The sequence below is a fragment of the Tiliqua scincoides genome, chromosome 2, assembly GCF_035046505.1.
Source record: "Tiliqua scincoides isolate rTilSci1 chromosome 2, rTilSci1.hap2, whole genome shotgun sequence".
In the NCBI taxonomy this organism is placed as follows: Eukaryota; Metazoa; Chordata; class Lepidosauria; order Squamata; family Scincidae; genus Tiliqua; species Tiliqua scincoides.
Window position 1 is genome coordinate 249503358 of NC_089822.1, and position 103255 is coordinate 249606612.

At 45.4% G+C, this 103255-nt stretch overlaps 7 protein-coding genes and 2 pseudogenes across 7 annotated transcripts; 2 read left to right on the forward strand and 7 right to left on the reverse strand.

Annotated features, from left to right (window-relative positions):
* The first annotated feature begins 11727 nt into the window (after positions 1 to 11727).
* LOC136639004 (olfactory receptor 2AK2-like) lies at positions 11728 to 12672 on the forward strand. Its single transcript, XM_066613030.1, has one exon. It carries the CDS (start codon positions 11728 to 11730, stop codon positions 12670 to 12672), a length of 945 nt encoding a protein of 314 aa, XP_066469127.1.
* A 4892-nt stretch (positions 12673 to 17564) lies between these two features.
* LOC136642378 (5S ribosomal RNA) lies at positions 17565 to 17682 on the reverse strand (annotated as a pseudogene).
* A 15417-nt stretch (positions 17683 to 33099) lies between these two features.
* On the reverse strand, positions 33100 to 34011 carry LOC136639005 (olfactory receptor 2T2-like). Its single transcript, XM_066613031.1, has one exon. The coding sequence runs from the start codon at positions 34009 to 34011 to the stop codon at positions 33100 to 33102; it is 912 nt and encodes a 303-aa protein (XP_066469128.1).
* Positions 34012 to 45650: 11639 nt separating this feature from the next.
* LOC136641896 (olfactory receptor 2T2-like) lies at positions 45651 to 46586 on the reverse strand. The gene has a single exon (XM_066617998.1). The coding sequence runs from the start codon at positions 46584 to 46586 to the stop codon at positions 45651 to 45653; it is 936 nt and encodes a 311-aa protein (XP_066474095.1).
* Positions 46587 to 59019: 12433 nt separating this feature from the next.
* Positions 59020 to 59955, reverse strand: LOC136639006 (olfactory receptor 2T27-like). The gene has a single exon (XM_066613033.1). It carries the CDS (start codon positions 59953 to 59955, stop codon positions 59020 to 59022), a length of 936 nt encoding a protein of 311 aa, XP_066469130.1.
* An 11940-nt stretch (positions 59956 to 71895) lies between these two features.
* Positions 71896 to 72831, reverse strand: LOC136639007 (olfactory receptor 2T2-like). The gene has a single exon (XM_066613034.1). The coding sequence runs from the start codon at positions 72829 to 72831 to the stop codon at positions 71896 to 71898; it is 936 nt and encodes a 311-aa protein (XP_066469131.1).
* A 16309-nt stretch (positions 72832 to 89140) lies between these two features.
* LOC136639008 (olfactory receptor 2T2-like) lies at positions 89141 to 90076 on the reverse strand. The gene has a single exon (XM_066613035.1). The coding sequence runs from the start codon at positions 90074 to 90076 to the stop codon at positions 89141 to 89143; it is 936 nt and encodes a 311-aa protein (XP_066469132.1).
* An 8519-nt stretch (positions 90077 to 98595) lies between these two features.
* Positions 98596 to 98715, reverse strand: LOC136642719 (5S ribosomal RNA; annotated as a pseudogene).
* Positions 98716 to 101823: 3108 nt separating this feature from the next.
* On the forward strand, positions 101824 to 102499 carry LOC136639009 (olfactory receptor 2T8-like). Its single transcript, XM_066613036.1, has 2 exons — positions 101824 to 102435; positions 102479 to 102499. Exons 1-2 carry the CDS (start codon positions 101824 to 101826, stop codon positions 102497 to 102499), a joined length of 633 nt encoding a protein of 210 aa, XP_066469133.1.
* The last annotated feature ends 756 nt before the right edge of the window (positions 102500 to 103255 follow it).

Consider the following 103255-nt stretch of genomic DNA (forward strand, 5'->3'; position numbering starts at 1 on the left):
CCACAGACTGGAGAGAACAAGCAGAATGTCAAAACTGTATTGAAAGATGAGATCATATAAAATGCTCAGTGGGGAAAAATTAACAAGTTGAAAGGGACAAACAGTGTTGGGGAAAGTGGAGCAGGTAACATGAAAAGTGTGGTAAGATGTGGTAGTAAAGAAATAGATTCAGTGAGGGGATCTGGGCATGCTCATGATGAGTGCTGCTAAGAGGGTTCTGTGTCTTGCTCAGCTGCAGTCCAACATGTGCCTAGAGTCACAAAAGACTTGGTACTGTGGACGTTGGACCCACCAAAACAGGTGTGTGCAAAACTCCAACTGCCAGGAAGGATGACATCCAGGATTCCCTTCAGTAGGGTTTGCAGGTAAATCTGGACTTCCTCAGGAAGGTCTCCACTGGTCTTTGCCCAGCATACAGGTTGGACAGAGCAATCGGCGAAGCACATCTTAGGGTTGATGCTGTGGAGTGAACATGCACCATGGGAAGGCCAACAACTCCCTGTCGAGGAGCCGATTAATTCACAACAGTGTGCTGATTATACAGACAGTTCTCGATATCCGCTAGTGTTGGGTTCCTGGAAAACCTAGTGGTTTTCCACTAGGATAGCAAATTCTCAGATAACAAACCATTGATCCAATGGGATCAATGGGGTTAGGTACAAGGGGTACCCTGGGGGGAGAAGGGGTAGCAGCAGAAGAATCCAGCAGAGACCCTCAGGACACCAGCAGAATGCAGCAAGAACTGAACAAATATCGCTGAATGCTGCACAGACCTTCCAGAGGCTTCAGGTACTTTCAGAATGGTACCTGCAACAGGCGCGGACCCCTTTAAAATGACTGATGGAAGCCTCTGCTGGCCGTTTTAAAGGGGTACGCACTGGTCGTGGGTGCCGTTCTGATGGTCCCTGCAACCTCTGGAAGGTCTCTGCACAGCGGATAATGAGAACAGAGGCATGGTTAAGAAGAGAAGGTAACAATTCTGTCCCTTGCAGATAAGCAAGAGAGAGAACTATAAAGAGAACTGGCTATAATTCAGTATCCTTTACAGCCCTGTAGATTGGCATGGTAGAGTCTGACACAAGAATGACTGGCTGCGGTTGTGTTCGCTGATCCATACTTCCATTTGTTCCTCAACATGCCTGGTTATCAATAGGTTCAACTATCTTCTAGGCCAGGAGTGTCAAACTCATACAGCGGGCCAAATCGCATTCATATTCCTGCTGAGGGCCGGAAGTGATGTCATGAAGCAGGAACTGACATCATTAAGCAGGTCATGACCAGAAACAAGCACTTTTTTCCCCCCTCACTTAGGAACTCATTAGCTGCAAATGACAGAAGAGAAAGTATGCAAATCTTGATCTATATTCAAAATGAGAGGGCCCAATTATCATGTGGGCCACCCTCTCAGCAGTGACACCTCCGCACAACTGATGGTTGGGCTGGGAGAGCATGAGGGCTGGATAAAGAGCTTCTGTGGGGTCGCATTCAACTCACAGGCCTTATGTTTGACATCCCTGCTCTGGGCTTTCCTTTCATTATAATCACTCTTCTGTATGCCTGCTTCCTACTATTTCATCCACCCCACTCTGCTCACTATGGTACACTACTAATCTTATACCCCCTATACCTATGGGTCCCTTTGATCAGGGCCTGCCTATTCATGCAGCCACCTGAAGTGGGTTGCATCGGTGGCGGATTGTAAGGGGTGATGGATTTGGGGTGCCTTTCACCCCCATTTTGCAACTGTCACCTCCCTCCAACCTGCCTCTGTTCCACACCACACCGCTCTGCTTCAAGCTCACTTATGTGTGAAGCAGAGAATTCCTCTTCTTACTGTGCTCTTCAGGCACGGTGGTGAAACCCAGAAATGTGGGACTTCCAGTTTCATTTATAGTGACTCCTTGTAGCCTAGAGGTCCTCCTCCCTCGACCCCACAAGCCATGCAAGAATGGCAGCAACATATGAACTGTGCCACATCCCCAGCTACTCTCACCAGACTATGCCATGAACAGTGTCAGGTATGTTAGAATAATGTGAATGAATGGGGCTGCACCTTAAATAAAAGCCTTGGGTGGTTGGCAACCTTCAGTCTCGAAAGACTATGGTATAAGCCTACAGCACCTGGTATTCCCAGGCGGTCTCCCATCCGAGTACTAACCAGGCCTGACCCTGCTTAGCTTCCCAGATCAGACGAGATCAGGCATGGAAAGACTATGGTATAAGCCTACAGCACCTGGTATTCCCTGGCGGTCTCCCATCCAAGTATTAATCAGGCCTGACCCTGCTTAGCTTCTGAGATCAGACGAGATTGGGCATGTGCAGGGTAACAGTTGCTGTCAAAAAACTTGGACTCAGAGCCAAATTCCCTAAAGGGAGAGAAGTTGAGAATTTCTCCATGGAGGTTTGAAATACTGGATTGGATTTGGATCTAATGAGACTATTGGTACTGCTGGGGGTGCGCTTCAGAATGAAAAGGCACATTTGCTTTTCTTCCTCAACAAACAGTGAACGAAATGGGGCTCTTTAAATATTTTTCCGTGATGGCAGTAGATGGAGATTAGACAATGGTATTTTTTCGAAAGATTGTTTTCTATGATTCATGGAATCTGAACTGATTTTTTGCAAATACTCTGTAGTCAGTAAATGTGGAATTCAAAATTCTATCTTCTTCTGTGAAAAGAAATTTATTAAAACATGAATTGTAGTCAGGAATATAGCCCATAGTGAATTTGACTGTAAAAAGATTTCAACCTGTCTAATTAATTAAATTTCATAATGAATTATCTCTGGGTTTTTTTTTTTCTTTTTAAATTGGAGGGAGGTAGAGACTACATTTTCACATACAAAAATAGTTTTTGGAACTATTGAAACACCCCTGCTAACTGGTTAAGAGGCACTTTTCAAGTGGGTGCTCCTCTTTTATTTAGCAGGGGGAGAGTAACTGGCCCACCTCACCCCAGCAGTGTCTTTTCTAGTGGCTGTCTGCTGGTGTTGCATCTTTTTAGATTGTGAGCCCTTTTGGGACAGGGAGCCATTAGATATTTGATTTTCTCTGTAAACCGCTTTGTGAACTTTTTGTTGAAAAGCGGTATATAAATACTGTTGTTGTTGTTGTTGTTGTTGTTGAAATCCCTTTTCAAAAGCGGCAACACAAGAGACTGTTTGGGCTCATTGTAAAGAGCAAGCCAAAACAAGGCCCAGGTCTGATTCCATTTTGTACACTGCCTCCATCTTAGAGAAAATAGCAAGGTTAAGCATGAGCTGGTGGGAAATCATCTTGACTTGTAAAAAAACAAAAGCACTTTGCTCTTATCAGTGTTCCTTTTGACCAAGGGAGTAACAGTGAAGGGAGGGAGTAACAGTGAAGCTATGGTACCAAGGACATCATAATTATCAGAAATTTATCGCAGCTGCAAAGGTACCACTTAACAAGCTAAGGAATAACTTATAGTGATCTCTGGGCATTACATCATCTTTTCAGGAGATGGATGGCTGGTCTCTGGATATTCATTGCTCAAAGGGTATAAAGAGGAACCTGGGAGTTGGGTCTTTGCGTTTTTTTGGAAACTCTTAGAAGTCAACCTCCGTGCCTGGCCTTCCAGTATGGACATGGGGTTCCCGCAAGCCTTGGCGGACAGGTGAAAGCTACAGGCTGTTATACTTTTACAGCTTATGCCTGTAAGTGATAGGTTCAGTTAGAGTAGGAGCTGTTAGGTTTGTTGTGTTAATTGCTGTCTGTGCTAAATCTCTGTGGGGGTCTTTATCTTAATGCTTACTCTTCTTAATAGAGACGTATCCGTAAGTGTCTTGTGTCTCAATAAAACCAATTAAGCTATCCAGCTTGTTTATTGTGAGTACTGGAAGGAACCGGGTCTATGTAAAACCCTGTCTCAAAGTCTTATACACTACCTTGTTGAATAGCTAGACCGAGGGTCCAATCCTATTGAATTTTCCAGCGCCTGTGCAGCCGTGCCAAGGGGGTGCGCACTGCATTCTGTGGTGGGGAGGCAGTCATAGAGGCCTCCTTAAGGTATGGGAACATTTGTTCCCATACCTTGGGGTGTCATTGCGGCTAAACTAGTGCTGGAAAATTGCATAGGATTGGGCCCTGAGTCCTGGTGCCTTTGCTGAGGGGTGCGAGTGTAAATAACAGGTGGAACAGGTGGAATCACTCAGCTGGGCTTGTCAGCTGCTTCAAGATCTCGCCATTCGCAGCCGTTCGGGGAGCTGCCGGTGTCCTCGAACCGGCGACCTTCTGAATTCTTAACTATTCTAAACATCTGCTCTTTTTCTAATTCAGTGTCTTGTAATCTTACTGGATGACGGCAGTTTTCATTTGTAAAATGACTTTGCAAGTGAGTCTCGGAGCGCAATCCTAAAGGAGCACTCTGCTGGTGCACCAACTACTGTGGCAGCCTAGAGTGTTGCAAATGTGCCATAAGACACATTTTGTGATGACTTGAAAACAGCAGTGCTGAAAGGGAGATCTGAACGGGAGATCTGTACTGTACCATTGTTGCTGCATCCTAACTCAGGGCCACTGGTAGAGGTGGGATTTGTGCTGACCGACTTGGCCAAGGAGCTTGGCAGGCAGACAGGAAAGGGGCATTTCTGGATGGGAGAGGGCATAACAGGGTGGATTGGGCCTGGGTGGGGCAGGATTGGCAGAAGCCTCATCTAACCCACTGCCCCCTGGTATGGTAACCCCCTTCTCTGGGTAACTGGCATTACACCGGCCTCCTCTGACTTCCATCAGCTAAATAACTGGTACAGATCTGAGGAGCCCCACTGAGCCTACTGGGGTTTTACTTGGTGTAAGGGAAAGACAACCTGGCTGAACCACTGCAGGTTCGGATTGAGCTGCCCATCAGGCAGACATGATAAAGAGCAAATGTGCATATTTCCTTGGAAGGGTGCACCTGACACCCTGCACTGAGCTCATGACCATGTGCTACTGGTGTAATGTGGCCATAGTACAAATGATTTCCAGTGTCATGATTCCTTCAGCATAGTAACAAAAAGCAGACATTCACCTTCCTCAGTTATAGCAGAGGCTCGGTTCTAAAGCCTGACTTGAGTGCTTAGTTGTTTCCAACAGGTTATTGTATGAACAGAGAATTCCATCTCATGCCCTATAGAGTCTGGGCAGAGGTCAGTATGCCTGTCAGAGCCCTGCAGAGCTTAGCAATGTGTTCCAATGTTGTTGTTGTTATGCAAAACCTACCATATGCTGGTGCCTGGGGTTAAATATCGGGTCCTTCCCAAGGACCTTGAATATTCACAGTCATTTCTGTAAAATGAGGGGTGTCCGCAGTGGTGGTGTTTACATTTTTAGCCCACCAATCACCCAAGGAATAGAGGGTGATATGCATATTTCCTCCATTTTATTCTCTCAGAAACCTTTTGAGGTAGTTTAGGCTTCAATGTCATGACTGCTCTGCCTCCAAGGACCTGCTTGTTCTTCAGACTGGTGATACTACTTCTTGTGCAGTCAATTCATATTGCAATTTTAACAAAATTTAATTTATTTAATGGGCAGCCCAATCCTAACCTGCACTGGAAAAGGTTGACTGGCCTGCACTGTATCCAGCACAGGTTAGGAGGTTGTTGGAGCTCAAATCTGAGCAAGGGGATTTTTTTCCCTTACCCTGTGTTGGGCCCCAGTTACCCTTATGGGGCTATTCAGATCTGCACCAGTGAAACTGCTAATGCGAATCCAAGCATGATCAAGTGAAAAGGAAGAGAACTATGCAACTCTCTTCTGAATATGGAAGACTCTCAGCCCAACTCAGCTTCCAGCTAGGGATACTTATCTTGCCAAAGCTTAGCTCAGGGAGGTGGCAGCCAGATGCAAGTATCTTGTGGTCTTGTGTGTGCTCCCTGAGGCATCCGGTGGGCCACTGTGAGATACAGGAAGCCAAACTAGGTGGCCTTTTGGCCTGATCCAGTGGGGCACTTCGTATGTTCAGCTAATGTGAGAGGGCACCAGGATGCAGGTCTCTTGTTGTCTTGAGTGCTCCCTGAGGCATCTGGTGGGCCACTACAGGAAGCTGAACTAGATGGCCTTTTGTCCTGATCCAATGGGGCTCTTTGTATGTTCAGCTGATATGGGAGGGCACCAGGATGCAAGTCTCTTGTGGTCTTGTGTGCTCCCTGAGGCATCTGGTGGGCTGCTGTGAGATACAGGAAGCTGGACTAGATGGGCCTTGGGCCTGATCCAGCAGGACTCTTCAAATGTTCTCATTAAGCCAGTGTTCCCAAACTGTGGGTTGGGACCCACTGGTGAGTCACAACCTGATTTTGGGTGGGTCGCCAAAGGGTGATCGGATGACTAATTGCCTCAAGCACTGAGGCTACTGAAAAATCAGATATTATAGCTGATAACTGCCCTGCAAGGAACTGAGCTCCTGCAGTTTGCAAGCATGTGTACATATATATAGAGAGAGGGTCTTTTTCTCTCTAAAAAGAGAGAGTGTGACAGTGTAAAAGGGGACATAAGAACATCAGAGGAGCCCAGCTGGATCAGGCCAAAGGCCCATCTAGTCCAGCTTCCTGTATCTCACAGTAGCCCACCAGGGAGCACACAAGACAAGAGACCTGCATCCTGGTGCCACTCTCTTGCACCTGGCATTCAGGGACAGCCTACCTCTAGAACCAGGAGGTTGCACATACCCATCATGGTTTGCAAACAGTGATGGGCTTTTCCTCCAGAAATCTGTTCAATTCATTTTTGAAGGCATTCGGACGTCATCACCACATCGTGTGGCAAGGAGTTCCACAGGATTTGTCTGTTCTAACTCTCTCGACATTCAATTTGGATGTCTCCTGGTTCTGGTGTTGTGCAAGAGAAGGAAAAATATCTGTATTAAACATAAGAACATAAGAACAGCCCCACTGGATCAGGCCATAGGCCCATCTAGTCCAGCTTCCTGTATCTCACAGCGGCCCACCAAATGGCCCAGGGAGCACACCAGATAACAAGAGACCTCATCCTGGTGCTCTCCCCTACATCTGGCATTCTGACTTAACCCATTCCTAAAATCAGGAGGTTGCGCATACACATCATGGCTTGTACCCCATAATGGATTTTTCCTCCAGAAACTCATCCAATCCCCTTTTAAAGGCGTCTAGGCTAGACGCCAGCACCACGTCCTGTGGCAAGGAGTTCCACAGACCGACCACGCGCTGAGTAAAGAAATATTTTCTTTTGTCTGTCCTAACCCGCCCAACACTCAATTTTAGTGAATGTCCCCTGGTTCTGGTATTATGTGAGAGTGTAAAGAGCATCTCCCTATCCACTCTGTCCATCCCCTGCATAATTTTGTATGTCTCAATCATGTCCCCCCTCAAGCATCTCTTTTCTAGGCTGAAGAGGCCCAAACGCCGTAGCCTTTCCTCATAAGGAAGGTGCCCCAGCCCCGTAATCATCTTAGTCACTCTCTTTTGCACCTTTTCCATTTCCACTATGTCTTTTTTGAGATGTGGCGACCAGAACTGGACACAATACTCCAGGTGTGGCCTTACCATAGATTTGTACAACGGCATTATAATACTAACCGTTTTGTTCTCAATACCCTTCCTAATGATCCCAAGCATAGAATTGGCCTTCTTCACTGCCACCGCACATTGGGTCGACACTTTCATCGACCTGTCCACCACCACCCCAAGATCTCTCTCCTGATCTGTCACAGACAGCTCAGAACCCATCAGCCTATATCTAAAGTTTTGATTTTTTGCCCCAATGTGCATGACTTTACACTTACTGACATTGAAGCGCATCTGCCATTTTGCTGCCCATTCTGCCAGTCTGGAGAGATCCTTCTGGAGCTCCTCACAATCACTTCTGGTCTTTACCACTTGGAAAAGTTTGATGTCGTCTGCAAACTTAGCCACTTCACTGCTCAACCCTGTCTCCAGGTCATTTATGAAGAGGTTGAAAAGCACCGGTCCCAGGACAGATCCTTGGGGCACACCGCTTTTCACCTCTCTCCATTGTGAAAATTGCCCATTGACACCCACTCTCTGCTTCCTGGCCTCCAACCAGTTCTCAATCCACGAGAGGACCTGTCCTCTAATTCCCTGACTGTGGAGTTTTTTCAGTAGCCTTTGGTGAGGGACCGTGTCAAACGCCTTCTGAAAGTCCAGATATATAATGTCCACGGGTTCTCCCGCATCCACATGCCTGTTGACCTTTTCAAAGAATTCTATAAGGTTCGTGAGGCAAGACTTACCCTTACAGAAGCCATGCTGACTCTCCCTCAGCAAGGCCTGTTCGTCTATGTGTTTTGAGATCCTATCTTTGATGAGGCATTCCACCATCTTACCCGGTATGGATGTTAGGCTGACCGGCCTATAGTTTCCCGGGTCCCCCCTCTTTCCCTTTTTAAAAATAGGCGTGACATTTGCTATCCTCCAATCTTCTGGCACCGTGGCCGTTTTGAGGGACAAGTTGCATACCTTAGTCAAGAGATCTGCAACTTCATTCTTCAATTCCTTAATAATCCTTGGGTGTATGCCATCAGGGCCCGGTGACTTATTGATCTTTCATTTATCAATGAGGTCTGAAACATCTTCTCTTTTAACCTCTATCTGACTTAACTCCTCGGTTAGGAGGGGCCGTTCGGGTAGCGGTATCTGCCCGAGGTCTTCTGCCGTGAAGACAGATGCAAAGAACTCATTTAATTTCTCTGCCATCTCTAAGTCTCCTTTTATCTCCCCTTTCCCTCCCTCACCATCCAGAGGGCCAACCGCTTCTCTGGCGGGTTTCCTGCTTCTAACATATTTGAAGAAGCTTTTATTATTCCCCTTAATGTTGCTGGCCATGCGTTCCTCATAGTCTCGCTTGGCCTCCCCTATCACCTTCTTACATTTCTTTTGCCACAGTTTATGTTCCTTTTTATTCTCTTCATTAGGGCAAGACTTCCATTTACGGAAGGAAGCTTCCTTGCCCTTCACAGCCTCTCTAACTTGGCTGGTTAGCCATGCGGGCACTCTCCTGGATTTAGTGGAACCCTTCTTTCTTTGCGGTATACACCTCTGCTGGGCCTCTATTACTGTTGTTTTAAGCAGCCTCCATGCACTCTGGAGAGACTGGACTCTTTTTACCCTCCCTTTCAACCTCCTTCTAACCAGCCTCCTCATTTGAGGGAAGTCCGCCCGTCGGAAGTCAAGGGTTTTTGTTAGAGATTTGCCTGGTATTCTTCCCCCAACGTGCACGTCAAAACGGATCGCAGCATGATCACTGTTCCCCAATGGCTCAGTAACGTTTACATCGCTAACCAGGTCCTGCATACCGCACAAAATTAAATCCAGAGTCACCTGTCCTCTGGTGGGCTCCGTGACTAGCTGATCTAAGCCACAGTCATTCAGCACGTCAAGAAATCCGGTTTCCTTATCGTGACCAGAACACAAATTGACCCAGTCAATATGAGGATAATTGAAGTCCCCCATGATTACAACCCTGTCCTTCCTTGTCACCTCCCTGATCTGTTTCCTCATTTCAAGGTCCCCATCAGATTTCTGGTCTGGAGGACGATAGCACGCCCCCAGTATTACATTGCTGCACAAGCCTGGTAATTTAACCCACAGAGATTCTACGGTGGAGTCGGACCCACCTTCAATCTCTATTCACCACCTGCATAATTTTGTATCTCTCTTTGCCAGCTCTATAGAGGTTTCTGGAGCTGTTGTGGAGTCTAGCTTACCTCAGCATTTGTGTGTGCTTTTGTTTACTTGAAATGTGGCTGGAGTCCTCAGGTCTATCAAGCCCTTTTTGTGGGTCATTTAAATAACTAAGAAATAGGCTGTGCCCCTCCCATTGTCAGATCTGTTGAGACCCAGTCCATGAAACTGGCTACTGCTAGAGATCCTGGGCTTGCCTTTCCATGCAGTTAGTCCCAACTGTTTGGAAACTTGCTTGCTTGCTTGAGCCACCCAGAACTGTCCGAGTGTAAAGAGAACGCTGTCTAGCCTGTCCTTCTTCCCATTCAACCAGAGACCTCCAGGAAGCCCACAACCAGGACTCAAGGCTAGCAGCTCTCTTGCACTCACTGTTGCTGCCCAGCACCTGGTATTCAGAGGTATACTGCCATTCATGATTAACAGCCATTTGTAGATCCATCCGCTTCTCTCCCCATGAATTTCTCTAGTAGCCTTTGAAAGGAGACTTTGGCTGCAATCCTAAAGTTTCTAGGGTCTTCTAGGGTAGGGGTGTCCAAAGTTTCTGGCAGGAGGGCCACATCATCTCTCTGATACTGTGTCGGGGGCCGGGGAAAAAAAGAATTAATTTACATTTTAAATTTGAATAAATTTACGTAAGTTTACATAAATGAATATATTAAAGATGAACTTATATGAATGATTGAAGGTCTTGCAATAGCTCATGGCCTATAAAAGGCCTTGTACAAAGCAAGGCTGGCCTTTCCTTTGCTGCCGCTACTGCATCACAGATGTGAAACTGCAAGCAGTGGCAGAAGCCCTCATCCCGCAGCTCACGCAAGAGGTCAAACAGTTGCCCTCACGCTAAGAGCAGCTGCATTGGGCCAGTGGGGGCTTCAACAAATCTCCAGAGGGCCAGAGGCTCATTGGAGACTGGGGGTCCCTGAGGGCCTCATTGAGAGTCCTCGAGGGCTGCAAGTGGCCCCAGGGCCAGGGTTTGGGCACCCCTGTTCTAGGGCAATCTAAAGTTTCAAACTTTCTAAAGTTTGAGGGTCTTTTTCTGGTTATTATTACTTATAAATAAACAAATAAAATATTATTTCTTTCCAGCTCTCCTTTTTTAAAAGTCTGGTAAACCTAGGTGGGTCCTGAAAGAGTTTCAAGTAGATCCTGGTGTTGAAAAGTTTGAGAACCTCTGCACTAAGCTATTTTATCAAAAGTATTATCTCAGCTGTTTGGAGGGGAGTAGACAGTCTGTATGGCTAGGCTGAGTATTATTAGACTGAGTATAGACAAACATACACATGATACATATGTACATCCTTACCCTCGAAACAACTTAAAGGCTTATGGTGCAATTCTAACTAACTTTCCAGCACTGAGGTAAGGGCAATGTGCCTCTGAGATAAGGGAACAAATATTGCCTTACCTTGAGGAGGCCTCTATGACTGCTGCCCAACTGCAGGATGCAGCACATGCCCCACTGGTACAGTTATGCCAGTGCTGGGAAATTGGTTAGGACTGCACCCTTAGTGACTAAAGCAGGGGCTCATTTGGGTTCCCCCAGCAGCTGTGGAAATAGACTGAAATGCCTATCTGCTTTTATCTGCAAAAATTTTGTACCATATTTGATAACAGAAGCAATGATTTCTCTCAACTTATATTTTAAAATGCTACTTTTATTAATAGCCCTAGAGCCCAAGCCTAAGCAGATCTACTCAGAAGTCCCATTATAGTCAATAGGGCTTACTCTCAGATAAGTATGAATAGGATTGCAGCCTTAATGGCAGATTCAGGGCCCAATCCTAGCCAACTTTCCAGTGCCAGTGCAGCTGTGCCAATGGGGCATACCCTGCATCTTTTGGTGAGGAGGAAGTCACAAATGCCTTCTCAAGGTGTGGGAACATTTGTTCCCTTACCTTGGGTCTGCATCGCGGTTTCACCGATGCTGGAAAGTTGGATAGAATTGGGCCTTTAATCTAAACGCAGTTATAACATTTTATAACTATTGTTCCCAAAAATTCTCTTCCAGTGCATTGAGATGAAATCCAGACAAACAAGGAAGGAGAGATGGGCGAGGAGAACACAACACGGGCAGAGTTTCTGCTTGTTGGGCTTCAGCGGCAAAAGGCACCCACCATTTTCCTTTGCGCCGTTCTCTTCATGTTCTGCATTGCACTGATTGGAAACGGTCTCCTCCTCTTTCTGATTAAAACGAATGAAGGTCTTCAGACCCCCATGTACTTTTTCCTCAGCCAGTTAGCCTTCATGGACCTCTGTCAGGTTCTCTCCATTGTCCCCCAAATGACGGTGAATTTTGTAACCCAGAACTACGCCATTTCGCTGTATGGATGTGTGGCCCAGATTTTTGTCATATTACTGATGGGAGGAGCAGAATGTCTCATCCTGGCGACCATGTCTTATGACAGGTTTGTGGCAATATGCAGGCCTTTGCAATATCCAATCATTATGAGGAGAAAAATCTGCTACGTCTTGGCAATAGCTGCCTGGTTTGGGTCTTCAGTGCAGGCATTGACGTGTTCCCTTTATGTCCTACCTCTTCCCTACTGCAAGTCCAATGTGATCAACCATTACATGTGTGATTATCCAGCCCTTGTTCAGTTGTCCTGCTCTGACAATGCTACATTTGAAAGAATAAATGACTTTGGTAATCTTTTGGTGCTCCTCATCCCCGTCGCCGTCATCCTTGCTTCCTACATAGCTATCCTGCTGCAAGTCCTGAGTGCTCACTCTTCCAAAAGGGGCCACAAGGCCCTGGGGACCTGCTTATCTCACTTATGTGTGGTGGGGATCTTTTATGTCACAGCCATCTTGACATACATGACACCCATATCCTCCTATTCAGCCCAAAATGCCATGATTAGCACGATGTTTTTTACCATCGTTCCTGCCATGACAAACCCTTTCATATACAGCCTGAGGAACCGGGACGTGTTTGCGGCACTGAGGAAACTCTGCAAAATACACATTGCCACATTGCCGATGAGCCAATAGAAAGAAGAAATTCCGAGTCATCTTCTTTTGGAAAAATAGGGGGCTCTTCCACGAAAAGTGCAATTTAGTGCAAATCCTAACCAACATTCCCGCATTGACATAGCCTGATAATGACAGTGGGTCGTGTGCTGCATCCTGCAGTTGGATGGCAGTCACAGAGACCTTCTCAAGGTAAGGGCATGTTTGTTCCTTTACTTGCATTGCCCTTATCTTGGTGCTGGAAAGTTAGTTAGGATCGTGTCCTTAAAGGAACTGTTGGCAACCTTCGGTCTCGAAAGACTATGGCATCGCACTCTGAAAGGTGGTTCTGGAACAGCGTCTAGTGTGGCTGAAAAGGCCAATTCGGGAGTGACAATCCCTTCCACACTGGGGGCAAGTGCAGTCTGTCCCTGTCTGTCTCCCTGGCTGTGGGCCTTCCTTCTTTGCTTCTTAGCCTCAGACTGTTGGCCAAGTGTCTCTTCAAACTGGGAAAGGCCATGCTGCACAGCCTGCCTCCAAGCGGGCCGCTCAGAGGCCAGGGTTTCCCACTTGTTGAGGTCCACTCCTAAGGCCTTCAGATCCCTCTTGCAGATGTCCTTGTATCGCAGCTGTGGTCTACCTGTAGGGCGCTTTCCTTGCACGAGTTCTCCGTAGAGGAGATCCTTTGGGATCCGGCCCTGCACATGCTGGATATTGTCTGATCTCGGAAGCTAAGCAGGGTCAGGCCTGGTTAGTACTTGGATGGGAGACCACCTGGGAATACTGGGTGCTGTAGGCTTATACCATAGTCTTTTGAGACTGAAGGTTGCCAACCATCAAGGAATAGATGAAATATTTGTCTAGCTCTCATTGGTATTTGATAGATCACTGTAGCAAAACATTTTTTCACATAGCACATTATGTAAACTTTTTTTGTGGACTAACATCACTTCTTTCCCTTAAAAATGTAATCATTTATGCAGCTTTAGGATAGACTCTTTTTCTGACTGTCACTCCCTCTTCCTGCATCTGCAATATAGAGAGGTGGGAGAAAACGGTGATAAAGAAACACAGACACATAACACCACTTTCTGTCCTTCTCATCTTTGTAAAAAAGAAAAAACCAACAAAATAAAATTTGTGAAAAACAAAACTTTTTTATTCGGTTTTTTTTAAGATAACACAGGCCTACAAAATTGAGGGTCAGAAAAGTTTTTCCAAACTTTGTGGTGGTTTGATATGAATTTGGGGTGCCGATTCCAAAAATGGCATCTGTTTTGCCCTGTCACGTCTAGTTTTGGAGATATAGTATAGCCTCATTAGTGAATGGTTCAAGCAGCTTCCTCATGAGGAAGCCATGGTGTAGGCTTCTTCTAAAGCAATTATCATTTATAATTATAATAGAAATTTTGAATACAAATGCATAATACCACTTTCTGCACTTCCAGTCCAAAAAGCTCTGTATACAGTATCTGGTTTCCAAAGTTGAAAAGTCAGTCAATAAGAGCAAGGAAGGAAACCCAACAATCAGACATGGTCTCCACTCCTTCCATAAATGTGGGATTTCAGAGGACCCTGCATCATACCTTATGGAAATTCCTCTGCATTTTTCATACCAGACAGAGGGGGTCTCCAAGGGTGGAACTACATGTTGTTTCTGCAAACATGGTTTCCTTCAACCTTGTGTTGACCGAATCGTATGTCTGTAAGAACAACTGACCTTTTCTGGGACGATATGGAAGGAGTGCCCTTCCCCCAAAGCATGTGTCCCCCTTTCATCCCTCTTTCCTCTCTCCAGTCAGTTCAAGTTTCAGAGATGGGTGCCCAAGACTAAAAACGGCCAGAAGAGAAGTCTTCTGGTGGGAGGGAAATGGCTTAAGTATTTCTTCCTGAGACACGGTGACCTTTGACCCTAGACCTGGATAGCCCAGTAGAGTATAAGCAGAGTACTAAGAAATAGTTTAAATGCACAATATAAGAGAGCGGCTTGATTTTTTGAAACAAATGCTCAAACAGCTTAAAGGCTACACTGCTATAGCATAAAGGTACACAAAATAAAAGTAAGTTTTAACTGCCTGGTTTCATTAAAGGTCTGATTAAAGCATAAAAGCATATAAAATAGTGAAAACTATGTCCAGCTAAAAATCATAATTAGTCTCATAGAGAACAAGCTGCTTGAAGAAAAATTATTTTTAGAAGCTGCTTGGTGACAGAAGTTACACACTGTGGAGTTTAGAAAAGGCGATAAGACTTTTTTTTGGCAGACGCACCGGGCTGGCCATGGCTATCGCATGCCAAGTGCCAAAAACTCACTTGTTATTCTTCTAAGGTTTCAAAAGAAGGAGAAACACATATGAATATATAGTCTTTGCTTTAAAGTGAAACCAACATATATGGAACATATAGTAAGGTAGTTATTAAAAGTAAGTCTTAAAAAACCAAAATGCTTGATTTTGGTAAAACTAGACAAAGAGTTTAACATTGCAGAAATTCTTATCAGTTGGCAAGGATGATGTTCTTGGCAGACAGCTGCAGGAGACGAATTTAGAAAAGAATACATTTGACAAGATAACAGGTCCATCCTTAAGAAAGAATCCTTTGTGTGAATTGCAACTAAGATAAAAGAGGGGGGCTGATGAAATGTTGCCACAAACAGCTTACCTGACATGTAATGTCTAAAGTAATTAGTTTGAAGGTAAATAGGACAAGGGTTTGTTAAACAGAAATCACATATGCAGAGAAAGTTAGTTTGTATTATGTTAAAATATATAAAAGAGGTCACTTATATACACCACTATAAAGCCCTCAATACCAATATACTCAAGGTAGCTAAACATAATGGTTATATAGAATTATATAGTAAAATTGTTAAAGGGATGTTTAAAAAGATTCTGGTTCACACAGGTTTGCAGAGGGTCCACAGGGAATATACTAAACCCAGAAGAAAAGATGCAGAAGAGATAAGATGAGTGGCATTTGTAAGGCCATCCTAATTAGGAAGAGTTTGAATAGGTTAGAAGTTCTGCCAAATTAAGGTCTTCACACCCGTGTTTATGTGTTCTCTTAATGAGGATAGTACAAAAACCTATTTAAGAACATAAGAACATAAGGACAGCCCCACTGGATCAGGCCATAGGCCCATCTAGTCCAGCTTCCTGTATTTCACAGTGGCCCATCAAATGCCCCAGGGAGCACACCAGATAACAAGAGACCTCATCCTGGTGCCCTCCCTTGCATCTGGCATTTACTCAAGGAGATCCCTAGTTAGGTTGATAAATATAAGTAATGGTCAGTGTTGGATAGAATAATGTTATAGTGAACCCTACTGGTTTTGGAAATTGTGTAATTTTGGCAAAGTTTTAAGATGAAACCCCACCTGTATGTAAATAAGAGCCAGTCAATGGTTTTGCTCACTTGTTGCCCACCTATTTTCCATCTTGTATGTAAATGGTATCATATCTACATCCTGTTAAAAGTTAGCCCCATTTATGATGTCAAACTTTCAGCGAATGAGAAGTCTAGATTTTCAGACAAAGGATTGTGTGGTATAAAATTTACGGACCAGTGTTCAGACGGGGTCCATGCTTTGGACATGAGTCCCGTGGACCAATTGTATACAATTCAATAAAAGCCTGTGAACCTTCATCCTTGTGTACCGAGTCATTCTGAGTTGCTTATTTGAGTGGCTGTTTGGCCTTGCAACATTCCCACTTGCCTCTACCCCTCCCCCATGTCCCTCTTCTTATATCTGTGTTATTCAACATGCACCAAGATGGAACCGACATTTGCTGAAGGAATGTGTAGTTTGGTCCTCAAGGTCCCTCTAGGAAGCAGGAAAATGAGCAGGCTTGCCATCAGAAAAACTTCCTGTGCAGACTCCGAAAGGTTGCAACTTTCCATTTTTGCTAGTGTGGCTTAACTAAAGTCCCCGACTCAAAGCCACATTCCCTAAAGGCGAAGTAGACTGAGAATTTATCCCCTGAAGTTTTGCGCACTGAGATAGCTCAGTGCTAAGCTATCTTTTTGTTTGGCTAGTGGTGACCTGCAATAGGGGTTTTTCTGTTGTGAAATTCCCTCTGCCTTGAACATAGGACCTCCTTGCTGGTGTCCCTCAGGGATCACTAAAAACTAAATATATATATATATATTTTTGGTCTTGCTTTTAACTAGGTTTGTTGCTGTTTTATTGGCTGCTTGTTATTAATATAGGTTGTTTTAATAACTTATTGAGTAATTTTATGTTGATCTGTAAGGTGCCTTGAGAGATCCTGCAAGAATGGAAGGGCCATGTAAAAGTTTTACAAATAAATAAATAAATAGTGAGAATTGTGTTTGTAGTGTGCATACTACGGTTTCTGCATCTTGTGTAGAGGCAGAGAGCAAACACAGCACCCAGTGTGTTGAATGTCTTCCCCTTCTTGCCTTGTGGTTAGGTCATTGCTTTATGAAGAGGGGTGGGGTGGGTCTGGGTTCTAGTTCTTACTCCTCCAACATTTTTGCATCTGAGTTTTGCTGGCCAGGCAATCCAAAGGTGAGCTTTTGCAATTTAGTGTTGAAGTAACTGTGACATACCTCTGTAGAGCAGTGACTTTTCCTACTGAGTTAAGAAGGAGCTAGTGGGGCATTGCCATGAAGAGGTTCGTCACTGTGGCTCCCATTTTTCCTTCTCAACGAGGTCTAGCCCACCACTCTCCTTTTCCACACTTCCTCTCCGCCCGCCTCTTCCTTTTCCAATCCAGGGAGAATTGGAGCATGACACATCACTAGGAAAGTGGGAACAGCATTTGGCATGCTGCCTCAGGTTCCAGAAGGTCTTTGAAAGGTCCTTCGTCCAGCCCTTCGCGTGAGTATGTGGAAGCCCAACAGGGCCCTGGGTGGGGAGAGGCATGGTGGTTGGTGGTTGGCAACCTTCAGTCTCGAAAGACTATGGTATAAGCCTACAGCACCCGGTATTCCCAGGCGGTCTCCCATCCAAGTACTAACCAGGCCTGACCCTGCTTAGCTTCCGAGATCAGACGAGATTGGGCATGTGCAGGGTAACAGGGGAGAGGCATGTGACCCTGCTTTCAATCTCATCATGGGCACACTGAAACCTTTTTTTGCAGGGCGTGAGAGTTAAGCCAGTTAGCTTGCTCATTTTGTGTGTGTTTTTTTAAAATTTACACTTTAATACTTTTTAGTACGTATTTGTCGGCCAATGTTCTTCAACATTTATATCATATTAACCCCATTTAATTTTCATTCCTCGTTCTTTTCAACACAGTCCTCTCAACTAAGATTCTCTAGATGTTCCTCCCCACAGGGGCACAGATGGGATGGGGAGAGGCGAGGAGGGGGCAAAATTGGGCAGGGAAGGGGGAGGACAGGGTGTTTTCATTGGATTCTGCAGTTATGTAGCACTTGAGTATATTCAAAACATTTGACATTCAAAATCCCAGAAATTGTTACATCTGCCCTGTAAGGTAGGTTGCTATTGTCATCCCTGTAGGACAAACGCTGGGCTTAAAGAATGCCCCAAGGCCAACCAATGGTTTTATCATCAGATCAGGGGAATACAGGCATTTTTCTGTATCTGTGAATTGCCACCTACTCTCATTGTTATCTTCAATTCTGTTCTCTTTATCCATTAATACTGTGCTGGTGCACTTGGGGGGAGGGGCTTAGCACAGTTACGAGCAGGCAGGTGGGGGTCAGAGATGTTGCGGGAGGAGAGGAGAAGAGACAGTGGCCTCCTTACAAGCTGAAGGCAGCACCAGTGTCAAGCAGGGCAGAGAGGAAGAGACATCTATACAGTATACAACAGATGGGGGAAGGGGTTGTGGTAATCACATCCAGCCAATTATACGCTTTGTTTTTTAGCAAGTTGTCTGGATTGGGTCAATTTTCTGCATGAAATGGGCATTGTATTGGCAGGTGGAGAATCGTCAGACACATTTATGTCCGCTTCCAGACTTGCCCCACCATCTTGGGCACCATCTTGGGGACTCCAGCTGAACCTCCACAACCCTGGCCATGATGAGAGGCCGACGATGAGAGGTCTCTGGAAGGTTACCTGAGGGCTACTCTGTGGCTGGGGCAAACCCAGGGAAGGAGCCGAGAGACAGGTGCTGCAACCCCCTCCCCACTGCTGAACTCTGAGGCCTCTTTGTTGGGTCAGCAAGCTTCAACAAGTCAAGGGGTAGCCAGCATGGAGAATTTGGAATCACCACAAACCTCAATGCATCCAGGGGTATCCAGCACGGAAGTGGAAGCATTAGATGTTGGAGATGTTGATGAGCCCTTGCTGTCACCTAGCCCCATAGACTTCAAGTTAAGATTCATAAGAACATAAGAACAGCCCCACTGGATCAGGCCATAGGCCCATCTAGTCCAGCTTCCTGTATCTCACAGCGGCCCACCAAATGCCCCAGGGAGCACACCAGATAACAAGAGACCTCATCCTGGTGCCCTCCCCTACATCTGGCATCCTGACTTAACCCATTCCTAAAATCAGGAGGTTGCGCATACACATCATGGCTTGTACCCCATAATGGATTTTTCCTCCAGAAACTCGTCCAATCCCCTTTTAAAGGCGTCTAGGCTAGACGCCAGCACCACATCCTGTGGCAAGGAGTTCCACAGACCGACCACGCGCTGAGTAAAGAAATATTTTCTTTTGTCTGTCCTAACCCGCCCAACACTCAATTTTAGTGGATGTCCCCTGGTTCTGTTATTATGTGAGAGTGTAAAGAGCATCTCCCTATCCACTCTGTCCATCCCCTGCATAATTTTGTATGTCTCAATCATGTCCTCCCTCAAGCGCCTCTTTTCTAGGCTGAAGAGGCCCAAACGCCATAGCCTTTCCTCATAAGGAAGGTGCCCCAGCCCCGTAATCATCTTAGTCACTCTCTTTTGCACCTTTTCCATTTCCACTATGTCTTTTTTGAGATGCGGTGACCAGAACTGGACACAGTACTCCAGGTGTGGCCTTACCATCGATTTGTACAACGGCATTATAATACTAGCCGTTTTGTTCTCAATACCCTTCCTAATGATCCCAAGCATAGAATTGGCCTTCTTCACTGCCGCCGCACATTGGGTCAACACTTTCATCGACCTGTCCACCACCACCCCAAGATCTCTCTCCTGATCTGTCACAAACAGCTCAGAACCCATCAGCCTATATCTAAAGTTTTGATTTTTTGCCCCAATGTGCATGACTTTACACTTACTGACATTGAAGCGCATCTGCCATTTTGCTGCCCATTCTGCCAGTCTGGAGAGATCCTTCTGGAGCTCCTCACAATCACTTCTGGTCTTCACCACTCGGAAAAGTTTGGTGTCGTCTGCAAACTTAGCCACTTCACTGCTCAACCCTGTCTCCAGGTCATTTATGAAGAGGTTGAAAAGCACCGGTCCCAGGACAGATCCTTGGGGCACACCGCTTTTCACCTCTCTCCATTGTGAAAATTGCCCATTGACACCCACTCTCTGCTTCCTGGCCTCCAACCAGTTCTCAATCCACGAGAGGACCTGTCCTCTAATTCCCTGACTGGAGTTTTTTCAGTAGCCTTTGGTGAGGGACCGTGTCAAACGCCTTCTGAAAGTCCAGATATATAATGTCCACGGGTTCTCCCGCTTCCACATGCCTGTTGACCTTTTCAAAGAATTCTTTAAGATTCGTGAGGCAAGACTTACCCTTACAGAAGCCATGCTGACTCTCCCTCAGCAAGGCCTGTTCGTCTATGTGTTTTGAGATCCTATCTTTGATGAGGCATTCCACCATCTTACCCGGTATGGATGTTAGGCTGACCGGCCTATAGTTTCCCGGGTCCCCCCTCTTTCCCTTTTTAAAAATAGGTGTGACATTTGCTATCCTCCAATCTTCTGGCACCGTGGCCATTTTGAGGGACAAGTTGCATACCTTAGTCAAGAGATCTGCAACTTCATTCTTCAATTCCTTAATAACCCTTGGGTGTATGCCATCAGGGCCCGGTGACTTATTGATCTTTAATTTATCAATGAGGTCTGAAACATCTTCTCTTTTAACCTCTATCTGACTTAACTCCTCGGTTAGGAGGGGCCGTTCGGGCAGCGGTATCTGCCCGAGGTCTTCTGCCGTGAAGACAGATGCAAAGAACTCATTTAATTTCTCTGCCATCTCTAAGTCTCCTTTTATCTCCCCTTTCCCTCCCTCACCATCCAGAGGGCCAACCGCTTCTCTGGTGGGTTTCCTGCTTCTAACATATTTGAAGAAGCTTTTATTATTCCCCTTAATGTTGCTGGCCATGCGTTCCTCATAGTCTCGCTTGGCCTCCCATATCACCTTCTTACATTTCTTTTGCCACAGTTTATGTTCCTTTTTATTCTCCTCATTAGGGCAAGACTTCCATTTACGGAAGGAAGCTTCCTTGCCCTTCACAGCCTCTCTAACTTGGCTGGTTAGCCATGCGGGCACCCTCCTGGATTTAGTGGAACCCTTCTTTCTTTGCGCTATACACCTCTGCTGGGCCTCTATTACTGTTGTTTTAAGCAGCCTCCATGCACTCTGGAGAGATTGGACTCTTTTTACCCTCCCTTTCAACCTCCTTCTAACCAGCCTCCTCATTTGAGGGAAGTCCGCCCGTCGGAAGTCAAGGGTTTTTGTTAGAGATTTGCCTGGTATTCTTCCCCCAACGTGCACGTCAAAACGGATCGCAGCATGATCACTGTTCCCCAATGGGAACCCCAATTCAGGTATTCTTCCCCCAACGTGCACGTCAAAACGGATCGCAGCATGATCACTGTTCCCCAATGGGAACCCCAATTCAGGTTCATATAGTTCATAGAGTGTATGGTGAAGAGGGTCCCCTGGAACCTAACCACATTTTCCCCACTGACTCAATGACTCAGTATCCACTAGGTTTTCCAGGAACCTAACCCTAGCAGATCATAAGAAGTGACTATAATGTTAACTGAGCAACCAAGATATTTATTATAATTATTTGAATATATTGTTCATTACAGTTATCAATGAGAAATTGTATTTCTAAATTAAAATATACTTAGAGAAACCTTGCTTCAGTCTTCATTCAGTTTGTCATCTAGATTCCAGCCGGAGAATCTGTGCTTTTCAAATCATTCTCACAATGAATGTTTTGCAAAGAGTTTTCTCAGTGCTGCTAAAACATCCCGGTTCCTCAGACTATATATGAAAGGATTCATCATGGCAGGGAAAATGGTTGTAAATACTGAGTTAATCATGGCCTTTTGGGCTGAATAGGAGGATACGGGTGTCATGTATGTCAAAATGGCCGCCCCGTAGAAGATCCCCACCACACATAAGTGGGAGAAACAGGTCCCCAAGGCCTTGTGGCTTCTTTTAGAGGAACGATTTCTCAGAACTTGCAGCAGGATGGCTATGTAGGAAGCAAGGATGACTGCAATGGGAATGAGAAATACCAGAAAAGTTCCAAGATAGATGGTTTTTTCAAATGCGGAATTGTCAGAGCAGGACAACTGCAGAAGGGCTGTATACTCACAGGCAATATGGGTGATCACATTGGACTTGCAGTAGGGAAGAGGCAGGACATAAAGGGAGCATGTCAGTGCCTGCACTGAAGACCACAACCAGGCAGCTGTTGACGTGACGTAGCAGACATTTTTCCTCATGAGGACTGGATATTGCAGAGGCCTGCATATAGCCACATACCTGTCATATGACATGGTAGCCAAGATCAGGCATTCTGCTCCTCCCATCACCAGCGTGACAAAGATTTGGATGACACAACCATGCAGTGAAATGAAATACCTCCGAGTTAGGAAGTTCACTGTCATAGGCGGAACGACGGAGAGAATCTGGCAGAGGTCCATGAAAGCTAATTGAGTGAGGAAAAAATACATGGGGGTCTGAAGACCGGAATCCACGTGAATTAGAAAAACAAGGAGGCTGTTTCCAACCAGAGCAATAAAGAACATGAAGAGAAATACACCAAGGAAAATGGCCGGTGCCTTCTGATGCTGAAGACCAACAAGGACAAATTCTGTCCAGGATGTCGTATTCTCCTTTCCCATGTCATTTAGCTAGATTTCACCTAGAAATATTTGTGCGAATAAAAAAATTTGTCACCACATTTATAGCCCAATCCTAACAAAGTGTAAAGTGCTTTGCAACAGTGTAGGCAAGCAGCACACCAGTGGGAAGCCATCCACATGACGGTGGAGGTCTGCTGGAGCAGGTAAGCCCAGTGCAAGGGGCAGAGTGAGACAAGGGAGGGTGGAGGGTTGAACGGGGCAAGGGGAGGGCAGAATGGGGCAGACGTGGGCATGGTGGGCGGATCAGGCTGGGAAGGGGCGGGTTCAGTGGTGTCGGTACTTGCCGAATCCCAACCCCCTTCCAGAGCACAGATCAGTGCACCAGTGATATCTCTGTTGCGGCTGTCCCCTTATCCAAGGAGACCTCCAGCAGCCCCAAAACCTCCGCAAGATGCAGCATAGCCCGCACCGGCTTTGCTGCATTGCCATGTGGGGATTTAGTTAGGATTGGACTGATGGATTAAATGCACCCTTGGTAGTATCAATTTTTAAAATGAGCATTTTAAAATAAAACTGTGCTGAGAAGAACCCATTCTTCTTCTTTTTTCCCCAGCTGAATTTATGCAGGTAGATGCTCCAGTTCAATTAAATATATACAGGGTTATCAGATCTGTACACATGGAGTCATTTTTGAAATGCTGTTGCCGGTTGAAGAGAAGAGGGCATTGAATCCAACCCTGGCTCCCTGTTCCAAAGAGACAACAGTTGCCATTTTGTAAGGACTGGACTGCACTCATGCACAGCTGCTCTCTGAATCAGAGAGTTCACCCATGTTGAGTCAACAAGTTGTGCACATAACTTCCAGTGGTTGGCAACCTTCAGTCTCGAAAGACTCTGGTATAAGCCTACAGCACCCGGTATTCCCAGGCAGTCTCCCATCCAAGTACTAACCAGGCCTGACCCTGCTTAGCTTCCGAGATCAGATGAGATCAGGCATGTGCTGCTACAGATATTCACTTGGACACCACCTGCTGCGAAAGCTTTCCCTAGCTAGAAGAGCTAAGCATTTTTGAGATTCAGAAGTGAGCTCTCATGGACATCTGTTTCAATTTCTGGTTTATTTGTCAATGTCTTTCTTTAGCTGTACTGCTAAGCTGAGCCGTATTTAGCACCAACATTTGAAAAAGGTGGTGTTTAATAATGGACTTAGATTCTATTTTTCAGGCACTGGCTACTTACACAGAGATGTGAGTGAGCCATCAACTATGAACCATCAACTATGTAAGTCCTGAAAAATAGCAACTTTATCAGTTTGCCAAAACAAACACGTACATGACAAAAGGACCCGTAATTACTTCTCCACATTATCTGTCTCACAATGTTGTTGTGACAAAAAATGAGGTAGGTGACCTACACTGCCCTGAGCTTCAGAAACAGTGAACTGAATGTAATTTGCAGGGTATAAATATTGTACTATTATTAAATATTGTACTATTATTAATAACAAATTGTAATGGTTGTTTCTAGTAAACAATAGTACGTTTTTATGTGTGGTGGCATGGCAGATCCCCCCCCAAAACGAGTAACAATTAGAAATTTATACTGTCTTAGAGCCCAATCCTATGCATGTCCTATGCATGTCTACTCAGAAGTAAGTTCCATTGCAGTCAATGGGGCTTACTTCCAGGAAACTGTGGATAGGATTGGACTGTTAGAAATCAAAGTTCTCAATATTTCGCTCCATCTGGATATTGTAAACAGTAAAAAAAAATTTCTTCTGTATGAAAAATGGAGTCATCATGATTTAATAATACAGAATATCATATTATAAAGAAGCAACAATTTCTACATAAGTTAAAAGCCACATACCTGTGATACCACATGTGTTTGTGACAGCAAGTTGGAAAGAAAAAGTTTAGTGTTCAAATGCTCAAATGAAAAAGTCAACTTTTCCTCAAATGATGATTCTTTTGAATAGTTATACTGCTTTTCTACTGCATTCCCCTGCACTGCTAAAAAAGTGGACCTCATTTTAAATTAATTCCATATTTTATTTTTGAAAGGCTTTTCCATATTTATATTTATTTATAAATCAAATTATAATCACTATTTCTAATCAAAGCCAGGAAAAATAGTCTGATCGTATTCATGGTTATAGGGTAACAAGTCTTTTCTTGATTATCTTCCTCAGGTTAAAATATGTAGAATTGTAAGCTCTTTAATTTGTGGAAAAGACTTGCAAAATGAAACTGAGATGAAGAACATCTTCCTTAAAAAAGAAACACTTTCTAATTTATATCTACACCGTGAAATTTTATAATCTAAAATTTATATCTACATTTCTTTGCCTATATTTATTTCTAATTTATATCTAGACTGTGAAATTTTTCCTAAGCTCCACTGGCTCACTAGTCATAAAGGAAGAATGAAAGTGTCTTTTAATTTCTTGCATGAAAGTTGCAGTGCTTTCTTCCAATACAGTGTTTAATATCTCCAATGAGAAGGTCTCAGGATTCTTCACCCTTGGGGAATCTGGCCCCAAGACTTTAATTAGGGTGCAGTTACAGAAGTTGCGAGTTGCAATCACTCAGAAATGTAACCTGCTATCATTTTCTTAGAGCCTAATTCTGTCCAACTTTCCAGCACTGATGCAGCCACTACAATAGGACATGTATTGCATCAGCAGCGGACCTCCCCAGCCCCACGCCTGGGGCAAACGTCCACGATGGCACCTATGAAGGGACTGAGCCGCCCCAGCTCCCTTGCTGCTTGCCCGCGCAAGCCCTTGGGTTCTTCTGAGTCGTCCAAGCCCGCCCCTGAGCACACACACTCTTAAATCAAAGTTCTTTATTATAACTGAGGTTAGTACTTTTAAGTAGCTGCCACCCAACACAGTGGGCTTCTCAAGGGCAGCTAGAGAGGTCAGTACAAATATAGCTACAAGAAAACAAGAAAGCTAACTGGTTCTACTCTACTCACATGCCTTTGTACACTTGCATGATCTTCCTTCCAGATGTTCAGAGGAGCAGAGATCCCCCTTGGCATTTGCCAACCCCGAGGGGACGAGAGCAAAGACCCTGCACAGATTTATGGCACAACCTGCCAATCATAATTCCCCAATTCTGCTGAGTCATGCTCGGCCCGCTTATTCTGTTCAACCAATCATACATCCGGGCCTGCTTTTGCCATCGGGCCAATCAGAACCCCTGCATGTACTTCGATCCCAAGGCCATCTGGCCTTTTGGAGTTCTTCTACTTTCCACTTCAAGGTTAACTCTTCCTCCCCCTTCCTGTTGGTTAACACCTTCTCCACTCCATCACTCTGCCTGACTATGCAGTCCCCTTCAAAAGACATAGCTTCCTTTCCCATATTCTCCCTCTATATTTCTCCCTCAGTTACTTTACCTACTCCATCACCCTCTTATATATTGAATAATCACTATAATCCCTTATAATTCCAATTACCCCTTAAAACCCCAGTGCCCTCCCGCAGGCTACCACTGCCCCCCTGTGCAGAAATCTACCCCCCCCCCACTCACCTGAGGCTCAAGGAGCCTCGCGCTACCTCCACCTGCAGCGGAGAAACCTCTGTGAAGTTCCCCGATGCTTTAAACTGTGCTTCCAGAAGCACAGTTTCCACCCCAGTCGGCAGCCTCAGAGAGGCTTCCGCAGGGTCCTGGTGCCTTGCGCCTGGGACTTTTTCCCCATCGGACCGAATGGTAGGTCCACAACTGCATTGCATCTTGGGGTGGTGGGCACTCATGGAGGCCTCCTCAAGGAAATTGCGGCTGCATCAGAACTGGAAAGTTGGATAGGACTTAGTCTGTTCTTTTCTTTTGGAAATTCTTATTGATTTCTTTCTGCAAGAGGGGCTAAAAATGGAACTACACATTACTCCCACTCTGTGTCCACTGAATAACTTAATTCTGGGAATCTGGGACTCAGAGGGAAAGTGGAGGGTAGGAGGATCTCTTAACTCTTCTCCAGACGATCCCATTTCTTCTACAGTCCTTCCTATGAACTATTTTGGTCAATGCTCAAATTAGAGTAGGAACTGGGACTTACCTTGTGTGGTGGACTCCTTAGCTATTGGTTGCAGAAGGCTATGTGGACAACAAGGTCTGACTAAAATTAGAGTGTGAATTTCATTAAGGCCTCCTACCTTTCATCCCTTTAATCAAGCACTGATTTGGATGTTTATCCTGTTCCCTTCATTTGGGCTGGAAGGCCACTTCCAGATAATGCTCCTTACATAAGAACATAAGAACAGCCCCACTGGATCAGGCCATAGGCCCATCTAGTCCAGCTTCCTGTATCTCACAGCGGCCCACCAAATGCCCCAGGGAGCACACCAGATAACGAGAGACCTCATCCTCGTGCCCTCCCTTGCATCTGGCATTCTGACATAACCCATTTCTAAAATCAGGAGGTTGCGCATACACATCATGGCTTGTACCCCATAATGGATTTTTCCTCCAGAAACTTGTCCAATCCCCTTTTAAAGGCGTCTAGGCTAGACGCCAGCACCACATCCTGTGGCAAGGAGTTCCACAGACCGACCACACGCTGAGTAAAGAAATATTTTCTTTTGTCTGTCCTAACCCGCCCAACACTCCATTTTAGTGGATGTCCCCTGGTTCTGGTATTATGTGAGAGTGTAAAGAGCATCTCCCTATCCACTCTGTCCATCCCCTGCATAATTTGTATGTCTCAATCATGTCCCCCCTCAGGCGCTTCTTTTCTAGGCTGAAGAGGCCCAAACGCCGTAGCTTTTCCTCATAAGGAAGGTGCCCCAGCCCCGTAATCATCTTAGTCGCTCTCTTTTGCACCTTTTCCATTTCCACTATGTCTTTTTTGAGATGCGGCGACCAGAACTGGACACAATACTCCAGGTGTGGCCTTACCATAGATTTGTACAACGGCATTATAATACTAGCCGTTTTGTTCTCAATACCCTTCCTAATGATCCCAAGCATAGAATTGGCCTTCTTCACTGCCGCCGCACATTGGGTCGACACTTTCATCGACCTGTCCACCACCACCCCAAGATCTCTCTCCTGATCTGTCACAGACAGCTCAGAACCCATCAGCCTATATCTAAAGTTTTGATTTTTTGCCCCAATGTGCATGACTTACTGACATTGAAGCGCATCTGCCATTTTGCTGCCCATTCTGCCAGTCTGGAGTGATCCTTCTGGAGCTCCTCACAATCACTTCTGGTCTTCACCACTCGGAAAAGTTTGGTGTCGTCTGCAAACTTAGCCACTTCACTGCTCAACCCTGTCTCCAGGTCATTTATGAAGAGGTTGAAAAGCACCGGTCCCAGGACAGATCCTTGGGGCACACCGCTTTTCACCTCTCTCCATTGTGAAAATTGCCCATTGACACCCACTCTCTGCTTCCTGGCCTCCAACCAGTTCTCAATCCACGAGAGGACCTGTCCTCTAATTCCCTGACTGTGGAGTTTTTTCAGTAGCCTTTGGTGAGGGACCGTGTCAAACGCCTTCTGAAAGTCCAGATATATAATGTCCACGGGTTCTCCCGCATCCACATGCCTGTTGACCTTTTCAAAGAATTCTATAAGGTTCGTGAGGCAAGACTTACCCTTACAGAAGCCATGCTGACTCTCCCTCAGCAAGGCCTGTTGGTCTATGTGTTTTGAGATCCTATCTTTGATGAGGCATTCCACCATCTTACCCGGTATGGATGTTAGGCTGACCGGCCTATAGTTTCCCGGGTCCCCCCTCTTTCCCTTTTTAAAAATAGGCGTGACATTTGCTATCCTCCAATCTTCTGGTACCGTGGCCGTTTTGAGGGACAAGTTGCATACCTTAGTCAAGAGATCTGCAACTTCATTCTTCAATTCCTTAATAACTCTAGGGTGGATGCCATCAGGGCCCGGTGACTTATTGATCTTTAATTTATCAATGAGGTCTGAAACATCTTCTCTTTTAACCTCTATCTGACTTAACTCCTCGGTTAGGAGGGGCCGTTCGGGCAGCGGTATCAATGAGGTCTGAAACATCTCGTAGCACCACCCAGTCACAGTGGGGTCACTAGGCTTTGTCTCACCCGATGCAGGAGGCCAGTGTGTCACCCTTATGATGGACCTCCCCCCATGCAGTGGGCGGGGCAACACCCTGGGCAGTGGGTGTAGTGATGTACCATTGCCCCACCCCCACTGTTTTTTTGGCTATAACTTTAGATGGAATAGAGATGTTTTAATGTGGTTTGAGTCATTGCATTCTGCATGAAATCAGGCATTGAATGATGTTTAACATGATGGTATTACATAAAAATACCAAGATTTAAAAAATTTGGGCCAATACTGGTGTCACCTCTGTGTGCATGTCACCTAGTTTGGCCTGTACCCCCCTAGCTACACCACTGTAGAATTCTATCCAGTTAGAATTCTATCCAGATTTCTTTAAGCCTGAACCTTGCTCTGTCACTTCCATGCATTGCAATGGACTTATGGAGTTGCATGGATTGGGCTGCCAGTGGCCCCTTTGGATCCGCCATCTGAAACAGCAGAAGAGATGGTGGCCTGCTCCAGCACCTGGTTCTGCACATCAGTGCAGGTAATCCAACAGGATGAGTGGCACAGGGCAGAGCCTGGGGAGGAGGCGTGTTGGGGGCAGGAGCGGGTGTGACCTGGTGCATGTGACCTGCAGTAGGAGGCTATCCCCTTCCTCACCTCCCAACACACACATTTCTGTCCTCAGTCTTATGCCAGCTACATAGCTGGCCCAGGTCTGAAGAGACCGATAGACAGCTGAGGATCTTATGGCGGGATAATGGAAACTATTTTCCCACACCTCTCTCAAGCCTCCCGATCAGCCCCTCCCATAGCCACGCAGCACAGCCTGTTTTGGTGTGGCTGCATGCAATGGCCAGGGAAATAGTTGTAACCCCTACCCATGCTCAAGACAAAGGTTGGTGATGGTTCCCCCAGAGAGCTGCTACCCCACCGCACAAAGCCACCCCCCCCCCACACTCACTGGATTGCAGCGGAACCTCACACGAATCCAGGACCAATCGGGGAAGCATTCTGAGGCTTCCCCGTGGACTTAAAGCTATACTTCCTGGAAACCAGGATTATAGTTTCTGACTGCCTCAGGAAGTTTCTCGCACGGTCCTAGTGAAGCGTGAGTTCAGCGCTGGGGGCATTTGTCCCGTTCATAAAGCGCTGGGTCCACTACTGTGAGGAAAGGATATGATTAGGCTGCAATTTAAATGACGAATAATCTAATTAAAATGCAATAGGACCACAGTAAAAGCCATGAGTCAAAACACTCAAGAGCAAGGGAAAGACACATCGGAGCAACTGCAGTTGAATCTTAATGAGTCAGTGCATAGGCAGTGGAGAGTATATAAATGCTTTTGTGGAAAAGAAGATCCTCAGCCTCTTTCTAAGATCTGTACTACCTGGTTAGCCAAATGTGTTTCCTTCAGACTGTCAGGAGGTTCTACTGTAGAATACACTCTGGTTCTCATGACCAGAGTTTGCTGCTGATGTCACTGCGTCCCAATATGGAGACGTATATGGAGGCACCCACACTGTTAGATATCCAAAACATGCAGTGCAATAAGAACATAAAAAGAGCCCCGCTGGATCAGGCCACAGGCCCATCTAGTCCAGCTTCCTGTATCTCACAGTGGCCCACCAAATGCTTCAAGATGAGACAAGATGCCTTCCTGGTGCCTTCCCCTGCATCTGGCAATCTGAGGTAGCCTACCTCTGTAACCAGGAGCTTGCACATACCTACCATGACTTGTAACCTGTGATGAACTTTTCCTCCAAAAATTCGTCCAATGTTTCCTTACCCTGGGAAGACCTCAAGTAGCCAAAAATTCCCTACAGGATGTAGCATAGCCCATGCCAGTGCTGCTTCATTGCCGCACGGGGATTTAGGTAAGATTGGGCTGACCAATAAGGAAAGGTGACTTTTTTAATTTATTCAACTTGTGTTGTTTAACTGTCTGAAAAGTTTCACACCTCAGCATGGCAAACCATTCATTTATATAAATTAAGATTGCAGTCCTATGCACGCTTTAAGAACATAAGAACATAAGAACAGCCCCACTGGATCAGGCCATAGGCCTATCTAGTCCAGCTTCCTGGATCTCACAGCGGCCCACCAAATGCCCCAGGGAGCACACCTGATAACAAGAGACCTCATTCTGGTGCCCTCCCTTGCATCTGGCATTCTGACATAGCCCATTTCTAAAATCAGGAGGTTGCGCATACACATCATGGCTTGTACCCCGTAATGGATTTTTCCTCCAGAAACTTGTCCAATCCCCTTTTAAAGGTGTCCAGGTCGGATGCCATCACCACATCCTGTGGCAAGGAGTTCCGCAGACCAATCACACGCTGAGTAAAGAAATATTTTCTTTTGTCTGTTCTAACTCTCCCAACACTCAATTTTAGTGGATGTCCCCTGGTTCTGGTGTTATGTGAGAGTGTAAAGAGCATCCCTCTGTCCACTCTGTCCATCCCCTGCATAATTTTGTATGTCTCAATCATGTCCCCCCTCAGGCGTCTCTTTTCTAGGCTGAAGAGGCCCAAACGCTGTAGCCTTTCCTCATAAGGAAGGTGCCCCAGCCCCGTAATCATCTTAGTCACTCTCTTTTGCACCTTTTCCATTTCTACTATGTCTTTTTTGAGACGTGGCGACCAGAACTGGACACAATACTCCAGGTGTGACCTTACCATTGATTTGTACAATGGCATTATAATATTAGCTGTTTTGTTCTCAATACCTTTTCTAATGATCCCAAGCATAGAATTGGCCTTCCTCACTGCCACCGCACATTGGGTCGACACTTTCATCGACCTGTCCACCACCACCCCAAGATCTCTCTCCTGATCCATCACAGACAGCTCAGAACCCATCAGCCTATATGTAAAGTTTTGATTTTTTGCCCCAATGTGCAAGACCTTACACTTACTGACATTGAAGCGCATCTGCCATTTTGCTGCCCATTCTGCCAGTCTGGAGATTGGGTCTGGGTATTTCAAGTGGAGCTGAAATTGGAGCTGGATTGGGAGCTGGATTGGAGCTGGAGTGGAGCTGGATTCAGTCTGGGTATTTCAAGTGGAGCTTTCCTGAGCTCCACTGAATACTCTGGGTCTTACTTCTGAGTAAATATGCATAGAATTGCTCTGTAAGTGAAATAGCAAGAGATGGAAGATGATGTAAAGAAAAATTTACCATAGAATCTTTTCTTAAAATTTATTTTGGAAATGTACAATATTGATATGAATGTTCATAATTGTTCTTTGACCATTGTACATATGTGCAATGTCCATTGTGGCAAGTGGTTCCTCCCCGGGGGCGGGGCCCCACCTCAACTCTTACCTGAGTGAGGCAAGGAACAGAAGCAAGCTAAGTCAAAAGGCAGCTCTACACAGTCGGTTTACTTGAGTAAGAATTTTTACATTCATGGAGCCCTATTATGGCACAGGACTCCTTCAGATGCAACAGTCTCTCTCTCTCTCTCTCTCTCTCTCTCTCTCTCTCTCTCTCTCGCTGGGCTGGGGCCCCCCTGGTCTGCCCGCTGTGGCTCCTCTGGGAGCCTGCTGCCAACGGTAGGCCCTGCCTTCCCCTGGAGCTCAGCTCCTCGCTCTGCCACAGCCCTCAGGGTGAGTCTGGATAGCCTCACAGGGTACCCAGTTGGTCTCCAGCCACCTCTCCTAGCACCCTGGGGGTTGGACACTGGTCCCTCCCAGTGCCCTAACTCTAGGCTCCTGGGCGGCCAGCCAGCTGAAAGATCCTCCCAGCCTCCCCAGAGACTTAATCCAGCCAGCAGCCTGTCTCTCTCTGTCTTTCTCCACCCCCTGTAGGCTCTTCCTTGGTGAGGGCACAGCCTTGTTGGTCTGTGGCTGAAGCTCACCCCTCCTTCATCTCTCCCCTGGCCCTTGCTGCCAGGCCAGAAGCCTCCCCTCCCCCGGATGAGTCCCTGTCTCGCTGTACTGCCCCCTGACAATATGTTTTGTAGCAGTGTAATGCTACTTGGGAAGCACCCAGGGCTTAGAACCTTGGTGCCTGAGGGAGAGTGCTAAAAGCAGAAGCACTCTGAGGGTTTGAAAGTTAGAACTAGAGCAGCAAGGAGTCAGAGCAATGAGTAAAACGACAGACATGTATAGAAGCAAGATGCAGAAGGAAGGCCGCTGGGATTCAGCCTTCTCTGGCTTTTATTCCCTCTCAAACGATACACATCAGGCTGGGGTTTTCCATTCTCTTATCTTGTTTACAATACTAAGCAATGAGTCAGAAGTCTGCGGCTTCTACTTAACGAGAACAAGGCAGAGGCTTCTAGATGTGTCCAGATTCCAACGCAGGTGTGCCTGCACTTGTTGCCATGTCTCTAAAAGCTTAAAGTTCTGTGCATTTTCCTACAATGTTTGATACATTTTTCTATATTGTCATAAGTTAAAATTTTGAACAATAACTGAAGAAACAGAACGCATCATTTCTGTGGTATGCATTTTACAAAGAGCTTTTTCAGTGCTGCCATCACATCCCGATTCCGCAGGCTGTATATAAAAGGGTTCAGCACTGGGGGGACAACAGTGATGAACACAGAGTTAATCATGGACCTTTGTGATGAATAAGAAGATACAGGAACAGTGTAGTTCAGCATAGATGCCCCAAAAAAGATACTCACCACAATCAAGTGAGATAAGCAGGTCCCTAAGGCCTTGTGCCTTCTTTCAATTGAGTGCATGCTCAAAACTTGCACAAGGATGGCTATGTACGAGGAAAAGATTACTAAGATGGGGAGAAAAATTATCAACACATTGTCAAGGTATATCACTTTTTCAAACGCTGATGTGTCAGTGCAGGATAACTTCAGGAGAGCTGGGAACTCACAAACAAAATGTTTAATCACGTTTGACCCACAATAAGGAAGAGATTGTACATAAACAGCAATGACCAGGATGATAAGTGATGATGAAGACCAGATCCCCACTGTCATGATAATGCAGATGGTTCTCCTCATGAGGACTGGGTATTGCAAGGGCCTGCAGATGGCCACATACCTATCGTATGACATGACAGCCAAGAGGAAGCTTTCTGAACTCCCCAAGGTCACAGAGAGAAAAATCTGAGTCACACACCCTGAGAGTGAAATTCCGTATCTCTGTGTTAAAAAGCCCACTGACATTTTAGGGACCACAATGAATATCTGACCAATATCCAAGCAGGACAGTTGACTCAGGAAAAAGTACATTGGAGTATGAAGGGTGGAATCAATCTGGATAAGGAACAGGAGGAGAGAGTTCCCCAACAGAGCAATGAAGGCCATCGAAAGCAACACAGCAAAGAAAAAGTGGGTGTCTTTAGATGTACAAGCCCCACAAGGAGAAACTCGGTCCATGATGTCCCATTTGCATTTTCCATTGCCCCTGAAGACAGAAGAAAAATATTTTTGAGGAATAACTGTAAAAGCCACACACACAAATCTTAGTTAACCCAAAAAGGTTCGTTTCATGGTCAGTTTTTAAAATAGCATTTCAAACTCACATTTACACTGAGAATTAATGCCAAGCATAATTTCATTTCAGATCCGTGCAAGCGTGGCCACATGGATTTCAGACTTAGATTTGGGATGGGCTGGGGGGACTCCAGAAATCTCAAATGTCTTGATCTAAACGTGTGACTGAGTTTTCCTCATTGTAGAAAGTTAGATCTATTTTTTTTCAGATAATTAATGAAATCTATTGAATTCAAATAATGCTTATAAGATTATAAATTAAGTGCCGTTTTGGTTGAATGGAGGGAGACGGAGGGGTTATAGTTCAAGGGACTGTGCAATTGCTTTTCATGCAGAAGGTCCCAGGTATATATGTGTATATATTTTTAATATTGTTTTATTTGTAAGCCACCTTAAGTGCCCTTTTTTGGGGGGGGGGGGAGATAGAAAGTCAGGATATAAACAAATGACCTAAATTTGAGTAATTTGAATCGAGCCAAGCTTTCTGTAGTAAGTAATCACTGAGTATATTACATCTTTGGCAATATCTGCAGAGTAACTGATTGTTTTGTTTTTTAAATAATACATGTTTGTATGTAAAATGTACTGTATGTTTGTATCTATGTGTACACATAGGTGTGCACATATACATATATTTGTGTACTACTTAGGTTTATATTCTCTCTACGGTTTCCGTACAGAGTCTTCACCTACCAAATGTTTATGCCTAATAAAGGTTGACTTGACTTGACTTGATAAATGAATGAATGAATGAAGGGCAGATAGGATCTGGGGTGCACTTTTGCCGACATCCACCCTCTCCAGCCTGCTCCCTCCCCCTGACCTCTATCCCGAACTTCCCTCAAACCTTCCTGCCCATGAAACCCCATGTCCTTCAACTTACCTGATTTGGCGGAGTGTCTTGGTGATCTTGGAGGGTGCGTGGAGCCACTGACCATTTTTGCCAGTTGCTCCATCGCACACCAAGGAAGCACAACATTTCCGTCATCTCCAGGCCTTTTGCAACAGCGGATTGGGTAAAGGTACAGAGGATTGGGTCACAATTTATTGATTATTTGTAGAATTTAAATTTTTAGCCTACCCTGTTCCCCATGGTTAGTGATGTGGAATACGCCAAAGATATACCAAGTTATGTCTTCAGAGATTAGGAGAAATAGTTCGGCTTAACAGAACTGATGTAGGAGATATGCATTTTAAATGCCTACCATTAAAATATTTCTTTACCCAGCATGTAATTAATCTGTGGATTAACATCCTTGCCACAGGATGTTGTGATGGCACCTAGCCTAGATGTCTTCAAAAAGGGGATTGGACAGTTTGATGTAGGAAAAGTCCATCAGAGGTCACAAGTCTTGATGACTGTATGCAACATCCATTTTAGAGGTAGCCTATGAGAGAATGTCAGATGCAAGGGAGTGGCAACAGGATATGGGTAACTTGTTGCCTTGTGTGCTCCCAGAGGCATCTGGTGGGCCAGTGTAAGATACAGGAGGCTGAACTAGATGGGCTGTTGGCCTGATTCATTCATTCTTTTGAATGACTGGCATGCCAAAATGAAATGTTGTGGCATGTTTATTCTTCCTGCACATTAGCTGTAGCTCAGTGCTCATGCAAATACTTTGCCTGCAGAAAGTCTCAGGTTCAATCCCCAGCACCTTCAAGCATAACAAACATCCCTTCCTGAAATGCTGGAGAGCTCTGGCCAGTCTGCCATGCTGAGTTAGATGAACTATTGGTCTGACTCTGTTGAAGGCAGCATTTTATGCTTCTCTCAGCCCACATTGGGAAGATTTGTGGAGGCATTCACAATTGCAGGTTGTGCTGTGACAGACTTTGTTCTCTGATAACCTGTCCTTTATGCATAATGTCAACAAAGGTTAAAAAAAAATGATCCTGTGTGGGTTCACAGATGCAGGGAGGTTTTTAACGATGCATAGTGTCACTTTGAGCTTGGGATAAAGCAGGTTGTAAATCTTTTAAATTAATTATTATTATTATAACAATATTTATATATCACTTTTCAACGAAAAATTCACAAAGCAGTTTACAGAGAAAATCAAATAACTAAGAACATAAGAACAGCCCCACTGGATCAGGCCATAGGCCCATCTAGTCAACTAAATGGCTCCCTGTCCCAAAAGGGCTCACAATCTAAAAGAATGCAAAAGAGCACCAGCAGTCAGTCACTAGAAAAGACACTACTGGGGTAAGCAGGGCCAGTTACTCTCTCCCTGCTAAATAAAAGAGGAGTACCCACTTGAAAAGTACTTCTTACCCAGTTAGCAGGGGTTAAATATTTGTAATTTGCATGTTAAGGGTTTACTGCAGAAAACCTGGTGAACCTATAGTAAAACATGTTTGCCAGTGCTACACAGTGTGTTTCCAGGAGTCTGTTAAGGACCATAGAACAAGCAAGGGTTGTTCCTTGCAAGGGTTGTACCAGAGTATATCAATAGCCCATGAATCTGTCTGAATTTGGTGTGATCATCCGGTATCTCTGGTCTGACTACTGCTGTCTAGTATAATCTAATCTCCCCCTCCCCCCAGCACCTGGGCAGACAATATTTTTGAGATGGACCTATAAATCGAAAAATGCCACAACAATACCATCAATAACCAACACATACCTTTATTTTTCCGTATCAGGAGCAGGACAAATATTTGGATTCTTATGGAATTGGATTTCCAACATTCAGTTGAAAAGTCTTATACGTCTCAAGCTTCTTTTTAATAAAACCATGCTCCTGATCCTCTCGTCACCAGTTTCTGCAAGCCAGGACCTGCGTATGCCGTGAATGAGATGATACCAAGTCAAAGAGTTGTCTGGAAGAATTTGGCATGAACATCAGTGCTTGGTTTGTGATGGCATGCAAAATCACAGTTTGTGCACATGCTGGATGATTCAGACAACCTGCTCCCTATGTGTATTGTGTAGCGTATACTGGCGAAAAAAAAATCTGTGTCCTCACATGAGTGTATAAGTGTGTTTGAAGATGAATTGCTGTACATGCATGTTCAAACATTATGTGCATGCAGCGATAATATTTACAGCGATAACATTTGCCCTGTAACAGGCTTAGCTGCACTAAATCATCTGTCAAGTGGTGCAAAATAATAAGATTTACCCCCTTATGTCTAGGTCCCAAGACTCAAGCCTGAAACTGACATGACCACACGCTGCATCTCTTCCGCTCTTGTATCTGATTGCTATCTGGCATAAGTTTTTAGTCATGAAAGATAAAGCAAGATACAAATATTTTTAAATTAAATTCTATATTGTTAATGCAAATTACTTTTTTTTACTCCCCCCCCCCCCCCCCCACAATCTGGGCAGGCAGCCATAGAAAATTCAAGGAAAATTTAGACTTTAAGACTCACTCATAACCCCAAATTCCTCTAGCAAAAAATCACATACCTTTATGTGTCCCTGTCAGCAGCAGATGGAGCTGGGATCCTCAAGAAAGCAGAGTGGATTTCCAACACAGCATGAGTTGAAAAATTCCCTACTTCTAGTATTTTAAGAAAATCATGTTCTTGATCCTCATCTGCTTTCTCTTTCTGCAAGTCAATGTATGGCTATCCCATGCGCAGATATCATTTAGAGAGAGATTTAATCTAATGTTTAATCTAATATGGATTACTGAGATGTCTTTGTGAAATAATGAGATCTCAGTGCTACATTAAACTGCTGAAGTTCAGCTGCCAATGATTTGAGCCTGTCGGGGGTGTGTGTGTGTGAAAAAGGATCTTTCAGCACATTTAGGTTCAATCCCTTGAGGAAAAACTGTTCTTCAATGTATCAGGCCCAAATAAGGATTCTTATGTTCTTATGTTCTTATGTTCTTAAGGATCACTGCTTATATCGCCTAGGCTGCCCAGTGTTTACAATATATGGTAAAATATTGTGGATGATTGCTGGCTTTCAGGGAATTTGATCCCAAGACTTTAATTAAAGGTTTGTTGATGGAAACAGAAAATATCCCTGAAGAAAATTTCAGCACTTTCAGTCACCCTCTTTATATTATACAATTCTTTTTATGAAGACTGCTCTGTATTTGCATGTTTGGGGTCTCTCTCTCTCTGTCTCTCTCTCTCTTCTCTGTGTGTGGGGGAGGGGTGGTGTGGCAGTGGGTGGGGATATCTTTTCATATCCCTGAACTTGAGATGGACATTTGTTAAGTCAGCCAAGGGTCTACTTCATTTTCAGTCCTCACAAGAATGACCCAGTCTTTGGGGCTTATTTCCATGCCCATCTGCGCACCACCAGCTGCGGGTCAAATAGCCATTATTCCAGTTGGCCGTGTGCCAAAGAGGTTGACTCGTTGCACTTCTTCTTCTTTAGCGCTTTTCCCCTGTGGTGGTGGAGTCCACTCTTTTGGATCAGAGTCACCATTTCTCATGGTCACGGGCTTGGTCTGGGTATAGACAGGTGATTTTCATGTTGCTGTGCAGTGTGTCTTGCAGTACCACTCAGTCCCAGTGGGGTCACTAGGGCTTGCCTCACCCAATGCAGGAGGCCAGCCCTATGATGGACCACCTCCCATGCAGTGGGTGGGGCAACACCCTGGGTGGTGGGCATGGTGATGCACATTGCCCCGCCCCCACTAGTTTTTTTGGCTATAACGTTTGATGGAATAGAAATATTTTAAACCAGTTTGTTTCATTGCATTCTGCGTGAAATTGTGCATTGAATTATACAGAACATGATGGTATTAGTCAAAAATACCAAGATTTCAAAAATTGTGACCAAGAGTGGTGCCATCGTCCTGTGTGCAATCACCCGGTGTGGCCCACACCCCCTATTTATGCCACTGCCCATTCATTTGTTTGCTGAGATACATCAAACGCTGAGCTGCATTACTACTGCCGTGGTAGCCTCTCTCTCAGGATATGGGAAGGCAACCATCATGGTGGACGCCTTCCTTTCCTCAAGGCTGGAGTACTGCAATGTGCTTAACTGGGAGCCGCCTTTGAAAATGTTCAGAAAAGGCAACACTTCAGAAGAGGGCTGGACACATCAACTGGACACGCCAAACCCCTGAGAGGCAAGAGCTGCTCTGTATGCTGGTTCATTTCTGGGACCAGTTCATTGGCTCTCCGCACAGCTGTTGAGTTCATGAGGTCTTACAGTATACAGTGCAATTTGGAAGATGGACAGAGAGAGGACAACCCTTCCTTTCCTCACCCTAAGAGAACTAATGGGATAAAAGCTGCTGGCAACTGGGAACCCTGGGAGTGCAGTACTATTAACCCCCTTTGTGCCTCCACCCTCCAAAAATCACCCTGCTTTGCACCCTGTATTTATTTATTTATTTAGGAGGAGAAGGAGGAAGAGACTCCATTACAAGCCACTGCACAGGAGCAGCAGCCAGTAGCAGGATTTCTGGAAGGTGCTGTTGCAGGTAGGGAGGAGCCTTCCTAGGCATGCTGGTGGAGTGACAAAAGCTTGACAAAGCAGGTAAGTCCTGCTTAGGGGGCAGAATTGGGCAGGGGCAGTGGTGTAGCTAGTGGGGTTGGGGAGCGATCCGCCCCGGGTACCACCCTTGGGAGGTGTAACACCACAAATGCCCCAACATCGCTAACATCGTGAAGGGTAGGAGTAGCCCCATCTTGCTATATACCATTGGATGCAGAATTTCCAGTGGAATGCAATGCAAAAGACCAGATTGAAATATCTTCTTTCCATCAAAAGTTATGGCCAAAAAACCGGAAACCAAAAAATGCATTGAACCCTGTGGAAAATGAAACAGCCATATCACGCATTTACTCATGAGTAGGCAACCTTGCCATAGTTCGTCGGACAGGGCAGGCTGAGAGGAATCCAATGACACCAGAATGGTTCCTATCCAATGAAAGCAGTTCCCCAAAAACACCCAAGAAGGATGTCCCTCCCTCCAAGCAGACGAATGTATTGAGCCCTATGGAAAGCGAAAGTAAGCCACACGGCCGCATTTACTCGCGAGTAAGCAAATGTGCCTTGGCTGCTGGTCAAGTCAGGCAAAGGGGAATGCAAGGCTAGCTGCATGGTCCCCATCTGATGAAAGTGGAGCTCAACAAATGCTCCAGAAGGCAGCATCTCCTTCCCCAAAGAATAAAACAGAGACTTGAGCTGGTAAGGTGGGCACTGGGGAGGGGTGAAAATCTCACTGATTTATCTGTGTGTGTGTGTGTGTGTGTGTGTGTGTGTGTGTGTGTGTGTGTGTGGTGGGGGTGTTACTGCAGGCAGGCTACAGAGAAAATTCACTTGGTGAAACAGGGCTGGTTTCCCCTTATTTATCTGTTTTTCTTTAATTTAATCATTTATAATTATTTTTTTTTGCTTGATGATGTCACTTCCAGCCATGACATCACTTCCGGTGGTTCCTGGACATTCTAAAAAGTGGGTCCCAGTGTTAAAAGTTTGAGAACCACTGCCTTAATTCAAAACAGGCCAACGAGACATGGGGGGGGGGGTGACGGTGACACCCTAGTGACCAAAATTCTGGAAATCTTGGCTTTTAGGAATAATACCATCATGTTATATACCATTTGATGCAGAATTTCATCCATTGCTTGTGGGGAAAGATTCATTGCATTTATTTTTCTCGCCATTATTATTCATTCCATGTCATGACGATTACTATCTCTGTCTCCCCTACCTCACAGGGTTGTTGTGAGGACAAAATAAGGGGAGGAACCATATACACCACCCTGAGCTGCTTAGAGGAAGGGTGGTATAAAAAGTGAATTAATTAATTAAACAATATAATTAATAATTAATAAATAATTATTAATAATTAAGTAAGTAAGTCATATGGGGTGACAAAAATGGGCCCCGGGTGTCAAATGACCTAGCTAACCCTTTTCCAGACTTAATCTGCCTGCGTGGTTCAACTCAGACTTGCGCCAGAGATAACCTCTTACCCTGGGGAAACCTTACTCTGGTAAATGTCCCCTTGTCCTGGGGAGACCTCAGGCAGCCAAAAATCCCCTGCGGGATGCAGCATAGCCATGCCGGTGCGGCTTCATCACCGCATGAGGATTTAGGTGGTACTGGGATGCCCAATAAGGAAAGTAATTTATTTTGTTCGTTCAATTTGTGCTGCTTAATTGTCTGAAAAGTTCACACCCCAGAGAATAAAGACAGAACTCTCCACTCTGTGGAGAATCCCTCACACAGTCATTTCCCCATGGAGATGAACAAGTGAAAAGGGCTCGTACGCTTCAGTGGGGTTGTACGGATAACACCTTGTGAATAGACTCTTGGACCAGGGGTAATACAGCCCGGCCATGGGGTAATACAGTCCTGATAATCTGGTCAGGTCACGCCACATCATACATGTAACATAGCTAACTGGGAAATGGAAAAGGCGGCGTTGTGGAGCCATAGCTTCTGAGGTGGAGCTGGACCAAAACAGGCCACTCTAATTTCACAGACCCAGTGGCAGACCATGAACTGGGGGGGGGGCATTTCGGTGATAGTCCAGGTTGAGGTGCTTGATTTTCAGGGGGTGAAACTCACTCTCACTGGTGGCTAATGTGTGAGTGTGGCAGCTGGTATTTTCCCCCTCAAAAATGCCTCTCAGAATGGACTATTCTGGGCAAAAACCAAATGGCAGCCACCAGCCGATCACAGCTGCAAGGAGGTCCTGTGAGGTCCCCCTTGAAAACTTCCATGGAGCATTCTCTTTTATTAATCTGGCAATTTATACCTCCTCCTTGCGTTCCTGGAGGGGATCTTGTTTTATGGCAGTTAGCACATTTGTTTTGAATACAGCTCACCATTTTTGGCATCCTTGTGTTTCTGTGTGATGACAAGTCGGCAACACATTCTCCAACAGCAACGGCAAGCAAGCAGAACGGCTGGGAGGACGGGATGCTAGCCACACAATATGGTTCCTCACTCCAAGCTGCTGTAGTATTGCATGCAGAGTATCTCATGTGAATAACGTTGCCTGACGGAGCAGCCACTGTGATGAAGAAGTGCTGTATATACTGGTGCTGGGTACCGCTCCACTTTTCAAAGCCCCAAAAAAGGGATGCACGTGACATCGCAAGGCAGATCAACATCTTAAGAACTGGTAAATGTCAACATTCACCAAGTTACTGGTATTTATTCTGCAATATGTGAGACTCCCCCCCGCCCTCTCCCCACCTCTCCCCTCCCCAACACGCCTCCTCCCTGCTCTCTGCCCACCCTCCACTTGACTCCCCCCTCCCCAGAATGCCTCCCCCCCACACCCCTGCTTACCTCTCTGCTGCTCTGCGGTCGATGTGACCACCAAGCAACGCAGGTTGGGTGTCTGCCCAGTGGTAACCTGGCGCTAGCCAGCACTGAGCTACCACTGGTGCTTGCCCAGTGATAGGGTCCACAAATATGCCAGTGCACCAAGAACAGGATTGGGCTCTTTGACAGCACAATTCTATGCATGTATACTCAGAAGTAAGCCTCATTGTTTTACATGAACCTTACTCCCATGAAAGTGCTATAAGCCTTACAGCCCTATCCTGACTAAAGGAAGCACCAGTGGAAGGCATGTTCTGTTGGTGCTAGCTGCTGTAAAAGCACCATAACGCGCTTTGTGGCTGCACAGTGAGCCAGTGCGCCAGTGGAGTGATGGAGGCTTGGCGAAGCAGGTAAGCCCTGCTTAGGGGGCAGAATTGGGCAGGGGGATGGCAAAGAGGACTTGAACGGGAAGAGTGTGAAACGGGGAGAAGATGTGGCAGAGTGGTTGGATCAGGCCTGGGAGATGTCAGGTTTGGTGGTGGTGGCATGTGCTGAATCCAAACCCCTTTCCAGACTTGGGTCCACTCAGACTTGTGCCAGAGATAACCCCTTACCTTGCGGAAACCTTACCCTGATAAATGTCCCCTTGCCCTGGGGAGACATCAAACAGCCAGAAATCCCCTGCGGGATGCAGCATAGCCATGCCATTGTGGCTTCATCACTGAATGGGGATTTCAGTAGGATGGGGCTGTGCAATAAGGAAAGGTAATTTATTTTATTTATTCAACTTGTGTATTGTTTAATTGTCTGAAAAGTTTCACACCCCAGAGAATAAAGACAGAACAAAGTCAGCAACTGATGCAATTAGTTGCCATTACACTAATTTGAGTTTGGTCCATATATTTTCCAAAACGTCTGTGCAAAACTTTTACTAATTAGAAATAAAGTATCCTGGGCATTATTTACCCATTTTTGACTAGAGACATAGCTCATTAACCACTCAGATAAGCTTGTTTGTGTTCTGCTAGTGTCCTGGACATGTAAGTGATGGAACTTTAAAAATACTGTCAATGAGAAAACTGGAGAAGGTACTGAGGCACGTTGACCTTTGACCCTAGACTGTAAAGTCACTGGATAGGCCAGTAAAGTATAAGCAGCGTAGAAAGAATTATTTTAAAGCATAAAGGCACATAGAATAGTGAAAGCTGTTCTCATCTAAAAATCATAAGTTAGTCTCACAGAAAAAGCTGCTTAGAAAGCTGTTTTGCTAGCTGAGACCTTGGGCCCTCAAAGTCTTGCGTTGATACTTTTTGGAATTTGGAAAAGGGAGCTGTATCTCAAAGACAGATAAACTCCTTCTTGGCAGAAGTATACGGCCAGCCAAGATATCACAAGCTGAGAAAACACATATATGCAACATTGTAGTCATTAGAAGTAAGAAAAGCCTTAGTATTGCAGGGAAGGCTTATCAGTTGGCAAGGCTTTTTGGCAAACTGTATAGCGTTTAGCTAGCTGGACACAGACACCTACAAGAGACTAATTTAGAAAAAGAATATATTTAATTAGATAACCAAGAACATTCTTGAGAATCAGTCTTTGTTTGAATTATAACTGAAATGGAGAAATGAATGTTAAAGGGGGTTGGTGCAGGTTTGATTAGGAAGGTGCAGAGAGAGAGATAGAGAGGGAGAAAGCAGTTTGCCTGGCATGTAATGTCTGAGTAACTTGTTTGAAGGTAAATGGGAGAAGGATTTCTTAAAAGGAAAATGTGATGCAGTGAAAGTATGGCTTGTTTTATGTTAAACTATATGAAAAATCACAAGAAGCTGGCTAAAGCCTTAGCTTTAACAGGTGCTAGGCAACCACTAAAGGGAAGAGGTCACTTCTTGGCAAAGATATACACCACTATGCCCCTTAATAAGTAACTGGTCACAGTAGTCACAAATAGAGTAAAACTGTTAAAAGGAAGTTTAAAGGACCTTGCTTAACAGAGGTTGGCCGAGAGCCCCACAGTGTTTTACTAAAACCAGGAGAAGAGATGCAGAAGAGATAAGATGGGTGGCTCAAGTAAGGCCATCCTAATTAGGAAGGGTTTGAAAGGAATATATGTCAATAAATGTGTCAGAAGTTCTACCAAATAAGGTGTTCATACCCGTGTTTAAGTGTTTTTGTGTTCTCTTTAATGAGGATGTTACAGCGAACCCTACTGGTTTTTGAAAACTTTTGGAAATTGTGTAATTTTGGCTAAGTTTTAAGGTGAAACCCCACCTGTATGTAAATAAGAGCCGATCAATGGTTTTGCTCACTTGTTGCCCACCTATTTTCTATCTTTTATGTAAATGATATTTTATCTAGAGCCTATTAAGAGTTAGCCCCATTTATGATGTCAAACTTTCAGCGAATGAGAAGTCTAGATTTTCAGACAAAGGAATGTGTGGTATAAAAGTTAAGGACCAGCGTTCAGACGGGGGTCCATTCTTTGGACATGTGTCCCGTGGACCAACTGTATACAATTCAATAAAAGCCTGTGAACCTTCATCCCTGTGTACTGAGTTGTTCTGAGTTACTTATCTGAGTTGCTGATTTGCCTTGCAACAGTACCACAGATCTCAAAAGCCCTTTGCTGAATATGTAAGCTGCAAGGAAGCATCAGAAGGGATACACTGCAATCCTATGCAGATCTACTCAGAAGTAAGTCCCATTTTTACAATGGAGCTTAACTCCCAGGAAAGTACACATAGGATTGCAGTTTCAGTTCCTTCCTAGAAGCTGGCAGAGCCCATTCCACAGGGCATCATGGCAGCATATACCATTTCTCATGAAAAATATTCAGGGCACAATCCTATCCAGTGCTTTTGCACCCATGCCAATCTGCAGTGGGCAGGGCAGTTAGGGATCAAGGTAAGGGATCATTTTTTCTCTTATGTTGAAGCTGCAATGTGATTGCATTGGTGCTGGACAGTTAGATAGGATTGTGTGCTTTGCAAAACCGATTACAAGAACGAATTAGTGGAGCAAACCATTCATTTATATAAATTAAGATTGCAGTCCTATGCACGCTTTCCTGAGAGTAAGCTCCTCTGAATATTCTGGTTCTTACTTCTGAGTAAATATGCATAGAATTGCTCTGTAAGTGAAAGAGATGGGAGATGATGTAAAGAAAACTTTACCATAGAATCTTTTTAAAAATTTATTTTGGAAATGTACAATATTGATACAAATGTGCATAATTATTCTCTGTCCATTATACAAATGTTTGATAAATTTTATTGTCACAGCTTAAAATTTTGAACAATCATTAAACAAACGGAATGTATCATTTCTGTGGTCTGCATTTTATAAAGACCTTTTTCAGCGCTGCAATCACATCCCGATTCCGCAGGCTGTATATAAAAGGGTTCAGCATTGGGGGGACAACAGTGATGAACACAGAGTTAATCATGGACCTTTGTGATGAATAAGAGGATACAGGAACAGTGTAGGTCAGTATTGCTGCCCCAAGAAAGATACTCACTGCAAATAAGTGAGACAAGCAGGTCCCTAAGGCCTTGTGCCTTCCTTCAACTGAGCGCATGCTCAGAACTTGCACAAGGATGGCTATGTACGAAGAAAGGATTACTAAGATAGGGAGAAAAATTACCACCACATTGTCAAAGTATATGACTTTTTCAAATGCAGATGTGTCAGTGCAGGATAACTTCAGAAGAGCTGGAAACTCACAAAAAAAATGGTCAATCATGTTTGACTCACAGTACGGAAGAGATTGTACATAAACGGCAATGACAAGCATGATAAGTGATGATGATGACCAGATCCCCACTGTCATGATAATGCAGATGGTTCTCCTCATGAGGACCGGGTATTGCAAGGGCCTACAGATGGCCACATACCTATCGTATGACATGACAGCCAAGACAAAGCTTTCTGAGCTCCCCATGGTCAGAGTGAAAAAAATCTGAGCTGCACACCCTGAGAGTGAAATTGCGTATCTCTGTGTTAAAAAGCTTGCTGACATTTTAGGGACCACAGTGAGAATTTCACCCATATCCATGATGGACAGTTGACTCAGGAAAAAGTACATTGGAGTATGAAGGGTGGAATCAATCAGGATAAGGAACAGGAGGAGAGAGTTCCCCAACAGAGCAATGAAGGCCATCGAAAGCACCACAGCAAAGAAAAGAGTGGGCGTCTTTAGATGTACAAGCCCCACAAGAAGAAACTCGGTCCATGACGTCCCATTTGCATTTTCCATTGCCCCTGAAGACAGAAGAAAAATATTTTTGAGGAAGGAATAACTGTAAAAGCCACACACACAAATCTTAGTTAACCCAACAAGGTTCGTGTCATGGTCAGTTTTTAAAACAGTGTTTCAAGTTCACCACATTTACAATAAGAATTAATGCCCTGCATAATTTCATTTCAGTTCCATACAGGCATGGTTACATGGATTTCAGACTAGGAGTTGAAATCAAGTGAAATGAAATAATGCTTATATGATTATACGTACATTAAGTGCCATTTTGGTTGAGTGGAGAGGAGGGAAGCATTATAGTTCAGGGGACTGAGTTGGCATCCTTCAGTCTCGGAAGACTATGGTGTCACGCTCTTAATGGTGGTTCTGGAACAGAGTGTCCTCTTCAGTGCGTGAAGCCTGGGTAAAGTAGGTATGGAGGATAGGCTGTTACCCATGCAGCAAATCCCCCTTCTCCACGTCACTGAAATGGTCCAATGGAAAGGCAGAGGCCAATACGGTTGGTTCCAGCGGCGTCGCAGGAGTTGCCAGAATGTGACTGTGTTCAGCCATGAACTGCCTCAGGGACTCCGGCTCCGGATTTTGCCTCAAGGTTGACTCCTGAAGCCTTTTCCATAACTGGATGTAGCCACAAGGCAGTGGAGATTTGGGATCAGAGTTTTCCTTCTCTCAGATGAGCTGCCTTCCCAGGCTGACGAGTCCCACCTACCCGGTGACTATGCTTCTGTTTTCCATGCAGAAGGTCCCAGGTGTAATCTCTGGCATCTTCAGGTAGGGCAGAGATATTTCCTGTCTAAAAGTGTGGACAGCCACCTCCAGTCTGTGTTGACAGCACTGGGCCTGGTGCACCAATGGTTTGATTCAATATATGGCAGATTTAGAAGATCGACATCCTAAAAGCCCCAGGTGCACACAACAGTGAAGCTCTTCTATGTATTACCTTCCCCATTCACTACAATGGAGAGGAACATATCATTTAAGATGGCAATTGCCAAGTATTCCACCAGCCACTTAAAAATGTATTTAACGGCTCTTGACAAGTGATAATGCTCACACATTTCTGCTGCCAAGTTTTTCAGGCCAGTTTCTGTGGTAACCCCCTTCCCTTTTTCTGGTCATTTGGTAACCCTACTGTCATTGGAATGAGTTGAGGATGTCTTGCCAGGAGAGGTGGTGGTGGTGATGAGGATGATGATGGGTACAGTAAAGCCAGAGTTCAGCACGTTAAAAGGGATCTGCCCATCCCTGCCTACCACATGTTAGCTCAAACGGAACAAGTACTTGCAGAAGGTGGATTTGCACAGCCGGTGACTTTGAACAATAGGGGGATTTAAGATGCCACCCAACAGGAGCTGCCTGCTGCTTCTGCCACTGCCAACACAAGCAGCGGCAGAAACAAGAGTTAAAAATCTATGTAAATGGACCAAAACAATTGAATGGGGATGCCACATAAATTGGCTCCATCTGAGTGAGTCTTGAAGCAAATGGTGCAGGATCTGCATGTTCCCCAAATGACTGGTCTTGGAGGGGTCATAAGAATTGGCTCCACTAAAACTGAGTGGCAAGAGAGTTGGAATACACAAAAGAAAATATTTCTTTATTCAGCATGTAAATCTGTGGATTAACATGCTTGCCCCAGGATGTTGTGATGGCACCTGGCCTAGATATCTTTAAAAGGGGGATTGGACAGATTGATATAGGAAAAGTCCATCAGAGGTCACAAGTCATGATGACTATATGCTCTTCTTCTTCCTCTTTGTTAGCGTTTGTCCCTTGTGGTGGCGGGGTCCGCTATTTTGGATTGTTGTTGCCATTTTTCTTGATTGTAGTCTTGGTCTGGGTGTAGGCAGGTGATTTTCATGTCGCCGTGTCGTGTGTCAAGCTAGCGCCGCTTCAGCTGGCCCTTTGGTCGTTCACTATTGACCTCCAACTGAAGGACCTTCTGTGCCAGTGTATCACTGTTGGCACACAGAACGTGGCCATACCATTGAAGCCGGGTTTCTCCCAGCTTGTTGGCGATTGGAGCAACACCGTACCACTGCCGAATGTCGTAATTGCGGACGTGGTCGAAACAAGTGATACCACTGATCCAACGCAGCATCTTTGTCTCCATGACACCAAGGCAACATCCGAATTCCCTTGTCACTGGCCAGCATTCAGCTCCACAGAGTGCAATCGGCTGGATGACCATTCGGTAGATCTTCGACTTGAGACAGTCACTGATCTTCTTGTCACAGAGGACACGGTCATCATGCGCCACTTTGTCCAGGCTGCATTTACTTGCGCAGTAGTCTCATGACTCAGGCTTCCGTCAGCTGTGATGATCGAGCCAAGGTATTGGAATGTCTCAGCACATGGCAGGTCAATGCCATTTATGCGGATTGTCCAAAGCTCATTGGGGCCCATCGTCATGTCCTCCGTCTTCTTAATGTTGAGGCGGAGGCCAAACAGTGCAAGATGGTTGCTCCAAGCTTGTACTTGCTGCTCAAGGTCTGCCTGGTTGTCAGACATGAGTAGAACATAATCTGCATAGAGAAATGTCCACGGCTCCGGCTTTTGCAGATCATGGGTGATGACATCCATCACCGTGATCAACAGCAAAGGAGAGAGCACCGAGCCTTGGTGGATGCAGACCGTAATGCAAAGGTCTTTTGATGTTCCAGCGACGGCCTGCACGTGGCCCTTTGGGTCCTTGTGCTAAAGCTTCACCCGTTGAACAAGTTCTTCTGGCACACCTTGGCTGCGCAGCGCATACCAGATGACATCATGTGGCACGCGATGGAACACATTTTCAGGGTCAATAAAGGCAACAAGCAATAGCTTTTGCTTCTCTTGGTGCTTCTCAAGAAGGAGACGGGCGGTGTGCACTGTGTCGGTCGTCCCACAGCTACCGACAAAGCCTGCTTGGTTTGTCATGAGTTGGACGATGTTGCGGATGCAGCAGTCGACGACCCTCTTGAAGTTTTTCATTGTGTTAGAGAGGAGGTGAATTGGCTGATAATTTGCAGTCAGCGGGGCTGCCGTTCTTCTTCCAGATCGGGCTGGTCGTGCTACATTGCCAGTCGGCAGGCTCAGCGATGATCTGGTTGAAGAAGCACAGGAGCCAATTGACTGCGTTCCAGCAGCTTAATTTCCAGAGCTCTGCAGCAATATCATCAGGACCCGTTGCCTTGCCTGGCTTCATTTGTTTCAACGCCTCTGAGACTTCTTCAGGCCCGATTGGCTGCACAGGCCCATGAGTGGCAGCTGTTTGCGGGATCAGCTTCGTTCCGTTGCCTGCCTCTGATCACTGATCAGCTGTCCTCTCTTGTTGTTTATGCCGCAAAACTTCTCGATAACCTTGGTTTGGCGATGCCACAACTTGGCAAGTTGGTAGATGTTGCGTTCACCCTCACACATGTCAAGCTTCCTGTATATGTCGTCATAGTGTGTGGCTTTTGTGGAGGCAACAAGTTTCTTTGCTTCGCGACAAGCGTTCTGGTACTTCTGTCAGTTAGCAGGCATCTTGTTGTTGAAGAAGACGTGGTAAAGCCGCCTTTTCTCTCTCATCTTTGCCTTGACATCATCAGTCCAGAGCCGGGTGTCTCGGTCAATTTGGTGTCTGCCGGACTTCGTCACACTGAGCAAAGCACGTGCAGCCTCGCTAATAGCATGTGCCACCTTCTGCCACATTTCTTCAACAGTTGTTACGGCGGACAGTTGGATGCATGAAACAAGTTCGGTCTCTTTCTCTCGCATACACCACCACTTGATGTGTGTGATTCTGGAGTGCAATTCGCATTGCTGTTTTGGCGGCTTGATGCGTAGTTTGGTGACGAGCGGGCAATGTTGAGTAGCGACCGTTTCGAATGGGATTGCTTTGGTGTCAAGGACAATCTTCAGATCACAGCAACGTATGAGGATGAAGTCAACCTGTGACAATGTGCCACTGCTGTAGTATCTTGCAAGATGTGAAGGCTTCTTCTGGAACCAGCTGCTGGTGACGACGAGGTTCTGGGCATCAGCGAAGTCAAGCACTCTCTCGATCACTGTTACAGATGCCAAATCCGTGGCTGCCATGGCTACTGTAGTCGTCTGCTGTTTCACCAACGTGTCTGTTAAGGTCACCAACAATAACGATGTGGTCTGCAGGGTGAACCTCTTTGACTTTCTTGTCAAGCAGCTGCCATAAGGCATCCTTGTCACTGTCGGTTCAGCCAGTCTGGGGCATGTAGGCAGAGAAGTAGTGAACGCGCTGCTTTGCCAGGACAAGTACAACCTTCATGAGGTGATTGTCGAAGCGTCCAACCTCTGTGACTGTGTCATGGAGTCGCCTTGAGATGACAATGCCAATACCATTATGCATCTTTAGGCTGCCACGGTAGTTGACCTCGTAGCCATCGCCAATTGGCCAGGACTTTGCATTGCTCCAGTGAGTTTATTGGAGCACGCAGATATCAATGTGGCATTGTTTGAGTGCTCTGGCAAGTTCAGCTGATTGCCCTGTGAGTGAGCCAGCATTGAGGGTGGCAGCACAGATGTTCTTCATGGTATCATGCTTTTGGTTTTGGACTAGTCTGCTTGTGTCCTGGTGCTGTCCTTGCACCATGATCCCTTGTCTGTTTTTTGAACAGGCTGGGCCTTGCCTGAACGCGTCGTTTGCGGAGGATGTCCTAGCTTGTCTTTGGGAGCACATGCTCATCCAATTCGTGTTGGAAAACCGGTCAGTCTGTCGCAGGGGCCTGTTGCCTGTATTGGTCCATGTTCAGCTTGCTTCACTGAGGATGGGGAGTTTCCAGTGGCACCATGAGGAGGAGTGAACCATCACCACCATTAGTTATTTGACTTTCCCAGTAAACCGCTTTGTGAACTTTTTGTTGAAAAGCAGTATATAAATTATTATTATTATTATTATTATTATTATTATTATTATTATTATTATTATTATTATTATTATATTTTTCAACAAAAAATGGCTCCCTGTCCCAAGTAGGCAAGTAGGAGGAGTAGAGGCTGGCACATCATAGGCATGCAGCCTCAGGCATCAAGAGGTCTAGGGCCAGCCCCAGAAATTCTTCTAACATTAGTGACTGCAAGTTGAAAACACATAAGCAAAGTGTAGCCTGAAAAGGACATTTTAATGCAATCTTCCTTACACACTCATTTCTAAGGTGCATATATTTATCTAAGCACTTAAAAAAAACTAACTTTCCTTCACAGATGTAGAGACAAATTTTAAACTATGAAGCACGGTGTGCTTTTTTTTTTATATATATAAACAAAAATAAACTAACACACATAACACAAAAAAACACAACAAACTTCACTACACAAAAAAGGGGATGCAGGAAATCATATATCATTGTATATCCCTAAAACTAATAAATCATTACAGATTTTAATCAGTTTCCTCTTCTAAATTTACCTCTTAATATCATGTTTCATTCATCATTCATCTATTATATCATATCATAGTATATATGTAATGCAATCATCTAAATGCCCTATCATATATTTCTAAAACTTCATTTTTAACCAAGCATAAAATAATTTCCATTGCTCAATTTGTGTTGGTTTTCGTTGTTGATCCAAATTTTCTGAAAACCTATTCATTTCCGCCACATTCATTATTTTCTCTATAATTCATCTTTCAATGGCATTTTAAAATCCTCCCAATATCTAACATATAAAATCCTCACTACAATTAAAATCATAATAACTAAATACACATCTTTTTCTTTATCTATAACATCCAAAATAATTTTAAACAAAATAATTTTAAACAAAATAATTCAGGTTTTTAAAATGTGTTGTTCTAATAAGTTTTATATTGTGCTTCCAGATCTGTTCCCATTGATCTATTATGATATTGTGGCCTATATTTTGTGCCCATTTTATCATACATTGTTATACTATTTCTTCTTGCATCTCAAAATGCAATAAAAACATATACATTTTTTTAAAGTATATTTTTCTTTTGTTTCTAACAATAGTCTATCAAATGGCACCTGTTCCATATAGAAATCTTCTTATTTGTCTCCCCCAAATCTTGAATCTAATTATAGGTGCATCCACCAGCCCATCTCCACACCTTGCCTTGACAATTCTCCTTTTTCTCTTTTTCCTCACTCTCTATGGAACATGTCTCAGAATTCTAGCTTTATTATCATCCACTGTCCATTTCTTTTCAAGCAGGGTGTGCTTCAGGTTCCAGGGAGCAGTGTCAAGACACAATGAATTTATTTAAGTTCAAAATCTCATGTTGCCTAAACTCACAACTGACTAACAGCCCAATCCTGAGCTGCCCGGAGCGCCCAGCCTTGGCGGCACCAAGAATGGCTGCCGCCGGATCCTGCACGTGCTGGGCTACCATGGGAGGTGCCTCGGGAGAAGGGGACTTTTGTCCCCTTCTCCTGGATAAAGTAAGCAGCCCTGTAATGGGGTACTCACTTTACTGCCAACCAAAAGGTTGGCAGTAAAGTAACGGTGGTCGTGTAGGGTGCGGAGCCGTCCATGAGCACCTTGGATCCTGCGGAGCAGAGCTCCGTGGACCTGCCTCCTCCCCTCCCCCGGCACACCTCCAGCCTGCCCCGCTTCCTGTGTCACACCTCTGCATCACGCCTCCCCCCACCCTCTGCCCCCTGTTGGCCTCCCCCCTCCCCGGAATGCCTCCTTCCCGACGCTGCCCCACTCCCGTTTACCGTGCCATGGCTTGGTGGTCCAGAAGACTAGCCTGTGCTAGCACGGGCAGGAGCCTGGCGGTGAGGCTCGCAAATGTGCCTTAAGGCACGTTTGTGACAGTCCGCCATGGCATGGAGCCGTGACACAGAGCTCAGGATTGGGCTCTAAATGGACTGAACGTATGTTAGTGTGTCAAAGTGTGTTAGTTGTGTTTCAGTTGTTTTATGAAACAAGCAGCCACAAGGAGTGTTGGAGGCACTGAGCATTAAATGATAAGGCACACAAATTTTTAAAAAGCAGCAGGAGAAAGTGTATCGGAGAGCAGACTCGGGGTGCAATCCTATCCAATTATCCTGTGCTGATGCAGCCGTGCCAGTAGGGTGTGTGCTGCAACCTGTGGGGAAGGGGGGTGTCATGGGGCTGAACTGCAGCTGCATCAGTGCTGCAAAGTTGGAGAGGATTGGGCCCTAAGACTGTTTCTAGAATTTGTAGAAACACATAGGCCACTACAAAGCTAAAAACATAAAATCGCAAACCATACTTGGAAGGCAATCCTATATGCACTTACCTAGGAGTAAGCCTCATTGAACCCAGTTGGACTTGCTTCTGAGGAGACATATATAGGTTTGCATTGTTATACCCTTAAGAATTCCAAACATATTTAGAGTTAAGAAATGATGCTGCCTGCAATTAACTGCTACCTCAGTCAAATATTTTTGATGCCTCTTTCTTACAGCCTTGGCAGAGAACTTGGTCCTTTCCTAAATTGTTTGTTTTCCACAAGCTTGCTATACATTGTTTATTCCACTGGCCAGCCGTCTATGTACTAAAAGTGTTGACCAGGATAATTATATGGCACACTACAAACTGTTGCCTGCAATATCCCACACATTACCTGCAACATCAATAGTGGAGTAAAGTTGGCACTCTCTTGTACCTCCCTTCTCTTGTAGCTTCCCAAACTATCCACCACGATTCTCGTAAAAAGAGTTACAATTGGTTTCTTAATGCAAACATGCATTGCACTTGCATTCTTTAAAAGTCAAAATAAGTAGTTCTCAATTACTGAGATATTTTAATTTGTGCTTATTAAGATTGCTTACCTTACAAGCACAAAACGACCATGATTATTATTCCTGGCAGTAGGTTTCCAATTGTTTTCTTGATTTCTTTCCACAGAATAAAAGATTTCAAATTGTAATGTAAACTCTCAACTCTTTGATTAGAGACTGTTTGCAAAAACAGCTTGGACTTCCTAAACTACAAAAAAAGAGCATATTTCTTGGGAGAAAAAAAAAAAAAGCAACATCTGCTAATCTACAACTACACTGTCAAATCTTTCCCAAGCTTCACTAGCTCAGTATTTGTAGAGGAAGAAAAAAACAAACCCATGTGCCTTTTCATTTGTTGGATCAAGAGCTTGTCACCCAGCTATCCAGTCTGTATAATCCCCAGAGAGAAATTCTCAGCCTTCTTCACAGTCAGGGAATTTGGCACCAAGACTTCAATTAGTTACAGAGGTGGAACGTTACTACAATACAAAATATAAATATGTCAATTCAGCTTGGTTTTCTAGCACCTGATTGGTGCCCACTTTATGGGATGGAAGAATCTACAATGTGCAGGGTTGTATTACTCATGAGGTTGATTGGGTTGAAGCCTAGGAGCCCCGCAGGAACTAGGGGCCCATCATTCATTTTATACTGAGGCACTGTTACCTGCGCCCTACGGCTCTGCGCCATAGTATATATGTGTGGCTACGTACTGCAGTCAAGTACCTACCATACCAGCATCAGGCTGTCCACTGCAGTGGGGTGAAAGATTGAAATGTAGTAGGGGGCCCGAAATACCCGAAAGCCTTTATGCTGATTGGTGACTGTAATAAAACTAAACTGAAACTGAAACTACCCGAAAGCCTAGGGGCCCAGCCATGGGTTAATACGGCCCTGACAATGTGGCCATGTCATGCCATGTCATACATGGAACATAGCTAACTGGGAAATGGAAAAGGTGGAGTTGTGGAGCCATGGCTTCTGAGGTGTTGCTGGACCAAAACAGTTCACTCTAATTTCATAGCCCCATTGGCAGGCCATGAACGGGGGTGGGGGACATTTCAGTGATATTCCAGGTTGAGGTGTTATTCCAGTGAAATTCCAGTTTGAGGGGGTGAAACACACTCTCACTGTTGGATGAATTCTTTTTTTGGTGGCAGTTGTCCTTTTTCCCCCATCAAAAATGCCTCTCAGAATGGACTATTCTGGGCAAAAACCAAATGGCAGCCACCAGCCGATCACAGCTGCAAGGAGGTCCTGTGAGGTCCCCCTTGAAGATTTGCATGGAGCATTTTCTTTTATTAATCTGGCAATTTATACCTCCTCCTTGCGTTCCTGGAGGGGATCTTGTTTTATGGCAGTTAGCACATTTGTCTTGAATGCACCTCACCATTTTTGGCATCCTTGTGTTTCTGTGTGATGACAAGTCGGCAACAGATTCTCCAACAGCAACGGCAAGCAAGCAGAACGGCTGGGAGGACGGGACGCTAGCCACACAATATGGTTCCTCGCTCCAAGCTGCTGTAGTATTGCATACAGAGTTAGTTGGCAACCTTCAGTCTCGAAAGACTATGGTATCGCGCTCTGAAAGGTGGTTCTGGAACAGCGTCTAGTGTGGCTGAAAAGGCCGATTTGGGAGTGACAATCCCTTCCACACTGGGAGCAAGTGCAGTATGTCCCTGGTCTGTCTCCCTGGCTATGGGCCTTCCTTCTTTGCCTCTTAGCCTCAGACTGTTGGCCAAGTGTCTCTTCAAACTGGGAAAGGCCATGCTGCACAGCCTGCCTCCAAGCGGGCCGCTCAGAGGCCAGGGTTTCCCACTTGTTGAGGTCCATTCCTAAGGCCTTCAGATCCCTCTTGCAGATGTCCTTGTATTGCAGCTGTGGTCTACCTGTAGGGCGCTTTCCTTGCACGAGTTCTCCATAGAGGAGATCCTTCGTGCATACAGAGTATCTCATGTGAATAACGTTGCCTGATGGAGCAGTCACTGTGATGAAGAAGTGCTGTATATACTGGTGCTGGGTACCGCTCCACTTTTCAAAGCCCCAAAAAAGGGATGCACGTGACATCGCAAGGCAGATCAACATCTTAAGAACTGGTAAATGTCAACATTCACCAAGCTACTAGTATTTATGTTGCAGTATGTGAGACTTTGCTTCATGGGAAGCAAGGCTCCCGACGCTGCTGGTTTTGTATGCGATGGGGCCCTTTGACAACATTGAGAGTGAATTCCCATCTTCAGAATGTATCTTCTCTTTCCAGCTTGTCAAAGCCTAGGAAGCTACTTCCAAAAACATTTGTGGGATACATTAACTGGGCGCAATGGGGAAGAAGGGCTAGAGAAAAACAGAACACAAGGCTTTGGAATAGACTGACCCATTTGCTGTTTGTAGGTGAAAGGTGGCTTTCACATTCAGGTAGGCCTTTGACTGCAAGTATTTAAGGTGAAATACAACTGGGATATGACCTCATTAGCTAGCTCGTGGATCAATGGCAGCACAATTCTATGCTGAATACTCAGAAGAAAGCCTCATTATTTTACATGGGGCTTACTGCCATGAAAGTTTTATAAGCCTTACAGCCCAATCCTGACTAAAAGAAGCACCAGTGGAAGGCATGTTCTGTTGGTGCTAGCTGCTGCAAAACCACCATAATGCGCTTTGTGGCTGCACAGGGAGCCAGTGTGCTGGCAGGAAGGCCAAAGCCTTCCCAGGAACGCCAGTGGAGTGACGGGAGCTTGATGAAGCAGGTAAGCCCTGCTTAGGGGACAGAATTGGGCAGGGGAATGGCAAAGAGGCCTTGAACAGGTGGGAAGAGTGTGAAATGGGGAGAAGATGTGGCAGGGTGGGTGGATTCCCTGGGAGGGGGCAGGTTTGGTGGTGGTGGCATGTGCTGAATCCGAACCCCTTTCCAGACTTAATTGCCTGCATGGGTCAACTCAGACTTGTGCCAGAGATAACCCCTTACCTTGGGGAAACCTTACCCTGGTAAATGTCCCCTTACCCTCAGGGAGATCTCAAGCAGCCAAAAATTCCCAGCTGGCTGCAGCATAGCCATACTGGTGTGGCTTCATCACTGCATGGGGATTTAGGTAGCATTGGGCTGCCCAATAAGGAAGCACAACTTATTTTGTGTGTTCAACTTGTGTTGTTTAATTGTCTGAAAAGTTCACACCCCAGAGAATAAAGACAGAACAAACTCAGCGACTGATGCAAATAGCTGTCATTTCACTAATTTCAGATTGGTCCATATATTTTCACTGGTGCAAAACTTTTACTAATTGGAAATAAAGTATCCTGGGTATTATTTATCCATTTCTGACTAGAGACTTAGCTCATTAAGCACTCAGTTTATTTGTGTTCTGCTCGTGTCCTGGACATGTAGGTGATGGGACTTTGAAAATATTGTCGATGAAAAAACTGGAGATGGTACCACAGATCTCAAAAGCCCTTTGACCTTCACCGAATATGTAAGCGGAAAGGAAACATTGGGAGGGATACTTACACTGCAATCCTATGCAGATATACTCAGAAGTAAGTCCCATTTTTAGAGTGGAGCTTACTCCCAGGAAAGTACACATAGGATCGCAGTTTCAGTTCCTTCCTAGAAGCTGGCAGAGCCCATTCCACAGGGCGTCATGGCAGCATATACCATTTCTCATGAAAAATATTCAGGGCCCAATCCTGTGCAACTTTCCAGCTCAGATGCAGCCATGCAAACAGAGCCTTGAGGCCTCCTCAAGGTAAGGGAACATTAGTTCCTGTTCCTTGGGGCTGCATTGTGACTGCATTGGTGCCAGAAAGTTGCACAGGATTAGGCCTTCAGTGTGCTGTGCAAAGCTGATTGCAAGAATAGATTAGTGGAACAGGCAAGCCATTCATTTATATAAATTAAGACTGTAGTCCTATGCACACTTTCCTGAGAATTAGCTTCATTGAATACTCTAGGACTTACTTCTGAGTAAATATGCATAGAATGGCTCTGGGGCGGCCCAATCCTGGCCTCCCCTGGAGCAAGCAGGACAGTGGGCCTTCCCTGCACCCAAGGCAGAGTTGGGGCCCAAAGCGGTGCAGCCCGGGGCAAGGAGAATCGCTTCCCCTTATTCCTGGTAAAATGGCAGCAGCTTCAATGGGGTTACTCAAATCTGCACCATCTGAAGAGGTAGTGTGGATCCGGGGAGACTGGAGCTGCCCCGGGCTGCCCAGGTGTTATATAGTGGGTCTCACGCATCAGTAGACTTGATTAAAAGTTCCATCATAGTTTATTCATACTCCAAATGAGTTAAAATCACACACCCACATACACAAATACCCCAGATATATATACAACTCCAACAAGCCTACATCCCTCTTGATTGGACAGCCAATCACATATAACCTGTTGCTTTTCCCACAGGTGATAATACTCACATACATAACACCAGGAATGTGGATATGATCCAGCATAAGTACTGGATCCTGGCCTCGCCCCCTCTTGACCCACTCACTGCCCTTCCTCTGCCCATGCCATAACAGGATTGTGCCCTAAGTGAAATAGCAAGAGATGCAAGACAATGTAAAGAAAAATTTATGATAGAACCTTGGTTTATTTAATTATTTGGAAAATGTACAATGTTGATACAAATGTGCATTATTGTTCTCTGACCGTTCTACAAATATTTGATAAATTTTTCTATATTGTCACAACTTAAAATTTTGAACAATAATTAAACAAACGGAGCATATCATTTCTGTGGTATGCATTTTACAAAGAGCTTTTTCAGTGCTGTGATCACATCTCGATTCCGTAGACTGTATATAAACGGGTTCAGCATTGGGGGGACCACGGTGATGCACACAGAGTAAATCATGGATTGTTGAGCTGAGTACGATGTCACAGAGGCCGAATATGTCAGCATAGATGCCCCAAGAAAGATACTCACTACACATAAGTGAGATAAGCAGGTCCCTAAGGCCTTGTGCCTTCCTTCAGTTGAGCGCATGCTCAAAACTTGCACAAGGATGGCTATGTAGGAAGAAAGGATTACTAAGATGGGGAGAAAAATTAACAACACATTGTCAAAGTATATCACTTTTTCAAATGCAGATGTGTCAGTGCAGGATAACTTCAGAAGAGCTGGGAACTCACAAACAAAATGGTCAATCACGTTTGACCCACAGTAGGGAAGAGATTGTACATAAACGGCAATGACCAGGATGATGAGTGATGATGAAGACCAGATCCCCACTGTCATGATAATGCAGATGGTTCTCCTCATGAGGACTGGGTATTGCAAGGGCCTACAGATGGCCACATACCTATCATATGACATGACAGCCAAGACAAAGCTTTCTGAGCTCCCCATGGTCAGAGTGAGAAAAATCTGGGCCACACACCCTGAGAGTGAAATTGCGTATCTCTGTGTTAAAAAGCTCACTGACATTTTAGGGACCACAATGAAGATCTGACCCATATCCATGCAGGACAGTTGACTCAGGAAAAAGTACATTGGAGTATGAAGGGTGGAATCAAACTGGATAAGGAACAGGAGGAGAGAGTTCCCCAACAGAGCAATGAAGGCCATAAAAAGCACCACAGCAAAGAAAACAGTAGGCGACTTTAGATGTACAAGCCCCACAAGAAGAAACTCTGTCCATGACGTCCCATTTGCATTTTCCATTGCCCCTGAAGACAGAAGAACAATGTTGTTGAAGTATTAACAACTGTAAAAGTCACACACACAAATCTTAGTTAACCCCAAAAGGTTCGTTTCATGGTCAGTTTTTAAAATACCATTTCAAACTCGCCACATTGGCACTGAGAATTAATGTGCTGCATAAGTTCCTTTCAGTTCCACGCAAGCGTGGCCACGTGGATCTCAGACTGAGAGTTGGGATGGGCTGGGGGGACTCCAGAAATCTCAAATGTCTTGATCTAAAGGTGTTCTCCCTGAGTTTTCTTCACTGTGGAAAGTTAGATCTGTTTTATCAGGCAATTTATGAAATCATGTGAGTTTAAATAAATCTTTTAAGATTATAGTGCTATTTTGGTTGAGTGGAGAGGGAGGGAAGTGCTATAGCTCAGGGGGCTGAGCTCTTGCTTTCCATGCAGAAAGTCCCAATAATCTGTAGCATCTCCAGATAGGACAAAAACATTTCCTGTGTAAAATTGTGGACAGGCACTACTGGTCTGAGTTAACAGTACTGGCCCTGGTGGACTGATGGTCTGATTCAGTGTATGGCAGATTTTGAAGGTAGGCATTGTGAGAGCCCCAGGTGCACACAATAGAGATGTGAAGCACTTCTATGTATTACCTCCCCCATTCACTGCAATGGAGTGGAACATATTGTTTAAGATGCCCTTTGCCAAGTATTCCACCAGTCACTTAAAAAATGTAATAACAACTACTGACGAGTGTCAATACTTGCATGTTTCTGCGGCTAAGTTCTTCAGCTCAGTCTCTGTGGTCTCCCCCCCCCCTTTTCTGGTCAATTGATAAACCTACTGTCATGGGAATGAATTAAGAATGTCTTGCCAGGAGAGGTGGTGGTGATGGTGATGATCATGATGATGATGGATACAGTAAAGCCAGAGTTCAGCACTCTAAAAGCACAGTACGGTACATATGTTTACTGTGCAGCAAATCGCAATGGGTTCAATGGGGCTTACTCTCAAGTATGTGGCTATCCCATTCCTCTCTCCTTTGGAAATGAACAGAACTAAATATTGGCAGGGATATGCCTGGTGTCAGAATAATCATCTGTCATTTGCTGAATTGCAGGCTGCTTACTGGAATGCGAACACAACCTGAAACCTTTCACATCTTAAAGGAAGTGCAGACTAAGCATAAAAATGCTCAATCTGTCAAGCAATATCATAATCAATTTATGTGGCAATCCTATCCTCACCTATCCTTCTATCCCCTATGACTGCATGCAAAGCATGAAACGGTTGATACCAAGTCACAGAGCTGCCTGGAAGAATTTGTCCTGAACAGGAACATCAGTGCTCAGTTTGTGATGGCATGCAAAATTGCTGTACCACTGTACCACTTCACCTGGTCCACCAGAAGTAACTGGCGATTACATCATTGCCAGTTACTTCTGGGTTGGGAGGCCAGATGCGACACAACAAACACCAGGAAGAGGCTCAGGGTTGACTGAAGGGTTTTTTCAGATGTGGAAAAGCATCCTTGGAAGCATCCTACCACTGTTTGTTGTGTTGTGTTCCTGGTCTTGCTGCTGGCCGGCAGGTATCCGGGGTCACACAAGTACCACCAGACACCACCTCAAGTACGACTGGTGGTACCCATACCACTGGTTGAAAAACACTGGTCTAGATCCCATGACTGAAACTGATATGACCACACTCTGCATCTGAATCTCTTTGTCTCTTGTATCTGGTTGCTATATAGCAGTGATTTTCAACCACTGTGCCATGGCACACTGGTGTGCCACAAAGGGTCTGCAGGTGTGCCACGGGAATTTGTGGAGGGTCATTTATTATTAAGGCCATTGGGGGATGTGAGTCCCCCATCAGCACCACGATGTGCCTTGTCAGTTGTTAAAGAACCGATGGTGTGCCTTGTCAATTTTAGCGTCAGTGTGCCCAGAGATGAAAAAGATTGAAAATTGCAGCGATATAGTATAAGCCTTCAAAGTCATGGAAGATAAAGCAAAATACAAATATTTTTAAATTAAATACTGTACTGTAATGTCAATGCAAATTACTTTTTTTTTATTTTCCCCCCACAATCTGGGGAGGTAGAAAATTCAAGGAAAATTTAGACTTTAAGACCCACTCATAACCCCAAATCCCTCTAGCTAAAAAACGCATACCTTTATGTGTCCCTATCAGCAGCAGATGGAGCTGGGATCCTCAAGAAAGCAGAGTGGATTTCCAATGCAGCATGACTTGAAAAATCCCATACTTCTAGTATTTTAAGAAAATCATGTTCTTGATGCTCATCTGCCTTCTCTTTCTGCAAGTCAATGTATGGCTATCCCGTGAATGTCAGTTACGCTGAGTCACGGAGGTAGCAGTCAGACAGAGATTTAATCTATCGTTTTGTCTAATATGGATTACTGAGATGTCTTTATGAAATAATGTGATCTCAGTGCTACATTATATTGCTGCATCTCAGCTGCCAATGACTTGAGCCCCTGTCTGGGGGGCAAAATGGGGTCTTTCAGCCCTTATAGGTTCTATGACTGTCGGCACCATGGTCCAATCCCTTGAGGAAAAGCTGTTCTTCAATGTATCAGGCCACAATAAGGATCACTGTTTATATCCCCCAGGCTGCCCAGTGTTTACAATGGCTGAAAAAATATTGTGAATGATTGCTGGCTTTTGGGGAGTTTGATCCCAAGACTTTAATTAAAGGTTTGTTGATGGAAACAGAAAATATCCCTGAAGAAAATTTAGCACTTTCAGGTGCCTTGTATAATACTATACAATTCTTTTTATGAAGACTGCTCTGTATTTGTATGTTCGGTATAGCATCGGGGGGGGGGGGGCATCTTGTCATATCCCTGAACCTGAGATGGACATTTGCTAAGTTAGCCAAGGGTCCACTTCATTTTCAGTCTTCACAAGAATGACCCACTCTTTGGGGCTTCTTTAAATGCTCATCTGCCCACAGCCAGATGTGGGCAAAATAAACCATTATTCCAGTTGGCCATGTGCCAAAGAGGTCAAATTGTTGCACTACTTATGGCAAAAAAAAGAGCTTGCATATATCCCTTTATGTATGTATCCCTTTATATTGTATATATAGACAGTTATTTTTTGTTACCACTTTTTGATATCAACAACCTGATCTGGGTCACACACTATCATTTTTTTGGATATGAAAGATACTGATATATAAAGGGATACATACATACATAAAGGGATATTCTATGTGTGGCTGTCCTGGCAGCCATGCTGTGATCTAAATTCTTCTGCTGCAGAAACCAGCTGTCCCTACATCTTCTCCCCTGTAACATTTAATAAAGCAAAATTATGTTAATTTCCCTCCTCTTTCCCACAAACTTCAGCCAATGAAATACAATGAAGGATGGAAAATTTGCAACATGATGAAACCATGGCATGCATTTGGCCTTATTGGGTGTGAGGAGGAGGAGATGCAAGGTCTTCTTTCAGTGGCAACTGTCTAGGAACCGTAATGTATAGTCATGACCTTGGGTACAATTCCAAGGTATTGTGTTGCCTGGATGGGATGGTTCATGAAATGATTTGCATGAATGCAAGCATGTGAAATCATTTTGTAGACACGTCTAATTCATGCAGAATTAATAACTGGTGACCTTACGAGCAGAGAGATGGTTAAGAACATCCCTGCTGGATCAGGCCAAAGGCCCATCTAGTCCAGCTCCCTGTATCTCACAGTGGCCCACCAGATGCCTCAGGGAGCACACAAGACACCTACATCCTGGTGCCCTCCATTACATCTGGCATTCTGAGGTAGCCTACTTCTAACATCAGGAGGTTGCACATACCCATCACAGCTTGTAACCTGCAATGGACTTTTCCTCCAGAAATTAGTCCAATCCCCTCTTAAAGGCATCTAGGCCAGATGTCATCAGAGTTCCACAGACTAATGACATGCTGGGTAAAGAAATATTTTCTTTTGCCTGTCCAAACTCTCCCAACACTTAATTTTAGTGAATGTCCCCTGGTTCTGGTGTTGTGTGAGAGGAAAAAGAACATCCCCCTATCCACTTTATCCATCCCCTACATAATTTTGAATGTCAGAATCATCTCCCTCCTCAAGCGCCTGATTTCTAGGGTTCCTGTATAAACCCACTTGATAGGACTTTTTTTCAGCAAGTTACTCAGAGATGATGATGATGATGATGATGATGATGATGATGATGATGATGATAACAACAGTATTTATATACTGCTTTTCAACTAAAAGTTCACAAAGCGGTTTACAGAGAAAAAGATGACCCTTTCTGGTTAAATTTTTCAAAGAACGTGACTCCACAGGAACCATCGCAAGAGCAGTCACTTGGAACAGACATTTATGATGGATTTTCTTCAACATAAGGTCACCAGCCAACAGCCATAGGACCGTGCTACCTTCAATTTCTGCCTATTACTCCCCCTTGCCCCCTAAGAAAAAAACAACCCTGGAGTACTTTGTACACTAACATTTGGAATTTCTGATACTGTATGTAGGCAACGGTTTACAGTCCAGTCCTATCCCCAGAGGCTCCACTGGGTGCAGCACTGCCAAAATGGCTACCGCTGCATCCAGTGGCACCACTGCGGCTACCGGAGGCCTCCTGAAGGGAAGGGGACTTTCACCCCCTTCCCCCTAGTAAGGGCCAGGGGCTGCAATAGGTTTCCCGATCGCCCAGTTAAAAGGTGATCGGAGTTTGTTTGGCCTGGCCGGGCACGAGAGTCCCTCCCCAAGGGGGAGGAGAAAGGGGCTGGGTCTGGCAGCTACAGCGGACCTGTTAAAAGGGCACGAGACCCAGCCCTCTTCCTTCTGTGCACGTGGGCACCGTGGGAATAGAGTGGACCTGACCCCATCCAGTCACCTTAGGACCAGTGCAACTCCCGAGGAGGCCTCCTGTGCTGGATCTCATGTGCAGCGTGTTTGATCTCTAAGATGGGGATGGGGGTTGGACAGGCTCTGCCCAAGGAAGGATCAGGTGCAGTCCAGGCACACTTTCCTGGGAGTAAGCCCCGGGGAGTGCAGGGGGACTTGCTCCAAGCAGACATGCTTGGAGTGTGCGCTCAGTCCCTGGCGTGGTGGGCGGAGGGGACTCCCTGCTGGCCTTGCCCGGGTCTCCAGTGCACAGCGCACGTGCACAGTGCCCAGCTCCAGCTACTGCTTCCTGGGAGGGTGCCCACAAGGGTTGCTGGAGAGGGGCGCTGTGATCACAGGGCTGCTGCAGGGCTCCCGCCTGCCCAAGTAGCAGGTTGCAGTGCGCTCGTGGGAGCAGGCTCCGCGCTGAGCCTCCCGAAGGCGCAGGTGCCTGACCGTGCAGCTGCAGGACTGTTGCAGCTCCCTGCATGCTGCTGGCAGGCAAGCCCAGGGCTCCCAGTGCGCTCCACGTGGGAGCAGGATCTGCATGGTACGGAGCAGGCGCCTGGCCGCACGTGGCTCGAGCTGCAGGACTGTTGCAGCTCCCTGCGTGTGGCTGCAGGCCAGCACGGGCTCCAGGAGGTGTCCTGCCGAGCCCGGATCCCTGCTGCATGCAGGATCACATGGGGAGTCGCCATGTGGCGGGCACCAGCTCAGCGTCACCCACTTTCATACGAGTAAGCCCCAGGGACCATAATGGGGCTTGCATCTGAGGAGCCAGGCAGAGGCTTAAATGCTGGGGCTGCAACCCCAGCCAGGATTTCCAGGGAGGAAGCCCCTTGGACTATAATGGGGCTTGCTTCTGAGTAGGCATGCAGAGGCTTGGATCACGGGGCTGCAGTCCTCGCCCCACTTTCCAGGGAGGAAGCCCTTTGGACTATAATGGGCCTTGCTTCTGAGGAGGCAGGCAGAGCCTTGGACTCTGGCTGCAATCCTAGACACACTTTCCTGAGAGTAAGCCCCATAGTCTATAATGGGCCTTGCTTCTGAGGAGGCAAGCAGAGCCTTGGACTCTGGCTGCAATCCTAGACACACTTTCCTGAGAGTAAGCCCCATAGTCTATAATGGGCCTTGCTTCTGAGGAGGCAAGCAGAGCCTTGGACTCTGGCTGCAATCCTAGACACACTTTCCTGAGAGTAAGCCCCATAGTCTATAATGGGCCTTGCTTCTGAGGAGGCAAGCAGAGCCTTGGACTCTGGCTGCAATCCTAGACACACTTTCCTGAGAGTAAGCCCCATAGTCTATAATGGGCCTTGCTTCTGAGGAGGCAAGCAGAGCCTTGGACTCTGGCTGCAATCCTAGACACACTTTCCTGAGAGTAAGCCCCATAGTCTATAATGGGCCTTGCTTCTGAGGAGGCAAGCAGAGCCTTGGACTCTGGCTGCAATCCTAGACACACTTTCCTGAGAGTAAGCCCAATAGTCTATAATGGGCCTTGCTTCTGAGGAGGCAAGCAGAGCCTTGGACTCTGGCTGCAATCCTAGACACACTTTCCTGAGAGTAAGCCCCATAGTCTATAAAGGGCCTTGCTTCTGAGGATGCAGGCAGAGCCTTGGACTTTGGCCGCAATCCTAGCCACGCTTTCCTGGGAGTAAGCTCCATGGACTATAAGGGGCCTTGCTTCCGGATCATAGGGCTGCAGTTCTCGCCCCACTTTCCAAGGAGTAAGTTCCTTGGGCTATAAGGGGGCTTGATTCTGAACAGGCACACAGAAACTTGGTCATAGGGTTGCAGTCCTCGCCCACTTTACGGGGAGTAAGCCCCTTGGGTGATAATGGGGGGCTTGCTTCTGATGGGGCATGCAGAGGCTTGGAGCATAGGGCTCAGATCCTGGCTCCAACTTCCAAGGAATAAGTCCCAGGAGTATAAGGGGTCTTGTATCCGGGTAGACATAGCTGGACTTAAGGCTACAATCCTGTCCACACTTTACTGGGAGTGTGTTCCATCGATTTTAATGGGACTTAATGATGAGTATATGGGCATAAAATGAGCTCCAATGAGTGCAAGTCAGTACAGATACACCAGCCCAACCACCCGCAACAATCTCCTCCCAGGCACCTGACCTCCTCCTTGTTAATACTTCATCAGTTTTGGAGGATATTTAGAGGCATATGGGGAGCCCCTGGCCATCTCGGATTGCTTACAGCATGCACTCCATCTATGTGGGAGCCACTTTGAAAGCTGCCTGGCCAGGCTTCAGCACCCAAGGAATGGGGCAGAGTGGATGGGGCGTTTAATATGAGAGTATAGCATTTAATATTATGTTTTCCCTGGGCATCAGCAGGGCATTTAGTAACTCGCTTGGTGGGCATGCTGCCCTTGCTCCTTGAGAGAGGAGATATGTGTGCCGCCCCCTATGCCTTTAAGGGAAGAGTGGCATTCTATTACCAACCTGCTTAACAGGCATGCTACCCCTTCTCCTTAGGGGAGGATGGCGATCTGTTACCAGGCTGCCTAATGGGTGTGCTTACCCGACTTCTGTGGGGGTGGTGGTGTTCTGTCAACAATGTGCTTACCAGGAGTACTGCCCCTACTCCTTTCAGAGAAGGGGGGTGTTCTGGTGCAGACCCACTTAGTGGGCATAATGCCACTAGGCCTTTGGAAGAGGGGAGGAGGTTTCTGTTAACAACCCGCGTAGCCGTTTCTCCTTGGAGAGGGGTGATGTTTCGTTACCAGCCCACTTAATGAGTGCACTGTCCCGGCTCCTGGGGGAGGGGCAATGTTTGGTTACAACCCCCCTTACGGATTTGTGGCCCCTTCTTCTTCTTCGAGAGGGGGGCGTTCTATTAGCAACTGTTTAATGGGTGCTCTGCCCCCGTCCGGGAAAGGGGTAATGTTCTGTTACCAGCCCGATTGACAGGATTGACAACCCACTGGCAGGTATGCTGCCCCTGTTCCTTGAGAGAAGGGTGAGGTTACCAACCCACTTAATGATGAGCGGTCCCTCCTCCAGTGGGGGAGGGGTGAGGTTATGTCAGCAAAGTTGCTACCGACCTGCTTAACAGGCAGTGTTACCAACCACTTTAATGGGCGTGCTATCCCTGCTTCAGTGGGAAAGGTGGGATGTGCAGTCAACAACCTACTAACAAGTACGCAGCCCTTATTCCGTTGTAGAGAGGGGCGATGCCGCTAACTCACTTAACAGGTAAACGGTCCCTGCTCTGGTGAGGGAGGGGCGAAGTTCGGATGACAACCTGCTTAGCTACCCCTACTCCTTTAAGAGAGGGGTGAGGTTTTCCAACCTGCTTGACAGGCGGATTGCCGCTGTGCCCAGTTGAGGCACTGCAGGAGTACCAGTGGGAGCCCTGTCCAGCACGCGGACGGCTCCCCGCTGACTTTATCCCAGTCTAGGGTGGTCTTTTCGCATGCCCTCATAGCCCTGGAGTTGCAGCCAAAGGAGTATAGCCTTCATTCCAGGTAGGACCTTGGCGCTCTACAGCTTATAGGCGCTACATTCGGATCTTTTAGAGGCAGGCTCCTTCATTGGCACCCCCCTTTTATGGGGGGATGCTGCAACGGGCAGGGGTTGTGGCAATAACTTCTTCTGCAGGATGTGGTGAGAAGCTGGTTCGTGAACTGTCTGTGGCCATTCCATGGTAGTTTGGGCCCGCAAGTGGGCAGCCATGAGGCATTTTGGAACGCAGCTCAGGCACAGCCCTGCCATGCAAGTTGGCTGACTGGCCAAGCAGGGGATGTGGTGGGGCCAGCTGCTACCCGCAATGGCGGAGTAATTGAAGGAGAACTTGTCGTCTGACATATTGGTGATCCACCTGTGCAAAAATGATCTGTGTGGGAGGTCCGGGTTGCCGCTCAGGCCCAGAGCAGGCAAGGAGCTCGCCACCCTTCAGGGTTGGCTGCCCGGCATCACAATGGTCTGGTTGGACTCCTACAGCAGCGGGTGTGGCATGGTGCCAGCCACTGTGCTGAGGTGGAGAGGATGAGGTGGAAAGTTGCCAAACAGATAGGCCAGTTTGTGGCATGGACCAGTGGACGGGTCATTGTGCATCCAGTCATTGCCTTCTCAATGCCTGCTCTCTACAGAGGAGATGGCTGCACTTGTCTGAGCAGAGGGCGGACATCTTTCTGAGAGACCTGCAGGATGGCCTTAAGGCGCTTCTCCCCCTGGTTGGGAGCGGGGGGGGGTCAAACGCTAGGCTGACCCCTTCTTGTGGCAGGTGGTGCGGGTTAGGAGGCGTGAATGGGACTTTTGGCATGCACCTTCAAGCGGCATAGGCAGGGCGGTACCCTATTTCAGTCCTCAGGGGCTCGGCAGCACGAGGACGTAGACGGGGCCCTGGCCGGGACCGCGGGGCACACCTCAGAGGCTCAGCGGCTCGAGGTGGCGCAGTCCGCGATCCAGCTGCCTTCCCCTTAAGGGATAGACATGGATGAGATGCGCCGTCCCAGCAGCGGGGCGCGACTTGGAGTCGGGTGCATGCCCGCCTGGGGGCAGAGGTTTCTGGTACCGCCCAGAGGTCCCTCCCTGCACCACAGAACAAAGTCAGCAACTGATGCAATTAGTTGCCATTACACTAATTTGAGTTTGGTCCATATATTTTCCAAAACGTCTGTGCAAAACTTTTACTAATTAGAAATAAAGTATCTTGGGTATTATTTACCCATTTTTGACTAGAGACATAGCTCATTAACCACTCAGATAAGCTTGTTTGTGTTCTGCTAGTGTCCTGGACATGTAAGTGATGGAACTTTAAAAATATTGTCAATGAGAAAACTGGAGATGGTACTGAGGCACGTTGACCTTTGACCCTAGACTGTAAAGTCACTGGATAGCCCAGTAAAGTATAAGCAGCGTAGAAAGAATTATTTTAAAGCATAAAGGCACATAGAGTAGTGAAAGCTGTTCTCATCTAAAAATCATAAGTTAGTCTCACAGAAAAAGCTGCTTAGAAAGCTGTTTTGCTAGCTGAGACCTTGGGCCCTCAAAGTCTTGCATTGATACTTTTTGGAATTTGGAAAAGGGAGCTGTATCTCAAAGACTGATAAACTCCTTCTTGGCAGAAGTATACGGCCAGCCAAGATATCACAAGCTGAGAAAACACATATATGCAACATTGTAGTCATTAGAAGTAAGAAAAGCCTTAGTATTGCAGGGAAGGCTTATCAGTTGGCAAGGCTTTTTGGCAAACTATATAGCGTTTAGCTAGCTGGACACAGACACCTACAAGAGACTAATTTAGAAAAAGAATATATTTAATTAGATAACCAAGAACATTCTTGAGAATCAGTCTTTGTTTGAATTATAACTGAAATGGAGCAATGAATGTTAAAGGGGGCTGGTGCAGGTTTGATTAGGAAGGTGCAGAGAGAGAGATAGAGAGGGAGAAAGCAGTTTGCCTGGCATGTAATGTCTGAGTAACTTGTTTGAAGGTAAATGGGAGAAGGATTTCTTAAAAGGAAAATGTGATGCAGTGAAAGTATGGCTTGTTTTATGTTAAAATATATGAAAAATCACAAAATTAGCTCAAAGGGATTACACTTTAACAGGTGCTAGGCAACCAATGAAGGGAAGAGGTCACTTCTTGGCAAAGATATACACCACTATACCCCTTAATAATTAACTGGTCACAGTAGTCACAAATAGAATTAAGACATAGAGTAAAACTTGTTAAAAGGAAGTTTAAAGGACCTTGCTTAACAGAGGTTGGCAGAGAGCCCCACAGTGTTTTACTAAAACCAGGAGAAGAGATGCAGAAGAGATAAGATGGGTGGCTCAAGTAAGGCCATCCTAATTAGGAAGGGTTTGAGAGGAATATATGTCAATAAATGGATCAGAAGTTCTACCAAATAAGTGTTCATACCCGTGTTTAAGTGTTTTTGTGTTCTCTTTAATGAGGATGTTACAGTGAACCCTACTGGTTTTTGAAAACTTTTGGAAATTGTGTAATTTTGGCTAAGTTTTAAGATGAAACCCCACCTGCATGTAAATAAGAGCCGATCAATGGTTTTGCTCACTTGTTGCCCACCTATTTTCTATCTTTTATGTAAATGATATTTTATCTAGAGCCTATTATTATCTAGAGCCCCATTTATGATGTCAAACTTTCAGCGAATGAGAAGTCTAGATTTTCAGACAAAGGAGTGTGTGGTATAAAAGTTAAGGACCAGCGTTCAGACGGGGTCCATGCTTTGGACATGAGTCCCGTGGACCAACTGTATACAATTCAATAAAAGCCTGTGAACCTTCATCCCTGTGTACTGAGTTGTTCTGAGTTGCTTATCTGAGTTGCTGATTTGCCTTGCAACAGTACCACAGATCTCAAAAGCCCTTTGCTGAATATGTAAGCTGCAAGGAAGCATCAGAAGGGATACACTGCAATCCTATGCAGATCTACTCAGAAGTAAGTTCCATTTTTACAATGGAGCTTACTCCCAGGAAAGTACACATAGGATTGCAGTTTCAGTTCCTTCCTAGAAGCTGGCAGAGCCCATTCCACAGGGCATCATGGCAGCATATACCATTTCTCATGAAAAATATTCAGGGCACAATCCTATCCAGTGCTTTTGCACCCATGCCAATGGGGCATGCAGTGCAACCTGCAGTGGGCAGGGCAGTAAGGGAGGCCTCCTCAAGGTAAGGGATCATTTTTTCCCTTATATTGAGGCTGCATTGTGATTGCATTGGTGCTGGACAGTTAGTTAGATAGGATTAGGCCTTCAGTGTGCATTGCAAAACCGATTACAAGAACAGATTAGTGGAGCAAACCATTCATTTATATAAATTAAGATTGCAGTCCTATGCACGCTTTCCTGAGAGTAAGCTCCTCTGAATATTCTGGTTCTTACTTCTGAGTAAATATGCATAGAATTGCTCTGTAAGTGAAAGAGATGGGAGATGATGTAAAGAAAAATTTACCATAGAATCTTTTTTAAAATTTATTTTGGAAATGCACAATATTGATACAAATGTGCATAATTGTTCTCTGTCCATTATACAAATGTTTGATAAATTTTATTGTCACAGCTTAAAATTTTGAACAATAATTAAACAAACGGAATGTATCATTTCTGCGGTCTGCATTTTATAAAGACCTTTTTCAGTGCTGCGATCACATCCCGATTCCGCAGGCTGTATATAAAAGGGTTCAGCATTGGGGGGACAACAGTGGTGAACACAGAGTTAATCATGGACCTTTGTGATGAATAAGAGGATACAGGAACGGTGTAGGTCAGTATTGCTGCCCCAAGAAAGATACTCACCACAATCAAGTGAGACAAGCAGGTCCCTAAGGCCTTGTGCCTTCCTTCAGTTGAGCGCATGCGCAAAACTTGCACAAGGATGGCTATGTACGAAGAAAGGATTACTAAGATGGGGAGAAAAATTACCACCACATTGTCAAAGTATATCACTTTTTCAAATGCAGATGTGTCAGTGCAGGATAACTTCAGGAGAGCTGGAAGCTCAGAAAAAAAATGGTCAATCACATTTGACCCACAGTAGGGAAGAGATTGTACATAAACGGCAACGACCAGGATGATGAGTGATGATGAAGACCAGATCCCCACTGTCATGATAATGCAGATGGTTCTCCTCATGAGGACCGGGTATTGCAGGGGCCTACAGATGGCTACATACCTATCATATGACATGACAGCCAAGACAAAGCTTTCTGAGCTCCCCATGGTCAGAGTGAGAAAAATCTGGGCCACACACCCTGAGAGTGAAATTGCGTATCTCTGTGTTAAAAAGCTCACTGACATTTTAGGGAACACAATGAAGATCTGACCCATATCCATGCAGGACAGTTGACTCAGGAAAAAGTACATTGGAGTATGAAGGGTGGAATCAATCTGGATAAGGAACAGGAGGAGAGAGTTCCCCAACAGAGCAATGAAGGCCATAAAAAGCACTATAGCAAAGAAAACAGTAGGCGTCTTTAGATGTACAAGCCCCACAAGAAGAAACTCGGTCCATGACGTCCCATTTGCATTTTCCATTGCCCCTGAAGACAGAAGAACAATATTGTTGAGGTAGTAATAACTGTAAAAGCCACATACACAAATCTTAGTTAACCCAAAAAGGTTCGTTTCATGGTCAGTTTTTAAAATACCATTTCAAACTTGCCACATTGGCACTGAGAATTAATGTGCTGCATAATTTCCTTTCAGTTCCATGCAAGTGTGGCCACATGGATCTCAGACTGAGAGTTGGGATGGGCTGGGGGGACTCCAGAAATCTCAAATGTCTTGATCTAAAGGTGTTCTCCCTGGGTTTTCTTCACTGTGGAATTGTTTAATCAGACAATTAATGAAATCACGTCAATTCAAATAAATCTTTTAAGATTATAGTGCTATTTTGGTTGAGTGGAGAGGGAGGGAAGTGCTATAGCTCAGGGGGCTGAGCTCTTGCTTTCCATGCAGAAAGTCCCAATTGTAATCTGTAGCATCTCCAGGTAGGACAAAGACATTTCCTGTGTAAAATTGTGGACAGGCACTACTGGTCTGTGTTAACAGTACTGGCCCTGGTGGACTGATGGTCTGATTCAGTGTATGGCAGATTTTGAAGGTAGGCATTGTGAGAGCCCCAGGTGCACACATTAGAGATGTGAAGCACTTCTATGTATTACCTCCCCCATTCACTGCAATGGAGTGGAACATATTGTTTAAGATGCCCATTGCCAAGTATTCCACCAGCCGCTTAAAAAATGTAATAACAACTACTGACGAGTGTCAATACTTGCATGTTTCTGCGGCTAAGTTCTTCAGCTCAGTCTCTGTGGTCTCCCCCCCCCTTTTCTGGTCAATTGATAAACCTACTGTCATGGGAATGAATTAAGAATGTCTTGCCAGGAGAGGTGGTGGTGATGGTGATGATCATGATGATGATGGATACAGTAAAGCCAGAGTTCAGCACTCTAAAAGCACAGTACGGTACATATGTTTACTGTGCAGCAAATCACAATGGGTTCAATGGGGCTTACTCTCAAGTATGTGGCTATCCCATTCCTCTCTCCTTTGGAAATGAACAGAACTAAATATTGGCAGGGATATGCCTGGTGTCAGAATAATCATCTGTCATTTGCTGAATTGCAGGCTGCTTACTGGAATGCGAACACAACCTGAAACCTTTCACATCTTAAAGGAAGTGCAGACTAAGCATAAAAATGCTCAATCTGTCAAGCAATATCATAATCAATTTATGCTGCAATCCTATCCTCACCTATCCTTCTATCCCCTATGACTGCATGCAAAGCATGAAACGGTTGATACCAAGTCACAGAGCTGCCTGGAAGAATTTGTCCTGAACAGGAACATCAGTGCTCAGTTTGTGATGGCATGCAAAATTGCTGTACCACTGTACCACTTCACCTGGTCCACCAGAAGTAACTGGCGATTACATCATTGCCAGTTACTTCTGGGTTGGGAGGCCAGATGCGACACAACAAACACCAGGAAGAGGCTCAGGGTTGACTGAAGGGTTTTTTCAGATGTGGAAAAGCATCCTTTGAAGCATCCTACCACTGTTTGTTGTGTTGTGTTCCTGGTCTTGCTGCTGGCCGGCAGGTATCCGGGGTCACACGCGTACCACCAGACACCACCTCAAGTACTACTGGTGGTACCCATACCACTGGTTGAAAAACACTGGTCTAGATCCCATGACTCAAGTCTGAAACTGATATGACCACACTCTGCATCTGAATCTCTTTGTCTCTTGTATCTGGTTGCTATAGAGCAGTGATTTTCAACCATTGTGCCATGGCACACTGGTGTGCCGCGAAGGGTCTGCAGGTGTGCCAAGGGAATTTGTGGAGGGCCATTTATTATTAAGGCCATTGGGGGATGTGAGTCCCCCATCAGCACCACGATGTGCCTTGTCAATTTTAGCGTCAATGTGCCCAGAGATGAAAAAGATTGAAAATTGCAGCGATATAGTATAAGCCTTCAAAGTCATGGAAGATAAAGCAAAATACAAATATTTTTAAATTAAATACTGTACTGTAATGTCAATGCAAATTACTTTTTTTTTTATTTTCCCCCCACAATCTGGGGAGGTAGAAAATTCAAGGAAAATTTAGACTTTAAGACCCACTCATAACCCCAAATCCCTCTAGCTAAAAAACGCATACCTTTATGTGTCCCTATCAGCAGCAGATGGAGCTGGGATCCTCAAGAAAGCAGAGTGGATTTCCAATGCAGCATGACTTGAAAAATCCCATACTTCTAGTATTTTAAGAAAATCGTGTTCTTGATGCTCATCTGCCTTCTCTTTCTGCAAGTCAATGTATGGCTATCCCGTGAATGTCAGTTACGCTGAGTCACGGAGGTAGCAGTCAGACAGAGATTTAATCTATCGTTTTGTCTAATATGGATTACTGAGATGTCTTTATGAAATAATGTGATCTCAGTGCTACATTATATTGCTGCATCTCAGCTGCCAATGACTTGAGCCCCTGTCTGGGGGGCAAAATGGGGTCTTTCAGCCCTTATAGGTTCTATGACTGTCGGCGCCATGGTCCAATCCCTTGAGGAAAAGCTGTTCTTCAATGTATCAGGCCACAATAAGGATCACTGTTTATATCCCCCAGGCTGCCCAGTGTTTACAATGGCTGAAAAAATATTGTGAATGATCTGGCTTTTGGGGAGTTTGATCCCAAGACTTTAATTAAAGGTTTGTTGATGGAAACAGAAAATATCCCTGAAGAAAATTTAGCACTTTCAGGTGCTTTGTATAATACTATACAATTCTTTTTATGAAGACTGCTCTGTATTTGTATGTTCGGTATAGCTTCGGGGGGGGGGGGGCATCTTGTCATATCCCTGAACCTGAGATGGACATTTGCTAAGTTAGCCAAGGGTCCACTTCATTTTCAGTCTTCACAAGAATGACCCACTCTTTGGGGCTTCTTTAAATGCTCATCTGCCCACAGCCAGATGTGGGCAAAATAAACCATTATTCCAGTTGGCCATGTGCCAAAGAGGTCGAATTGTTGCACTACTTATGGCAAAAAAAAGAGCTTGCATATATCCCTTTATGTATGTATCCCTTTATATTGTATATATAGACAGTTATTTTTTGTTACCACTTTTTGATATCAACAACCTGATCTGGGTCACACACTATCATTTTTTTGGATATGAAAGATACTGATATATAAAGGGATACATACATACATAAAGGGATATTCTATGTGTGGCTGTCCTGGCAGCCATGCTGTGATCTAAATTCTTCTGCTGCAGAAACCAGCTGTCCCTACATCTTCTCCCCTGTAACATTTAATAAAGCAAAATTATGTTAATTTCCCTCCTCTTTCCCACAAACTTCAGCCAATGAAATACAATGAAGGATGGAAAATTTGCAACATGATGAAACCATGGCATGCATTTGGCCTTATTGGGTGTGAGGAGGAGGAGATGCAAGGTCTTCTTTCAGTGGCAACTGTCTAGGAACCGTAATGTATAGTCATGACCTTGGGTACAATTCCAAGGTATTGTGTTGCCTGGATGGGATGGTTCATGAAATGATTTGCATGAATGCAAGCATGTGAAATCATTTTGTAGACACGTCTAATTCATGCAGAATTAATAACTGGTGACCTTACGAGCAGAGAGATGGTTAAGAACATCCCTGCTGGATCAGGCCAAAGGCCCATCTAGTCCAGCTCCCTGTATCTCACAGTGGCCCACCAGATGCCTCAGGGAGCACACAAGACACCTACATCCTGGTGCCCTCCATTGCATCTGGCATTTTGAGGTAGCCTCCTTCTAACATCAGGAGCTTGCACATACCCATCACAGCTTGTAACCTGCAATGGACTTTTACTCCAGAAATTAGTCCAATCCCCTTTTAAAGGCATCTAGGCCAGATGTCATCAGAGTTCCACAGACTAATGACATGCTGGGTAAAGAAATATTTTCTTTTGCCCGTCCAAACTCTCCCAACACTTAATTTTAGTGAATGTCCCCTGGTTCTGGTGTTGTGTGAGAGGAAAAAGAACATCCCCCTATCCACTTGACCCATCCCCTGCATAATTTTGAATGTCAGAATCATCTCCCTCTTCAAGCGCCTGATTTCTAGGGTTCCTGTATAAACCCACTTGATAGGACTTTTTTCAGCAAGTTACTCAGAGATGATGATGATGATAAAGATGATGATGATGATAATAACAACAGTATTTATATACTGCTTTTCAACTAAAAGTTCACAAAGCGGTTTACAGAGAAAAAGATGACCCTTTCTGGTTAAATATTTCAAAGAACGTGACTCCACAGGAACCATCGCAAGAGCAGTCACTTGGAACAAACATTTATGATGGATTTTCTTCAACATAAGGTCACCAGCCAACAGCCATAGGACCGTGCTACCTTCAATTTCTGCCTATTACTCCCCCTTGCCCCCAAAGAAAAAAACAACCCTGGAGTACTTTGTACACTAACATTTGGAATTTCTGATACTGTATGTAGGCGACGGTTTACAGTCCAGTCCTATCCCCAGAGGCTCCACTGGGTGCAGCACTGCCAAAATGGCTACCGCTGCATCCAGTGGCACCACTGCGGCTACCAGAGGCCTCCTCAAGGGAAGGGGACTTTCATCCCCTTCCCCCTAGTAAGGGCCAGGGGCTGCAATAGGTTTCCCGATCGCCCAGTTAAAAGGTGATCGGAGTTTGTTTGGCCTGGCCGGGCACGAGAGTCCCTCCCCAAGGGGGAGGAGAAAGGGGCTGGGTCTGGCAGCTACAGCGGACCTGTTAAAAGGGCACGAGACCCAGCCCTCTTCCTTCTGTGCACGTGGGCACCGTGGGAATAGAGTGGACCTGACCCCATCCAGCCACCTTAGGACCAGTGCAACTCCCGAGGAGGCCTCCTGCGCTGGATCTCTCGTGCAGCGTGTTTGATCTGTAAGATGGGGATGGGGGTTGGACAGGCTCTGCCCAAGGAAGGATCAGGTGCAGTCCAGGCACACTTTCCTGGGAGTAAGCCCCGGGGAGTGCAGGGGGACTTGCTTTCCTGGGAGTAAGCCCCGGGGAGTGCAGGGGGACTTGCTCCAAGCAGACATGCTTGGAGTGTGCGCTCAGTCCCTGGCGTGGTGGGTGGAGGGGACTCCCTGCTGGCCTTGCCCGGGTCTCCAGTGGACAGCGCACGTGCACAGTGCCCAGCTCCAGCTACTGCTTCCTGGGAGGGTGCCCACAAGGGTTGCTGGAGAGGGGCGCTGTGATCACAGGGCTGCTGCAGGGCTCCCGCCTGCCCAAGTAGCAGGTTGCAGTGCGCTCGTGGGAGCAGGCTCCGCGCTGAGCCTCCCGAAGGCGCAGGTGCCTGACCGCGCAGCTGCAGGACTGTTGCAGCTCCCTGCATGCGGCTGGCAGGCAAGCCCAGGGCTCCCAGTGCGCTCCACGTGGGAGCAGGATCTGCATGGCACGGAGCAGGCGCCTGGCCGCACGTGGCTCGAGCTGCAGGACTGTTGCAGCTCCCTGCGTGTGGCTGCAGGCCAGCACGGGGCTCCAGGAGGTGTCCTGCCGAGCCCGGATCCCTGCTGCATGCAGGATCACATGGGGAGTCGCCATGGGAGGCGGGCACCAGCTCAGCGTCACCCACTTTCATACGAGTAAGCCCCAGGGGCCATAATGGGGCTTGCATCTGAGGAGCCAGGCAGAGGCTTAAATGCTGGGGCTGCAACCCCAGCCAGGATTTCCAGGGAGGAAGCCCCTTGGACTATAATGGGGCTTGCTTCTGAGTAGGCATGCAGAGGCTTGGATCACGGGGCTGCAGTCCTCGCCCCACTTTCCAGGGAGGAAGCCCTTTGGACTATAATGGGCCTTGCTTCTGAGGAGGCAGGCAGAGCCTTGGACTCTGGCTGCAATCCTAGACACACTTTCCTGAGAGTAAGCCCCATAGTCTATAAAGGGCCTTGCTTCTGAGGATGCAGGCAGAGCCTTGGACTTTGGCCACAATCCTAGACACACTTTCCTGAGAGTAAGCCCCATAGTCTATAAAGGGCCTTGCTTCTGAGGATGCAGGCAGAGCCTTGGACTCTGGCTGCAATCCTAGACACACTTTCCTGAGAGTAAGCCCCATGGTCTATAAAGGGCCTTGCTTCTGAGGATGCAGGCAGAGCCTTGGACTTTGGCCGCAATCCTAGACACACTTTCCTGAGAGTAAGCCCCATAGTCTATAAAGGGCCTTGCTTCTGAGGAGGCAGGCAGAGCCTTGGACTCTGGCTGCAATCCTACACACACTTTCCTGAGAGTAAGCCCCATAGTCTATAAAGGGCCTTGCTTCTGAGGAGACAGGCAGAGCCTTGGACTTTGGCCGCAATCCTAGCCACGCTTTCCTGGGAGTAAGCTCCATGGACTATAAGGGGCCTTGCTTCCGGATCATAGGGCTGCAGTTCTCGCCCCACTTTCCAAGGAGTAAGTTCCTTGGGCTATAAGGGGGCTTGATTCTGAACAGGCACACAGAAACTTGGTCATAGGGTTGCAGTCCTCGCCCACTTTACGGGGAGTAAGCCCCTTGGGTGATAACGGGGGGCTTGCTTCTGATGGGGCATGCAGAGGCTTGGAGCATAGGGCTCAGGTCCTGGCTCCAACTTCCAAGGAATAAGTCCCAGGAGTATAAGGGGTCTTGTATCCGGGTAGACATAGCTGGACTTAAGGCTACAATCCTGTCCACACTTTCCTGGGAGTGTGTTCCATTGATTTTAATGGGACTTAATGATGAGTATATGTGCATAAAATGAGCTCCAATGAGTGCAAGGCAGTACAGATACACCAGCCCAACCACCCACAACGATCTCCTCCCAGGCACCTGACCTCCTCCTTGTTAATACTTCATCAGTTTTGGAGGATATTTAGAGGCATATGGGGAGCCCCTGGCCATCTCGGATTGCTTACAGCATGCACTCCATCTATGTGGGAGCCACTTTGAAAGCTGCCTGGCCAGGCTTCAGCACCCAAGGAATGGGGCAGAGTGGATGGGGCATTTAATATGAGAGTATAGCATTTAATATTATGTTTTCCCTGGGCATCAGCAGGGCATTTAGTAACTCGCTTGGTGGGCATGCTGCCCTTGCTCCTTGAGAGAGGAGATATGTGTGCCGCCCCCTATGCCTTTAAGGGAAGAGTGGCATTCTATTACCAACCTGCTTAACAGGCATGCTACCCCTTCTCCTTAGGGGAGGATGGCGATCTGTTACCAGGCTGCCTAATGGGTGTGCTTACCCGACTTCTGTGGGGGTGGTGGTGTTCTGTCAACAATGTGCTTACCAGGAGTACTGCCCCTACTCCTTTCAGAGAAGGGGGGTGTTCTGGTGCAGACCCACTTAGTGGGCATAATGCCACTAGGCCTTTGGAAGAGGGAAGGAGGTTTCTGTTAACAACCTGCGTAGCCGTTTCTCCTTGGAGAGGGGTGATGTTTCGTTACCAGCCCACTTAATGAGTGCACTGTCCCGGCTCCTGGGGGAGGGGCAATGTTTGGTTACAACCCCCCTTACGGATTTGTGGCCCCTTCTTCTTCGAGAGGGGGGCGTTCTATTAGCAACTGTTTAATGGGTGCTCTGCCCCCGTCCGGGAAAGGGGTAATGTTCTGTTACCAGCCCGATTGACAGGATTGACAACCCACTGGCAGGTATGCTGCCCCGTTCCTTGAGAGAAGGGTGAGGTTACCAACCCACTTAATGATGAGCGGTCCCTCCTCCAGTGGGGGAGGGGTGAGGTTATGTCAGCAAAGTTGCTACCAACCTGCTTAACAGGCAGTGTTACCAACCACTTTAATGGGCATGCTATCCCTGCTTCAGTGGGAAAGGTGGGATGTGCAGTCAACAACCTACTAACAAGTACGCAGCCCTTATTCCATTGTAGAGAGGGGCGATGCCGCTAACTCACTTAACAGGTAAACGGTCCCTGCTCTGGTGAGGGAGGGGCGAAGTTCGGATGACAACCTGCTTAGCTACCCCTACTCCTTTAAGAGAGGGGTGAGGTTTTCCAACCTGCTTGACAGGCGGGTTGCCGCTGTGCCCAGTTGAGGCACTGCAGGAGTACCAGTGGGAGCCCTGTCCAGCACGCGGACAGCTCCCCGCTGACTTTATCCCAGTCTAGGGTGGTCTTTTCGCATGCCCTCATAGCCCTGGAGTTGCAGCCAAAGGAGTATAGCCTTCATTCCAGGTAGGACCTTGGCGCTCTACAGCTTATAGGCGCTACATTCGGATCTTTTAGAGGCAGGCTCCTTCATTGGCACCCCCCTTTTATGGGGGGATGCTGCAACGGGCAGGGGTTGTGGCAATAACTTCTTCTGCAGGATGTGGTGAGAAGCTGGTTCATGAACTGTCTGTGGCCATTCCATGGTAGTTTGGGCCCGCAAGTGGGCAGCCATGAGGCATTTTGGAACGCAGCTCAGGCACAGCCCTGCCATGCAAGTTGGCTGACTGGCCAAGCAGGGGATGTGGTGGGGCCAGCTGCTACCCGCAATGGCGGAGTAATTGAAGGAGAACTTGTCGTCTGACATATTGGTGATCCACCTGTGCAAAAATGATCTGTGTGGGAGGTCCGGGTTGCCGCTCAGGCCCAGAGCAGGCAAGGAGCTCGCCACCCTTCAGGGTTGGCTGCCCGGCATCACGATGGTCTGGTTGGACTCCTACAGCAGCAGGTGTGGCATGGTGCCAGCCACTGTGCTGAGGTGGAGAGGATGAGGTGGAAAGTTGCCAAACAGATAGGCCAGTTTGTGGCATGGACCGGTGGACGGGTCATTGTGCATCCAGTCATTGCCTTCTCAATGCCTGCTCTCTACAGAGGAGATGGCTGCACTTGTCTGAGCAGAGGGCGGACATCTTTCTGAGAGACCTGCAGGATGGCCTTAAGGCGCTTCTCCCCCTGGTTGGGAGCGGGGGGGGGGTCAAACGCTAGGCTGACCCCTTCTTGTGGCAGGTGGTGCGGGTTAGGAGGCGTGAATGGGACTTTTGGCATGCACCTTCAAGCGGCATAGGCAGGGCGGTACCCTATTTCAGTCCTCAGGGGCTCAGCAGCACGAGGACGTAGACGGGGCCCTGGCCGGGACCGCGGGGCACACCTCAGAGGCTCAGCGGCTCGAGGTGGCGCAGTCCGCGATCCAGCTGCCTTCCCCTTAAGGGATAGACATGGATGAGATGCGCCGTCCCAGCAGCGGGGCGCGACTTGGAGTCGGGTGCATGCCCGCCTGGGGGCAGAGGTTTCTGGTACCGCCCAGAGGTCCCTCCCTGCACCACAGAACAAAGTCAGCAACTGATGCAATTAGTTGCCATTACACTAATTTGAGTTTGGTCCATATATTTTCCAAAACGTCTGTGCAAAACTTTTACTAATTAGAAATAAAGTATCTTGGGTATTATTTACCCATTTTTGACTAGAGACATAGCTCATTAACCACTCAGATAAGCTTGTTTGTGTTCTGCTAGTGTCCTGGACATGTAAGTGATGGAACTTTAAAAATATTGTCAATGAGAAAACTGGAGATGGTACTGAGGCACGTTGACCTTTGACCCTAGACTGTAAAGTCACTGGATAGCCCAGTAAAGTATAAGCAGCGTAGAAAGAATTATTTTAAAGCATAAAGGCACATAGAGTAGTGAAAGCTGTTCTCATCTAAAAATCATAAGTTAGTCTCACAGAAAAAGCTGCTTAGAAAGCTGTTTTGCTAGCTGAGACCTTGGGGCCTCAAAGTCTTGCGTTGATACTTTTTGGAATTTGGAAAAGGGAGCTGTATCTCAAAGACAGATAAACTCCTTCTTGGCAGAAGTATACGGCCAGCCAAGATATCACAAGCTGAGAAAACACATATATGCAACATTGTAGTCATTAGAAGTAAGAAAAGCCTTAGTATTGCAGGGAAGGCTTATCAGTTGGCAAGGCTTTTTGGCAAACTATATAGCGTTTAGCTAGCTGGACACAGACACCTACAAGAGACTAATTTAGAAAAAGAATATATTTAATCAGATAACCAAGAACATTCTTGAGAATCAGTCTTTGTTTGAATTATAACTGAAATGGAGCAATGAATGTTAAAGGGGGTTGGTGCAGGTTTGATTAGGAAGGTGCAGAGAGAGAGATAGAGAGGGAGAAAGCAGTTTGCCTGGCATGTAATGTCTGAGTAACTTGTTTGAAGGTAAATGGGGGAAGGATTTCTTAAAAGGAAAATGTGATGCAGTGAAAGTATGGCTTGTTTTATGTTAAAATATATGAAAAATCACAAAATTAGCTCAAAGGGATTACACTTTAACAGGTGCTAGGCAACCAATGAAGGGAAGAGGTCACTTCTTGGCAAAGATATACACCACTATACCCCTTAATAAGTAACTGGTCACAGTAGTCACAAATAGAATTAAGACATAGAGTAAAACTTGTTAAAAGGAAGTTTAAAGGACCTTGCTTAACAGAGGTTGGCAGAGAGCCCCCACAGTGTTTTACTAAAACCAGGAGAAGAGATGCAGAAGAGATAAGATGGGTGGCTCAAGTAAGGCCATCCTAATTAGGAAGGGTTTGAGAGGAATATATGTCAATAAATGGATCAGAAGTTCTACCAAATAAGTGTTCATACCCGTGTTTAAGTGTTTTTGTGTTCTCTTTAATGAGGATGTTACAGTGAACCCTACTGGTTTTTGAAAACTTTTGGAAATTGTGTAATTTTGGCTAAGTTTTAAGATGAAACCCCACCTGTATGTAAATAAGAGCCGATCAATGGTTTTGCTCACTTGTTGCCCACCTATTTTCTATCTTTTATGTAAATGATATTTTATCTAGAGCCTATTATTATCTAGAGCCCCATTTATGATGTCAAACTTTCAGCGAATGAGAAGTCTAGATTTTCAGACAAAGGAGTGTGTGGTATAAAAGTTAAGGACCAGCGTTCAGACGGGGTCCATGCTTTGGACATGAGTCCCGTGGACCAACTGTATACAATTCAATAAAAGCCTGTGAACCTTCATCCCTGTGTACTGAGTTGTTCTGAGTTGCTTATCTGAGTTGCTGATTTGCCTTGCAACAGTACCACAGATCTCAAAAGCCCTTTGCTGAATATGTAAGCTGCAAGGAAGCATCAGAAGGGATACACTGCAATCCTATGCAGATCTACTCAGAAGTAAGTCCCATTTTTACAATGGAGCTTACTCCCAGGAAAGTACACATAGGATTGCAGTTTCAGCAGAGCCCATTCCACAGGGCATCATGGCAGCATATACCATTTCTCATGAAAAATATTCAGGGCACAATCCTATCCAGTGCTTTTGCACCCATGCCAATGGGGCATGCAGTGCAACCTGCAGTGGGCAGGGCAGTAAGGGAGACCTCCTCAAGGTAAGGGATCATTTTTTCCCTTATATTGAGGCTGCATTGTGATTGCATTGGTGCTGGACAGTTAGTTAGATAGGATTAGGCCTTCAGTGTGCTTTGCAAAACCAATTACAAGAACGGATTAGTGGAGCAAACCATTCATTTATATAAATTAAGATTGCAGTCCTATGCACGCTTTCCTGAGAGTAAGCTCCTCTGAATATTCTGGTTCTTACTTCTGAGTAAATATGCATAGAATTGCTCTGTAAGTGAAAGAGATGGGAGATGATGTAAAGAAAAATTTACCATAGAATCTTTTTTAAAATTTATTTTGGAAATGCACAATATTGATACAAATGTGCATAATTGTTCTCTGTCCATTATACAAATGTTTGATAAATTTTGAGGAAGCCCTCAAAATTGTCACTCCCGGATTGGCCTTTTCAGCCACACTAGACACTGTGCCAGAACCACCTTTCAGAGCGCGATACCATAGTCTTTCGAGACTGAAGGTTGCCAATAAATAAATAGTGTCCTGGACATGTAAGTGATGGAACTTTAAAAATATTGTCAATGAGAAAACTGGAGATGGTACTGAGGCACGTTGACCTTTGACCCTAGACTATAAAGTCACTGGATAGCCCAGTAAAGTATAAGCAGCGTAGAAAGAATTATTTTAAAGCATAAAGGCACATAGAGTAGTGAAAGCTGTTCTCATCTAAAAATCATAAGTTAGTCCCACAGAAAAAGCTGCTTAGAAAGCTGTTTTGCTAGCTGAGACCTTGGGGCCTCAAAGTCTTGCATTGATACTTTTTGGAATTTGGAAAAGGGAGCTGTATCTCAAAGACTGATAAACTCCTTCTTGGCAGAAGTATACGGCCAGCCAAGATATCACAAGCTGAGAAAACACATATATGCAACATTGTAGTCATTTTGTATTGTATTGTATTGGCAACCTTCAGTCTCGAAAGACTATGGTATCGCGCTCTGAAAGGTGGTTCTGGCACAGCGTCTAGTGTGGCTGAAAAGGCCAATCCGGGAGTGACAATCCCTTCCACACCGGGAGCAAGTGCAGTCTGTCCCTGGTCTGTCTCCCTGGCTATGGGCCTTCCTTCTTTGCCTCTTAGCCTCAGACTGTTGGCAAAGTGTCTCTTCAAACTGGGAAAGGCCATGCTGCACAGCCTGCCTCCAAGCGGGCCGCTCAGAGGCCAGGGTTTCCCACTTGTTGAGGTCCATCCCTAAGGCCTTCAGATCCCTCTTGCAGATGTCCTTGTATCGCAGCTGTGGTCTACCTGTAGGGCGCTTTCCTTGCACGAGTTCTCCATAGAGGAGATCCTTTGGGATCCGGCCATCATCCATTCTCACAACATGACCAAGCCAACGCAGGCGTCTCTGTTTCAGCAGTGAATACATGCTAGGGATTCCAGCACGTTCCAGGACTGTGTTGTTTGGAACTTTGTCCTGCCAGGTGATGCCGAGGATGCGTCGGAGGCAGCGCATGTGGAAAGCGCTCAGTTTCCTCTCCTGTTGTGAGCGAGGAGTCCATGACTTGCTGCAGTACAGAAGTGTACTCAGGACGCAAGCTCTGTAGACCTGGATCTTGGTATGTTCCGTCAGCTTCTTGTTGGACCAGACTCTCTTTGTGAGTCTGGAAAACGTGGTAGCTGCTTTACCGATGCGCTTGTTTAGCTCGGTATCGAGAGAATGAGTGTCGGAGATCGTTGAGCCAAGGTACACAAAGTCATGGACAACCTCCAGTTCATGCTCAGAGATTGTAATGCAGGGAGGTGAGTCCACATCCTGACCCATGACCTGTGTTTTCTTCAGGCTGATTGTCAGTCCAAAATCTTGGCAGGCCTTGCTAAAACGATCCATGAGCTGCTGGAGATCTTTGGCAGAGTGGGTAGTGACAGCTGCATCGTCGGCAAAGAGGAAGTCACACAGACATTTCAGCTGGACTTTGGATTTTGCTCTCAGTCTGGAGAGGTTGAAGAGCTTTCCGTCTGATCTGGTCCGGAGATAGATGCCTTCTGTTGCAGTTCCAAAGGCCTGCTTCAGCAGGACAGCGAAGAAAATCCCAAACAAGGTTGGTGCAAGAACACAGCCCTGCTTCACTCCGCTTCGGATGTCAAAAGGGTCTGATGTGGAGCCATCGAAGACAACAGTGCCCTTCATGTCCTTGTGGAAAGATCTGATGATGCTGAGGAGCCTGGGTGGACATCCAGTCTTGGGGAGAATCTTGAAGAGGCCGTCTCTGCTGACCAGGTCGAAAGCCTTTGTGAGATCTATGAAGGCTATAAAGAGTGGCTGTCGTTGTTCCCTGCATTTCTCCTGCAGTTGTCTAAGGGAGAATACCATATCAGTGGTGGACCTGTTGGCTCAGAATCCACACTGCGATTCTGGATAGACGCTCTCTGCAAGTACCTGGAGCCTCTTTAGTACAACTCGGGCAAACAGCTTTCCTACAACGCTAAGGAGAGAGATGCCGCGGTAGTTGTTGCAGTCACCCCTGTCACCTTTGTTCTTGTACAGCGTGATGATGTTTGCATCCCTCATGTCTTGAGGTACTCCACCTTCTCTCCAGCAGAGACAGAGGATTTCATGCAGCTCAGTGACGATGATCTCTTTGCAGCATTTTAGGACTTCAGCAGGGATGCTGTCTTTTCCAGGTGCCTTGCCAAAGGCAAGGGAGTCCAGGGCCACGTGAAGTTCTTCTAGGGTTGGTTCACTGTCAAGCTCCTCCAGCACAGGCAGGCACTCAATGTTGTTCAGTGCTTCTTCGGTGACTACATTTTCTCTGGAATATAGCTCAGAGTAGTGCTGCACCCAGCGTTCCATCTGCTGCGCCCGATCCTGGATGACCTCACCTGTGGCAGACTTCAGAGGGGCAATTTTCTTCTGTGTTGGACCTAGGGCCTGCTTGATACCATCATACATCCCCTTGATGTTGCCCGTGTCAGCTGCTATCTGTATCTCGGAACAGAGCTGGAGCCAGTAGTCGTTAGCACATCTCCTGGCAGTCTGTTGGACTTTGCTGCGAGCAGTTCGGAGGACCTGCAGGTTGCGCTCACTAGAAGTAGTCATTAGAAGTAAGAAAAGCCTTAGTATTGCAGGGAAGGCTTATCAGTTGGCAAGGCTTTTTGGCAAACTATATAGCGTTTAGCTAGCTGGACACAGACACCTGCAAGAGACTAATTTAGAAAAAGAATATATTTAATTAGATAACCAAGAACATTCTTGAGAATCAGTCTTTGTTTGAATTATAACTGAAATTGAGAAATGAATGTTAAAGGGGGTTGGTGCAGGTTTGATTAGGAAGGTGCAGAGAGAGAGATAGAGAGGGAGAAAGCAGTTTGCCTGGCATGTAATGTCTGAGTAACTTGTTTGAAGGTAAATGGGAGAAGGATTTCTTAAAAGGAAAATGTGATGCAGTGAAAGTATGGCTTGTTTTATGTTAAAATATATGAAAAATCACAAAATTAGCTCAAAGGGATTACACTTTAACAGGTGCTAGGCAACCAATGAAGGGAAGAGGTCACTTCTTGGCAAAGATATACACCACTATATCCCTTAATAAGTAACTGGTCACAGTAGTCACAAATAGAATTAAGACATAGAGTAAAACTTGTTAAAAGGAAGTTTAAAGGACCTTGCTTAACAGAGGTTGGCAGAGAGCCCCACAGTGTTTTACTAAAACCAGGAGAAGAGATGCAGAAGAGATAAGATGGGTGGCTCAAGTAAGGCCATTCTAATTAGGAAGGGTTTGAGAGGAATATATGTCAATAAATGGATCAGAAGTTCTACCAAATAAGTGTTCATGCCCGTGTTTAAGTGTTTTTGTGTTCTCTTTAATGAGGATGTTACAGTGAACCCTACTGGTTTTTGAAAACTTTTGGAAATTGTGTAATTTTGGCTAAGTTTTAAGATGAAACCCCACCTGCATGTAAATAAGAGCCGATCAATGGTTTTGCTCACTTGTTGCCCACCTATTTTCTATCTTTTATGTAAATGATATTTTATCTAGAGCCTATTATTATCTAGAGCCCCATTTATGATGTCAAACTTTCAGCGAATGAGAAGTCTAGATTTTCAGACAAAGGAGTGTGTGGTATAAAAGTTAAGGACCAGTGTTCAGACGGGTCCATGCTTTGGACATGAGTCCCATGGACCAACTGTATACAATTCAATAAAAGCCTGTGAACCTTCATCCCTGTGTACTGAGTTGTTCTGAGTTGCTTATCTGAGTTGCTGATTTGCCTTGCAACAGTACCACAGATCTCAAAAGCCCTTTGCTGAATATGTAAGCTGCAAGGAAGCATCAGAAGAGATACACTGCAATCCTATGCAGATCTACTGAGAAGTAAGTTCCATTTTTACAATGGAGCTTACTCCCAGGAAAGTACACATAGGATTGCAGTTTCAGTTCCTTCCTACAAGCTGGCAGAGCCCATTCCACAGGGCATCATGGCAGCATATACCATTTCTCATGAAAAATATTCAGGGCACAATCCTATCCAGTGCTTTTGCACCCATGCCAATGGGGCATGCAGTGCAACCTGCAGTGGGCAGGGCAGTAAGGGAGACCTCCTCAAGGTAAGGGATCATTTTTTCCCTTATATTGAGGCTGCATTGTGATTGCATTGGTGCTGGACAGTTAGTTAGATAGGATTAGGCCTTCAGTGTGCTTTGCAAAACCAATTACAAGAACGGATTAGTGGAGCAAACCATTCATTTATATAAATTAAGATTGCAGTTCTATGCACGCTTTCCTGAGAGTAAGCTCCTCTGAATATTCTGGTTCTTACTTCTGAGTAAATATGCATAGAATTGCTCTGTAAGTGAAAGAGATGGGAGATGATGTAAAGAAAAATTTACCATAGAATCTTTTTTTAAATTTATTTTGGAAATGCACAATATTGATACAAATGTGCATAATTGTTCTCTGTCCATTATACAAATGTTTGATAAATTTTATTGTCACAGCTTAAAATTTTGAACAATAATTAAGCAAACGGAATGTATCATTTCTGAGGTCTGCATTTTATAAAGACCTTTTTCAGCGCTGCAATCACATCCCGATTCCGCAGGCTGTATATAAAAGGGTTCAGCATTGGGGGGACAACAGTGGTGAACACAGAGTTAATCATGGACCTTTGTGATGAATAAGAGGATACAGGAACAGTGTAGGTCAGTATTGCTGCCCCAAGAAAGATACTCACCACAATCAAGTGAGACAAGCAGGTCCCTAAGGCCTTGTGCCTTCCTTCAGTTGAGCGCATGCTCAAAACTTGCACAAGGATGGCTATGTACGAAGAAAGGATTACTAAGATGGGGAGAAAAATTACCACCACATTGTCAAAGTATATGACTTTTTCAAATGCAGATGTGTCAGTGCAGGATAACTTCAGGAGAGCTGGAAGCTCACAAAAGAAATGGTCAATCACATTTGACCCACAGTAGAGAAGAGATTGTACATAAACGGCAATGACCAGGATGATGAGTGATGATGAAGACCAGATCCCCACTGTCATGATAATGCAGATGGTTCTCCTCATGAGGACTGGGTATTGCAAGGGCCTACAGATGGCCACATACCTATCATATGACATGACAGCCAAGACAAAGCTTTCTGAGCTCCCCATGGTCAGAGTGAGAAAAATCTGGGCCACACACCCTGAGAGTGAAATTGCGTATCTCTGTGTTAAAAAGCTCACTGACATTTTAGGGAACACAATGAAGATCTGACCCATATCCATGCAGGACAGTTGACTCAGGAAAAAGTACATTGGAGTATGAAGGGTGGAATCAATCTGGATAAGGAACAGGAGGAGAGAGTTCCCCAACAGAGCAATGAAGGCCATAAAAAGCACTATAGCAAAGAAAACAGTAGGCGTCTTTAGATGTACAAGCCCCACAAGAAGAAACTCGGTCCATGACGTCCCATTTGCTTTTTCCATTGCCCCTGAAGACAGAAGAACAATATTGTTGAGATAGTAATAACTGTAAAAGCCACATACACAAATCTTAGTTAACCCAAAAAGGTTCGTTTCATGGTCAGTTTTTAAAATACCATTTCAAACTTGCCACATTGGCACTGAGAATTAATGTGCTGCATAATTTCCTTTCAGTTCCATGCAAGCGTGGCCACATGGATCTCAGACTGAGAGTTGGGATGGGCTGGGGAGACTCCAGAAATCTCAAATGTCTTGATCAAAAGGTGTTCTCCCTGAGTTTTCTTCACTGTGGAATTGTTTTATCAGACAATTAATGAAATCACGTCAATTCAAATAAATCTTTTAAGATTATAGTGCTATTTTGGTTGAGTGGAGAGGGAGGGAAGTGCTATAGCTCAGGGGGCTGAGCTCTTGCTTTCCATGCAGAAAGTCCCAATTGTAATCTGTAGCATCTCCAGGTAGGACGAAGACATTTTCTGTGTAAAATTGTGGACAGGCACTACTGGTCTGAGTTAACAGTACTGGCCCTGGTGGACTGATGGTCTGATTCAGTGTATGGCAGATTTTGAAGGTAGGCATTGTGAGAGCCCCAGGTGCACACAATAGAGATGTGAAGCTCTTCTATGTATTACCTTCCCCATTCACTGCAATGGAGTGGAACATATTGTTTAAGATGCCCTTTGGCAAGTATTCCACCAGCCACTTAAAAAATGTTTTTAACAACTACTGACAAGTGTCAATGCTTGCATGTTTCTGCGGCTAAGTTCTTCAGCACAATCTCTGTGGTCTCCCCCCCCCCACACCCTTTTTTGGTCAATTGGTAAACCTCCTGTCATGGGAATGAATTGAGAATGTCTTGCCAGGAGAGGTGGTGGTGGTGGTGATGATCGTAATGATGATGGGTACAGTAAAGCCAAAGTTCAGCACTCTAAAAGCACAGTATGGTACATACGTTTACTGTGCAGCAAATTGCAATGGGTTCAATGGGGCTTACTCTCAAGTATGTGACTATCCCATTTCTCTCTCCTTTGGAAATGAACAGGACTAAATATTGGCAGGGATATGCCTGGTGTCAGAATAATCATCTGTCATTTGCTGAATTGCAGGCTGCTTACTGGAATGCGAACACAACCTGAAACCTTTCACATCTTAAAGGAAGTGCAGACTAAGCATAAAAATGCTCAATCTGTCAAGCAATATCATAATCAATTTATGCTGCAATCCTATCCTCACCTATCCTTCTATCCCCTATGACTGCATGCAAAGCATGAAACGGTTGATACCAAGTCACAGAGCTGCCTGGAAGAATTTGTCCTGAACAGGAACATCAGTGCTCAGTTTGTGATGGCATGCAAAATTGCTGTACCACTGTACCACTTCACCTGGTCCACCAGAAGTAACTGGCGATTACATCATTGCCAGTTACTTCTGGGTTGGGAGGCCAGATGCGACACAACAAACACCAGGAAGAGGCTCAGGGTTGACTGAAGGGTTTTTTCAGATGTGGAAAAGCATCCTTTGAAGCATCCTACCACTGTTTGTTGTGTTGTGTTCCTGGTCTTGCTGCTGGCCGGCAGGTATCTGGGGTCACACAAGTACCACCAGACACCACCTCAAGTACGACTGGTGGTACCCATACCACTGGTTGAAAAACACTGGTCTAGATCCCATGACTGAAACTGATATGACCACACTCTGCATCTGAATCTCTTTGTCTCTTGTATCTGGTTGCTATATAGCAGTGATTTTCAACCACTGTGCCATGGCACACTGGTGTGCCACAAAGGGTCTGCAGGTGTGCCACGGGAATTTGTGGAGGGTCATTTATTATTAAGGCCATTGGGGGATGTGAGCCCCCCAGCAGCAGCACGATGTGCCTTGTCAATTGTTAAAGAACCAATGGTGTGCCTTGTCAATTTTAGCGTCAGTGTGCCCAGAGATGAAAAAGATTGAAAATCACTGCTATATAGTATAAGCCTTCAGAGTCATGGAAGATAAAGCAAAATACAAATATTTTTAAATTAAATACTCTACTGTAATGTCAATGCAAATTACTTTTTTTTATTTTCCCCCCACAATCTGGGGAGGTGGAAAATTCAAGGAAGATTTAGACTTTAAGACCCACGCATAACCCCAAATCCCTCTAGCTAAAAAACGCATACCTTTATGTGTCCCTATCAGCAGCAGATGGAGCTGGGATCCTCAGGAAAGCAGAGTGGATTTCCAACGCAGCATGACTTGAAAAATCCCATACTTCTAATATTTTAAGAAAATCATGTTCTTGATGCTCATCTGCCTTCTCTTTCTGGAAGTCAATGTATGGCTATCCCGTGAATGTCAGTTATGCTGAGTCACGGGGGTAGCAGTCAGACAGAGATTTAATCTATCGTTTTGTCTAATATGGATTACTGAGATGTCTTTATGAAATAATGAGATCTCAGTGCTACATTATATTGCTGCATCTCAGCTGCCAATGACTTGAGCCCCTGTCTGGGGGGCAAAATGGGGTCTTTCAGCCCCTATAGGTTCTATGACCATCGGCACCATGGTCCAATCCCTTGTTCTTCAATGTATCAGGCCACAATAAGGATCACTGTTTATATCCCCCAGACTGCCCATTGTTTACAATGGCTGAAAAAATATTGTGGATGATTGCTGGCTTTTGGGGAGTTTGATCCCAAGACTTTAATTAAAGGTTTGTTGATGGAAACAGAAAATATCCCTGAAGAAAATTTAGCACTTTCAGGTACCTTGTATAATACTATACAATTCTTTTTATGAAGACTGCTCTGTATTTGTATGTTCGGTATAGCATCGGGGGGGGGGGGGGCATCTTGTCATATCCCTGAACCTGAGATGGATATTTGCTAAGTTAGCCAAGGGTCCACTTCATTTTCAGTCTTCACAAGAATGACCCACTCTTTGGGGCTTCTTTACATGTTCATCTGCCCACAGCCAGATGTGGGCAAAATAAACCGTTATTCCAGTTGGCCATGTGCCAAAGAGGTCAAATGGTTGTACTACTTATGGCAAAAAAAGAGAACTTGCATATATTTCTTTATGTATGTATGTATGTATGTATGTATGTATGTATGTATGTATGTATGTATCCCTTTATATTGTATATATAGACAGTTATTTTGGTACCACTTTTTGATACCAACAACCTGATCTGGGTCACACACTATCATTTTTTTGGATATGAAAGATACTGATATATAAAGGGAGACATACATACATACATACATTTTTTAGTTGGCAACCTTCAGTCTTGAAAGACTATGGTATCGCGCTCTGAAAGGTGGTTCTGGAACAGCGTCTAGTGTGGCTGAAAATGCCGATTCGGGAGTGACAATCCCTTCCACACTGGGAGCAAGTGCAGTCTGTCCCTGGTCTGTCTCCCTGGCTATGGGCCTTCCTTCTTTGCCTCTTAGCCTCAGACTGTTGGCCAAGTGTCTCTTCAAACTGGGAAAGGCCATGTTGCACAGCCTGCCTCCAAGCGGGCCGCTCAGAGGCCAGGGTTTCCCACTTGTTGAGGTCCATTCCTAAGGCCTTCAGATCCCTCTTGCAGATGTCCTTGTATCGCAGCTGTGATCTACCTGTAGGGTGCTTTCCTTGCACGAGTTCTCCATAGAGGAGATACATACATACATACATAAAGGGATATTCTGTGTGTGGCTATCCTGGCAGCCATGCTGTGATCTAAATTCTTGTGCACCAGATTCAAAATTTCTTCCATTACCTTTAATTTTTTAACTGATTTAAAAAAAAAATTGTATTTTAAAATATTTCCATCTGTTTTCTATATTGGTCAGAACTACCCATTATATAACCACTGCAAGTCTGCTGTAGAAACCAGCTGTCCTTCTCCCTGTGACATAAATAAAATTAATAAAGCAAAATTATGTTAATTTCCTCCTCTTTTGCACAAACTTTAGCCAATGAAATACAATGAAGGATGGAAAACTTGCAAGATGATGAAACCATGCATTTGGCCTTATTGGGTGTGAGGAGGAAGAGATGCAAGGTCTTCTTTCAGTGGCAACTGTCTAGGAACCATAATGTATAGTCATGACCTTGGGTACAATTCCAAGGTATTGTGTTGCCTGGATGGGATGGTTCATGAAATGATTCGCATGAATGCAAGCATGTGAAATCATTTTGTAGACACATTCATGCAGATTTAATAACTGGTGACCTTATGAGCAGAAAGATGGTTAAGAACATCCCTGCTGGATCAGGCCAAAGGCCCATCTAGTCCAGCTCCCTGTATCTCACAGTGGCCCACCAGATGCCTCAGGGAGCACACAAGACACCTACATCCTGGTGCCCTCCATTGCATCTGGCATTCTGAGGTAGCCTACTTCTAACTTCAGGAGGTTGCACATACCCATCACAGCTTGTAACCTGCAAAGGACTTTTCCTCCAGAAATTAGTCAAATCCCCTTTTAAAGGCATCTAGGCCAGATGCCATCAGAGTTCCACAGACTAATGACATGCTGGGTAAAGAAATATTTTCTTTTGCCTGTCTGAACTCTCCCAACACTCAATTTTAGTGAATGTCCCCTGGTTCTGGTGTTGTGTGAGAGGAAAAAGAACATCCCCCTATCCACTTTATCCATCCCCTGCATAATTTTGTATGTCAGAATCATCTCCCTCTTCAAGCGCCTTATTTCTAGGGTTCCTGAATAAACCCACTTGATAGGACTTTTTCAGCAAGTTACTCAGAGATGATGATGATGATGATGATGATGATAATAACAACAGTATTTATATACTGCTTTTCAACTAAAAGTTCACAAAGCGGTTTACAGAGAAAAAGATGACCCTTTCTGGTTAAATTTTTCAAAGAACGTGACTCCACAGGAACCATCGCAAGAGTAGTCACTTGGAACAGACATTTATGATGGATTTTCTTCAACATAAGGTCACCAACCAACAGCCATAGGACTGTGCTACCTTCAATTTCTGCCTATTACTCCCCCTTGCCCCCAAAGGAAAAAAAAACAAAAACCCTGGAGTACTTTGTACACTAACATTTGGAATTTCTGATACTGTATGTAGGCGACGGTTTACAGTCCAATCCTATCCCTAGAGGCTCCACTGGGTGCAGTGGGCCAAAATGGCTACCGCTGCATCCAGTGGCACCACTGCGGCTCCCAGAGGCCTCCTGAAGGGAAGGGGACTTTCACCCCCTTCCCCCTAGTAAGGGCCAGGGGCTGCAATAGGTTCCCTCCATTCTGTACCAGCTATTTTGCTTGACTTCCCCTTGACCTGAGAATGGCTCCCTCTCTTGAGACTTTTCGGCGAGGCCTGAAGACTCTGCTGTTTAAACAAGCCTTCTGACTTCATGGCCTTTTTAACAGCTTTTATACATCTTTTAGTTGTTTTTTACAGGCCTGATTCCTCTAAGAACTGCTGTTTTATGCTCTTTTTATTCTGACTTTTATCTGACTACTGTTTTTATGGTTTCTGTTAATGTGTTTTTAATATGTTTTTATCTGTTGTTAAATTATGTTTTAATCTGTTTTTAATATGTTGTAAGCCACCCTGGGTCCCTTTAGGGAGAAGGGCGGGCTAGAAATAAAGTTGTTTATTATTATTATTATTATTATTATTATTATTATTATTATTATTATTATTATTATTATTATTATTATTATTATTCCAAACATAAACACTAAGCATTTGTTTTAAATTAATTCACTCATAATATAACATTATTAACATAAATGATTAAATGACTTGGGTGCTCTCTGGCAACTTTGTCTTTATATAAGAGTGGGAGGGAATGTATTTCTCCCCCAAACTCCCTTGTGTTATCTGCTTGGAAGGCCAAGGAGACATTCCTCTGCTATCTCAGTAAAACTGCCAATTAGCCTGCACTTGTAATTTCAGTCTTCTTCAGACTCAGAGATGGATTTTAGCTGGCTTGTGGGCATGCTAAACACATATAGGCTTTTAAAACATTTGAACATTTCTCTATTAAGCTGCTAACATATAATGTGTGAGCATGGCATATCATTTGCTTTCACTGTCTGTTAGCATAACATTTGTTTGTGTTTGGCTTATGGCTTTTTCTTTAGCCTGCATCATGACCACCTGCAGCAGCCCCATGGTGGGTTTATCACTTTCTTCTACAAGGTGGTCACATGGAGACTCTATCATTGTCTCACTTGGCTACTCATTCTAATTGTCTGTGAGCACATAATTAATATTTTGGAAACATGTAGAAACCCCTTTGCAAGCTCTTTTTTTTTGCCATAAGTAGAGCAAAAAAAATTCGACCTCTTTGGCACATGGCCAACTGGAATAATGGTTTATTTTGCCCACATCTGGCTGTGGGCAGATGAGCATTTAAAGAAGCCCCAAAGAGTGGGTCATTCTTGTGAAGACTGAAAATGAAGTGGACCCTTGGCTAACTTAGCAAATGGCCATCTCAGGTTCAGGGATATGACAAGATGCCCCCCCCCATGCTATACCGAACATGCAAATACAGAGCAGTCTTCATAAAAAGAATTGTATAATATTATACAAGGTACCTGAAAGTGCTAAATTTTCTTCAGGGATATTTTCTGTTTCCATCAACAAACCTTTAATTAAAGTCTTGGGATCAAACTCCCCAAAAGCCAGCAATCATCCACAATATTTTTTCAGACATTGTAAACACTGGGCAGCCTGGGGGATATAAACAGTGATCCTTATTGTGGCCTGATACATTGAAGAACAGCTTTTCCTCAAGGGATTGGACCATGGTGCCGACAGTCATAGAACCTATAAGGGCTGAAAGACCCCATTTTGCCCCCCAGACAGGGGCTCAAGTCACTGGCAGCTGAGCTTCAGCAATTTAATGTAGCACTGAGATCTCATAATTGCATAAAGACATCTCAGTAATCCATATTAGACGAAACGATAGATTAAATCTCTGTCTGACTGCTACCTCCGTGACTCAGCGTAACTGACATTCACGGGATAGCCATACATTGACTTCCAGAAAGAGAAGGCAGATGAGCATCAAGAATATAATTTTCTTAAAATATTAGAAGTATGGGATTTTTCAAGTCATGCTGCGTTGGAAATCCACTCTGCTTTCTTGAGGATCCCAGCTCCATCTGCTGCTGATAGGAACACATAAAGGTATGCGTTTTTTAGCTAGAGGGATTTGGGGTTATAAGTGGGTCTTAAAGTCTAAATTTTCCTTGAATTTTCTACCTCCCCAGATTGCGGGGGGGAAATTAAAAAAAAGTAATTTGCATTGACATTACAGTACAGTATTTAATTTAAAAATATTTGTATTTTGCTTTATCTTCCATGACTTTGAAGGCTTATACTATATAGCAGCGATTTTCAATCTTTTTCATCTCTGGGCACACTGACGCTAAAATTGACAAGGCACACCATCGGTTCTTTAACAATTGACAAGGCACATCATGGTGCTGATGGGGGACTCACATCCCCCAGTGGCCTTAATAATAAATGATCCTCCACAAATTCCCTTGGCACACCTGCAGACCCTTCGCGGCACACCAGTGTGCCATGGCACAATGGTTGAAAATCACTGCTATATAGCAAGCAGATGCAAGAGACAAAGAGATTCAGATGCAGAGTGTTGTCATATCAGTTTCAGACTTGAGTCATGGAATCTAGACCTGTGTTTTTCAACCAGTGGTATAGGTACCACCAGTAGTACTTGAGGTGGTATCTGGTGGTACGCGTGTGACCCCAGATACCTGCCGGCCAGCAGCAAGACCAGGAACACAACACAACAAACAGTGGTAGGATGCTTCAAAGGATGCTTTTCCACATCTGAAAAAACCCTTCAGTCAACCCTGAGCCTCTTCCTGGTGTTTGTTGTGTCGCATCTGGCCTCCCAACCCAGAAGTAACTGGCAATGATGTAATCGCCAGTTACTTCTGGTGGACCAGGTGAAGTGGTACAGTGGTACAGCGATTTTGCATGCCATCACAAACTGAGCACTGATGTTCCTGTTCAGGACAAATTCTTCCAGGCAGCTCTGTGACTTGGTATCATTTCTTTCACTGCTTACTCAGGTCCTGGCTTGCAGAAATAGGGGACAAGAGGATCAAGAGCATGGTTTTATGTTAGTGTTAGAACTATAGTGTTAGAACTATAAGTCTCTTCAACTGCATGTTGGAAATCTAGTTCCTTAAGAATCCAAACACTCTCCTGCTCCTGATATGGAAAAATAAAGTTATGTGTTGGTTGTTGATGTTATGATTGTAGCATTTTTTGATTTATTGGTCCGTCTCAAAAATATTGCCTGCCGAGGTGCTGGTGGGAGGGGAGAGGGTAGATTATGCTAGACAGCAGCAACCAGACAAGAGATACCTGACAATCACACCAAATTCAAACAGATTCTCGGGCTAATAATATACTCTGGTAAGGCCCTTTCTTGTTCTATGGTCCTTGACAGACTCCTGGAAGCACATAATAGGCTCATTATGTAGCAGCGGCAAACATGTTTTGGTTGGCAACCTTCAGTCTTGAAAGACTATGGTATAAGCCTACAGCACCCGGTATTCCCAGGCGGTCTCCCATCCAAGTACTAACCAGGCCTGACCCTGCTTAGCTTCCAAGATCAGACGAGATCAGGCATGTGCAGGGTAACAGTTACTACATAGTTTTCTATAGTAGGTTTTCTATAGTAAACTCTTAACAGGCAAATTACAAATATTTAAACCTGCTCAGTGGCAGACCTCCCATTATGGAGGATGGTGCACATGCTCCAGGTGCAAGCCTTTCAAACCCCGTGGAAGCCTCTTGGAGGCTCCCAACGGGGTTGGAAACTGTGATTCCATTTTGCCGGAAGCTCAGTTTAACGCCTCGGGGGTGCCTCAGGAAGCCTCCCCAATGCAGCCTGCGGTTGCGCGAGCCTTCATGAACCTCAGGTGAGCCAGGTGAACTGATTTGCATGCGGGGGGTCAGCAGCATCCTATGAGGAGGCACCATCTTGGACCTTTGTCCTGGAATGTGAGGCTGGAGAGGTCCACCACCACCCCTGCTAGCTGGGTAAGATACACATGTTCAGGTGGGTGCTCCTGTTTTATTAAGCAGGGGGAAAGTAACTGGCCCTCTTCACCCCAGCAGTGTCTTCTAGTGGCTGTCTGCTGGTGTTGTTTTGCATCTTTTTAGATCATGAGCCCTTCTGGAACCGGGAGCCATTTAGTTATTTTCTCCGTAAACCGCTTTGTGGACTTTTCGTTGAAAGTGGCAGTGCTTTTTTTGTAAAAAAAAAAAAAAAAAAAAAAAAAAAGGTGCAGGAACTCACAACTTGATAATCTTTTATTTATTTATTTATTTATTCATTCATTCATTTATCCATTTTTTATTGGAGAAATAAAATATTTTTTATGTGCTTCCCCCCTAAAGATGAACTTACTTCTGAGTAGACATGGATAGGGTTGGGCTGTCAATCTCCACATCCCCTTCCCCCTAGCTACTTTTTCTACACATGGGGAAAAATACTGTACAGGTGCACTTGTAGCGTGTAGTATGTAGTGTGGCACTACTTCGAGGAGAGGAAGCAATGAATGGATTCCGACAAATGGCTTACATGAGTTCCATGTAGTAAAATTACTCTAAGCAACCGTGGGAATAAGAACAAAAAAGGAATTCTTACACGAGAGGGGTTCTTAGGTGCACATAGAAACAGCTATGTTTGCAAACAAGCGATTAAATATGGTTTAATTCAGGTATCAGAATACTCTGTGTCTTTGGGAAGGCGCTTGGCATGCAATTGTATGTTCTCTGCTGCCCTGAGTAGCTGCGGTGCATTGCTGGAGAGGAGCTGCAAATGCTGGCTGGTGGAGGGCATGCTTGTGGGGGAAGGATGAGGAGGATCTCTGGCAAGCCTGGACAGCATGTTGTACACACTTAGAATCCCTTTTCACCTGCCCTTAGCATGTGAAATGGGTGCAGATATATATCTCTGCCAGGATTAAGAGCTCAATCCTAGGTATGTCTACTCTGAAGTAAGTCTTGTTCTAGTCAATGGATCTTACTCCCAGGAAAGTGCCTAGGATTGCAGCCTAAGAGCCAAATCCTATACATACTCCTACTCAGAAGTCCACTTTAGTGAATGGGGCTTACTGTGGATAGGATGGTAGCCTCAGGGCCCAATCCTGTGCCTGTCTACTCAGAAGTCAGTCCCAGTAGAGCCAGTGGGGCTTCCTCCCAGGAAAGTGTGGAGAGGACTGCAGCCTCAGAGCCCTTCCTCTGCCTGTCTACTCAGACTGCAAGGCTATGACACTTTCCTGGGAGTAAGCCCCATTGAACACAATGGAACTTGCTTCTGAGTAGACATGCATAGGCTTGGGCTCTCAGGCTGCAAGGCTATGCACCCTTTCCCAGGAGCAAGCCCCATTGAGCACAATGAGACTTACTTCTGAGTAGACACGCCTAGGCTCGTGCTGCAGATTGGCACGGGGGCTGCACCAGCCAGCTTCCTTCCCCTCCTCCTTCGCCAAGCCAGTACTTGGGCGTTCCGTGGGTGCCGCAGCCCGTCTCCCTGGCTGTCCAGTTGTCCGTCCTCCTCTTTGGCGTCGGCGCGTGTCCCTTGCACCCTCTACTGGCTTGGAAGCTGCGCGGGGAAGCAGAGTGCGGGGGGAGGGGAGGTGGGTTGGGCTCAGACGAGAGCTTGGAGATGGGGGCAGGAGGGGGTCGTTGTGCGGTCAGGCAGAGGCCAGGCACCCGCCCACCCTGCACCCCCAGCACCCACCCAGTGAATGCCTCTGTTTTGCTCCCCCCCCTGGAATGCCTCCAAAGGGGAGGGGCCCCTGCAAAAAGGTGCCAGAACTCTGTTCCCCCGCGTTCCATTAGAAAAAAAGCCCTGGAAAGTGGTATATAAATATTGTTGTTGTTGTTGTTAATAGATTTATACCCTGCATTATCCCAAGCTCTGCGGCACTATACATACAGGTTCAGACTCATTATTCACGAGGGTTCCCTTCCAAGAACTCAGAAGATGACCTCAGAAGGTATTATGTATTACCTCAGAATGTAACACATAGAAGAGCTTCACATCTCTATTGTGTGCACCTGGGGCTCTCACAGTGCTGAAGAACTTAGCAGCAGAAGCATGCAAACATGGACACTTGTCAGTAGTTGTTAAATACATTTCTTAAGTGGCTGGTGGAATACTTGGCAATTGCCATCTTAAATGATATGTTCCTCTCCATTGTAGTGAATGGGGAAGGTAATACATAGAAGAGCTTCACATCTCTGTTGTGTGCACCTGGGGCTTTTAGGATGTCGATCTTCTAAATCTGCCATATATTGAATCAAACCATTGGTGCACCAGGCCCAGTGCTGTCAACACAGACTGGAGGTGGCTGTCCACACTTTTAGATAGGAAATGTCTCTGCCCTACCTGAAGATGCCAGAGATTACACCTGGGACCTTCTGCATGCAAAGCAGAAGCATAGTCCCCTGAACTATAATGCTTCCCTCCCTCTCCACTCAACCAAAACGGCACTTAATGTATAATCATATAAGCATTAATTCATTTCACTTGATTTCAACTCCCAGTCTGAAATCCATGCAACCATGCCTGTATGGAACTGAAATGAAATTATGCAGGGCATTAATTCTTATTGTAAATGTGGTGAACTTGAAACACTGTTTTAAAAACTGACCATGACACGAACCTTGTTGGGTTAACTAAGATTTGAGTGTGTGGCTTTTACAGATATTACTACCTCAAAAATATTGTTCTTTTGTCTTCAGGGGCAATGGAAAATGCAAATGGGACATCATGGACCGAGTTTCTTCTTGTGGGGCTTGTACATCTAAAGACGCCTACTGTTTTCTTTGCTATAGTGCTTTTTATGGCCTTCATTGCTCTGTTGGGGAACTCTCTCCTCCTGTTCCTTATCCAGATTGATTCCACCCTTCATACTCCAATGTACTTTTTCCTGAGTCAACTGTCCTGCATGGATATAGGTCAGATCTTCATTGTGGTCCCTAAAATGTCAGTGAGCTTTTTAACACAGAGACTCGCAATTTCACTCTCAGGGTGTGTGGCTCAAATTTTTCTCACTCTGACCATGGGGAGCTCCGAATGCCTTGTCTTGGCTGTCATGTCATATGATAGGTATGTGGCCATCTGTAGGCCCTTGCAATACCCAGTCCTCATGAGGAGAACCATCTGCATTATCATGACAGTGGGGATCTGGTCTTCATCATCACTCATCATCCTGGTCATTGCCATTTATGTACAATCTCTTCCCTACTGTGGGTCAAATGTGATTGACCATTTTGTTTGTGAGTTCCCAGCTCTTCTGAAATTATCCTGCACTGACACATCTGCATTTGAAAAAGTGATATACCTTGACAATGTGGTGGTAATTTTTCTCCCCATCTTAGTAATCCTTTCTTCCTACATAGTCATCCTTGTGCAAGTTTTGAGCATGTGCTCAACTGAAGGAAAGCACAAGGCCTTAGGGACCTGCTTGTCTCACTTATGTGTGGTGAGTATCTTTCTTGGGGCAACTATGCTGACATATACGGCCTCTGTGACATCATACTCAGCTCAAAAATCCATGATTTACTCTGTGTGCATCACCATGGTCCCCCCAATGCTGAACCCTTTTATATACAGTCTGCGGAATCGAGATGTGATCACAGCACTGAAAAAGCTCTTTGTAAAATGCATACCACAGAAATGATATGCTCCGTTTGTTTAATTATTGTTCAAAATTTTAAGTTGTGACAATATAGAAAAATTTATCAAACATTTGTAGAATGATCAGAGAACAATTATGCACATTCGCATCAACATTGTACATTTCCAAAATAATTAAAAAAACCAAGATTCTATCATAAATTTTTCTTTACATTGTCTTCTATCTCTTGCTATTTCACTTAGGGCACAATCCTGTTATGGCATGGGCAGAGGAAGGGCAGTGAGTGGGTCAAGAGGGGGCGATGCCAGGATCCAGTACTTATGCTGGATCATATCCACATTCCTGGGCGGCCCGGGACAGCTTCAGTCTCCCCGAATCCACATTACCTCTTCAGATGGTGCAGATTTGAGTAACCCCATTGAAGCTGCTGCCATTTTACCAAGAATAAGGGGAAGCGATTCTCCTTGCCCCGGGCTGCACCGCTTTGGGCCCCAAGCCTGCCTTGGGTGAAGGGAAGGCCCACTGTCCTGCTTGCTCC

Bases quoted from the DNA above. Each gene is read 5' to 3' on its own strand.
- LOC136639004 (XM_066613030.1), top strand. From the start codon at position 11,728: ATGGGCGAGGAGAACACAACACGGGCAGAGTTTCTGCTTGTTGGGCTT.
- LOC136639005 (XM_066613031.1), bottom strand. From the start codon at position 34,011: ATGGACCGAGTTTCTCCTTGTGGGGCTTGTACATCTAAAGACACCCAC.
- LOC136641896 (XM_066617998.1), bottom strand. From the start codon at position 46,586: ATGGAAAATGCAAATGGGACGTCATGGACCGAGTTTCTTCTTGTGGGG.
- LOC136639006 (XM_066613033.1), bottom strand. From the start codon at position 59,955: ATGGAAAATGCAAATGGGACGTCATGGACAGAGTTTCTTCTTGTGGGG.
- LOC136639007 (XM_066613034.1), bottom strand. From the start codon at position 72,831: ATGGAAAATGCAAATGGGACGTCATGGACCGAGTTTCTTCTTGTGGGG.
- LOC136639008 (XM_066613035.1), bottom strand. From the start codon at position 90,076: ATGGAAAAAGCAAATGGGACGTCATGGACCGAGTTTCTTCTTGTGGGG.
- LOC136639009 (XM_066613036.1), top strand. From the start codon at position 101,824: ATGGAAAATGCAAATGGGACATCATGGACCGAGTTTCTTCTTGTGGGG. The intron at 102,436-102,478 runs GTAATTTTTCTC...CTTCCTACATAG, and splicing joins TATACCTTGACAATGTGGTG to TCATCCTTGTGCAAGTTTTG.